General features: G+C 48.3%; 21 protein-coding genes across 25 annotated transcripts in view; 16 read left to right on the top strand and 5 right to left on the bottom strand.

Moving 5' to 3' along the window:
* LOC143826253 (uncharacterized) overlaps positions 1-820 on the bottom strand; it is a 2,185-nt gene extending 1,365 nt beyond the window's left edge. The window contains exon 1 of the mRNA XM_077314965.1: positions 653-820. The gene's annotated coding sequence lies outside the window, so the exon portion shown is untranslated. The remainder of the gene's footprint in view (positions 1-652) is intronic.
* Positions 821-1,375: 555 nt separating this feature from the next.
* On the bottom strand, positions 1,376-3,611 carry LOC143825956 (uncharacterized). Of its 2 annotated transcripts, none has more exons than XM_077314405.1 (2): positions 3,476-3,611; positions 1,376-2,492 (listed from the first exon to the last, which is right to left on the bottom strand). In XM_077314405.1, the coding sequence occupies exon 2, from the start codon at positions 2,476-2,478 to the stop codon at positions 1,603-1,605; it is 876 nt and encodes a 291-aa protein (XP_077170520.1). In that variant the 5' UTR covers positions 2,479-2,492; positions 3,476-3,611; the 3' UTR covers positions 1,376-1,602. The 2 variants fall into 2 exon arrangements, with proteins under 2 accessions (XP_077170520.1, XP_077170519.1); XM_077314404.1 differs by lacking the exon at positions 3,476-3,611 and adding an exon at positions 3,321-3,459.
* Positions 3,612-4,098: 487 nt separating this feature from the next.
* Positions 4,099-4,938, bottom strand: LOC143825957 (arylamine N-acetyltransferase 2-like). The gene has a single exon (XM_077314406.1). The coding sequence runs from the start codon at positions 4,909-4,911 to the stop codon at positions 4,099-4,101; it is 813 nt and encodes a 270-aa protein (XP_077170521.1). The 5' UTR covers positions 4,912-4,938.
* A 185-nt stretch (positions 4,939-5,123) lies between these two features.
* LOC143825955 (olfactory receptor 10C1-like) lies at positions 5,124-9,525 on the top strand. The gene is made up of 3 exons (XM_077314402.1): positions 5,124-5,238; positions 6,870-6,936; positions 8,120-9,525. The coding sequence occupies exon 3, from the start codon at positions 8,135-8,137 to the stop codon at positions 9,080-9,082; it is 948 nt and encodes a 315-aa protein (XP_077170517.1). The 5' UTR covers positions 5,124-5,238; positions 6,870-6,936; positions 8,120-8,134; the 3' UTR covers positions 9,083-9,525.
* Positions 9,526-11,473: 1,948 nt separating this feature from the next.
* Positions 11,474-15,562, top strand: LOC143825790 (olfactory receptor 10C1-like). Its single transcript, XM_077314109.1, has 2 exons — positions 11,474-12,274; positions 14,357-15,562. The coding sequence occupies exon 2, from the start codon at positions 14,372-14,374 to the stop codon at positions 15,317-15,319; it is 948 nt and encodes a 315-aa protein (XP_077170224.1). The 5' UTR covers positions 11,474-12,274; positions 14,357-14,371; the 3' UTR covers positions 15,320-15,562.
* Positions 15,563-18,267: 2,705 nt separating this feature from the next.
* Positions 18,268-22,465, top strand: LOC143825910 (olfactory receptor 10C1-like). Its single transcript, XM_077314325.1, has 2 exons — positions 18,268-18,500; positions 20,584-22,465. The coding sequence occupies exon 2, from the start codon at positions 20,599-20,601 to the stop codon at positions 21,544-21,546; it is 948 nt and encodes a 315-aa protein (XP_077170440.1). The 5' UTR covers positions 18,268-18,500; positions 20,584-20,598; the 3' UTR covers positions 21,547-22,465.
* Positions 22,466-26,751: 4,286 nt separating this feature from the next.
* On the top strand, positions 26,752-27,828 carry LOC143826431 (putative olfactory receptor 2W6). The gene has a single exon (XM_077315226.1). It carries the CDS (start codon positions 26,752-26,754, stop codon positions 27,682-27,684), a length of 933 nt encoding a protein of 310 aa, XP_077171341.1. The 3' UTR covers positions 27,685-27,828.
* A 3,652-nt stretch (positions 27,829-31,480) lies between these two features.
* On the top strand, positions 31,481-32,422 carry LOC143826605 (olfactory receptor 2G3-like). The gene has a single exon (XM_077315444.1). It carries the CDS (start codon positions 31,481-31,483, stop codon positions 32,420-32,422), a length of 942 nt encoding a protein of 313 aa, XP_077171559.1.
* Positions 32,423-34,783: 2,361 nt separating this feature from the next.
* Positions 34,784-35,762, top strand: LOC143826604 (olfactory receptor 2D2-like). Its single transcript, XM_077315443.1, has one exon. The coding sequence runs from the start codon at positions 34,784-34,786 to the stop codon at positions 35,720-35,722; it is 939 nt and encodes a 312-aa protein (XP_077171558.1). The 3' UTR covers positions 35,723-35,762.
* Positions 35,763-38,644: 2,882 nt separating this feature from the next.
* On the top strand, positions 38,645-42,557 carry LOC143826367 (olfactory receptor 2D2-like). The gene is made up of 3 exons (XM_077315145.1): positions 38,645-39,281; positions 40,520-40,654; positions 41,351-42,557. The coding sequence occupies exon 3, from the start codon at positions 41,360-41,362 to the stop codon at positions 42,302-42,304; it is 945 nt and encodes a 314-aa protein (XP_077171260.1). The 5' UTR covers positions 38,645-39,281; positions 40,520-40,654; positions 41,351-41,359; the 3' UTR covers positions 42,305-42,557.
* A 1,642-nt stretch (positions 42,558-44,199) lies between these two features.
* Positions 44,200-45,147, top strand: LOC143826603 (olfactory receptor 2D3-like). Its single transcript, XM_077315442.1, has one exon. The coding sequence runs from the start codon at positions 44,203-44,205 to the stop codon at positions 45,145-45,147; it is 945 nt and encodes a 314-aa protein (XP_077171557.1). The 5' UTR covers positions 44,200-44,202.
* A 1,994-nt stretch (positions 45,148-47,141) lies between these two features.
* LOC143826269 (olfactory receptor 2D2-like) lies at positions 47,142-51,200 on the top strand. The gene is made up of 2 exons (XM_077314982.1): positions 47,142-47,725; positions 49,860-51,200. Exon 2 carries the CDS (start codon positions 49,873-49,875, stop codon positions 50,815-50,817), a length of 945 nt encoding a protein of 314 aa, XP_077171097.1. The 5' UTR covers positions 47,142-47,725; positions 49,860-49,872; the 3' UTR covers positions 50,818-51,200.
* A 1,817-nt stretch (positions 51,201-53,017) lies between these two features.
* Positions 53,018-54,328, bottom strand: LOC143826468 (olfactory receptor 2D3-like). The gene has a single exon (XM_077315289.1). The coding sequence runs from the start codon at positions 54,326-54,328 to the stop codon at positions 53,381-53,383; it is 948 nt and encodes a 315-aa protein (XP_077171404.1). The 3' UTR covers positions 53,018-53,380.
* Positions 54,329-59,494: 5,166 nt separating this feature from the next.
* On the top strand, positions 59,495-60,439 carry LOC143826602 (olfactory receptor 10C1-like). Its single transcript, XM_077315440.1, has one exon. It carries the CDS (start codon positions 59,495-59,497, stop codon positions 60,437-60,439), a length of 945 nt encoding a protein of 314 aa, XP_077171555.1.
* A 4,513-nt stretch (positions 60,440-64,952) lies between these two features.
* On the top strand, positions 64,953-65,882 carry LOC143826601 (olfactory receptor 11L1-like). Its single transcript, XM_077315439.1, has one exon. The coding sequence runs from the start codon at positions 64,953-64,955 to the stop codon at positions 65,880-65,882; it is 930 nt and encodes a 309-aa protein (XP_077171554.1).
* Positions 65,883-69,313: 3,431 nt separating this feature from the next.
* Positions 69,314-70,264, top strand: LOC143826600 (olfactory receptor 2D3-like). Its single transcript, XM_077315438.1, has one exon. It carries the CDS (start codon positions 69,314-69,316, stop codon positions 70,262-70,264), a length of 951 nt encoding a protein of 316 aa, XP_077171553.1.
* A 3,104-nt stretch (positions 70,265-73,368) lies between these two features.
* Positions 73,369-74,316, top strand: LOC143826599 (olfactory receptor 2D3-like). Its single transcript, XM_077315437.1, has one exon. It carries the CDS (start codon positions 73,369-73,371, stop codon positions 74,314-74,316), a length of 948 nt encoding a protein of 315 aa, XP_077171552.1.
* A 6,023-nt stretch (positions 74,317-80,339) lies between these two features.
* Positions 80,340-81,285, top strand: LOC143826598 (olfactory receptor 2G3-like). The gene is given in 2 exon segments (XM_077315436.1): positions 80,340-80,671; positions 80,673-81,285. Coding segments are annotated over 2 exon segments (945 nt in total).
* Positions 81,286-81,527: 242 nt separating this feature from the next.
* Positions 81,528-92,505, bottom strand: LOC143825920 (ubiquitin carboxyl-terminal hydrolase CYLD-like). 2 transcript variants are annotated; one of them, XM_077314354.1, is made up of 15 exons: positions 92,412-92,505; positions 90,443-91,003; positions 89,752-90,081; positions 88,727-88,832; positions 88,191-88,546; positions 87,305-87,473; positions 86,683-86,827; positions 86,068-86,190; positions 85,415-85,506; positions 85,092-85,155; positions 84,461-84,593; positions 83,973-84,081; positions 83,581-83,699; positions 82,565-82,781; positions 81,528-82,317 (listed from the first exon to the last, which is right to left on the bottom strand). In XM_077314354.1, exons 2-15 carry the CDS (start codon positions 90,869-90,871, stop codon positions 82,133-82,135), a joined length of 2,577 nt encoding a protein of 858 aa, XP_077170469.1. In that variant the 5' UTR covers positions 90,872-91,003; positions 92,412-92,505; the 3' UTR covers positions 81,528-82,132. The 2 variants fall into 2 exon arrangements, with proteins under 2 accessions (XP_077170469.1, XP_077170470.1); XM_077314355.1 differs by lacking the exon at positions 81,528-82,317 and adding an exon at positions 82,324-82,475.
* A 5,296-nt stretch (positions 92,506-97,801) lies between these two features.
* On the top strand, positions 97,802-119,607 carry NFATC4 (nuclear factor of activated T cells 4). Of its 2 annotated transcripts, none has more exons than XM_077314076.1 (10): positions 97,802-98,151; positions 102,475-103,459; positions 106,809-106,971; positions 110,888-111,087; positions 111,819-111,991; positions 112,730-112,870; positions 113,538-113,593; positions 113,802-113,928; positions 114,345-114,866; positions 115,169-119,607. In XM_077314076.1, the coding sequence occupies exons 1-10, from the start codon at positions 98,055-98,057 to the stop codon at positions 115,234-115,236; spliced, it is 2,532 nt and encodes an 843-aa protein (XP_077170191.1). In that variant the 5' UTR covers positions 97,802-98,054; the 3' UTR covers positions 115,237-119,607. The 2 variants fall into 2 exon arrangements, with proteins under 2 accessions (XP_077170191.1, XP_077170192.1); XM_077314077.1 differs by lacking the exon at positions 97,802-98,151 and adding an exon at positions 98,459-99,382.
* A 975-nt stretch (positions 119,608-120,582) lies between these two features.
* On the top strand, positions 120,583-133,835 carry RIPK3 (receptor interacting serine/threonine kinase 3). Of its 2 annotated transcripts, XM_077314420.1 has the most exons (13): positions 120,583-120,750; positions 122,245-122,455; positions 123,388-123,742; positions 124,454-124,614; positions 125,327-125,376; positions 126,188-126,361; positions 126,806-126,888; positions 127,908-128,079; positions 128,843-128,934; positions 129,256-129,325; positions 129,744-129,826; positions 131,842-131,932; positions 132,819-133,835. In XM_077314420.1, the coding sequence occupies exons 2-13, from the start codon at positions 122,310-122,312 to the stop codon at positions 132,926-132,928; spliced, it is 1,587 nt and encodes a 528-aa protein (XP_077170535.1). In that variant the 5' UTR covers positions 120,583-120,750; positions 122,245-122,309; the 3' UTR covers positions 132,929-133,835. The 2 variants fall into 2 exon arrangements, with proteins under 2 accessions (XP_077170535.1, XP_077170536.1); XM_077314421.1 differs by lacking the exon at positions 120,583-120,750 and having other exon boundaries at positions 122,299-122,438.
* Positions 133,836-135,364: the final 1,529 nt, after the last annotated feature.

The raw sequence follows: 135,364 nt of genomic DNA, 5'->3' as shown, positions 1-135,364 counted from the left end.
TGAAAAGCAGGGTATAACGCCCAACTCTTCCTCCTTACAAACACCTCTTCCTTCCTCTCCCCGCAGCAGATACTCCGGAGTTGGGGAGTAAACAGGGAGGGGGAGAGGATTTAGGAAAGGTTGGATCTTAGGGCAGGAGGGAGATTTTTTTAGGTGGCCGCCCGCCCGCCTTCCCTCCCTCCCTCGCCCCCAAGGCTTGCTTCCGAGGTGGGTGCTCCTAATAAAAATAATGACGAATAATATTTATTTTATAACCCGCCCTTCCCGGTTGGCTCAGGGCGGGTCACCAAATATTAACACTTACAGATAATCATGCTATCATTCAATATCTAGAGCTAAAATTCTGCTAAAGGCCTTGGCGCTGGGTCAGGAGCCGCCCGCCCAGCGCCACGGGAACCGGCAGCGCCGAGAGCGCCTCTGAGCAGGGGCAGAGGGCCCTACCCCGTTAGCCCCCATTTACCCCACCCCACCCCATGCATCTAGGATCCGGGGGGGCGGCGGTTGCAGAAGGATTGCAGGCCCGCCTTGGCCCGAGCCCCGGAACCTCTCCAGGCCCGCGCGGCCCTCGTGTCTCCCAGCAGCCCACCTCCCCTCTCCCGCCCGTGGCATGGCATGCATTGCATGGCATGCATTGCATTGCATTGCAGCCCACCTCGCCGCGGCGCCCCTGGCCGGTTTTTGCAGGCTTTTGCAAGCTGCGTCAGTCTCGGCGCGGCGGCTTCCGGAGGGAGGCTCCGGGGCTGGGCTGGGCTGGGCTGACCCGCGCGGCTCCTCCTTCTCCCCCGGCGGAGGGTTGGTTGCCAACTGACCCGGGGGGGGGGCAGGAATGGAGCGCGGTTCCGATCCGCTTGCTTCCCGCGGAGTCTTTTAAGGCGGGGAGGGAAGCGGGGGCTTTGGAGCCGCTGTTCAAGGCGCAGGGGCTGGCCGAGAGAGTTGGCACCGGGGATCGGCGGGGCCTTTGGAACCCCCTCCCCCGGTTTTACAGCTGCTTTATGGAGCATTGTGCTCCCTTGAGGTCCCTACCCACTCCCAACTCCGCCCTCAAAATCTCCAGGCATTTCCCCAACTCAGAACTGGCCACCCTAGATGCCAGCCTCCAGGTGGGGCCTGGGGATCCCCTGGAATTAGAGCTCATCTCCAGACTCAAGAGATCAGTTCCCCTGGAGGAAAGGGTTGTTTTGGAGAGTGGGGCTCTGTAGCATTATACTCCGCTGAGGTCCCTTCCAGCCCCAAATCCCGCCCACTCCCAGCTCCCCCCGCCCCCAAAGACTCCGGACATTTCCCATCACAGAGTTATTAGAAAAGGAGACTGGAAATGAAGGACAGAGCCTGCCATCCTCAAACTCCCGCTCCCACCCCCTCTGGTACAAAAACGAATCCATTTCTGTTTCCAATCAAGCATTCAGGGGTTTTATTAAATTCTTCACATGGCCCCAAATACAGCTCCCCCAAGGCATCTTGTGGCGCTTATGTTGTACGGAGAAAAAAGTAGAGGAGCAAATGAGGGTTAAGCCGAAGGTGGCAGAGGGACCTCACAGGGCGGATCGGCGCTGTTGGTGACCTTAATTTCCCTGCAAAACAAGATGGCGTCTTCGCCAAGGCCTAGTTGGAACTGCCACACGTAGGCCACTTCATCGGGTTGTAAGGCCACTTCCAGGGTCTCCTCTTCCTCACGGGCCTCTGCCCATTCCTCTTGATCTGTGTTGAGGCCCATCCCTCCGTACTGGGACGGCAGGCCAAACTGGGCCTTGGCCAGTGCCACGGCGACCGAGCCAGGCTCGGGGATTCAGGCAGAGAGGCTGTCCAGCTGTCCACCACATCAGCCAGCCTCTCCTTCGCAAGGCCCACCTTCCGGAATAGTCGGTGTGACTTGGTGACGGGGAGGTCAGAGTAGTTGTGGACGGCCGTTAATAACTTCCAGGCCCCGAAGGCAGCCCCCTTGGCGAGGCCGAGACCCCCTGGCAGGAAGCTGAGCACGTTGGGGTGGAAAGTGAAGAAATTTCCACTGAAGTTGTCCCACAGGTGCCAGTAGAGATAGCTACGGATGCTCCCCACTTTCTCCTGGGACCACTGGTGTCCGGGAGACAGGCCTGGAACGGGTTCTCCTGTGGTCAAGTCCTTCACGGCCGTCCAAGAGCCCTGGCTCAGAATGACAACAAAGCCGCCGGTGACGGCGAAATAATGTCGTCCACCACAGCAACTTGGGTGGAGGTTGCGGGCCGGCTGGCTGGGCCCAGCGCTGAGATCTCGGGCCTCCGTGAACTGGTTGCCCGTGACGACGTAGACGGAGTCGTGCCAACGGGAGCTGAAGTAGTGTTTGCCACCACCCACGGAAGGGTGCAAGGGCCGTAACTCAGCACAGGGGGAGGTGGGCAGACTGGGCAGGAGGAGGTAGCAGTTCAGGTCAGGCCGAACGGCCACATCTCCGGCTCTGGTGCTGAAAATGTGGATGTCCGGGACTTTCTTGTTCAGAACCATCCCTGCCAAGGCCTCTGCGAGGAAAATGGGGGAAAGCAGACATGATGAATGAGAGGGAGCGATCTCGCTTTGCAAAAGCAACAATTCCATCCTTTCTTTTGTTTATTAAAATCACACACAAAGCGTAGGCCTACTTCTCCTGCTGCAGTGAGGAAAACCCAGTTTTAACACAGTTTCCGGCAATTCCAGGTTTCTCTGAGAATTGACATAGAGATACTGACAGCCTCAGGGGCTGTATCCTGACAGCTTTAACACACACAACTTTGTACCAAAATTACAATGGAATTTGTGAACCACGAATTCTTGCTGTAAACTGCCCTGAACTGCAAGGGAGGATGGTATAAATGTGTAAAATATATATATTTTTTGAGGTGCAGCGACCAGAACAGTACCTAATATTCCAAATAAGCCCACACCATAGATCTCTACTGGGGCATTATAATACTGGCTGGTTAGTTTTCTTTATCCTTCCTAATAATCCCAGCAGTAGCATTTTAAATTTTCATTGCAATCACACACCAGGACTCCTGATCAGTTACTGCTAGTTCAGACCTCATCAAGGTATATTTATACTGGGGGTTTTGGGCTCCCATGTGCATTATTTGGAATTTGCCCATTCCAGGCCTCATTTGCCATGCTGACATCCACTCGCCCATTCTCAACAGGTCCCTCTGGAGCGCCTCACAGTCCTGGCCAGTTCTCCCTGGAGCTCATGCACCTGGAAGAGCCATATGACAGGCCAAAGTACAGAAGTATAGTACAGAAGTCACACAGGCCTAGAAGAAAGAAAGGTAATTCCAGCTCCCCTCCCTCCTCCCGACCCCCCTTCTCACGGCTCTTACTCCTGGTCCTTGCACAGTATCCAAATTCCTGCTCAGCATGCAAGTCAAAACAGCTTGTTTACTCCCCACTGTCCTGGGCTTCTCCCATTTCGACTGGCCTCGCCTTTAGCTCCTCCCAACTCCTTAAAAGTCAGATATGAACACCCTTCACCTACAGCCAGCTTGGTAATGTCCGGAGGAAATTCTTACAGGGTGCCGGAGAGAGCTGTGCTCTTCTCTCTCTCTCTCTCTTCTCTGGAGAATCTTATCTGGTTTGTTCACATGGCAGATGGTGGCTATCGGTGCTCTTCATGCAGCTCATCTGTTACTCTTGAGAGATGCTTTCTGTGGACTTGGGCGTTCCGCAAACCTGCTGTTTCCCTAACATCTGGCAGCTGACACACACTTATTCGGAATTAAAATTGGATTCACGCTCCGTTTTTACCTTGTTATTAAGAATATAAGAGCCATCTACCCTTGGAGTCTACCCGGTGTATATCTGCATGTGTTCCTTGGAGCCTGCCTCCTTTCTGGACTGAGGAGGCTGTGGCTCTCGAGATGTCCATGGACTACAATTCCCATGAGCCCCTGCCAGCATCTGATTCTGCAGGCTTTTGTTTTCTATGTCTGGAGCAACAACATCGACTGCCCTTCCCCTTTCAGAAGTTAGAATGTTCAGGAACATCCCGTGACCGGGCATGAGTTCCGCCCAAGACGGAAACCTGTGTGCGGAAAGGTGACACATGATCCAGTTTCTAACCTGCTCTCAAAACAGGAGTGGCCTTTCCCTTCTACCGACTCATTCTCCTTCAGGAGGTGGTAAGATCTCTTCATCCTTCGGCTCGAAATCCCCCTCCAACTGAACCCCGAATTTCTCGCGCAGCACGGCTGGGATCTCAGGGCGTTGCAGCACGGTCTCCGTCCGCTTCTCCCCCACAGTGGAGATGAGACGCCACCCCATATAGGTCAGGCGTCCGCCACCTTCCTTCTGCAGCGAACAGAAGGATTTGCAGGCGAAGATGGAACTGGGCGAAGTCTGGTGATACAGGCACATGCCGGCAAAATCGTCCAGCTGCTTCTCCTCCAGGGTGAATTGATACAAAGGTCTCCCTTCCTTGCCAGGAACTTCCCGCCGCTCCAAGACCCAAATTCCCTCCTTGCAGCCCAGCCAGAATACGCCTCCTTCTTGAACGTTTTCGGTGTCTGGCTTCAGCTCCAGTGGCTCTAGAAAGCCTTCCCCAAAACCGACATCACAGAGGAACGGGCGTCCATCCAACTGGACCAAAATCACCATGTGGTCCAGGGGAGGTCCGTAGCGCCCCGTGAAGCGGTTCCGGACTCGGCCAGCGACTGCTTTGGCCTCAAACCCCAGCGTCTGCAGCAGCCACAAGAAAAGCCCGTTCAGCTCAAAACAGAAGCCGCCCCGGTGACGCCGGACGATCTTGTCATAGAGAAGGGGCAAGGCCAAGGTGATGGGCTCCCTGCAGTGGATGCTCAGGCTTTCAAAGGGCACGGAGAAAAGATGGCAGCGGTGGAGACGGAACAAGGTCTCCTGAGAAGGCTGGGCAGGACCCCGGTACCCGATCCGTAATAGATACTGGCTAACGTCCATGTTGCCCAGGCCTGGATGGTCGTGGCTAGCCTGCTCTTGTCAGCCCTGGACAATATATGGATGGGAGACCACCTGGGGCAGTCCAGGGCTGCTGGGCAGAGGCAGGCAACGGGAAACCACCTCTGAATATCTCTCCGTGGTTAATAGGGGTGGAATCTAATTGGGGAGCCGCTCCTCCACATGCAGCCAGCTGGGTGACCTTGGGCCAGTCACAGTTCTCTCCGAGCTCCCACAGCTCCCCAGACCTCACAGAGAGGCCATTGTGGGGAGAGGAAAGGAAAGCAGTCGTAAGCCGCTTTGGGACTCCTTTGAGTAATAAAAAGCCTGGTACGCAAAACCCAGCTCTCCTTTTGGGATTGAAATCCCTATGGGGTCACCTTAAAAAAAAAGGCAAAAAATAAGAATCCCCCCCAATCCATGCTGTGCTAGATGCAGAAGGAGATCAGAGTCAGGAATCCAGGTTACTCTCTTCCCAGCAACAGTTCATCAGACCTCATGGTTCGGGGATCTCTAATTCAATGAAAACTCAGCCCATGGTTTTTCAAGTCCAGAGCCCCCAAATCTTGCTCCCCACCCTGTCCTTCTTTGCTCGCTCAGCTCTTCCTCCCTCAGCTGGAATTTCTGGAGTTCTGCACCCCTGTTTGCCTTGGGTCACCTCCTCGGTCCCTTTCACTATGGAAAACGAAAGGGAGATCAAAAACAAGGAAATGAGGCAGGTCACATGACCCCTGGGCGCTGCACCCAACACCCAATCGCCTCGCCTCCAACTTTACGAAGGCCTCTTAACCCTTGGAAGTCTCCACCTGAGCAAACCGGAGAGGCTGTGGGGCGAATGGCAGGGGACAGTAATGAAATCTGAGGTTCTCTCGGCCAATGTGCTATTTTGAGTGTTCTATTAGTGTTGTTATTAGAACAGAGTTTGAGTGCGGGGGCACCTTTAAGACCAACAAAATTCTATTCAAGGCAGGAGCTTTCGTGCGCATGCACTCTTCCTCGGACAACGAAATAGAAATCATCATCTAAAAGGAGAGAGGAAATCAGCAGTCAGTAAACTGGCATCACGAAGGCATCCAACAGATATGCAGCAAAATGAAGATGTTTAGCACAATCAAGTGCCTTTCTAGAAGAACAAACTTATGAGGCTTTTGTCCGACTGGGATAAAGAAGAGAGGATTATTTGAAAGGGGGTGGCTTGGTTGTCTAACCTTATGCCCATTGAGTTCCCTCTTCTCCCCAAACCCCACTCCCCAGGATCTAACCCAGACCTCCAGGAATTTCCCAAGCTTAGTTGGCAACCTGATTTATGGGTTGCTAGATCATTTTATTTGTTGCAAAGTGTAAAGAACCATTCCCCCCTGTTCTATTGCATGGAGATGCCCCAGAAGAATTAGAGGCTGAGTCAACAAACCGCTAATGACCAAGAAGAAGATTCCAAAGGGACTGAAGCTGTTGTCATAGGGAAGGTCCACAGTCTTTAAAACCTTCCTGAAAGACAACAACACCACCCCCACCCCCCACCCCCACCCTGTTTCTTAATGCTGAGAAGACGCTGGACAAGCCACGATGGGTTGTTTGTGTTCTCAGAAGGCTTCGAGCATTGGCTGGAGGAGAACTTCCAGGAGCTTTGGAGCAGGGATTTAGGGCATACCTGTGAAGGATTGTCAGTATTTCCTTTTTCTGGAGAAAGGACAACCAACTTCACAGAAGGTATTCTGTGGCCGGTCAAGCCAGAGCACTGGGCTAGGTGAATCATTTGTCTGACAAGGTCAAGAAGCTAATCTTCTCGTGACAGAGGTCAGGGCCTCCTTAGGACAGTTGTCTGTCCTCTCTCTTATTGAAGCCTTTGATCTGCATGGGTAGCAGGTGACTCAGGGTGATTCCTACCAGCAGTGTGTCTATGATCCATGCATGGTTGGGTCCCCATGGAGCATCTTCAGATACTTCCTTCCCTTTTACAGCTGGAGAATTAGAATTGCTTTCTGCTCTCAGACCAGAGGAAGGAACCACGAGGAGTTAAGATACTGAGTAAGTTTGCCTGTCAGCACTATTCCTTTTTCTTATACTGAAGGACTCAGCATGGTGTAGTGGTTAAGAGTGTCAGGCTAAGATCTGGGCAACCCAAAAGGTTTGCTTGGTGACTTTAAGTCTCGCAACCTTCTTCTTCTTCTTCTTCTTCTTCTTCTTCTTCTTCTTCTTCTTCTTCTTCTTCTTCTTCTTCTTCTTCTTCTTCTTCTTCTTCTTAATTCACATTCCCTGTTTCTCTCCAATGGGGACTCAGAGTGGCTTTTGGCATTCCCCCCCTCTCCATCGGATCCCAAGCAACAACACCTGTGAGGTAGCACAACGAAATCAGAGTCCAGTAGCACCTTTAAGGCCAACAAAATTTATTTATTCAAGGCATAAGCTTTCGAGTGCAAGCACTCTTTGTCAGACTAATGAACTATTATTTCTTCTTTTCTGCTGGGTATTACTAGAATTAAAAGGGCTTCCAAATGATCAGGGTTTTTTTATAGGACAGTGTTTTTTTTCACATTTAGGAACCACCTATTGTGAGTAGATTTTTTAAGCTGTCCAATTATGCATTGAGTAATTTTCATCACCATTCTTATCACATACAATTTTCTTCTCTTTGAATGCCTGATGTGCTTCTGTGACTCTTTCTGAAGTTGTGCATCTAATTGTTCCAATTCTGTTTCCAGGGAATTGACTGCTGAAAGATTTGCACAAGGCAGATAGTTATGTGTCCAGGACCATCTTTAATTTATTGACAGATTGACTGGACGTTTCCATAATCAGTATAATCAATTCTTATGAGCATTTATTAGGAATAGAACGTTTCTTCTGAAATTCGATGTCATTCTGAAACAAAGTTGGCTTTCTGCTAATTTTCAGACCTCTTGGTATGCGTTTTATACAACAATATTCCAAAGAAAAGGCTTATGTATTTCATTTCTTATGATCCTTTCATGGACGTTTAGAAAATCTTCGCAGTCTACCGTGGAATGTGAATCGAGATCATGATGCTTAACACTTGAGGAACAAGACATTGCTTAGTTCAGGGTTGTCATATGCTTTAGGATGCTTTGGGCTGATCCTGCGTTAAGCAGGGGGTTGGACTAGATGGCCTGTATGGCCCCTTCCCACTCTATGATTCTGTGATTCTATGATTCTATATCCTTCAGTCTGCCAATATTTTCATGTTCCACAGGAAGAAGCAGGAAGCATGACTCCTCCTCACGTTTACAACACTAGTACCGAGTTCATCTTGTTGGGCCTCTCCAATGACCGCAAGACACAGATTCTTCTCTTTGTGGTCATTCTCCTCACTTATTTATCCACCCTTGTGCTGAATGCAGGGATCATCCTGCTGGTGCAGACCAACACCCACCTACAGACACCCATGTATTTCTTCCTCTCAAACCTCTCAACCATAGAGATCCTTTATGTCAGCACGACCATACCCCAGATGCTTGCTCACCTTCTAGAGGGCCATGCAGGACTGTCCTTAGTGCGCTGTGCATTGCAGATGTACACAGCTCTGGCCCTAGGTTCTGCCGAATCACTTCTACTGGGCGTCATGGCCTACGACCGCTACTTGGCCATCTGCCACCCCCTGACTTATGCCACCATCATGGGAAGACAGCTCCAGAGACAGCTTGCCTCTGCCTGCTGGGTGGTTGCTTTTATCATTGCTATAATATGTGTCAGCCTCACCTTCAGCCACCCCATCTGTGGCCCTTGCTGCGTCAAGCATTTCATCTGCGAGATTCCAGCGGTGCTGAAGCTGGCGTGCGACGACACAGCTCTCACAGAGACCATCGTATTTGTGTTGGCCGCCATGGTCCTCCTATGTCCTGTTTCTATCATCTTGTCATCCTACGGACTCATCCTGGTGTCTTTGTTCCAAATGCAATCGGTGACCGGGTTCCGTAAGGCCTTAGTGACATGTGGCTCGCATTTAGCGGTGGTGTTCATGTTTTATGGCTTTGCCAGTTTTATCTATGTCATACCACGGACAGGGGCATCTTCCGCCAACGACAAGCAGATCTCTGTGATTTACGTGGTGGTCACCCCGCTTTTGAACCCCATCATGTACACTCTGAGAAACAAGGATGTCCATGAAGGCATGGCAAAGTTGGTTCGGAAGTGGGGCCTAGAACAGAATGTTTGAGTGTTGACAGTCGAGCGAGGGTACAAAAGGGGCCAATGTGGATATCTTGAAGGAGGTGCTTCGGCACTGGACATTGAAAATAAAATTAATGCAATTGTCATTGTAGGTGTCGAAGCAGTGGGGTTGAGTGTGGCACTTCCCCTATGGGCCCCATGCACCTCAAGCCGCCGGTGATGAGGTCCCATTAATATGCATTCAACTCACATGTGAACTTTTGGATGGGGAGTGGGAAGTATGGGCCACATTGAGAGGCAATGAGCATGTGAATCCCAGCTCCAGGAAGTAACATCAGGGGAAGGCCACGACCTCCGTGCCCTGAATAACAGATTTATTAAAAAAGGATTTTAGAGTTATTAGAAAAGGAGACTGGAAATGAAGGACAGAGTCTGCCATCCTCAAACTCCCGCTCCCACCCCCTCTGGTACAAAAACGAATCCTTTCTGTTTCCATTCAAGGGTTTTATTAAATACTTCGCATGGCCCCAAATACAGCTCCCCCATGGCATCTTGTGGCGCTTATGTTGTACGGAGAAAAAAGTAGAGGAGCAAATGAGGGTTAAGCTGAAGGCGGCAGAGGAACCTCACAGGGTGGATCGGCGCTGTTGGTGACCTTAATTTCCCTGCAAAACAAGATGGCGTCTTCGCCAAGGCCTAGTTGGAACTGCCACACGTAGGCCACTTCATCGGGTGGTAAGGCCACTTCCAGGGTCTCCTCTTCCTCATGGGCCTCTTCCCATTCCTCTTGATCTGTGTTGAGGCCCATCCCTCCGTACTGGGACGGCAGGCCAAACTGGGCCTTGGCCAGTGCCACGGCGACCGAACCAGGCTCGGGGGATTCAGGCAGAGAGGCTGTCCAGCTGTCCACCACATCAGCCAGCTTCTCCTTCTCAAGGCCCACCTTCCGGAATAGTCGGTGTAATTTGGTGACGGGGAGGTCGGAGTAGTTGTGGACGGTCGTTAATAACTTCCAGGCCCCGAAGGCAGCCCCCTTGGCGAGGCCGAGACCCCCTGGCAGGAAGCTGAGCACGTTGGGGTGCAAAGTGAAGAAATTTCCACTGAAGTTGTCCCACAGGTGCCAGTAGAGATAGCTACGGATGCTCCCCACTTTCTCCTGGGACCACTGGTGTCCGGGAGACAGGCCTGGAACGGGTTCTCCTGTGGTCAAGTCCTTCACGGCCGTCCAAGTGCCCTGGCTCAGAATGACAACAAAGCCGCCGGTGACGGCGAAATAATGTCGTCCACCACAGCAACTTGGGTGGAGGTTGCGGGCCGGCCGGCTGGGCTCAGCGCTGAGATCTCGGGCCTCCGTGAACTGGTTGCCCGTGACGACGTAGACTGAGTCATGCCAACGGGAGCTGAGATAGTGTTTGCCACCACCCACGGAAGGGTGCAGGGGCCGTAACTCAGGGGGAGGTGGGCAGACTGGGCAGGAGGAGGTAACAGTTCAGGTCAGGGCGAACGGCCACATCTCCAGCTCTGGTGCTGAAAATGTGGATGTCCGGGACTTTCTTGTTCAGGACCATCCCTGCCAAGGCCTCTGCGAGGAAAATGGGGGAAAGCCGACATGATGAATGAGAGGGAGCGATCTCACTTTGCAAAAGCAACAATTCCATCCTTTCTTTTGTTTATTAAAATCACACACAAAGCGCAGGCCTACTTTTCCTGCTGAAGTGAGAAAAACCCAGTTTTACCACAGAGTTTCCGGAAATTCCTAGAGCGACCTTATTTCACTTCCAGGTTTCTCTGAGAATTGACATAGAGGCACTGCCAGCCTCACGGGCTGTATCCTGACAGTTTTAACACACACACAAAACTTTGTACCACAATTACAATGGAATTTGTGAACCACAAATTCATGCTGTAAACTGCCCTGAACTGCAAGGGAGGGTGTTATAAATATGTTTTAAAATTTTTTGGGGGGGGTTCAGCGACCAGAACAGTACCCAATATTCCAAATAAGTCCGCACCATAGATCTCTACTGGAGCATTGTAATACTGACTGGTTTGTTTTCTTTCTCCTTCCTAATAATCCCAGCAATAGGATTTTTAATTTTCATTGCAATCACACACCATGCCAACTATTATCTACCAGGACTCCTGCCAGTTCAGACCCCGTCAAGGTACATTTATACAGGGGTTTTTGGGCTCCCATGTGCATTATTTGGAATTTGCCCAAGGCCTGGATGGTCGTGGCTAGAGAGGAAATTAGCAGTCAGTAAACTGGCATCACGAAGGCATCCAACAGATATGCAGCAAAATGAAGATGTTTAGCACAATCAAGTGCCTTTGTAGAAGAACAAACTTATGAGGCTTTTGTCCGACTGGGATAAAGAAGAGAGGATTATTTGAAAGGGGGTGGCTTGGTTGTCTAACCTTATGCCCATTCAGCTCCCTCTTCTCCCCAAATCCCACTCCCCAGGATCTAACCCAGACCTCCAGGAATTTCCCAAGCTTAGTTGGCAACCTGATTTATGGGTTGCTAGATCATTTTATTTGTTGCAAAGTGTAAAGAACCATTCCCCCCTGTTCTATTGCATGGAGATGCCCCAGAAGAATTAGAGGCTGAGTCAACAAACCGCTAATGACCAAGAAGAAGATTCCAAAGGGACTGAAGCTGTTGTCATAGGGAAGGTCCACAGTCTTTAAAACCTTCCTGAAAGACAACAACACCACCCCCACCCCCCACCCCCACCCTGTTTCTTAATGCTGAGAAGACGCTGGACAAGCCACGATGGGTTGTTTGTGTTCTCAGAAGGCTTCGAGCATTGGCTGGAGGAGAACTTCCAGGAGCTTTGGAGCAGGGGTTTAGGGCATACCTGTGAAGGATTGTCAGTATTTCCTTTTTCTGGAGAAAGGACAACCAACTTCACAGAAGGGCTTCTGTGGCCGGTCAAGCCAGAGCACTGGGCTAGGTGAATCATTTGTCTGACAAGGTCAAGAAGCTAATCTTCTCGTGACAGAGGTCAGGGCCTCCTTAGGACAGTTGTCTGTCCTCTCTCTTATTGAAGCCTTTGATCTGCATGGGTAGCAGGTGACTCAGGGTGATTCCTACCAGCAGTGTGTCTATGATCCATGCATGGTTGGGTCCCCATGGAGCATCTTCAGATACTTCCTTCCCTTTTACAGCTGGAGAATTAGAATTGCTTTCTGCTCTCAGACCAGAGGAAGGAACCACGAGGAGTTAAGATACTGAGTAAGTTTGCCTGTCAGCACTATTCCTTTTTCTTATACTGAAGGACTCAGCATGGTGTAGTGGTTAAGAGTGTCAGGCTAAGATCTGGGCAACCCAAAAAGTTTGCTTGGTGACTTCAAGTCTCGCAACCTAAACTACCAGACAGGGTTGTTGTGAACATACAATGGAGGAGAAGATAATGAGGCAAGCCTCTTTGTGTCCCCATTGAGGGGAAAGGCAGTGTGCAAATGAAGTGACTAACAAAGTCAGTAAGAAAAGAGGTACTTGTACTTGAAGGTGGCTGACCAGTAAGATCCTTCATCTCTCCCCACCCCAGTTTTAAGTAACGAAATGCATCAATCCAGCTTTATATTTATTTCTTAGCTTGCTTTCTTCATTCACATTCCCTGTTTTTCTCCAATGGGGACTCAGAGTGGCATTCTCCCATTCTCCATCGGATCCCAAGCAACAACACCTGTGAGGTAGCACAACGAAATCAGAGTCTAGTACCACCTTTAAGGCCAACAATGATTTATTTATTCAAGGCATGAGCTTTCGAGTGCAGGCACTTTCCCTCAGACTAAAGAACTACTACCAGCCAGTTTGATGTAGTTTGGGGTAGTGGTTAGGAGTGAGGACTTTTAATCTGGCATGCCAGGTTCGATTCTGCGCTCCCCCACATGCAGCCAGCTGGGTGACCTTGGGCTCGCCACAGCACTGATAAAACTGTTCTGACCGAGCAGGAATATCAGGGCTCTCTCAGCCTCACCCACCTCACAGGGTGTCTGTTGTGGGGAGAGGAAAGGGAAGGCGAATGTAAGCCGCTTTGAGACTCCTTTGGGTAGGGAAAAGCAGCATATAAGGACCAACCTTCTTCTTTTCTGGACACAGTGGGTTTTTTTCACATTTAGGAGCATCATATAGTATATTCCAGTTCTTGTAAATACTGTTTAAAAACTGCTACACTTATTGAGTTGTAATTATCTCTGCTGTCCAGCCATTTATGAAAATAATATAATTGGCTTTGGGTTCTCTTCCCTAACATAAAGACATCATTAATTTTAAGGTGACCAGATTGTCCCACTTTTAGACGGACATCTGGGGGCATCTGGCAAATTGTACTGATGTTGAAATTAATATATATACATATATATTACAATACTATTTTTGTGTTTTATGCGTTCTGTGAACATTTTTGTTGCTCCATATAGACCAAATTTTAATCACTTCCACCACCCTGGTCAATGGTGTCCCACTTTACCAATGTTAAAATCTGGTGACCTTAAAATTTACCTCCACCAGTTTATGGTGTATTTCTGAAAAGAACTGTAGGTACAGATAAAATAATAGTTAGAACAGTTCCTCGGTGGAATAGGCTTCCTCGGGAGGTGGTGGGTTTGCTTTCTTTGGAAGCTTTTAAGGAGAGGCTGGAGAGCCACCTATTGTGAGTAGATTTTTTAAGCTGTCCAATTATACATTGAGTAATTTTCATCACCATTCTTATCACATACAATTTTCTTCTCTTTGAATGCCTGATGTGCTTCTGTGACTCTTTCTGAAGTTGTGTATCTAATTGTTCCAATTCTGTTTCCAGGGAATTGACTGCTGAAAGATTTGCACAAGGCAGATAGTTATGTGTCCAGGACCATCTTTAATTTATTGACAGATTGACTGGACGTTTCCATAATCAGTATACTCAATTCTAATGAGCATTTATTAGGAATAGAACGTTTCTTCTGAAATTCGTTGTCATTCTGAAACAAAGTTGGCTTTCTGCTAATTTTCAGACCTCTTGGTATGCGTTTTATACAACAATATTCCAAAGAATAGGCTTATGTATTTCATTTCTTATGATCCTTTCATGGACGTTTAGAAAATCTTCGCAGTCTACCGTGGAATGTGAATTGAGATCATGATGCTTAACACTTGAGGAACAAAACATTGCTTGGTTCAGGGTTGTCATATGCTTTAGGATGCTTTGGGCTGATCCTGCGTTGAGCAGGGGGTTGGACTAGATGGCCTGTATGGCCCCTTCCCACTCTATGATTCTGTGATTCTATGATTCTATATCCTTCAGTCTGCCAATATTTTCATGTTCCACAGGAAGAAGCAGGAAGCATGACTCCTCCTCACGCTTACAACACTAGTACCGAGTTCATCTTGTTGGGCCTCTCCAATGACCGCAAGACACAGATTCTTCTCTTTGTGGTCATTCTCCTCACTTATTTATCCACCCTTGTGCTGAATGCAGGGATCATCCTGCTGGTGCAGACCAACACCCACCTACAGACACCCATGTATTTCTTCCTCTCAAACCTTTCCACCATAGAGCTCCTTTATGTCAACACGACCATACCCCAGATGCTTGCTCACCTTCTAGAGGGCCATGCAGGACTGTCCTTAGTGCGTTGTGCATTGCAGATGTACACAGCTCTGGCCCTAGCTGCTGCCGAATCACTTCTACTGGGCGTCATGGCCTACGACCGCTACTTGGCCATCTGCCACCCCCTGACTTATGCCACCGTCATGGGAAGACAGCTCCAGAGACAGCTTGCCTCTGCCTGCTGGGTGGTTGCTTTTATCATTGCTATAATATGTGTCAGCCTCATCTTCAGCCACCCCTTCTGCGGCCCTTGCTGCGTCAAGCATTTCATCTGCGAGATTCCAGCGGTGCTGAAGCTGGCGTGCGACGACACAGCTCTCACAGAGACCATCTTATTTGTGTTGGCCGCCATGGTCCTCCTATGTCCTGTTTCTATCATCTTGTCATCCTACGGACTCATCCTGGTGTCTTTGTTCCAAATGCAATCGGTGACCGGGTTGCGTAAGGCCTTAGTGACATGCGGCTCGCATTTAGCGGTGGTTTTCATGTTTTATGGCTTTGCCAGTTTTATCTATGTCATACCACGGACAGGGGCATCTTCCGCCAACGACAAGCAGATAGCTGTGATTTACGTGGTGGTCACCCCGCTTTTGAACCCCATCATGTACACTCTGAGAAACAAGGATGTCCATGAAGGCATGGCAAAGTTGGTTCGGAAGTGGGGCCTAGAACAGAATGGATAAGTGTTGACAGTCGAGCGAGGGTACAAAAGGGGCCAATGTGGATATCTTGAAGGAGGTGCTTCGGCACTTGACATTGAAAATAAAATTAATGCAATTCTCATTGTAGGTGTCGAAGCAGTGGGGTTGAGTGTGGCACTTCCCCTATGGGCCCCATGCACCTCAAGCCGTCGGTGATGAGGTCCCATTAATATGCATTCAACTCACATGTGAACTTTTGGATGGGGAGTGGGAAGTATGGGCCACATTGAGAGGCAATGAGCATGTGAATCCCAGCTCCAGGAAGTAACATCAGGGGAAGGCCACGACCTCCGTGCCCTGAATAACAGATTTATTAGAAAAGGATTTTAGAGTTATTAGAAAAGGAGGCTGGAAATGAAGGACAGAGCCTGCCATCCTCAAACTCCCGCTCCCACCCCCTCTGGTACAAAAACGAATCCTTTCTGTTTCCATTCAAGCATTCAAGGGTTTTATTAAATTCTTCACATGGCCCCAAATACAGCTCCCCCAAGGCATCTTGTGGCGCTTATGTTGTACGGAGAAAAAAGTAGAGGAGCAAATGAGGGTTAAGCCGAAGGCGGCAGAGGGACCTCACAGGGCGGATCAGCGCTGTTGGTGACCTTAATTTCCCTGCAAAACAAGATGGCGGCTTCGCCAAGGCCTAGTTGGTACAGCCACATGTAGGCCACTTCATCGGGTGGTAAGGCCACTCCCAGGGTCTCCTCTTCCTCACGGGCCTCTTCCCATTCCTCTTGATCTGTGTTGAGGCCCATCCCTCCGTACTGGGACGGCAGCGCAAACTGGGCCTTGGCCTGTGCCATGGCGACCGAGCCAGGCTCGGGGGATTCAGGCAGAGAGGCTGTCCAGCTGTCCACCACATCAGCCAGCTTCTCCTTCGCAAGGCCCACCTTCCGGAATAGTTGGTGTAATTCGGTGATGGGGTGGTCGGAGTAGTTGTGGACGGCCGTTAATAACTTCCAGGCCCCGAAGGCAGCCCCCTTGGCGAGGCCGAGACCCCCTGGCAGGAATCTGAGCACGTTGGGGTGGAAAGTGAAGAAATTTCCACTGAAGTTGTCCCACAGGTGCCAGTAGAGATAGCTACGGATGCTTCCCACTTTCTCCTGGGACCACTGGTGTCTGGGAGACAGGCCTGGAACGGGTTCTCCTGTGGTCAAGTCCTTCACGGCCGTCCAAGTGCCCTGGCTCAGAATGACAACAAAGCCGCCGGTGACGGCGAAATAATGTCGTCCACCACAGCAACTTGGGTGGAGGTTGCGGGCCGGCCGGCTGGGCTCAGCGCTGAGATCTCGGGCCTCCGTGAACTGGTTGCCCGTGACGACGTAGACTGAGTCATGCCAACGGGAGCTGAAATAGTGTTTGCCACCGCCCACGGAAGGGTGCAGGGGCCGTAACTCAGCGCAGGGGGAGGTGGGCAGACTGGGCAGGAGGAGGTAACAGTTCAGGTCAGGGCGAACGGCCACATCTCCGGCTCTGGTGCTGAAAATGTGGATGTCCGGGACTTTCTTGTTCAGAACCATCCCCGCCAAGGCCTCTGCGAGGAAAATGAGGGAAAGCAGATATGTTGAATAAGAGGGAGCGTTCTTGCTTTGCAAAAGCAACAATCACACACACAGCGTAGGCCTACTACTCCTTCTGCAGTGAGGAAAACCCAGTTTTACCACAGTTTCCGGAAATTCCTAGAGCGACCTTATTTCACTTCCAGGTTTCTCTGAGAATTGACATAGAGGCACTGCCAGCCTCACGGGCTGTATCCTGACAGTTTTAACACACACACAAAACTTTGTACCACAATTACAATGGAATTTGTGAACCACAAATTCATGCTGTAAACTGCCCTGAACTGCAAGGGAAGGTGGTATAAATATGTTTTAAAATTTTTTTTTGGGGGGGGGGTTCAGCGACCAGAACAGTACCCAATATTCCAAATAAGCCCACACCATAGATCTCTACTGGAGCATTGTAATACGGGCTGGTTTGTTTTCTTTCTCCTTCCTAATAATCCCAGCAATAGCATTTTTAATTTTCATTGCAATCACACACCATGCCAACTATTATCTACCAGGACTCCGGCCAGTTCAGACCCCGTCAAGGTACATTTATACAGGGGTTTTTGGGCTCCCATGTGCATTATTTGGAATTTGCCCAAGGCCTGGATGGTCGTGGCTAGAGAGGAAATTAGCAGTCAGTAAACTGGCATCACGAAGGCATCCAACAGATATGCAGCAAAATGAAGATGTTTAGCACAATCAAGTGCCTTTGTAGAAGAACAAACTTATGAGGCTTTTGTCTGACTGGTATAAAGAAGAGAGGATTATTTGAAAGGGGGTGGCTTGGTTGTCTAACCTTATGCCCATTGAGCTCCCTCTTCTCCCCAAACCCCACTCCCCAGGATCTAACCCAGACCTCCAGGAATTTCCCAAGCTTAGTTGGCAACCTGATTTATGGGTTGCTAGATCATTTTATTTGTTGCAAAGTGTAAAGAACCATTCCCCCCTGTTCTATTGCATGGAGATGCCCCAGAAGAATTAGAGGCTGAGTCAACAAACCGCTAATGACCAAGAAGAAGATTCCAAAGGGACTGAAGCTGTTGTCATAGGGAAGGTCCACAGTCTTTAATACCTTCCTGAAAGACAACACCCCCACCCCCACCCCCCACCCCCACCCTGTTTCTTAATGCTGAGAAGACGCTGGACAAGCCACGATGGGTTGTTTGTGTTCTCAGAAGGCTTCGAGCATTGGCTGGAGGAGAACTTCCAGGAGCTTTGGAGCAGGGATTTAGGGCATACCTGTGAAGGATTGTCAGTGTTTCCTTTTTCTGGAGAAAGGACAACCAACTTCACAGAAGGTATTCTGTGGCCGGTCAAGCCAGAGCACTGGGCTAGGTGAATCATTTGTCTGACAAGGTCAAGAAGCTAATCATCTCGTGACAGAGGTCAGGGCCTCCTTAGGACAGTTGTCTGTCCTCTCTCTTATTGAAGCCTTTGATCTGCATGGGTAGCAGGTGACTCAGGGTGATTCCTACCAGCAGTGTGTCTATGATCCATGCATGGTTGGGTCCCCATGGAGCATCTTCAGATACTTCCTTCCCTTTTACAGCTGGAGAATTAGAATTGCTTTCTGCTCTCAGACCAGAGGAAGGAACCACGAGGAGTTAAGATACTGAGTAAGTTTGCCTGTCAGCACTATTCCTTTTTCTTATACTGAAGGACTCAGCATGGTGTAGTGGTTAAGAGTGTCAGGCTAAGATCTGGGCAACCCAAAAAGTTTGCTTGGTGACTTCAAGTCTCGCAACCTAAACTACCAGACAGGGTTGTTGTGAACATACAATGGAGGAGAAGATAATGAGGCAAGCCTCTTTGTGTCCCCATTGAGGGGAAAGGCAGTGTGCAAATGAAGTGACTAACAAAGTCAGTAAGAAAAGAGGTACTTGTACTTGAAGGTGGCTGACCAGTAAGATCCTTCATCTCTCCCCACCCCAGTTTTAAGTAACGAAATGCATCAATCCAGCTTTATATTTATTTCTTAGCTTGCTTTCTTCATTCACATTCCCTGTTTTTCTCCAATGGGGACTCAGAGTGGCATTCTCCCATTCTCCATCGGATCCCAAGCAACAACACCTGTGAGGTAGCACAACGAAATCAGAGTCTAGTACCACCTTTAAGGCCAACAATGATTTATTTATTCAAGGCATGAGCTTTCGAGTGCAGGCACTTTCCCTCAGACTAAAGAACTACTACCAGCCAGTTTGATGTAGTTTGGGGTAGTGGTTAGGAGTGAGGACTTTTAATCTGGCATGCCAGGTTCGATTCTGCGCTCCCCCACATGCAGCCAGCTGGGTGACCTTGGGCTCGCCACAGCACTGATAAAACTGTTCTGACCGAGCAGGAATATCAGGGCTCTCTCAGCCTCACCCACCTCACAGGGTGTCTGTTGTGGGGAGAGGAAAGGGAAGGCGAATGTAAGCCGCTTTGAGACTCCTTTGGGTAGGGAAAAGCAGCATATAAGGACCAACCTTCTTCTTTTCTGGACACAGTGGGTTTTTTTCACATTTAGGAGCATCATATAGTATATTCCAGTTCTTGTAAATACTGTTTAAAAACTGCTACACTTACTGAGTTGTAATTATCTCTGCTGTCCAGCCATTTATGAAAATAATATAATTGGCTTTGGGTTCTCTTCCCTAACATAAAGACATCATTAATTTTAAGGTGACCAGATTGTCCCACTTTTAGACGGACATCTGGGGGCATCTGGCAAATTGTACTGATGTTGAAATTAATATATATACATATATATTACAATACTATTTTTGTGTTTTATTGCGTTCTGTGAACATTTTTGTTGCTCCATATAGACCAAATTTTAATCACCTCCACCACCCTGGTCAATGGTGTCCCACTTTACCAATGTTAAAATCTGGTGACCTTAAAATTTACCTCCACCAGTTTATGGTGTATTTCTGAAAAGAACTGTAGGTACAGATAAAATAATAGTTAGAACAGTTCCTCGGTAGAATAGGCTTCCTCGGGAGGTGGTGGGTTTGCTTTCTTTGGAAGCTTTTAAGGAGAGGCTGGAGAGCCACCTATTGTGAGTAGATTTTTTAAGCTGTCCAATTATACATTGAGTAATTTTCATCACCATTCTTATCACATATAATTTTCTTCTCTTTGAATGCCTGATGTGCTTCTGTGACTCTTTCTGAAGTTGTGTATCTAATTGTTCCAATTCTGTTTCCAGGGAATTGACTGCTGAAAGATTTGCACAAGGCAGATAGTTATGTGTCCAGGACCATCTTTAATTTATTGACAGATTGACTGGACGTTTCCATAATCAGTATACTCAATTCTAATGAGCATTTATTAGGAATAGAACGTTTCTTCTGAAATTCGTTGTCATTCTGAAACAAAGTTGGCTTTCTGCTAATTTTCAGACCTCTTGGTATGCGTTTTATACAACAATATTCCAAAGAATAGGCTTATGTATTTCATTTCTTATGATCCTTTCATGGACGTTTAGAAAATCTTCGCAGTCTACCGTGGAATGTGAATCGAGATCATGATGCTTAACACTTGAGGAACAAAACATTGCTTGGTTCAGGGTTGTCATATGCTTTAGGATGCTTTGGGCTGATCCTGCGTTGAGCAGGGGGTTGGACTAGATGGCCTGTATGGCCCCTTCCCACTCTATGATTCTGTGATTCTATGATTCTATATCCTTCACTCTGCCAATATTTTCATGTTCCACAGGAAGAAGCAGGAAGCATGACTCCTCCTCACGCTTACAACACTAGTACCGAGTTCATCTTGTTGGGCCTCTCCAATGACCGCAAGACACAGATTCTTCTCTTTGTGGTCATTCTCCTCACTTATTTATCCACCCTTGTGCTGAATGCAGGGATCATCCTGCTGGTGCAGACCAACACCCACCTACAGACACCCATGTATTTCTTCCTCTCAAACCTTTCCACCATAGAGCTCCTTTATGTCAACACGACCATACCCCAGATGCTTGCTCACCTTCTAGAGGGCCATGCAGGACTGTCCTTAGTGCGTTGTGCATTGCAGATGTACACAGCTCTGGCCCTAGCTGCTGCCGAATCACTTCTACTGGGCGTCATGGCCTACGACCGCTACTTGGCCATCTGCCACCCCCTGACTTATGCCACCGTCATGGGAAGACAGCTCCAGAGACAGCTTGCCTCTGCCTGCTGGGTGGTTGCTTTTATCATTGCTATAATATGTGTCAGCCTCATCTTCAGCCACCCCTTCTGCGGCCCTTGCTGCGTCAAGCATTTCATCTGCGAGATTCCAGCGGTGCTGAAGTTGGCGTGCGACGACACAGCTCTCACAGAGACCATCTTATTTGTGTTGGCCGCCATGGTCCTCCTATGTCCTGTTTCTATCATCTTGTCATCCTACGGACTCATCCTGGTGTCTTTGTTCCAAATGCAATCGGTGACCGGGTTGCGTAAGGCTTTAGTGACATGTGGCTCGCATTTAGCGGTGGTTTTCATGTTTTATGGCTTTGCCAGTTTTATCTATGTCATACCACGGACAGGGGCATCTTCCGCCAACGACAAGCAGATCGCTGTGATTTACGTGGTGGTCACCCCGCTTTTGAACCCCATCATGTACACTCTGAGAAACAAGGATGTCCATGAAGGCATGGCAAAGTTGGTTCGGAAGTGGGGCCTAGAACAGAATGGATAAGTGTTGACAGTCGAGCGAGGGTACAAAAGGGGCCAATGTGGATATCTTGAAGGAGGTGCTTCGGCACTGGACATTGAAAATAAAATTAATGTAATTCTCATTGTAGGTGTCGAAGCAGTGGGGTTGAGTGTGCCACTTGGGGTGATGAGGTCCCATTAATATGCATCCAACTCACATGTGAACTTTTGGATGGGAAGTGGGAAGTATGGGCCACATTGAGAGGCAATGAGCATGTGAATCCCAGCTCCAGGAAGTAACATCAGGGGAAGGCCACGACCTCTGTTCCCTGTTGTTGGACCTCCAGAAGATCTGGTTGACCCCTGTGTGAGATAGGATCCTGGGCTACACGGATTACTGTTCTCTTCCAACAGGGATCATATTATGTTGCAATGAAGGCCTGGGCCACTGTGCCCTGTGGTTGGCCATCCCTGTCCTTCCCATGCACCATTTCCAACTCGCAGGAGGTCCCCTACCTTGATCTGGCAAATCTATACCTCCATTCCCCACCCCCAGGGGCCAGGAGGGTCTTGGCAGCTTTATGGGGGTCACAATGTCAGATGCAGGCTGGGAGACTCCTGATATCTGGGGATGGAGCCTGGGGATGACAAGGACCTCCGTGGGGCACAATGCCACATAATCCATCTTTCAAAAGCATCAACACGTCCACATATCCTTAAGCCCCAGAGCTGTCCAAGGGCCTATTCTGCCCTTATACTGCTGGCTGCTGCAGGGCTTGAACTCCTGAGCTCAGTGGCGGCTGAGAGCTACACTGGGGCTTCTGTCACCCCATTACCAAGCTGTACCCTGGTTTCAGATGCCGGGTTGCTGACAGATCTGGACCTGAAGGCCACAGTGGCCAGGAGCCTGAGGCCTGAATAGGCCCATCTCCTGAGTTAAAGCAAAACAAAAAAGACCATCCCCCACCAAGCCACCCCAAGGACTCACCGCGTTCCAATCCAGCCAGCAGGAGTGATCCAGGTTGACCAAGTGAGAGGAACCTCTGGTGGCAATGAGTTGGGTGGCTGGCTGGGTCCCTTCCCTCAATCCCATCATTGGTGACTTTGGGGGGTGGGGTTGAGTTGACCTGCCCCAATCAGGAACATACTTACCTTGCCTGGATTTAATTTTTTTTTAATTTTATTAATGTTTAATTAAATCTAATTAATTAAATTTCATTATTTTTTTTAAATTGAATCCTGCCCATTCCTGGTGTGCTCCTGTGGAACCCCATTCGCAAAACAGTGCTCTATTACCTCAGAAAAGTGACTTGGTTAAGATTACCGACTTCAAGGGTAAAGTCATGGAGTTCCAGATGATTTCCAGATGACAGAGATCAGTTCTCCTGGAGAAAATGGTTGCTTTGAAACATGTATGTGTGTCGGGGTGGGTGGGTGGCTGGGGAGGGGTCTCTTGAGCTCCCTCTTTGCCCCAATCTCCACTCCCCAGGCCCCAACCTAGAGGTGGCCACCTGATTCATGGGATGTTAAGTAAATTCTTTATTGAAAAGTTTAAAGATCGTTTCCCTGTTCGGTTGCATCAAAGGAGAGCCCAAATTCTATCTATTGCAGCCATTGCAGGATAGATCATGGTGGCCGATGTGTTGACATTACTAAAGCCAAACATTCATTAATCCCCTTTCCACTGTCAACTGGAACACACAGTCTGACAAGCAGCAGCCAAATAAACAAACAAAAAATAAATAAACAAAAGGTTATCTTTATATTGACACAGCTGCAGAATAATTGAGATGGTGCGCAAGTTAACCAGTCAATACACACCAAATCTGATAGCATGATCTAGTGCTTGGATCTCTCATAAGGACCACACTAATAACCCAGAAGTGTGTGTAGGTACTGCATATAGATTTTGGTAATGACGGATGAAAATTCCGCTGTCAAACCAAAATGACACTACTCAGTTGAACACCCTTGCTCTCCGTGAAGTCCTTGGAACAAACTTGGGCTGCATTTAGATACTCAAAAAAACTGATGTCTTTCTAGAAATGTCTTGTTTGAGGATTTAGAATTTTTTGTTACATGGAGTGTTTGATACCCAAGAGGCCGAGGTAACAAACAAACGATAATGATCCAGGAGAAAAGTGCCAAAGGGACCAAGCAGTCCTTGTAGAGAGAGTCTTAATTGTCTTCTGGAGAGCTCAAACCTTGGAGATGGTAGCAGAATCAGGCATGGCGCTGTCCATTTCCCAAGGCTGTGCATAATTGGGAAGTTGAAAGAGAGTGCAAAAGAACCCAGGCAAAGTTTTTTTTTGTTAAGTCCTGAAACTGACCAAACTCTTTTTGAAACCGTAACAAATGGGGAAGAGCTCCTATTGTTTGCCATCCTTCTCTTTCATTACCAGTCTTTCACTCCCTTCCTCCCTCTGCCTGCCTCCCCTCTTGTGAAGAGGCTTCTCAGAGAGCTACCAGAGAAACATATTTCCCCCTGTAACTTCCTCCCCAGCAAACTGAGTCTAGCGATAATCCTAAATCATTGATAGACCCAGACAGCATGTTTGTTTGTTTTTTTAAAGATAAAACAATGAGGGGAAAGATGACACCTTTTTGGCAAGGAAGGGGGTTGTTGGTGGAATTCACCTTAGAAATAAACCGAACGGTTTATTTCGCAACTGCTCTAGTCAGGCAATTCATTTCTGTCGTTTTCATGATTTTTAAAAAACATCTACTGGTGCGGCCCCTCAAACGGAAGTCTGTGGACGTGATGTCCAGAGTCCCACCCCCAGGGACTGCGCCAGTAGATGGAGAGTGGCAGCGGCAGCTGTAAAGCTCAGAACCAAGCCCTGTTCGCCACGCTGCTACCACCTGTCCTCCGAGGCTGCTTGCACCTCAGGAGAGTGCAGGTGGCCTCAGAGGATGAGCGGTAGCATCAGACAGGGCTTGGCTCCAGGCCTCACCACCCACCGCCACTGCTTGTCCTCTGAGGCCACCCCTGCCCTCAGGAGAGCATAGACAGGTGGAGGTGGCAGTGCAGTAGCCAGGGCCTGGCACCCGCACTCCCCAGCCACCACTCCAGCCATTGTGTGGAGTGTTTCCAAATAATGGGTGAGAATCTGATTGCTGGTATTCCCCCCCCCCCCCATCTTGACTGCATTTCTTGGTGTTCCCTTTCATGCAAGGGACTGAACGACAAGGATTTTAATGGAAGGAGCATGTTTGCTGCCTTGAGCTGCCATCATGGGTAATGGCTTTGTTCAATGCATCTTTAAAACCTTTTAACTGAACACACACACGAACACATGCCCCAGCTGTGGACTGGTGGCCGCCACACTTGTTGCAGTGCTTGACTGGTGGCACATGACTCAAGGCTAGTGCATGCGCGATAACACGATTGCATAGTAACATAATTCAAAATATATGATGGGGCGAGGGGGTCTGGTGGGAGGAGAGGCACCTGGCAGGTGGAGTGACCCCTATCAATAATACATATCACTGACTACACCACTGGAGGTCGAAGACAGACTTGCATCCCAAAGTACCTCATTAGATAGATGCAGTTTGCCTTCACGTATTTTTGAAGATTCACAAACTGCATGGCAAACAGGGACTGCATTTGGATCTACCCCGTAGGAGCCGGAATATCGCACAGGAATTTTGCTATTTCCCCACACTGCTGAAACGGGATTTTACTCGACTGAGGAAAAGGTCAGGTTGATGAAACAAACAACAGATTATTAACAACAGAAAGTGCCTAAGGGGGAACAGCAGTCCCTGTAGAGAAGATCCACAGTCTTTATCATCTTCCCGAATTTTCAGACCTTCGTGATATCTGATGCCAAGAACAGGTGAGCAGAACAGTTACCGAGGGTAGGTGAACGAAAACGTGTCCCCACCATCACCTTGGAGGTGGGCAGCTGGTGAGATTTGACAAGATCAGGCTGACCTGGGCACCTTCAACTTAGAAGACTTTAAATACTGGGGCGAGGAAGATGCTGTAGGAAGTGGAATTTAGAACACCTTCTCTGCCTGCATCGGAAATGTCTCTAGCGTTTCCAGGGTAAGGTAGGTCACCTGATGGATGGCTTAGGCATCTGATACTGGTCAAAGCAGAGTAAATTTTTCTGATTTAACATTAAATGTCTTTCTCCATGCCTCTGTAATTGGCCAGCGACCTCCGCAGTTCACCCTCTTGCCACGTTGAGGAATACGGTAGGACTTTAAGGGACTTTTTCCATTTGTGAGATTTAACATAAAGCAGCTTCTTTCTGCGTTATCATTCTGCGGAACCTTGACCCAAAAGGAGTCGCGGTATTGATATTCTGAATGAAGGATTCTTTCCCCCTGTCCCATTTTTATCTTTGCCTCCCCCCACCCCATTTTGGACTCTTTGCCTGGATACCTGGCATTTCATATGTTCCACATGGCATTGGCAGCCTTTGAGGGGGAGCACAGGTGTGAGAGGCATTCCCTCTGCATGTAGTCAGCCCAAGTGCCTGCGAAAAGGAAGCACCTCCCCTCCATAGCAGGGGAATTTATCGCCTCTGTTTTCCCACACATCAATGGCCAAAGAACCCTCTCCTGAAATCTGCCAAAAGATACCATCTAGCCCCTCACAACCCCCCAGTCTCTGTGTCCACTCTAGGTGCCTAAATCAGGTGTTAGTTGTCCCTTTCAAGTATTTAAAAGGGTGCCATATAGAGGATGGAGCATAGTTGTTCTCTCCTGCCCCAGAGGGACGGACCAGAACCAATGGGATGAAATTAATTCAAAAGAAATTCCATCTAAACATCCAGAAGAAGTTCCTGACAGAGCGGTTTCTCAGTGGAGGCTTCCTCGGGAGGTGGTGGGTTCTCCACTTTTGGAGATTTTTAAACAGAGGCTGGATGGCCATCTGACGGAGAGGCTGATTCTGTGAAGGCTCAAGAGGGTGGCAGGTTATAGTAGATGAGCGATAGGGTTGTGAGTGTCCTGCATAGTGCAGGGGGTTGGACTAGATGACCCAGGAGGTCCCAACTCTATTATTCTATGGTTCTATTATTCTTTCATTGTCTTCATTCAGGGTGGTCATGAGCATTTTCAGTCTTGAATGTCGGTGGGTGGGTGATGCTTAGAAGCTGGTTTTCTGCTGGAAGCAAGGAGAACCCTGTAAATGAAACGTGGGTCTTTGTCAACCCCATATCCTGAACTAAAAAGATATTTTCCCACAGTCTCAGTGCACAGGTTTCCCTTATGCTGCAGGAAGAAGCTTTGAATGGGGGCGAGAAACCTCACCTTGACCACAGAATTCATCTTGGTGGGCCTCTCCAGTGACCGCAACACGCAGATTCTCCTCTTTCTGATCATTCTCCTCATGTACATTTTCATCCTCGTTGGGAACCTAGGGGTCATAGTGCTGATCCAATTGGACTCTCGCCTCCACACGCCCATGTATCTTTTCCTCTCGCACCTTTCAGGGGTGGAGATCTCCTTTGTCACCACCAACGTTCCCCAGATGTTGACTCACCTCCTAATCGGTCGTGCGGAATTGTCCTTAATCCACTGTGCAATACAGATGTACATGTCTCTGTCCCTGGGTTCCGTTGAAGCGTTTCTGCTGGCCGTCATGGCTTACGATCGATACTTAGCCATCTGCCGCCCCTTAGTGTATGCCACAGCCATGGGGAAACGGCGCCAAGTCCAGCTTGCCTCTGCTTGCTGGCTAGCTGGCTTCATCATTGCCGCAATATGCGTGGGCATAACTTTCCAGCACTCCTTCTGTGACCCTTGCTGCGTCAACCACTTTGTCTGTGAGATACCGGCTGTTTTGAAGCTCGCGTGCGACGACACCCGCGTCACAGAATCTGTCATTGTTATGTTTGCCGCCGTTGTCATTTTGGGACCCTTTTCGGCCATCTTTACCTCCTATGGTCTCATTCTGTGTTCCGTGTTGAAGCTACGGTCCGCCACCGGGCTTCGCAAGGTCTTCTCCACATGTGGGTCCCATTTACTGGCCGTCGTTATGTTCTATGGCACCATCACCCTTAACTATATTATCCCCCATTCGTGGAGATCTGCAGATAATGACAAACAGATTGCGATGTTTTACCTCGTGGTCACCCCTCTCTTGAATCCTCTTATCTACACTCTGCGGAATAAGGATGTCCATGAGGCGATGGCCAAGGTGCTACGAAGACAGGGCTTGTGAAGATCAGGTGATGGTTGACATTAGTCACCACTTGCCAGTGCAAATAAGGTTCTTGAAAGTTTGTTTATGATGCTGACTCTTAAATTTCGGGTCACCTTAGATGTTGACAAGGGCTCCCTCCAACAGCTTAAACAACATCATGGTCCATTTCAATATTACGTTTTTGGGGGTCATATCTTAGATTTGAGGAAATGAGAGGGGTGTGAATACAACAGCAACAAGTTTATTGTATAGCCATAGGCCATTACGAAGTGCAAAAGACAACCATAAGCAATAAAAGCAATATAATCACACAAACACTGGCCTAATACAAAGGAATATCACAGATAACCAGAAACAGCCATTGCCCCTCACCTTAGACCATATCTGTCTGGCAGCCAGAGCAAACAATGCAACCCTATTAGAAATGTATGGATTTTTATCAAACAGAAGAATTTATCAAACAGAAGAATAAGGTGGTGCATCTTGTAAGATAATAGGCTTTAAGAGCAAATGCCACAGTTCTGGCTCTATATCTGTTCCAAACTTTTGTATGTCTTTAGTTTTCACAACAAAGCATCCTACGTTTGTAGTCCCCTCAATAAACTACTGAGTTTCTAACCAAGAGTCTGAGTTTGCCTTGTTGGGAGGGTTTCCACAGAACATGACATCAATGGGATAAAGTTATGACATGAGAGAAAGTTAACATTTTCCTGGATTGTCACACATGATTTGGAGTCAATAGACAAATATGAGTTAGGGATCCAGATCCTCCTGCAGGCTTCATATTAGCTCGGCGATTTTGAACAAGTCACCATTTCTCAACTTAGCCTTCCCTTCCAGCTTTGCCACAATGCCAAAGGAAATCCAAAGTGCCCTCCTAAGCAAAGTTAGGCCCTTCAAAGGCCATTGTAGCCAGATGGAGTTGTAAATGCAAAAGCATAAGGCTTTTTACTTGTACGGACTATGGGAGAGGAGACATAAATGTAGGAATAAAATTCTTCAAATTAGTTCTCTTCTTGTCTGTATGGAAGCAGAATTGGAATTTATCACTCCAGTAATAGGGAAAGTGTTGTTTCTGTAGGTGAGTGAAACTTGAGACCATCCACAGATAAAATGGAGAAATCAGAAGAGCCATTTGGCTACACCATCTCTTGGTCACTCCGCCTTTGGTCCAATCCTCTGCGTATTGTGGAAGAACAATGTCCAACTCTTCCCTGCTGAACAATAAAATCAGAGTCCAAGGGAACCTTTAGAACCAACAAAGATTTATTTAAGGTGTGAGCTTTCGAGTGCAAGCACTCTTCCTCAGACTATGAACTCCCTTCATGACAGTGGGAATATATAGCAAAAATTAATTGTGCTAAATTAGTAAACTATGTCACACATCCAAATACAGCCAACTATGTCACACATCCAAATACAAATAGGATAATTCTTTGCTAAAACAGCCAATCAGTTTTGGCAAAGAATTATCCTATGGCTGTATTTGGATGTGTGACACAGTTTACTAATTTAGCACAATTAATTTTTGTTATATATTCTCACTGTCATGATGGAAGTTCATAGTCTGAGGAAGAGGGCTTGCACTCGAAAGCTCATGCCTTAAATAAATCTTTAAGCGATAGGGTTTTGAGTGTCCTGCATAGTGCAGGGGGTTGGACTAGATGGCCCATGAGGTCCCTTCCAACTCTATTATTCTATGATTCTATGATTCTTTGTTGGTCTTAAAGATTCTACTGGACTCTGATTTTATTGTGCTACTTCAGACCAACACTCACACCTAACACTGTATCAAATAAACTGAAATGAAATTTAAAAGCAAAATGGTCCCAGAGGACCAGGATATTATTGACTAGTATTTATACCCTTCCCAGCATTTGAATCTGCAAAATACTGTTTTTCCCCCAGCTGCACAGCTGGATTAGGGATCTGATTCCCATTGCTGGGTATTTCAGAGCCAAGAAACCCATGCCCCAGAGCGAGCCCGTCGAAAGAAATGGCTTTTGATTGCTGTAACCTTGCCTTGTCCTTCCTTTCTTGTTTTTCTTCCATTAAGTGCTTCAGATGCAAAAAATAACCCACTGAGGAAACAATGATCCGAGTATTCGTCATAAACCCCCCCAGGGATCAGGACAGTCCTCTCAGAAGGGAGCTGCAGCATTTATTGCCTTCCTCAATCTCCACACCTTTGCAATCAGAGGACGAGCAAGCCCCAACCATGCTGTCCATTTTCTTAGCCTGGGAGTCCTTAGCAAGCAGGATCAGCCGGGGTGCGTTGACCCTCCTCTGAGAAGGATTTCAGCATTTCTTGCAGAAACATCTACCAAAGTAGCATACAAACTAGAATTCCAGATACGTACTTTACATGCACCTCAAGGGTCCCTGAGAATTTTTTGAACTGGGAAAGGGATTTGCGTGCAGATACCGGGAAGCCACTGCCAGCTGAACTGGAAAGTTCTTGCCGGGCTCAGCCTCAATCAGCTTCTTGCTCAACCAACATTTCCGAGGGTGGCCATATTAGCCGGTAGTAGGGTTAGGCTTTGGTCCCTAGCTTTCTCAATCCTAGCCACCAGGGTCTCCCAAGCAAATTATGGTCTCTATGATTTTTGTCCTTCTGTCCTGAGACTCTGATCTCCAGCAGCGATAAATGAAACGGCATTCTGTGGAATCCTTGAGACATACACTTTCTACCTATCTGGGGGTGTTTGTATGCAGAAGTTATCCAGGTTATTAAAACCTGCTAACAAGATCCCTTATTCAGTCTACAGCACTGCTAGTTGAGGGATCTCAAGAAGTAGGCAGTGGAAGAGACCTCTAGTTCAAGTTCACAAAATGCGGAAAAATGAGACAAATCTGATTCAGAACAGAGCGAATTCTTATGTTTACTCCCCTGTGTCCAGAAGTCACTGAGATCTAGTGAGTTTCCTCAGAACCTTTAAACACCTTGCTTCAAGAAACATTCTTAACCCCATCTGGCTGCTGTAGTATATTACTCAAAATCTCAGTAATGGATACCAAGGGACAGCTGGGGAAAGCACAAAGGTAAGATTATGCTCAGTAGATGGGGACGTGATTCCTGTGGAATGCTGGGATAACTCACACCCTGATATCAGTGTGAATGCTTGATTTGATGAGCTGTTTGAAGCAAACGGATTGTGTGAATCTGATGACACCGTTACAGGTGAAGTAAATAAATGTTGGTTAAGGCAGTTTTTTTTTAGCCTGCAGTAGTAGAAGAACAACAGTTGGGCTTTATACCCTGCTTTTCCCTGCCCAAACGAGTCTCAAAGCGGCTTACATTCACCTTCCCTTCCTCTCCCCACAATAGACACCCTGCGAGGGAGGTGGGGATGCGAGACCTCTGAGAGAACTACTATGGGAGAACAGCTCTGAGTCAACTATGCCTGGCCCAAGGTCACCCAGATGGTTGCATGTGGAAGGGTCGGGAATCAAACCCAAAGGGGAACTTCATTCTGCTCCTCTCCTCCATTTAAGGTAACTTAGGCTGAGTGGATGTGACTAAAACAAATTCACCCAGCAATTTTCCATAGCAGAGTGAAGTCTTGAACTTGGGTCTCAAAGGTCTCAGCCCAACAGTCAAACTACTACACCACACTGCCTGTCTGTACCGTGAAGAGTATACCTACTTTGGGGACTGATATTACATTCGGAATCTGTTGAGCTTCATTGGTGCTTCCTTGAATTTGGCAGGGACAAAACTATGTCTTTTTCTATATTAAAAAGTATTGACCTAATCGCAAGAAATGCCAGTCCCTCTCTCTGTTGCCCTTATCTCCACAGGCAGGAGGCCACGATGGAGGGTGAGAACCTCACCTCAATCACTGAATTCATCTTGGTGGGACTCTCTGCTCAACGAAGGACTCAGCTCCTCCTCTTTGTCACGATCCTTCTAACCTACTCCTTTACAGTTATGGGGAACCTGGTGGTCATTCTACTGGCATGGTTCGACTCCCACCTCCAAACGCCCATGTACTTCTTCCTGATGCATCTCTCCTGCATAGAGATCTGCTATGTCACCAGCACGGAGCCACAGATGCTGGCTCACCTCCTGGCCGGGAACGGAGTCATCTCCTACTCACGTTGCGTGGGCCAAATATTTGTTGCCTTGTCTTTGGGTGCTGCTGAATGCTTTCTGTTGGGGGTCATGGCCTATGACCGCTACCTGGCCATTTGCCAGCCTCTGCAGTACCCTGTTGCTATGGACAAGTGGCGCCAGATGCAACTTGCATCCGGTTGCTGGGCAACGGGCTTCCTTTTCGGTGCCATATATGTGGGATGCACCTTTCGCCACTCCTATTGTGGTCCCAACCGCATCAACCACTTCATGTGCGAGCTGCCGGTAGTGCTACAACTTGCCTGTGACGACACCCACATCACTCAGGCTGTTGTTTTTGTAATGGCAGGGCTGGTCCTCCTGATTCCCATTTCTGTCGTTCTGACCTCCTATGTAGTTATTCTGTTCTCCGTAATTCAAATCCAGTCAGCAAGTGGGTGGCGGAAAGCCCTGTCCACCTGCAGTGCCCACCTCACGGTCGTGACCGTCTTCTATGGAACTGTCATTTCGATGTACCTGATTCCCCGATCAATGACTTTCTCAGACCGGGACAAAATGGTTGCCTTGTTTTACGTGGTGGTCACCCCTTTCCTCAACCCTATCATTTACACCCTGAGAAACAAGGACGTTCATGAGGCAGTGGCCAGAGTGCTTCGAAGAGGTGGGCTTGAACCGAAATGAGTATTAGGCATCTGAAGAGGTACAGTTTGGACACCCCCTACACAGATGAATTCCCATGGAGAAAGTGGAAGCTTTGGATGAGATGGCCATTCTTATTGACCATGGTTTCCTTTATATAGAGTTTGTTTCTTTCACTTTTTTGTTTCTTCTGCTGGTCTAAGACCATAACAGATAAACTGAAATTGTATTGAAACTTGAAATGGTCCCAGAAGACCAGGAAATCATTGACTAGTGTGTATGCCCATCCCAGAAACTGAACCTGAAGAATACCAAAGCTTTTCTCCTCCAGTTGCACATCTGAATTGGGGATCTGATTCCCATACGATCCCTCCTCACAAATACAATCGTACTAAGTGATTCCTCAGTAGCATTTAACTTGCCATGAGCAAGCACATCTCAAACCCATAGCTGGGGTATTTCAGGAGCCAATGGCCCAGGTAACTTGGCTCGTTATACAGTCAGATTATCATACACAGTGTCACAGCAATAAACTCATTCACAGATAGCAATCCCAGTGATCAGAGATTCTAAATTACCACCTGGGATATCATACACTGCCAGGAGGGCTTGAAGGTGTTTTGACCTGTTATTTCTGATGATGCTCAGAGCTCAGCTCCCTCCTCATCAAGAAAATCATGCAATGGGATTTCTCCATGGTAGTGTCTCGTTCCATGACCATTGGATCAAAAATTCATTCCTATGCATTTCATGGCCCAAGAAGAAGCAAGTCGTTATGTAACCTGAAAGGCCATATCATGCAATTTTCATCACAATCCCATGCAGAGCCCACCCTCTCCCCCCAGACTAACCCTATAGGAATAACTGGGTTTAGGCTGCTGTTAAATTGGTTGGACGTTAACAGCGTCCACCCTTTCTTGTTTTTATTCCATTAAGTGCTTCAGATGCAAAGAAATGGTGGAAATAAACAACACAATATTAACAGGCCCTAAGAGAACACCGCAGTCCCTGTGGGATACAGCTGAAGCCTTTATTATCTTTCTGAATCTTCAGACTTGTGTGTTCCGGTGGTGAGAGAAAGGCTCACTATGCTGTCAGTCTTCTAATCCTGAGAGGATTTAGCAAGTAGGTGAGCTATGTTTGTCCTCACCCCAGAATGCTTTAAATATCCCTAGCAGATACGGGCAACAAAGTTGTGTATAAATTAGACTTCCCTGACAATGTGGTGGATGTATCTCAAAAAGGCCACAGGGCATGTGTGGCAGCAGAAAGGTCATTCATTTAGATTACAAGGAAGTTGCTGTCAATCAAAGTTTCAAGCAAGAAGACACTGCTAGAGAGGTAGTTATTAGCTTTGCTTTAAGAAGATCCCACATTCGGTCTGTGGCATCTCCAAGAAGTAGGAAGTGAGGAAGACATCTAGTTTGTATTCTGCTCTCATTCAAAACTGAGGAATCTGACCTGGAATTTGGCTAACACTTAGGTTTGTGCCTCATGAGTTTGCAAGTCATTGACAGTCAAGTGAGTTTCCTCCTGAACTTTACCACAAAAAGCTCTCTTAATCTCAACCATCATCTGTAGCATATTCCTTAAACTATTGATAAGAAAATCTTTGTCGGCTATCAAGGATCACCTGGGAAGAACACATTGGTAAGATTATATCGATCGGTGGGCAACTGGTTGGTAAGGGATGGGGGGGGGAGGGGACAAGGCAGCCACCCTCCAAGTATTGGTGTGAAAATATATGAATGCTTGACTTGGAGTGGTTTTCAAAGTGGTTTATGGTTATGCAATGATCGTGTTTGATGTGGATAACGTAAACATCAGTTAAAACAGTTTCAGAAAGCAGCTGTGTTGGCTGGCCATAGGACATCTAGACCTGGGTCCGTTAGCACCAATTCATGAGGAGATGCCTTCAAGTCACAGCTGTCTTGTGGTGACCCTGTAGGGTTTTCAAGCCAAGAGATGCTTCTGCGTAGCATCCGTAAGCTTTCTTTGTGGTTGCCCACCAATGTACTAACCACAGCTGACCCAGTTTAGATTCTCAGATCTGATGAGGTGGAGCCAAATAGGTCCATCCATGTCAGACCACTAGCATAAAACGGACCAAAAATATTTAGGGGTAACAGTTAAGACCATTTCTCTGTCTTTCCCATCTTTGGTTTCTAATATTGCCATGCGTGCCCAAAGATAGCCATTTGGTTTAGCAAGGATTGGGTACTCTGGGAGCAACAGGGCTGACGGAAACCATGGATAATAGTTGAGCTTCATTTCTGTGTAGTTGAGTGTGGCAGGGACAAAACTATTTGGGTTTGTTTTTTTGGGGGGGACAGAATCGAACTAATCTCAAGAAATGGGATTTCCTCTCTCTGCTGTCCTTATTTCCGCAGACAGGAGGCCACGATGGATGTGAACCTCACCTCAATCACCGAATTCATCTTGGTGGGACTCTCTGGTCAACGAAGGACTCAGCTCCTCCTCTTTGTAGTGATCCTTGTAACCTACTGCCTGACCATCATGGGGAACCTGGTGGTCATCCTGCTGATACAGTTCAACTCTCGCCTCCAAACGCCCATGTACTTCTTCCTCATGAACCTGTCCAGCCTAGAGATTTGCTACGTCACCAGCACAGAGCCCCAGATGCTGGCTCACCTTCTGGCTGGGAGCGGAGTCATCTCCTACATCCACTGTGGTGTCCAGATGTTTGGTTACTTGTCTTTTGGTGTGGCTGAAACCCTTCTGCTGGCTGTCATGGCCTATGACCGTTACCTGGCCATCTGCCAACCTCTGCTGTATCCCGTTGCCATGGACAAGTGGCATCAAATGCACCTTGCATCATGTTGCTGGGCATTAGGCTTCCTTTACGGTGCCATATATGTGGGATGCACCTTTCGCCACTCTTACTGCAGTGCAAACCACATCAACCACTTCATCTGTGAGATGCCAGCAGTCTTGAAACTTGCCTGTGATGATACCCACATCACTCAGAGCGTATTTTTGGTAATCGCAGGGGTAGGCATCTTGATTTCTATCACGATTGTTCTGACCTCCTACGGGGTCATTCTGTTCTCTGTGTTACAAATGCAGTCCTCCACCGGCTTGCGGAAAGCCTTCTCCACATGTGCCTCCCACCTCATAGTAGTTCTTTTATTCTACGGGAGTGTCATTTTTACGTACGTGATTCCCCGGTCAGTGACTTTCTCAGACTGGGACAAGAGTATTGCCTTGTTTTATGTGGTGGTCACTCCTTTCCTCAACCCTATAATTTACACCCTGAGGAACAAGGACATTCATGAGGCGGTGGGCAGAACTCTGCATAGATGTGGGTTTGAACCCAAATGAATGGTTCTACCTTTAAAACAACTGAAATGTTATAGGATAGCTGTGGATTACATGTGATAGTGGGTGATTTAGTTGGATTCAGAGATCGAATATGGAAATGACCATGGTCTCCTTATTATATCGTTCACATATGTTGTCCAGACCCTGGACAAGTGGCGTCAGATGCAACTCACATCCAGCTGCTGAGCAACGGACTTCCTTTTTGGTGCCATATAGGTGGGATGTATCTTTCACCACTCCTATTGTGGTCCCAACCACATCAACCACTTCATGTGCGAGCCGCAAGTAGTGCTGAGACTTGACTGTGACGACACCCACATCATTCCGTCTGTTGTTCTTGTAATGGCAAGGCTGGTCCTCCTGATTCCCATTTCTGTAGTTCGGACCTCCTGTGTGCTTATTCTGTTCTCCGTGCCACAAATACGGTCAGCAAGTGGATGAAGGAAAGTCCTCTTCTCCTGTAGTGCCCACCTCATAGTTGTGACCGTGTTCTACGGAACTGTAATTTCCATATACCTGATCCCTTGATCACTGACTTTCTCAAAATGCGTGTCAGATTGGGACAAAATGGCTTCCTTGTTTTATGTGCTGGTCATCCCTTTCCTCATCCCTATCATTTATACCCTGAGGAACAGAGACGATCATGATGCAGTGGCCAGAGTGCTGTGAAGAGGTGGGCTTGAATCAAAATGTGTGTTAGACATCTGAAGAGCCACAGTTTGGACACCCCCTACATAGATCAATTCCCATGGAGAAAGTGGATGCTTTGGAATGTAAACTCCGGCATCACACTCCTACTTATCCCTCCCCTCCCCTCCCCAGTCTCCAGCCCCACATCTCCAGGAATAGCAACCAGGATGGTCCAACATGAAATGAAAATGAAGGGGTCATTCGAAGACAGAGGTCCTATGCCTGGGGAGAAGAGGGCTGGACCAGGAAGGGCGTCTCCCATGGCAATAAAAATTATCCAAATTGGACTTATATAGAGTTGTCTCTCTTCAGTTTCAGTAATCCTTTTATTCTTATTTCACACAAGTCCCGACGCGTTTCGCCTACAGCTTTTTCAAGGGACGGTTTTTATACTTAAGGACCAACTTCAACTTATTAAGAAATCTCTTGTCAGAGTATAAGGTCATGCAATAGCTAAACTTAGCTTGTAGCATTTAAAAGCTGGATACACACTTTTCCTGGATGCTTTAGGATGCTTTGGGCTGATCCTGCGTTGAGCAGGGGGTTGGACTAGATGGCCTGTGTGGCCCCTTCCAACTCTATGATTCTATGATTCTAACGGTCACAGGGGCAGGAGCACGGGGAGGGGACAGAGAGAGGAGGCACATGATATGGGTACGGCAGGGAGGCCCATAGTCGTAGCTCAGCTCTCCTTGCCGCAACTGTAGGCCTGGCAGAAGAGGGCTGTTTTGGAAGCCCTGTGGAATGTTTGCACTCTCAGGGCCTGAATCTGTACTGGCAAGGCAGGAAACACCCTGACTCTGGTGGAAACCAGGTGCACTTCCCTGAGGCAAAGTGCTTTGGGGGACATATTCTTCATTTTCAAGGCAATTCTGTGCTCCCTTCAAAGAGCCCTCTTAACATTCAATCTTCAAACCATATGGCTGCATGGTCTTTTTGAAACCAGTGTATCAATGCGGTATTATGAGGAATTTCTTGCATCCTAAGATAATTGCTCAACATTTTTTGAATTGGTCACCCCAACGACGGGCTGTACCTAATAAATAAGTGAGACAGCAACACAGGATCATTTTCCCTCAATGACAGGGCAACACGTGTAGCTGGGAGCATGGGTGAGGAAGCCCTGGCAGGTGGGATTGGGGTTCCAGCAGCTGTGCCAAGGGTTGGAAGGATCATGGACTGGAAAGTTGAGACACAGGTTCATAAGTTTTGTCCACTGGGATGTCAGCTTCCATAAGGTTGGGGAGTTCTTGGGTTTAGCAGGAGCGTTAGGCCAAGGGAAGAGTTTGTGTCATGCTGAGGACAGCCCAATGGACATTATTGGACATGTAGAAAAATAGGGATTTGTATGAGGGTAAATTCTCATGTTAGGGTTAGCTTAAGTTTGGTTCAGGGTGGGTACGTTTTAGGTTTAGCAGATGCGTTAGGTGAAGGGAAGAGTTTGTGTCATGGTTAGGAAAGCCAATTGGATGTAAAAAAAATAGGGATAAATTTTCAAGTTAGGGTTAGTTTGTGTCATGCTTAGGAAAGCCTATTGGATGTATACATATTTTTAGACAGTATTCGACCTGTAAAAAAATAGTGATTTGTAGCCCAATGTTGTTAGATCTTTGAAGGTAAGCATGGACAGTCCTGGTTGGGAGTGGGATCAGAGATCAGCGAGGAATGGCAGGATTACCACCTAATGGGCTCACCACAATTCACTGGGTTTTAGAATCGGAGTTGGAAGGGACCTCCAGGGTAATCTAGGCCAACTCCCTTCAGAGTGCAGGAAATTCACAACTAAGTTGCATTAGAATAAACCTGCATTTGAATAAACATGCAAAGCACTGGAACTGCATAGCAGCTGCTCGAAGGAAAGAGCAGAGATAAACAAAATATGTATCTTATAAGCATTAAAGATGAACTTCCTCTCTTCTTCTAATTTTCGAAACAGAATGCAGAAAAAAGAAAAGGGAGGGGGGACTTCAATCATCAGACACAAGAGTTTGGGCAGCTGACCCTACAGGGCTTTCTTCTTGTTTATCGAAAAGTAGGGATATATTTTCCACGTAATCCAGGGTTCGATGCTGCAGGCCCGAGAGGCTGATAGAAAAGTTAACAAACATTAATGATCCACGTGAAAACCACCACGGGATCAGAGAAATCCTTCAGGAGCAGAGCCACAGTCTTTATTACATGACTGTATCTTCCAGTCTTCCCCACTTAAGGAGAAGCAATTCAACATACTTTCACACCTTTTAAGAATGAGAATGGTCCAACAGGGGCACAGGTTGTATGGGTCATTGGCAGTCTTTGGCTGGAGGATCACCTTTTCTGGGAGTTTGGGGGCCATCTTTTAGTGCAAGGAAAGGTTTTTAGGCAAGAGGGCATGGGAGGACATCTAATCGGGGGCTTCACTGGGCTGCTGTCTGAGCAAAGCAATTTCACACCCAGGTGGAAATGAGCTCTTTGAGAACTTCGGGCATCACGATTTTCTTCAAAACTCCAAGTGGAATAGAGAAAAGCCATCATTCTTGGGTGTACGAGTCTGTCCAAAGATGTAATTATCTGCAGAGGATGCTGTTTTGTAGCTAGGGAATCCTGGATTTTTTTCTCTGTTTCTATTGGGGAAACTAGCCAATAAGCCTTAGGCAACCAAGATCTTGAAGCATTCTCTAAACAGGATGGAGAAACTTTCCTTCTATAGTCCCCACATGCGAAGGATATAGATTTTAGTCAGCGTCGCATACTCCTTGAAGGAGTGCTTCATGACTGTTCAGCCTCTTGCTTGTTAACACACATCTAGCCTTTGTATACCCTGAGAAAAGCTGCTGGCCGTGAAAGATTCTTACTTCTTTTTTGAGGTACACCTGGGATAAGCATGAAGGTAAGGTACTCTGCAGTTCAGAATCTAGATCATTTGCAATGGAGGAAGATTTTATAATCATTTTGGATGATGCTTTTGACTGGTGACAATCTCTTTCCCCTTGTTCCTCACCCCAATGGCTAACATTATAGGAATTTCCTGTCTTGAAATTTCACCGGTTTCAATGATGCTTAAGCATATTTTTTAATAGAATCCTAGAATCCTAGAGTGGGAAGGGGCCAATGCAGGCCATCTAGTCCAGCCCTCATCAATGCAGGATCAGCCTGCCACTTTCCAATGAAAGCACATCCCTTTGTGTGACTTTTGCCATCCTGATATCTCTCCGTGCTGACAAGCCCCCATCAAATGTAGTCTTCTTTGCTCTCCCTCCCCAGTCTCTGTGTTGTACCCCATAAGTAGTTTTGGTGTCCTTTCTGCATGTTTAGTCCCTTCATATTTGCCTTTTGTCTTGGAGCATCTACATGAACTGGCTGTGACATGATGGCATTTTGTACCACCATCCCCCTTCCTTGGGCTTTCTTCTTAGGTATTTCTCTAGTAGTGAATGCAGCCTGTGACATATCTGGTTTCCAGTTCCAAACTACAATCACAAATGTCTTAGGTGCTCTTGATGTGGCTTTCCCCAGTCTTTTTGCCTGTGGGATGTACTATTGGGGAAATACTGTTTATGCTATATTATGTCATGCCTGCCAAATGCTATGTATCCCTGTGCCAAGATCTGTAGTGCTGGTGCCAAATTTTGGATGGATCCTTGTGGGGGCCACCTTCACTTATGGATCCTTGTGGGGGCCACCTTCACTTATGCTGTGCAGCTTACTTTTTAAATCATTTTTTTAAATGATGGCAGATGATCCATGACATTAACCTTTATGGGTGGGATCCAGCCATTATTTCACAGAATCTCACCTAATCCTGATCCTTTTTAATGCTCCCATTCTACAGCCTTATGATCATTTGAGTGTCTTGAACCAAGCATAGCCCTTTTGGTGGTTGAAGGGGAACCCTCCTCCCTTTTGCACCAGGGTGAAAGCTGGTTGGATCCAACCCTATTTCAAAAAGTATAATCTGTTTTCAGTTCATCCCCCTGACCACTTCATCACTGTATTCTTGCTCTGTCTGCATTCCCGGCAGATTGTTCACTGTATTCCTTAAAAACGTTCATAAACATGTTCTATCAGTACTCCAGATCTATCTCCAAATGTTGTATTTATCACCATACCTTTTCCAATTGCTCCAAGAATGTTGCTGTCTCAGGGACTGGAAATGGATGACTGGACAATACCCATCCTATCAACTACTTCAGGACAGCAGCTTAGCTTTGCATTTGAACTCCCTTCCTCTCCAATGCATGAGAAGACTTCCCTTGACTTCAGGTGTGTTGGACTCTTCATTGAAAAGACAGCTCAATTGAGCCAAATTACATTTATCGGTGATTTAGTAGAGCTATTTGATCTGTTCCCATGTACTGTCATTTCTTTTGGGAAAATAGCCGCAATAGAGATAAAGCACTATGTGAAGTGTCCATTCACTAGGCCAGTGTAGAAAGTACCCATTTACTCACTGAGGATTATAATTTTGTTCCCTATCTCTGAATAGGACATTCCTTAGTTTTGTTTCACCATCCTGCAAAGTTATTGACATTGTTAAGAATTGTCCTGTAATACTTAGATGAATTCCTCTCTCTATGTTACAAGCAAAAGGAATGTTTTCATTCTGTCATCATGATTTGTGTCCACATTTTAGAAAAAGCAAGGATCTGACATAACTATCCCTTTGTGTCCCCAGTATCTACTGCATTGGCTAATAACGGTCTCTGATAGGTGTGCTGCACCTGGTGGCTATTAATTTGTTGTTGCTTTTACCACTTCAATAGACCAAGCCATTTCTTGTGTTTTAAACTGTCAAACTGATCACAAAGTTGAGCCAAAATGAAAACTAGGATATAAATATTTTAATAAACTTGCTCACTGGAGTGCTAGGATGAAGGGCGAAAAGTCATCCCATTGCTTTGTGTAGGGCTTTTTCTATATGAAGAGAATGTCTCATTGTTTTCCTTCCTTTGCAATTAGGAGAACAGGATGGGCACTTGGAACTTCACCTCTGTCACAGAATTCATCTTGGATGGCCTCTCCAACCATCGCAATACCCAGATTCTACTCTTTATAACAATTCTCATAGTCTATGTCCTTACTCTTATGGGAAACCTGATCATCATTCTGTTAGTGCAGGCTGATTCCAGCCTCCAGACACCTATGTACTTCTTCCTTACCAATCTCTCCACACTTGAAATCTGCTATGTTGCCATCATGCAACCCCAGATATTAGCTCACCTCCTATCTGGGAATGGAATAATCTCCTACACCCGCTGTGTGGTCCAGATATTTGTTGTATTGACTTTGGGTACAGTGGAATGCTTTCTGTTAGGCATCATGGCCTATGACCGGTACTTGGCCATCTTCCATCCCCTGACATATGGAGTCGTCATGAGTAAGTTACGTCAACTGCACCTTGCCTCTACTTGCTGGACCATAGGTCTCCTCTTTGGCGTGATATATGTGTGCTGCACCTTTCGTCACTCCTACTGCGGTCCCAACCACATCAATCATTTCATGTGTGAGATGCCAGTGGTGTTAAAGCTGGCATGCGATGACACTCACATCACGGAGGCCATTGTTTTTGTAATGGCAGCCATGGTCCTTGTGGTTCCTGTTATTGTCATTCTGACATCTTATGGGCTCATACTGTACTCTGTGTTGCAAATGAAGTCTGCTGCTGGACGGCGTAAGGCCTTCTCTACATGTGCCTCCCACCTCGTGGTGGTTACTGTATTCTATGGAACTGTCATTTCTATGTACATGATTCCTCGGTCGAGCGCATCTCCCAATCGTGACAAGCAAATTGCTGTTTTTTACGTCGTGGTAGCCCCTTTGCTCAACCCAATCATTTACACCCTGCGGAACAAGGATGTCCATAAGGCAGTGGGCAAAGTGTTGCGACGACGAGGCGTTAAGCAGAAAAGTTGAGTCTGGACACTTTCCTAAAATGGTTCTGTCCAAAGGTCTGCCAGATATGAAGTGTGACATGGTTTGGGTATTGGGTTTGGACCTGAAAGGTCGTGGTTTGGCTAAGCTTAGATGTTCATCCAGAAGTTTTCAGGGATGGAATTCTCTCTCACAGTGATCTATTCATTGGCTATTACTGGGATTCAATTAATTGAAATTATAAGAATTACACTGACACATGGGAGAATGACAAATAACAAGAAATAAGGACAGAACTGGGAAAAAGTGATGACTAGGAATGTGTGATTCCATTACAGTCAACTGAAAAATATTTGAATCAGCCTTGATTCAGGCAGAAATCAGCCAAACCCTTTCTGAATCGCCATTTCCCAATAAGTTTAAACCTTGTTCAAATTGGCCACTGTGTGAGAAAGGATGATGTACTAGATAGACCACTGGTCTGATCCAGCAGGGGTCTTCTTATGCTTTATTGAAGGCTTCAGCCTCTCTGCCCTGTTGTTGGCCCTCTAGAGGAACTGGTTGGCCACTGTGTGAGAAAGGATGCTGGACTAGATGGACCACAGGTCTGATTCAGCAGAGCTCTTCTTATGTTCTGTTTCCCACCCAATGCATATTTTGTTGAGTTATGGAACTCTGATGGAGCTGTTTCGGATTATGGTTGCAATGTTGCCCATTTCCATGCAAGTAAGCACCATCAAACTCAGTGGCATTTTCTTCTGAATAAAACAAACACAGAATGTGGTGGTCCATCACTTCTTCTGGGATGCAGGATGAGATGGATGTTCAATAAAAATATTTAAGATATTCTTCCTCTGTTCTTCTACCTTGCCAAAAAAAAAGTGTTTGGCAAGCTACATTGTATGGTTTTCTTCCTTTCAAGAGTTGTGGAGGTTGAAATGTATTTTCTGTATTGTGAGACGAAATACCTGAGACTCAAGAGAATCAACAACAACCATCAATTAATAATGCTCCAGGAGGAAACTCCCAAAGGGACAGAGTAGTCTTCATGGAGTCTATCCCTAGTCTTTATTAGCTTGCCCAAATATTAAATCTTTCGCACTTGAAGCAGAAAGAAGTCAGCAAGTGGTCACCACGTCTAGCTACTGTGAATCTCAGGTAAGAGGGCATAGGAGCATATTTGGAGATAGTTCTGGGCTGCACTGAGCATTGCTTTGACTTGGTATAAAGAAGCTCCTGTCCCTTTAAAAAGTGTTCTTAGAAGCAATGGGTATCATGAATTTTTACGTCCAAATGGCGATGCCAATCCCCAGCAATATTAAACTAGCAGCAAGTAACATATATGGTCCATATATTTATTTGGGGATGTGCATCCAAAGCTATAATAATCTTTTGAGCCTGTTGTTTTATGGCTGGTAAATCTGAGATACATTTGGATACTGAAGGAACTCACCACAAAGAATTAGGCAATTAGCCACCATATAAGAGATGACGTCCAGTGAAATTCTTTAATATTTTCAAGCCTTGTCCATTGGAAAGGTGATTGACGGTCATCTGGCTGTACTCATGGTATGAAAAGCAATATCTTTCTTTTTCGAGAGCTCCTCATTATTTCAGCTCAGCCTTTTCAAAGCTCCATTGAGCAAGTCTTCTCAGACATTTAGCAAGTATATTCAGAAGGATATTGAGCATTCTGTGCAAGCTAGATACAGCATGTAGAGGAGCATCCTAGAAACATCTCAAGTGAGTTTGATATCTCCAATTTTCACAAGAGCTGTCCTACACACTCCTGAACTTGCACCTGTTAAAATGACCAAATGTCGAGGTGCGTAGAACAGATCTTCCTGGTAGCAAACCTTAGCTAGTTTTAGAAATGCTCTATGCCCAGGGAACATCATCCTTTCTTATAATTTCATTTTCTCTGCAGACAGGATGAGAAGATGGGGGCCGAGAATTTCACTTTTGTCACGCAGTTCACCTTGGAAGGACTGTCCAAACACCGCAAGACACAAACGCTCCTCTTCATGGCCATTCTTCTGATCTACTCCTTGACCATCGTGGGGAATCTAGTGGTCATCCTGCTGGTACAGTCTGACTCCCGCCTCCATACTCCCATGTACTTCTTCCTCACACACCTCTCCAGTGCTGAGATCTGCTACGCCACCAGCACAGAGCCGCAGATGCTGGCCCACCTCTTGGATGGAAAAGGAATCCTGCCCTTCAGCAGCTGTGTGGCCCAGATATTTGTGGTACTGTTTATGGGCACAGCTGAAAACTTCCTCCTGGGCATCATGGCCTATGACCGCTATCTGGCCATTTTCCACCCTCTGCTGTACGCCATCATCATGAGCAAAGGCCGCCAATGGCGGCTTGTTTGCTCATGCTGGGCGGCAGCTTTTCTTTTCAGTCTGACGTATGTGTGCTGCACCTTTAGCCACTCATACTGTGGTCCCAGCCACGTTGACCACTTTATCTGCGACATGCCCTTGGTGTTGAAATTGGCATGCGATGACACCCGTGTCACTCAGGCTATCATATCGGTGATGGCAGGACTGGGTCTTATGATTCCCATTGCTCTCATAATGACCTCCTACGGACTCATACTGTTTTCTGTGTTAAAAATGCGCTCAACTTCCGGGCAGCGCAAAGCCTTCTCCACGTGTGCTTCCCATCTCGTGGTGGTTACTGTGTTCTATGGCACCGTCATTTCAATGTACATGGTTCCTCGGTCGAGCACCACTTCCAGTCGCGACAAACAGATTGCTGTGTTTTACGTTGTGGTTACTCCTCTGCTCAACCCCATCATTTACACCCTGCGGAACAAGGATGTCCACGGAGCAGTGAGCAAAGTGCTGTGGAGACGAAACCTTGGACAAGAGAGTTGAGTGCATACAGCTACCTGGAAGAAGAAGAAGAAAAAGAAAAAGAGGAGTTGGTTTTCACTACCCTAAGGCATCTCAAAGCGGCTTCCAATTACTAGTTACCTGGAACAATTTGAAAGTTGGATTTGGAAATGACTGGGGAAGTTTTAGTACAAATAAACAAATGAGAACTTCAGATGTGGGTGTGGAGAATCTTATTATTGAAAGGTTACTGGGTGGAGGATTTAAGTGGGAAAGAATTGTTTTATTATTAGATCTTTAATTATGAGACTTCAGTTAAGCAAGAAATCATTATCTTATAACCATTAATGTCTAGATTAATGTACATAAGTACATCTCAGCAGCTTAGCAACTGTATAAGAACCAAGATTGACTCTACCAAATTACTTGCTGGTTGCAATTTCAACAGCACCATAGGAGAGAGCTGTCTGAAGAACATAGCTAGTGCAGACAAGTAGATCAGGAGATGCATTTGATTGATTAGCATGAGGGCCCTGTCCAGAAACATATATTGGGCCCAGAAGCAAGTAGGTAACAAGAGCAATTGACAGAGTTATATACCTGATAAATGTGTCAGGCAGCTGACCCCGGACAGGAATCTCACTGCCACATATTGTACTAACTGAAGCTTCTGAGATGCCTTCAAAGGCAGCCCTGTGGAGTCTACAGTAGTCCATTCTGGTACTTATGGGAGTGTAGATCAGCATGGCTAGGCTGATAAATTCTAAATAAGGGGCCAGCCTTACATGTAATCATAAGAAGGCAATCCAAGCATCAGCACCAGCATGTTTATCCATCCAGGCCAGGTCCAAGAGCACTCTCACATTCTCTACTTGACCTACAAAAAACAGCAAAACATCCCAGGAGTTAGTGGAGATGCCATCTAATGGATTTTTAGAATAGGAGCGAAGCTCTCCTGGGGGGGGGGGGTTCAGTGGAACTTGAATTTGGTGAGACTGTTGCTCCTCGGCCTCAAGAACCCATACCTCCAAGGAAGTAACATGGAAGTTTGAGGCAGGGAACAAGGAAATGGTGTTTGGTACAAGGCTCATATTGTACCATGGATGAGGGTACCCTCATGAGTCATAACTCAGGGTCATAACAGGCTACCTATAAAGTCTATCTTCTACCCACTGGTCTCTTCATGACTGTTTTATAGGGATCTGGGGATCCCCTGGTTTTATGGCCCCTCTCCAAGAACCAGAGATCAGTTCCTCTCGAGAAAATGGCTACTTTGGGGGATGGACTCCGTAGTACTATACTCCATTGAGGTTCTTCCGGTATAACGTCAATTTAATCAAGGTGTAGGTTTCTCGAACTCTATTGCCCCAAGAATTCAAATTGGGTGGTTTCTTATTCTTCCCAACATGGGCAAAATTCACCCTTGCTGCTGTTCGGAGGACCACAGATAACCTTTTCCTTTCAGTTCAGGAATAACGCTTTTCCTGGTTTCATATGCATCTCACTTCCTAAACTTATTGAAATTATTTTGGCCACTTTCTCCCGCCACATATGTCAAAAATCTGCCTTTTCTTCTCTGCTCAGCATATTCTGGGTCTAGGATCTATGTATTTGCAGCTTGCTCTATGGGCTCCCCTTCCTTTTCTTTGGGACAGCTGAGATATGTTTTCCCCTTATAGTGCTGGTCCCCTTCCTTCTCTTTTTGGGAAAGCTGAGATTCGTTTTCCCCTCATCGTGCTAGATTAAATGCTTAAGACCCAAGAGGCCGAAATAACCAACAACAGGCATTAATGATTCATAGGAAAGCAGCAAGGGGACCGGAGCAATCCGTACGGAGTACAATCGTCCTCTTTATTACCTGACCCAAACTGTCAATCTCTCACACTTCAAAGAGAAAGTGGTTCCAGCAGATTGTCATGGATCCTTACCCTGAGAACAGGCAAGGAAGTGCAGAAGCCAGGTTAGGTGGTTTGTCATGCTCTTTACAAATCGGTCAGAGGAGCACCCGTTAAATGGGTATGGAATTATATATCAGCACTAGGATGAGTTCTCAAGTATTCCCACTGAAAATATCTCAGATATTTCAGATGACAATGACATTCGGCCTTAGTGAAGTGTTGCTAGTCAAAAGGCAGGATAGTGGAAAAATAAACCATTCATCTGACAGAATATAAAAGCAGTCCAAGAAGAGTTAGAAATCCTTAGAAATCGTTCATCCCTCCCTCCCTCCTCTCTTCTAATTGCCCACCACAGCAAACTTACAAAGATATACTTTCAATATTTTTCTTTTGAGGTGTGTATGTGTAGATCCAAAGATGTAGCTGTCTTTGGGGGCCTGATACTTTCCGTCACAGAAACCCTAGATGTTTCTCTACCCTCCTACTGGAACCAAAAGGTATGAGGATACCCGTATCTTGCTTTAGGTCTCTTTTTGCAAACAGGTCAGGAGAGTTTGCTAACTTTGGCCTGCACACGGGAGGCATACCTTTTTTTGCTGAATTTGTGCGGGGTCCAAAAAACAATCACCGGATTTTTACTGACATTCACCAAAGCTTCTGTACGGAAACCAGTCGTGAGCAAAAATCTTATTCTTTGAAGATTATCAGGGAGAAGAATGAAGGTAAGATTGCGTTTGTCAATATGGAATTCAGACAGTGTCTGTGTATATCGAGAACACAGAGACATACTATGCTTGCTGGGTTGCATCATACTGTTCAGCCTTTCAAATTGTATTCTCTCTCTCTCTCTCTCTCTCTTACTTGAGTTTCTAATGTGGTGAGCATTCCCAACACTGCTGATCACTCTCTCTTTTCTGCCTTAAAAGTTTACCCCTTTCTGTCGATCCTGAACTCACAAGGGAAGGGCGGTTTGCTCATTTCTGCCTTCAGAGGGGCCCTGAGAACATGTCCCTTTGCATTACTTTTAGCCTTCTTCACACCTCCCCATGCAGACAAGGGGTCTCTGTAATCACTGTCTCTTCTGAAACGGTCTAATCCCGACTTCCTGCCCCTCCTCCTCGGTGTGCGGCCTGATCAAAGCAGAGACTTGTGTAATCGCCTTCTTTATGCCCAAATGCTTAATATCCGTTGCATTTTCATCCCGCCCTCTCAGAACGGAGCTCAGGGCTACCTGGATGGTTTTTACTGCCTCCCTGGAACCATTTCAGCAAGGCCTGTGAGCTAAGACAGGCTGAGAGAAGTGAGCACACTAAAGCCAAGCAAGGAGCTTCATGACCATGAGCATGGCCTTCCTCCGGTTTTAACCACTGCCTGCTAAGTAATTTCCTCCCAGCTTTATACTTGTAACTCTGGGTCTGCGTTTGTTTACTAACTGGCTAAATGGAAAGATATTTTTGAATATATGTGGACTTCAGCCTGCATAACTAAGGGCACAAATATAGCCCAAATACAGTCTAACGCAATGTAATCAAATTGATTATTATGGGTCTGATTCCATACGCATTGGATCATGCACTTTCAGTGTGCTTTTGTAGCTGGATTCTCCAGTGCGGAACAGGAAAATCTACTTCTAAACTGCATTGAAAGTGTATTAATTATTGTCTGTGGGTGTGGATTTTTTTTCACTCAATGAAAATGCATGCATTCCATGCCTTCCCAAAATAATGACATACTTTTAAAAATACAGTTTGTGATTCATTTTTTTGCATTTCCACTGATTTTACACACATCGTCCAGAACATTAGCAAGGGAGGGCAGGATTCTTACCAAGCAAGTGAAAAGAGGACCACTTGCAATGTTTACATTTCTGTTAGATAAGGGACTAGATGCTTTTTTGGATGGGGTGTGTGTGGAGGGGCCATGGCTCAATAACAGAGCATCTATTCAGCATACAAAGGGTCCCAGATTCCATCCCCAGCATCTCCACTAAAAGGCCATGCAGTAAGCCAGCGGTAGTCAACCTGTGGTCCTCCAGATGTCCATGGACTACAATTCCCATGAGCCCCTGCCAGCGCTTGCTGTGGAGATCTAAGTAGGCAGCACAGAATTTAAAAAATGAAAAAAACCTGCAAATATAGTATAGGTGTGGAGAAAATGTATGTGGAAAGATTGCCAGTAATCTTGAGGGGAAAATGCCTTAACATAGGCTTAATGGGTGGAAATGAAACATAGGAACTTTTCATGCCAGGGAGGTAAATAACATCGACTGGTAAAACACACCTCATTTAGCCTCTAACACAGGGGTGGGCAACCTGTGGCTCTCCAGATGTCCATGGACTACAATTACCATGAGCCCCTGCCAGCATGCAGCAGGGTGTCTACTGTGGGGAGAGGGAGGGAAGACAATTGTAATCTGCTTTGAGTGTAAGAGTGAGGTAAAAAATCCAGCCCAACCCAGCCCAACCCAACCCAACCCAACCCAACCCATTCTTCTTCTTCTCCTTCTTCTCCTTCTTCTTCTTCTTCCTCTTCTTCTTCCTCTTCTTTCTTCTTCTTCTTCTTCTTCTTCTTCTTCTTCTTCTTCTTCTTCTATATAACTTAACTTAAAAGCATGATGATAAGTACAACTTAAAGTGGATAGCCTTAAGTAGACTATTCAGGCAAATGAACACTGAAGGCTGAAGCAAAACATCTTGTGTCTCCTTCCATGAAGCACTTTAAGTTGACTGGACTTGATGCCTTGACTTGCCCTTGGTGCCCCATCCTTTCCCAGAGAAAAGTACCATTCGTTTTAGGATTGTCCTGTGCAAAAGAAAAGCATTACAGCCCTGCATTACAGCTGCCCTTTCTTTGCAGACAGGATAACACAATGAGGACGGAGAACTTCACCTCCGCCACTGAGTTCGTCTTGGAGGGATTGTCCAACCACCGCAAGACACAGTTTATACTCTTCGGGATCATCCTTCTCACCTACTTGCTTACTGTCGTGGGGAACGCAATGGTCATCACACTGGTTCTGTCCGACCCTCGCCTCCACACCCCCATGTACTTCTTCCTCATGAACCTCTCAACCATAGAGATCTGCTACGCCACCAGCACGGAGCCACAGATGATGGCGCACCTCCTGGCAGGCAACGGAATCATATCCTTCACCGGCTGCGCCCTCCAGGTGTTTGTCGTCCTGATTATGGGCACTGCGGAATGCTTTCTGCTGGGTGTCATGGCCTACGACCGGTATTTGGCCATTTTCCGTCCCCTGACGTACGCCGTCGCCATGACCAAGGATCGCCAGTGGCAGCTCGCCTGTGCTTGCTGGACGGCGGGTGTCCTTTTTAGCATCATCTACGTATACGTCACCTTTCGCCACTCCTACTGTGGCTCTAACCACATCAACCACTTCATCTGTGAGATGCCGGTGGTGTTGAAGCTTGCCTGCGATGACACCCGTGCCTCACAGGCCATTGTGTTTGTGATGGCGGCCATTGTCCTTGTGATTCCTGTTTTTGTCATCCTGACTTCCTACGGGCTCATACTCTTCTCCGTGTTAAAAATGCGATCGGCGGCCAGTCAGCGCAAAGCATTCTCCACCTGCGCCTCTCACCTTGTCGTGGTCACTGTGTTCTACGGCACGATCATTTCCATGTACTTAATTCCCCGGTCCAACCCGCCTTCCGATCACGACAAACGCATTGCTGTATTTTATACTGTGGTCACCCCTCTGCTCAACCCCGTCATTTACACCCTGCGGAACAAGGACGTCCACGGGGCAGCAGCCAGAGTGCTGCGGAGGCATCACTTAGAGCCCAGAATCTGAGGATTGGCTTCGAGGACCCTGAAAGGGTTCGACCCTAAAAGGGTTCTTTCTACCCATGGTGCACGACAGTTGCCAGTGGCCAACTATGGTTGCTTTGCTTGGGTGATCTTCCTGTTGAGTTTGGGTACAGGAGACAAGGCCTGAATGCCAGAATGGCATGTTGTGGAAAAAGGTGGAAGGATGATTTAGGAAGTGAAGAGGTTTTATGTGTGTCAGGACTTTAGCTGTGGTACCTCCCTTCCTACTGAGCAGAGACGTATTGTTTTGCAACCACCAAGGCACAGCTAAAGGCAGGAATTCCTACCCGGGAGTCCACAGGAGCACCAGAAGGGGCCTGCAGCCTTTCCTCTCCTGCCTTAATGGACTTGGCCACCAGTTTTTGACCTGGCCACTTTTGGGTTTGAGATGGTTTCCCCTCTTTTGTTGTTGGCACTGATTTCGGAGTGACTGGACTCTGTTGCATTGCTCTCAACCCTTGGGAGGTGAGATTAAATAAATGACTTTTTTTTTGGTAAGAATGTTAGATGCTCTTCCATCGTTTTCATTTGTCAATAAACTGCAAAGGTAATGAACCTGTGCTATGGAAACCTCATCAAGTGCTGGGCAATCTATATAATATGAATTCCTCCGACCCCCAGGTTCAGATACATTTCCTTCACATCGCTATGCTCAATGTCAGACCCAAGAGGCTGAAATAACAAACAATGGATATTAATGATCCAGTTAAAACCACTCCAGGGATTAGAACAATCTTTGAGGAGCAGAGGCACTTTATAAAAATTATCTTCCTGAAATCATCAGCCTTTAATACCTCAAATGGAGGGGGGGGGGAATAAATACACTGTCCAGTCTGCTAACATTGAGAATAGTCTGGCAGGTGCACAAGCCAAGTTGTGTTGGCCATCACTGTAGATGCCTTTGCAAATTGGTTGGAGGGGCACCTCTTAAAGTGGCTGTGGAATTGTATCGCAGTGATAGTAACCGTGAATGCATGTAGCTGGATTGTACTGAATCTGAATCTTGGTCTCTTGAGGTCAGTATTGCTTGCTCACACTGGCAGCAGCTCTTCAAGGTCTCAGGTAGAAGTCTTCACATCACCTGGACATTTTAACGGAAGAAGCTGGGGATTGCCAATCAGATGCTCTACCACTGAGCCTCTCCACCCCCCCCCCCCGCTTTTCATGTATGAGGTACATAACGTGTCCACTTGAAGTATCTTAGATTGGAGGGAATGAGACATCCTGTCCCACTGACATTCTAATTCAGAACTATGGGTGAAATAGAACTCAGTGGGGCACAGTAAAAATAAATTTCTTGTCTCCAAGGGCACCAGACCGATTACCTCTGTTCAGCTCCAACTTGGGATGGCTTTGGGTCAATTTGAGGATGACAACACTAAGACATAGGCAGGAAAACCACCATCCTATAGCCCAAAGTTGCTGTCTGTTGGTAGGTTTGCCAGCTGCCAGATGGGCCCTGGTGATCTTTTGGAATCACAACTGATTTACAGACAACAGGGGACTTTCATTCCCTGCCCTTCATATACCCAAATCTCCAGGAAGTTCCAAATCCAGGCTTGAAACCCCACCATTTGAAGAGAAGCTGTCAGACGGAAGCAGAGTGGAACAAAGCAGATGGGTTAAATGGCTCGCAGTAATTTAAACCTGACAGCTAGACCTTGTTAAGCTTAAATGGCTTGACATCTTAACCCCCAAATGGAAATAAGAACCAGAATGAAATCCAAGTTTAAAGGCCCAATAATGCTGTATCTCAACATATATAATAAATAAGATAGCAAATGTAGGAAAATACATGTATTTATTACAAATAAATTAAAAACATTTTTAGGCCCAAATAACAGCCTCCGATTAGAATAAAATTCCACAATCATATCAAATATGGACTCAGTGCTACCCATACCATGCACATTTCGGCCAAAAAGCCTTCTTCGGTGGTCAAGCACAGTAATTACACCATGGCTACAGACATTGCAGTATTGATAGAATAGTTCCTAAAAATTGCACCAAGCTGAAATGGTGATCATCAAAATCTGTGACACAAAGCAGAGAAATAATTTCAGAGACCTCATAGAGATGAAGCTTCTTCCTCTGCTAAGTATATGTAGCTATACTTGCCAGTTGCAACCCCACCAGATTCTGAGGAAGGAGGAGTGTGGAAAGTTCTGCCAAGATTGTATGTAAACTGCCCTGAGCCATATGGAAGGGCAGTATAGAAATCAAACAAACAAACAAACAAATAAAATCAATGCCAGAACTACAGGAACCACCAGCAGACTCAGAACTGGCCACATAGCCCAGCTCAGAACCTGAACCAGGTATAAGCACTCAGTCTCTGGACAACTGGCTGGAGACAGAAGCAGCAGATTATTCTCCATCCTTGTAACAAATTTGAGAAAGACTGCTCTAACCATTATACCACAACAAACCCTTCTAACAGTGATGCTACTATGTCAAGGAGATTGCTAGTACATCTAACCAAAACACTTTAGCTATTCTATCTGTTACGGGGTATTAGTTATTGAGCGACAATCCTGCCACTTGCATTATATCTTCTGGTGTTCAACCCCCCATTTTTGCAACATCTTGGCCACTGCCAGATGAATGTCCTTGTTGCGAAGGGTATAAATGATAGGATTGAGCATTGGGCTGATCACCACGTAAAAGACAGCAACTTGTTTGTCCCTGTCAGGAGCTGACCTTGACCGGGGTCTCAGATACATGGCAATAACCGTACTGTAGTACAAAGACACCACCGCCAAGTGGGACCCGCAGGTGGAGAAGGCCTTCCGCCTTCCAGCCGCGGACTGTATTCGTAACACAGTAGAAAGTATGAGCAGATAGGAGGCCACGATGGCAGCGAGAGGACCTGCAAGGACCACTCCTGCCACCACAAAGGCAATGACTTCTGTGGTGTGGGTATCTCCGCAGGCTAGCTTCATCACGAGAGGTAGCTCACAGTAGAAGTGGTTGATGCGGTTGGGGCCACAGTACGGGTGGCGAAGGAAGCAGCTCAAACTCACAAGACCTGTAATGGAACCAGCTGTCCAGATGGCGAAAGCCAGCTTTACTTGCTGACTCCTGCCCATGATGGTGACATAAATAAGGGGGCAGCAGATGGCCAAGTAGCGGTCGTAGGCCATGACACCTAGCAGAATAAATTCGACGGCAGCCAGGCACGTGCTGACGTAGACCTGGACCGCACAACGGCCAAAAGAAATGATTCCATTTCCCGCCTGGAGGTGAGCCAGCATCTGAGGCATGCTGGTGGTGACGTAGCAGATTTCCAGTCCCGCAAAGTGCTTCAAGAAGAAGTACATGGGCGTGTGGAGATGAGGGTCGCTTCGGATGACCACGATGATCCCCAGGTTGCCCATGACTGTAAGCACGTAGATGAGAAGGATTATGACAAAAAGCAGGATCTGGGACCTTCGGTGGCTAGTGAGTCCCATCAGGATGAACTCGGTGACGGAGGTGAGGTTCTCGGGCCTCATCCCAGCCTCCTGCGTGTAAAGAAAGAGCAGCCGTGAGAGAAAACAACATTGACTGAGAACAGAATAGACTGCTTAACAGGCTTATAGTGCTGCAATATATGTACCTGTGGGCTGTCAAGTGGCAACTCATTCATGACCACCTCCTCAAGGCAAGTGGGAAGCGTGAGAATGCTCAGTTTCACACACAACTATTGGAGTAGAGTTTATGCCCTTCTAATGCTGATCGAATTGAGATGGTCTTACACCTGTCTTATACAGTCCATTTCATAGTCGTATTAGGAATACCTTAATTCTTCCGTTGCTGTCACGTTACATCAGATATGCATCTTTATCCTCTTATAATAAGGGCATCTAAAATTTCTGTTAAGGGAGAAAGCCCCAATTATCTTTCTTATCTAGCTAGATTTCTCGATAGGTCTACCAAAATAAGACCAACAAGAATGACTGAATGATGGCAAAGTATAGGCAATTATCGTCCCCCTGTGAGGGAGGGGAGGCTGCGAGAGCCCTGATACTACTGAAGAAGAAGAGTTGGTTCTTATATGCCGCTTTTCTCTACCCGAAGGAATCTCAAAGCTGCTTCCAATCGCCCTCCCTTTCCTCTCCCCACAACGGACACCCTGTGAGGTGGGTGAGGCTGAGAGAGCCCTGATATTACTGAAGAAGAAGAAGAGTTGGTTCTTATTTGCTGCTTTTCTCTACCAGAGGAGTCTCAAAGCGGCTTACAGTCGCCTTCCCTTTCCTCTCCCCACAACAGGCAACCTGTGAGGTGGGTGAGGCTGAGAGAGCCCTGATACTACTGAAGAAGAGTTGGTTCTTATATGCTGCTTTTCTCTACCTGAAGGAGGCTCAAAGCGGCTGACAATTGCCTGCTCCTAAGCATGCGGGGAATGACAGAGAATGGTTGAAGAGGAGGATGTACTCATGCTGTCCTTTGGAGGCTATAGCCATCCATTCCTCCCCTACACTGATGGCTGCCCCTTTCCAAGCCCAAGAAACTTGGTCCTGACAGCATTTGCTCAGCAGAGCAGGCTACACTTGGAAAGGGCCACAGCCCAGGGACGCTTTGCGTTCTTGACAGCCCCAGTTGTAACTTCAGATGTGCACATTGACAGGCAAGTCACCGAGGTGAAAAATGCCGTTTGCAGAGGCTGGCCTCAACATTTGTTTTCCACCAGTTACAAAACAGTTTTAAAAAACAGAGAGGGACAGCTCTTGCAAATACAGGACAGGAATGGGATATCCGACACACTTCATGGGATGAAACAAGCCGTTCAAGATGTTAAAGGCCCCACATCATTACAGATTCAAACAAGAAGTGGGGGTGATGGAAACTCAAACCACCTCCCCACCGCCTCACAAAATTGCTTATCCAAACTGCAACTTTACAACTGTTGTGCACCTAAACAGATGTGGCCTCAACAATCAAGGTGTTTTTTTTTATTATTCCACTCACCTCATTATAAACAGTTGAGTAAGTGCTGGTCAACTTGCTGGTCAACTTTCTATGGGTGGATGTTGGAGCATCATGGGGGGAGACTGTGCTGTCTTTTGTCTAAAGCTGCTGAAGGCAGATCCCCCCCTGTGCTGTTTTTAAAAGCAAGTTGGCTTGAGGCAGCACCCGAAAACCTGACAGCTTATTCCTTCCGTTTTGAAAATGGCCATTCTGTGTGTGGAAGTCCTCTGGAATTAATCGTACGCATCCAGAAGATGCATGGGGTTGAATTTACATTGTTGGCAGCTTGTTACAAATGGCTACCCCGACCTCCATTAAAGAAGGAGCAGGAAGAACGAAAGACAATCTCTGTGTTGCTAATGGAGAAAGAAACTTTATGACTTCAGCCACAAATAGTCCACCTAGCTCAGTGTATTCCAGGGCTGCAGTTCTCCATTGTTTTTGGTGGTGTCCCTTGAATCCTGAGATCCTTCACCTGCTGGTCATTCCAGGCATGGCCTCTGCCATTAAACTCTGGTTCTTAAATGACCTTAAGTCAAGTGTCAAAACTTTCTCGGTTCATAGTCTGTGTTAAAAGGCTAATTGTATGTTGACTCTGCCCAGTCTCCATGACTTCTTCCAACACAATATTGTATTTGGTAAGCTTAAAAGGACTGTGCTCTACTCCACAGAGGCTTGTACAATGTCATGGGAGCCCCCCTTGCTTCATTAATAGTCTGCTTATTAATTTCATCTGGCACGGGCCAGAATTTGTGTAGCAATATGGCAACTATTTGAAATGTTTCTAGACAGAAATAAAGAAAGCTTAAGTATTCCCAATCTGCCTTTTTCACAATCAGGGTTATTTTATATAGTTAGACGATTTACTGTTATTAAAAGTATTTTTAAGACAAAGGTAAAATGTAACAAAAATTAACACACGCATGTTGCTGGCAGGGGCTCATGGGAATTGTAGTCCATGGACCTCTGGAGAGACACAGTTTGGCCACCCCTGTCTTACGGGCTCATTCTCTCTTCTGTGGTGAATATGCGGTCAACCCACTGGAAAGCACAAAATGTCTTCTCTATGTACAGCCCATCTTTTACCTACAGGAATGTTTCTTCGGCTATACCCCCTGAAGATCACGGAGTTCCAGTGACCAACAATTGCTCAGGATCCCTGACTCCAAAGAGATAAGATTGGCTTCAACCAGAGCCAGGGCTTTTCCAGCCCTGGCCTGAACCTGGTAGAACACTTTCCCTGTTGAGATCAGGGCCTTTTAGGACCTTCAACAGTTCTGGAAGGCCTACAAGACAGAGCTGTTCCTCCATGTCTATGGTTGAGGCCAGGAAATTCACACCAAGACAACACTGGTTTCCTCCCACCATCAAGAGATTCCCAGCAGAAAGAAAACCAAGGCAGGGGGGAAAAATCGGGGCCCAGGGGCACCTTTAAGACCAACAAAGTTTTATTCATGGTATAAGCTTTCGTATGCAGGCACACTTCTTCAGAAAGCTAAGGCAGTGAGACAGAAGAAATGTCTGAATGAAAAATTTGGGCCACACGAAGAGTTGGAAAGAGTTCTGTGAGACACACCTTAGCATTTCCTTCATTGCTTCCTTTGGACAAGTCATAGATTCAGAAGTGGTTTAATAATTTGCAGGGCCTAGCACCAGGGTCAATTTTAAGGATTCACAGGGCCCTAGCAGAGTACAATGTAGGCTGATCCTGCATTGAGCAGGGGGTTGGACTAGATGGCCTGCATGGCCTCTTCCCACTCTGGGATTCTATGACTTTATGAATTGTGGTAAAAGCAGCCAGACTGGGGGCAGAGGCATCCCCCACAGTGGAAAGATGTGTCCTTAAAGAGGGGAAAGGGGGGGGGGGAGGAGAGAGATTATTGCCCTGATCTATAAGGGTGAGGCATTGTGGGGTACCTCTAGAAATGGGGCACACCACATGTGCTACGTGTGCTAAATGGATAAACCGGCTTTGCATAGAGTCTGTCACACACAGGCCTCTATTGCATAAATCATTAACCTCTGGAGACCCAACAAGATGCTGAAGTCGTAAAACAAGAAAAGTTTAATAATGCAGTGAAAATACCACTGGGATCAAAGCAGTCCCCGTGAAGGAGTTCCTGAGCTTTCATTCCCTCCCCAAACCCTCAAGCCTTTGATATCATCGGGAGGAAAAGTCACCTCTCCGTCATCTAACACCGAAAAGGGATGATATTGACCATCGCTCTGTCCTGGCTGGTTTTTAAAGTGGTTGGAGAGACCTCTGCCGAGGAGCGGGAGAACATGGGCTTAGTGAGCCGTGGTAGCTTCGGTGGAAGAATCTCAGCTAAAAGGGCACGGAGTGACATACGCCTCACTTCCCAGAGAACCTCGGCCAGCCGAGGGCTAGACTGCTAGCAAAGATGGATCATCTGCCGCATAATGCCACCCCTTATTATTACACCATGCAACTCTTGGCATGGTCTTAGAGGCACTCAGACAAAATCAGGCATCATGGCTTCCTTCCAATTCCCTTCTAATGGAGAACCCAACAGCAGTTCCAGCATGTTAAGGTACTGCTATGCTGCACTTCTGTGTGTCCATATGAATTTACGATGCTTCTTGCAGTGGTAAGCTAGAAAATGCTAGAGGTTTTCTGCTTGTACGTTGAACTTCTGCGTCTTCGGCTCCAAGATCCTTCCAGAGGCACTATTGCACCACAGAATGGCGATCCATCGCTGTGGGAGATGGTGCGCATCTCCTCGATAAAGTTGGGGATGGTCCAGTGAACATCAAAATACTCTTGCGTAAGAAAGCTGACAGAGACTTATCCAACCGATAAAGCGGATTCCGATCGCCTTCCCTTCGTCTCCCTACAACAGACAGCCTGTGAGGTAGGTGAGGCTGAGAGAGCTCTGAGACAGACTGCCCTGGGAGAACAGCTTCTACCAGGCTGTGAGTAGCCCAAGGTCACCCAGCTGGCTGCAGGTGGAGGAGCAGGGAATCAAACCCAGCTCACCAGTTTAGAAGCTGCCTCTTTTAACCACTACACCAAGCCGGCACTAAGGTTTCCTGAAGAGGCCCCAGACTGCAGTTGGTAATCTCTGGCACATAAATACTGATGCTAGGATGGGAAAAAAAGTTTAAATTTCCTTAAAATTCTCTCAAGGTAAGATTAAATTCAGAACTTCCTTAAGCGGGCAGTTTGCCCCATGTTGAAGCTGTCTTTGATCTTGGGAGGGGGAGGGAGCTTTTTTGCTATTTTTCCTCTCCATTGAAAACCATGGAGGATGGGGGTTCCTTCTTTTGGGGATCCATAAAATTGCATCCCCCGATCTTTGTGAAACTTGAGGAATTTTTTGGAGAAGCACCATCAGCTACGCTGCAAGTTTGGTGCCTCTATTTAAAAAAGCAAAAACAGACCCTCCGCACTAGATAGATTCCCCATTGACTGTTATGGCCCTCCTAGAGTATAACGGAGTTGATAAAATTTAGGATTCCATGAAAAGTCATGAATCTAAAGACCATGCCAGTAGTGGAATTTGGAAATATTGGGAATACTGATATTTTTCAGGTCCATGATACCCAAATCTGTTTTTTTGTGTGTGCGTGTGTGCGAACTCTTTATTGTATTGAATTTGATAGGTTGATTTGGGGTTTACCTTAGTGTGTTTTAAGGTTGCAGCAGATAATCTAACAGTTGTCTTTTTTTCTGCAGCCTGGAGGCCAGGATGAGGGATGAGAATATCACCTTGGTCACAGAGTTCATCTTGGAGGGCCTCTCCAACCATCGTAAGACTCAGATCCTGCTCTTTGCGGTCTTCCTTCTTGTGTACTTGGCTACCATTACGGGGAACCTGCTGATCATAATACTTGTGTGGGCTGACCCATGCCTCCACACACCCATGTACTTCTTCCTCACGCACCTTTCCGGACTAGAGATCTGTTTTGTCACTACGACCATCCCTCAGATGCTGGTTCACCTGATAACTGGAAATGGGGCTATCTCAATGACCCGTTGTGCAGCCCAGATGTATGCTACTACATGCCTGGGATGCACTGAATGCCTTCTTCTAGGTGCCATGGCCTATGACCGCTGCTTGGCCATCTGCAGCCCCTTGGTATATGCTGCCGTCATGAGCCGGAAACGCCAATGGCAGCTCATCTCAACTTCCTGGGCAGCTGGGTTTCTCCTTGCTTCGGTCAACGTGGTCTGCACGATTTCCGTCCCCTTTTGCGGGAACAACCGCATCAACCACTTCTTTTGCGAGCAGCCGGTTGTATTCCAATATACCTGTAAAGAAACCCGCTACACAGAGCCCATTATTTTAATTGTGTCTGCACTGATCCTCGTGGGCCCCTTTTCTGTTATCCTGACCTCCTACGGACTCATCCTTCACTCTGTGTTTCAAATGCCTTCAAGAGTTGGACGGCGAAAAGCACTTTCCACTTGTACCTCCCATCTGGTGGTGGTCACCCTGTTCTACAGTACCCTCATCTTCATGTACATGAGACCTGGTGTGTATCCAGTTATTGATCGTGACAAGCAAACAGCTGTCCTTTACATCGTGGTCACACCCATCCTCAACCCCATTATTTATGTCTTGCGGAATAAAGAGATCCACAGGGCAGTGGTCAAGGTATTGAGAAGACCGGGTTTTGAGCAAACAAACTGAGCACTCAGGCCTTGCTTAACACCAATGTCCCATCTATATCTCTTTTTTTAATATAATATTTTTGTCATTTTCAAAATAGTCATACATGTTTGCAGTTTCCACTTATATTGCATTAAATGAAATTAATCCCTTGCAATCATTATTTCAGACCGACGTTGTTCGCATACTCCCTCCATTAAATTATTTGTATCCAGCTAGGTTCATGTCTAGTTAAGATTGCCCAAATCTGTTCCTTTCTAGGTATGTTTGTCTGGGTTTCCTCCTTCTTCTTTTCTCCTTGTTTCTTTAGAGAAAGTTGACCCATCTAGATCTTAAAGCCAACAGGCTGTTCAACCAGGAAAAGACAACAAGATAACAGAAAGTTGTTGTTATTGTTGTTCATTAATGAATGAATTTGAGGGTCTCCCCATTAGATTATAGATATGGGATGCAGAGACCCTAATGATGGCAAGAAAGACAGCAAAGGAATGAAAAAGAAGTAGAGCAAAAAAAGAAGGGGGGAAATACAAATGGGAAAGGATGATGATAGGAATATAGGGCCTAGTCTGCACACAGTAGATAATGCACATTCAATGTGCTTTGGCAGCCGGATTTTCCTGTGCAGATCAGGAAAATCTACTTCTAAAATGCATTGAAAGTGCATTATCTATTGTATGCAGATTAGGCCTAGTAGACTAGTGATCCCGGGCAGAGCACCCTCTGTTTTGCTCTCACCTGGATAGCCCAGACAAGCCTGAACCTGTCAGAACTTGAAAGCTAAGTAGGGCCAACAGTAGCTAGTATTTGGATGGGAAATCTCCAAGGACTTAGGTGGTAGTTCCTCCAAGGAACACGAGGGGTCATGACCTGGATACTGGACAACTCTTTCTCAAACTTCCAAGGGCGCCCATGGGCATAACATGGTTGAGGATCAGTCCACTTGATAAAATCAAATAAAGTGCAAGTACTTTTTGAAAACTGGCCATCTGGCAAGTTGTGTTGAACCATCTCTGTATTGTGATAGAAGACCAATGGAAACGTAATGGTTGGAGTCAGACCAACGAATGTTAGAATGCCTTCTGCATCTTGAAAGACTAGAAAGACGTGATTATGGACCTAACAATTTCAAAGTTTATTTAACATCTACCCACCCTACCTCCTCAGTTGACTCTCTTTCCTTACAGCCGGCTTTCTCAACCAGGGTTTCGTGAAACCCTGGAATTTCTTGATGGAATGGATTAATTTTTAAAATATATTTTAATTTGTTAAACATTCATCAGGTGCTATGACCATATATGTTCATGTTGACCTGCCCCCCACCCCACCCATGACCAACATTGGTCTTGGAGGGGTCCAGGGTGAGTGTGTCCACAGCTCTGCTCCCAAACCATATTCTGCACAATCACACCACTTCTGGGGTTTCTCAAAGCTTGAGGAATGTTCCAGGGGTTCCCAACAGTAAAAAAGTTGAGAAAGGCTGGCTTCCATAGTAATGGGGTTAGAACATTCAGATATTCACTTCTGTGGGCTGGGGGGAGTTTTTCCGTCTCAGCGGAGTCTATCTCACAAAGGTTATCCTGAGGCAAAAGCTCTGTTCGCTGTTCCTTAGGGCCATGAGGAAATACAAACAAATGAATAGAAGGATCCAAAGAGCCCTTTATTCCCTTGGGCAGGCATTACAAAGCATTTTCAGACTTGCATTGTAGCGGTGGCATGCATAATGCCGAATTAAGAAATGTTTCCATTTTGTTACGTTATGCCCTGGGGCAAGTCAAGCAGACAACAGTTAATGATCCAGCAGAGAACACCAAAGGGAATGGGCCTGTCCCAATGGGGGACATCCACAGCCCTCGAACTTGCCGAATTCTCAAGTGTTCGATGATCACGGAGGGCAAAAAGAAGAGATGTTTTCACCCTTGTACCAGTCAGAATAGCTGGGGATGTCAACAAACTGGGCAGATTACATTGACCGGCATCTCCAAGATTTTATAAATTGCTCGGAGCAGCGTGTTAGGCCAGCTTCGGGGCCGTAACGTAGGGGTAGGGGACATGCTTTGCACATATAAACTCCCAGAACCTCCGTTTAGAAGGACCAAAGTAGCCAGCCATCGACAGACTCTAGGATAGACCTCAGAGAGGAGCCACCAGCCAGCCAAGTGGCACAGCGCCATGCTAGAAGGGCCATTGGGTTGACAGAATAAGCTATGGTAGCCCTTAAGATGGACAGCCTGGAAAAGTGGTGTGTGTAGGCTTCCTTCTACCTTGGAAGGAAGATTCTGCACATGTACAATCAGTATCATCATCATCATCAATAATAATAATAATAATAATTCAGTTTCTATACTACCCTTCTGGTTATTGGCTCAGGGCGGTGTACATCATCCAATTAATGACAAAAAGATTAAAACAACAATGGCATAATACTAACAGTACCTATAGCCAATAGCAACACTGATTATTCTCATGCTTTCCGGAATTGGACACTATTGATAGATCTTTTCCAGACTAGGATTTATCTGTGGGGCCGTTTTGTCAGGGGGCTGCTGTTAGATGTTATGAGGTCACTGGCCCCAAACGAAGTAGAACGATCTCCCCTTTGAGGGATCTGTGAGTAGGTTCTTCAGCCTCCAGTCCCTTCCCCATTTTGCAGCCATGCAATTTGATATTATTCGGCTTTCTAAGAACCACAGGAAAGCACAGAGAGAGCCTCTCTGGCAGTAATTTCTTTGCCCCAGAAATGGAGCCAGCTTGGTACAGTGGTTAAGAGTAGTGTAGTGTTTAAGAGCAGCACCACTGATGGAGAGAGCCGGGTTTGATTCCCTGCTCTTCCACATGCAGCCTTCTGGGTGACCTTGAGCTAGTCACAGTCCTGTTCTCACACAACAGTTCTGTCAAAGCTTTCTCAGTCCCACCTATCTCACAGGGAGTCTGTTGCGGGGAGAGGAAGGGAAGGTGATTGTAAGCTGCTTGGAGACTCCTTCGGGCAGGAGAATGCGGGCTATAAAAACCAACTCTTCTTCTTCTTCTACCCTGGTCACAGACAGACCAGTGACCAGCCTTTCAGTTTCTCAGCATCTTGCCTGTGAAAATGGATTGAAACTCACTCCACTGCCAACATCTTAACAGGTACCTGTGAGAGGAGAAACTCTTTCTTGGTTTCCCAGGAAAATGCCTGAAGGTAAGCTTATGTTCTACGGTTCAGAATTTATGCTGCTGGCGATACTTTTGTTTTCTTAACTTCTGTTATATCTCTTGGGGTATGCATTACAAAAATCTTCTTTCCATAGTCTGATCCAGATATAATAATTATGGTCCAGAACTGAGGTCAGGAAACAATGGGTTAGATCTGATCAGATTTATTTATTTTCCTGCCGAAGAAAGAGAAAAGGAGGTTCCCCTCTGCCTACCTAAAAAGGCCAAAGCCGGGGACTATGGGACTTCTTAGTGTAAAATTAAGCAGGATGAGTCTGCAGTGGGCAGGAGGGTTGGACAAGACTGAGCAGAAGATCTAGTAGGATCCAACCCAGATTTTGTTTTCCTGGTTAGCAGCAGAAGTTGGTTGTGCCCAGTGTTGATTGGGGAGGAACTGTAGCTCAGTGGCAGAGCATCTGCCTGGCATGTACATCTCCCACATGCCAGTATCCCAAAATGCAAGGGCTCCCTGGTGCCTTGGGGGGCTAAGTCCTTAACTTGCCCTTAAACAGGACATCTCTCCTCACTTGAACAGGACCCAGCAGGACAAATTCTTTCAGTGTTTTGCATTATTTCACTGAAGCAGATGGTGAAGTATTGCTTGTATGAAAGACCAATGGAAAAGAGCAAAATGTATACACTGTGGACTGTCTTCTATGAAGTCAACCACTTGGACCAAAAAGTATCTCTGCTTAGCTGGTCCCTATTTTCTCCCCATCCCCATGACAAACAACTATCTTGTACATTCTCTGAGATGCATTACATGTAAAGATTTGCAAAACTGAATGTGGGGATCCTATGGGAAGCTCTAGAAAGATGATGTTGAACTATAGCAGTTTATTGAAACCATGTTTAATCCATCTTAAAGCAACATGCTTTTTTTCTTCCTCTTCCTCTTCTTCTGAAAATGAAAAACATCTTGTGAATGAACATTCTTCTTCTTCTTCTCCTCCTCCTCCTCCTCCTCCTAATCCTCCTCCTCCTCCTCCTTCTCCTTCTCCTTCTTTTTCTTCTTCTTCTTCTTCTTTCCAGAAGGTTTTCATCTGAATTAGAATCCCATTTGGCCATGCTGGAAAAGAGAAGGTTTCCAGAGACGACGAAGACTGTTTTAAAACAGGAGGGTTAAATAGAGGAACCCCTCCAAATTCAGGTCTTCTAAGAGAGAGTGAATCAGGTAAGGTAGTTTTTAAGAAACAACCAAAGGGTTCTGCTCATGATGGTGAGAGGGTTTCTTTTAAAGTCCCTATAGCGAGTAGAACACAGCTTGCTTTAAAGACCTCTCATTTCCAAAGAGAGTCACGTCCTCCTCCATTTGCCGTTTCAATGTAGGTGGAAAGCCAGAATGGGAATGGAGAACCTCACCTCTGTGACGGAGTTCATCTTGTTGGGACTCACCAGCCACCGTAGGACACAACTGCTTCTCTTTTCCTTATTCCTTCTTGTATACCTGCTCACTCTTGTGGGGAACCTGCTAATCATCATCCTGGTGCGAACCAACTCCCACCTCCACACCCCCATGTACTTCTTCTTGACCCACCTCTCGGTCCTGGAGGTCTGCTACGTCACCAGCACCATGCCCCAGATGCTGGCTCACCTTCTGTCCGGAAACGGAACCATCTCCTTCACCCGCTGCATGCTCCAGATGTACATCTCCTTCTTCCTGGGGGGTGCGGAATGCTTCCTGCTAGGTGTCATGGCCTACGACCGCTACATGGCCATCTGCCATCCCTTGACCTATGTCATTATCATGGGCAGGTGGCGCCTCCTGCAGCTCGCTTTGGTCTCCTGGGGGGTCCCTGTCCTCCTCGCTATCCTCAACGTCCTTTGCACACCGCACTTCTCCTTCTGCGGCCCCAACCAGGTCAACCACTTCTTCTGTGAACTTCCAGTGGTGATGAAACTCGCTTGTGGGGACACGCGCGTTGCAGAAGCCGTCCTTTTCGGGGCAGCCGTGCTGGCCCTCCTGGGACCCCTGTCGATTATCCTGGTTTCTTACGGGCTCATCCTGTCCTCGGTGTTACGAATGCAGTCGACTTCAGGGCGACGCAAGGCCTTCTCCACCTGCGCCTCCCATTTGGCCGTCGTTACCATGTTCTATGGCACCGTCATCTCCATGTACATGAGACCCCAATCCGCCTCAGCCCCTGATCAGGATAAGAAAACAGCCGTCTTTTACATTGTGATCACCCCTCTCCTGAATCCTGTCATTTACACTTTGAGGAACAGGGACATTCACAAGGCGGTGAAGAAGATCCTGCAAAGGACAGACTGATGGGAGGCTTGATGGGCCAGATGTTGATGAGGGGGTCGTTACAAAGACCTCAAATTTTAACCCAGAATGGCTTCCATGTTGGATTGGGATATAAGAGATCTTGTCCAGTCACTGGCCTTTGAGGTGGTGCTGTCTTCAGAAATGCACTTGGCTTAGAATCTTTCAGTGGGCACCTCCCATGATGTCACTTCCCATGAAAACAAGAAGTCCCATCACGGGCCCTTCTAAATAATAGAGAAACTGTTATTACAAAGCCTAGGGCATCCCATGACATCACTTCCGCTTTTTCACAGGAACTGACATTGTGCCAGCAGAGATGTTTCTGTTTCTCATTGATCTGTTTCTCAAATACATTGTTACAATTGTTTATTTATTTATTTACTTACTTATTTATATTTTTACTTATATAACGCCGCTCTCAAGGACTCTTGGCAGTTTACAATAAAAGAATAAAACAGCCCAACCCATAAAACCCCCAATACATTAAAAGATGGCTATTTGTTGGAGTTCACTCCCCATCTCCCCTCCACCATCCAGCTGCAGTCAAGAGCTCTTTCGTTAGGAGCAAGGGCCCGCAGGTCACGAAAGTAGCACGGCTGGTGTTTTTCCATCTTCGCCAAGCGATACTTGGCCCCAGAACACCTAACCGCAGTGATCCATGTGACAGTCACCTCTAGATTGGACTTCTGTAACTCACTCTACATGGGCTTGCCCTTATCCTTGACCTGGAAATTACAACTAGGCAGAATGCAGCTACTCAGGACCTCACAGGGACAGCCTGGAGGACCCATATTCAACCCCTCATTCAGCAGCTGCACTGGCTTCTGGTTGAAGTCCAGAACAAGTTTAAGGTATTGGTTTTTTTCCTTTAAGGCCATTCATGGTCTGAACCCAGCATACCTAAGGGACCTCCTTTCTGCCTTTGTTCCCTGCTTGGCGAATATCAACAGACTGGTAGTCCTTGGCCCCAAGGAAGGATGTCTGGCCTCAACCAGCAACAGCATCTTTGTAAATGCTTTTATATCTATTACATACAGGTTTTTATTGTTGTTAGCTGCCCCGAGTTGGCCAATAAATCCAAAAATTAAATAAATAAATAAACAAACAAACAAACAGCCTACATGGGTTTTTTTCCTGTGATACTGTAATTACCGTGTCTCCCATTTGTGTCTATTTAATTGATAAAACTTGCCTGGGGGCACTGGGAACATAGAAGATAGGACCTGAAGCTCTTTAGAGCTTCAAGGAAGAGCAAGAGAGAGCAGGCTATTAATAATCCAGAACGAAATGCCAAGGGATCGGAGCCCTCCCCGCAGAATAGATCTGCAGTCTTCATTACCTTCCTGGATTGCTAGACCTGCCAAGTCATAGAGAAGAGGGGAAAGCCAGCCTGCCTGCTGTGATTCGACACTGGGAATGGTTCCATTGGAATGGAGTACTGTGTGCAGTTCTGGAGGCCTCACTTCAAGAAGGACGTAGATAAAATTGAAAGGGTACAGAGGAGAGCGACGAGGGTGACCTGGGGCCAAGGGACCAAGCCCTGTGAAGATAGGTTGAGGGACTTGGGAATGTTCAGCCTGGAGAAAAGGAGGTTGAGAGGGGATATGATAGCCCTCTTTAAGTATTTGAAAGGTTGTCGCTTGGAGGAGGGCAGGATGCTGTTTCCGTTGGCTGCAGAGGAGAGGACACGCAGTAATGGGTTTAAACTACAAGTACAATGATATAGGCTAGATATCAGGAAAAAAAATTTCACAGTCAGAGTAGTTCAGCAATGGAATAGGCTGCCTAAGAAGGTGGTGAGCTCCCCCTCACTGGCAGTCTTAAAGCAAAGGTTGGATACACACTTTTCTTGGATGCTTAGGGCTGATCCTGCATTGAACAGGGGGTTGGACTAGATGGCCTGTATGGCCTCTTCCAACTCTATGATTCTATGACCCTTACTTTAGTGCTGGACAGTGTCGTCAATGCACAGGTAACTTATGGCACTCTGTATGGTTTTCAAGGCAAGAGACTTAGGGGGTTTATCATTGCCTGACCCTGGACTTCCTTGGTGGGTTCTCATCGAAGTGCTACTAACCAGAGCCAAGATCCAATGAGATTGGCCATCTCGGGCAGGGTCAATCATCATGTTTTAGGGTTTTTAATCTAGTCACCAGAGCATCAGGTGGTATAGTAGCCTGAGGGTCATTCCCAAGGATGTTTTTTTTGCTTGTAAAGAATCTTTGCCATCTACCACTAAAGCATCTCCGCTAGTATGACATGGAGTAGACTAGTAGACTAGTAGACACAAGACGAATAAATCCTGCAGTCACTCAGTGACCAACTGAGACACAAGCCACTGTGAGCTGGGTTCCACTGAGAGCTTATGTCTGGACATACGCTAATGCTGCTGAAGAAAGCTATGAAACAGGCTTTGTTTACACTGAAATCCTGTTCAGTGGGCATCATTGAGAGTTTTTCCTCTGGCTTGCCAAGGATTTGGATATTAAACAGGACTAATAATTTGGTGATGAAGAAGAGTTGGTTTTTATACCCCGCTTTTCTCTACCCAAAGGAGTCTCAAAGTGGCTTACAAGCGCCTTCCCTTTCCTCTCCCCACAACAGACACCCTGTGAGGGAGGTGAGGCTGAGGGAGGCCTGATGTTATTGAAGAGGAAGAAGAGTTGGTTCTTATCTGCTGCTTTTCTCTACCCGAAGGAGTCTCAAAGCGGCTTACAATTGCCTTTCTCTCCCCACAACAGACATCTTTGGAGGTAGGTGGGACTGAGGGAGCCCTGATGTTACTGTTCTCTGAGAGCAGCACTATCAGGGCTGTGACGAGCCCAAGGTCACCCAGCTGGCTGCATATGGAGGAGTCTGATTAATCCATTGGTCGTCAAGATCAGTATTGTCTGCTCAGGCAGGCAGAGGTTCTCCAAGGATCTTGGTAGAGGTCTTTCCCATCACTCATTTCCTAATCCTCTTACTTGGAAATGGCAAGCATTGAACCGGGGACCTTCTGCATGCCAAGCAGATACTCTACCAATGAGCCTTGCCTTAAATTTTGGAAGTGGAGATACTTTAGTCTGATCCTGTATTGAGCTGGAGGTTGGACTGGATGGCCAATATGTCTCAACTCTATGATTCTATGCTTCTAGAAGGCAGTTCTGCTTTAATGTAGTGTTTCAAAGAACAGAGCATTGCTTCTTTCTAGGGTGACTTTGGGCTTGTCGCAGCCCTGATATTGCTGTTCTGACTAAACAGTCCTGTTGGAAGCTCTTTCAACCTCACCATCACAGGGTGTCTGCTGTGGGGACAAGAAAGAGTTGTAAGCCACTTTGAGACTCCTTCGAGCAGTGAAAAGCAGGGTATAAAAACTGACTCTTCTTCTTCTTCTGTCCCCTTTCTGAGAAAATGTTCCTCTCTCCATTCTCTGCAGACCGGAGCCCAGGATGAGGGCTGAGAACCTCACTTCCGTCACAGAATTCATCTTGGTGGGACTCTCCAACCACCGGAAGACTCAAATTCTGCTCTTCATGGTCATTCTCCTCATCTACTTGCTTACTGTCATGGGGAACCTTGCGGTGATCGTGCTGATCCAGGTGGACTCCCGCCTCCGCACTCCAATGTACTACTTCTTAACACATCTGTCCGGCCTGGAAATTTGCTATGTTACCAGTACAGTGCCTCAAATGCTGGCTCACCTCCTGTCGGGCAATGGAGCCATCCCCTTCGCCTGTTGTGCTGCACAAATGTACATTGCTTTATCCCTCGGTAGCACTGAGGGTCTTCTGCTGGGTGTCATGGCCTACGATCGCTACGTGGCTATCTGCCATCCCTTGCTGTACGTCATTGCCATGGGCAGGGGGTGCCAGTTGCAGCTGGCTTTAGCCGCTTGGGCAGGGGGCTTCCTCCTCTCCGTAGTAAACGTGGGCTGTGCCCTCCGCCTCCCTTTCTGCGGCCCCAACCACATCAACCACTTCTTCTGCGAGCTGCCTGTTGTCCTGAAACTCGCGTGTGCCGACACACAGGTCACGGAGGCCGTCATCTTTGGGGCAGCCGTGCTGATCCTCCTGGTCCCCCTTTCGGTCATCCTGACCTCGTACGGTCTCATTCTGTCCTCGGTTTTGCAAATGCGGTCGGCTTCCGGGCGGCGGAAGACCTTTTCCACTTGCGCCTCTCACTTGGCGGTGGTCGCCTTATTCTACGGCACCGTCATCTCGATGTACATGAGGCCTCGGTCCGGGACGGCTACCGACCTCGACAAGAGAATCGCCGTCTTTTATATCGTGGTCACCCCTTTGCTCAACCCCATCATTTACACCCTGCGGAACAAGGAGGTCCATGGGGCAGTGGCCAAAGTGGTCCAAAGATGGGGACTTGGACCTGAGTTAAAACATTAAAATCTGGCTTAACGGGTTGCCGTGCTCTCATGGATTATTCTCCCAAGGATTCTCCCAAGGATTGTTCTCATATAGCCTTTTGTAAATACTTTCGTGCTGAAGCAACATAATTCAGCCAAAACATCTAATGGGTACAAAAGAAACATCAGTTCCTGATTACTTATTACTGCTGCAGCCAACAGAGCAATCCAAGGTGATTGGATGCTGAGTGATATTATTGTTCCAGGCATTAGTAATTGCCCTGTCAGGTTTCCTTTATACCCACAAGTTTACGTCCAATGGTATTTTAGCAAGTGGTTTGGGTACCTCCCCAAAACCTTAGCTCTAGAACTCTGCAGCAATTCAACATTTTAAACCATAAAACAATCAAAGCATAATTAAAATTACTGTAAAACATTTTATAATTCATGGGTAGTATTTGGCCTCTAAATAAAAATACAGTTAATGACATTAAACTACTCATTCTGAAAATTATCTACCCTCATTTAAATTTAACTAATATTATAAAACATTTTATAAGGTTTTATTGTATTCATGGATATTAGTTCAATTTACATTCATTGATAGTAGTTACATTTAAATTTCATGTTTTATTATATTTGTTGATGTTAGTTGAATTTGTATTGGTTGATATTAGTTTAATGAAAAATTTTATAATGTTTTAATGTATTCGCTTATATTAGTTAAATCACCCTGGGGAATAAAGAGTTGACACAGAGGTGAGATCGGCTTTGGAACAAGTAGCTTCATGTATTCATAAGATTGGGTGTAATAGAGTTATAGACAACAACTGGGAAAAAGTATGCACAGACTTTTGACTAAAAAAAAGAAAGAAAGTTAGGAAAGATTATGTGAATTCTGAATTTAATCCTAAAAGACCCTAAACGGACAGACTCGTTTATCTCAAGTCCTTGATGGCCAGGTGGGGTATAAATGGAAGAAAAATACATTTCTGCTCTTCTTTGACAACAACTTACAAAGTATTTGAAAACCTGCAAAGTAAAAAAGAAAAGAAAAGAAAACAAACCCCTAATTATGTAACTTTTCCATCTTGCTCTAAGTGCTTGTGAGGCTGAAAGAGATTGAAAGAATAAACAGACTGCTAATGAACCAGAGGAAATATACCACAGGGATCAGAGTAGTAACCATGGAGTAGATCCACAGTTGTTATTACATTACTGAATCTTTAAATCTTGGGAGGGTCACAGGGAAAAACGCCACGATGCCGTCAGTCTCCTTATGCTGAGAGTAGTTGAACAGTTCAAGGAAAGAAGTTGGGTGGACTCTTATCTAAGAAGTCTTCACAAAGCAGTTGTATAAGCCCTTCTCAATGGAGTTTAGTAACCTGTGCTTGGTACTAAAGGACATTCTTGGAATGGATGACATCTCTGGCTTGTTTACTTAAAGAGCTCAGGTTTTAAATTATGGAAGTCTATCTATCAGAGACCCGAAGGTAGTGACAATCTAGATATAGAAGAAGCAGAAGCCGAAGAAGAAGCCGAAGAAGAAGCAGAAGAAGTTGGTTCTTATATGCCGCTTTTCTCTACCTGAAGGAGTCTCAAAGTGGCTTCTATTCACCTTCACTTACCTTTTCCCACAACAGACACCTTGTGAGGTAGGTGAGGCTGAGAGAGCCCTGATATTCCTGCTCAGTCAGAACAGCTTTATCAGTGCTGTGGTGAGCCCAGGGTCACCTGCTCGCCAGATTAGAAGTCCACACTCCTAACTATTACACCAAGCTGGCTCTTTGATGGACCTTTGATGGATCTTAAAGCCTTGAAGGATCTCCTTGTAAATCATGGATTTCATTATTTTCTTCCATCCTTTTTGGGATGGAGGTTCTGAGACTCAATCAACCACACTATGTATTATATGACAGATAACTCATTCCGGAAGATCTTGTCATTTTCCACCTTGAGGTTTTCATAGTGTAAAACCAAAATGATAGTCAACAGCTCTTTCAAAGCCGCGCAGAAAAGCCTCCATCATTGGGTGAGGGAAAAATGCCTCCTGTAACCAGTGACCATCCGATTGCCTTTCACTTGGTATTTCAACACCTGGCACCAGAGGACAGACTAAATATAAACCCCTGGCATGAAAAATATATTGTTGTTTGTCGAATCCTTGGCCGGAAAACTGAGGTAAGCTTCCATGAGGCAGTATACAACAGTGTGATGTGGAGATCATTATGGTTATTGATACTTCTATGGATGGGCCTGTTAGAACCATCTGCTGTAGATGTGATTGGGCAATGCTAGGCAACATTAAGACCATCTGTTAATTATGGACCCCTCTTCCCACTCCCCTTATTAGACGTTTTATTGGGGGGATGGGAGATTCAAGACTACCGTCATGTTCTTGGGTTTGTTGCATGTTTTTGTGTCCTTGGATTGTCTTAATGGGATTTTATTGGGGTTTTTAGTATGGACAATTGTAACCCACCACGAGCCGGTCTTGAGACTGGCAGGTATTATATTTAAATAATAATTAATCTAAGTCATGTGTCTGACTGTGGGTGTTCTCCATCCTGACAAGTGATTGACTTAAGGTCAACTATCCTTAAAATCTTTTGTTGGTTGGTTGATAACAGAAGTCGCAGTGTCATCCTGGAAAGGGTTTTAAGGAAAAAGAGCTCTTATACTTTCTCCAAAAGTTCCAGGGATGAATTAAAACTAAAAGATCTATCAGTGACAAGAGGGGCAGGTCAGTTTTATTTTATAATAAAGAAACCAGACTACAAGGGCAGCTCAGTCTGTGAGGGAATTTTATTTTCTGAGGGAAAATTTACCTCAGAGAGCAGAAGTATGCAAGTGTCATTTGGAGTGACCCAAAAGCCCTCCTTCTCCCTTGTTTGGAAGGGGAAAATCTTGTTGGATCCAACTTATCATGACTGAAGATTGGGAACATTTTTAATATAGTGGGACACCCGTATTATGTTTCTGGAATCAATGCCCTCATATTATGGCACACATTCTATAAGAGAACCCTGAAGACTCGACTCTTCATGATGTTCTGATGGACTATTTGTGTTTACTTCCATGGAACAGGGAGTTATACATAATTACATCACTGATTCTTTACCCTTCCTCTGCAGACAGGAGCCCATGATGGGTGCTAAGAACTTCTCTTCCGTCACAGAATTCATTCTGGTAGGACTCACCAACCACCGCAAGACGCAAATTCTTCTCTTCTTGGTCATCCTCCTCATCTATGCCCTCACTGTCATAGGGAACTTCGTGATCATCACGTTGGTCCGAGGGGACTCCTCCCTCCACACCCCCATGTACTTCTTCCTCTCAAATCTTTCAGTCCTGGAGATCCTATATGTTACCTCCAGCACACCCCAGATGCTGGTTCATCTCTTCACTGGAAACGGAGCCATCTCCTTCACCCGGTGTGCCTTTCAAATGTACATGGTCATATGCCTGGGTAGTGTAGAGTGTTTTCTGTTAGGGGCCATGGCTTATGACCGCTACTTGGCCATCTGCCACCCTTTGCTATATGTCATCGTTATGGGTAGAAGGCGTCAAGTTAAGCTTGCCTCAGGATCTTGGGCCAGTGGCTTCCTTCTTGCCTCAATCAATGTAGGCATTACCCTTCACCTCCCCTACTGTGGCCCCAACCGCATTAACCATTTTTTCTGCGACATGCCCATTGTGCTGAAACTCGCATGCACTGACATACATGTGACAGAGCGCATCATAATTATATTGGCTTCATTGATCATTGTCATTCCCTTTTTTGTTATCCTCGCATCTTACCTGCTCATACTGTCTACCGTGGTACGGATGCGGTCCTCCACCGGACGGCACAAGGCCTTCTCTACTTGTGCCTCCCACTTGGTCGTGGTCATCTTGTTCTATGGCATCTTAATCTTTGTGTACCTGACCCCCGGGTCAGACACAGCTCCTGATCGTGACAAAGAACTGGCGGTCCTATATATTGTGATCACCCCGTTGCTCAATCCCATTATCTATACATTACGCAACAAGGACATTCATGGGGCTGTGTCCAGAATGCTGGGGAGAAGGTGCTCTACCCAGAAAAGATGAATTGCACCCCATTCTGTCCAGTCACTACCAGTTGTCCTGCATAGTACTGGGGGTTGGACTAGACGACCCATTAAACTACTCATTCTGAGAATTATCTACCCTCATTTAAATTTAATATTATAAAACATTTTATAAGGTTTTATTGTATTCATTGATATTAGTTAAATTTACATTCATTGATAGTTACATTAAAATTTCGTGTTTTATTATATTTGTTGATATTAGTTAAATTTGTATTCATTGATATTAGTTTAATTTAAATTTTATAATGTTTTAATGTATTAATTTATATGAGTTAAATCACCCTGGGGAATAAAGATGTCCACGGGGCTGTTTTCAGGGTGCTCCGAAGATATGGCTTTGAACAGAAAGGGTGACCATTGGCATCTTCGTTGGGTTTTGCAGCTCCCATCCCTTCATATCAGGTTTAGCATAGAACCAACTAAGTGATTTTATTCTTAATGACTATTGGCTATGCAATATATTGAAGAGAGTTGATGCTTTTCTACATGTATACCAGGAGTGGAGCATAGGGGGTGGGGGGTCTTCCATTCCATCCTTTTTTGGGGTCAGAGGGAATAAAGAAAGGAGACAGAGTAGTTTGGTGTGGTGGTTAAGAGCTGTTGCTTTGAATCTGGAGAGCTGTGTTTCATGTCCCACTCCTCCACATGCAGTCAGCTGGGTAATCTGGAGTCAGTCATAGGGGCCATGGCTACTTGGCCATCTGCCATTCCTTGGTATATGTCATCATTATGGGTAGAAGGCATCAGGTTCAGCTTAGCTCAGTGTCTTGGGCAACTGGCTTCCTTCTTGCTTCAATCAAGCTTCACCTCCCCTTCTGTGGCACCAACTGCATCAACCATTTTTTCTGCGACATGCCCATTGCGTTGAAACTTGCATACGCTGAGAAACATGTGAAAGAGCGCATCATTAGATTGACTTCACTGATCATTGTCATTCCCCTTTTTGTTATCCTCGCATCTTACCTGCTCAAATTGGAATAGGGCCAATCAGGATGCAGCCAGCTTTGTCCTGATTGGCCCTGTCCTGCAGCTCCCACCCTCCATCCCTGGACTCTAGCTTCTTTGCTCTCAGAAACCTCAGTGCCTGGAGCCAGCAGCAGGTAAGGGGAGAGGCCTGGACAAAGGATCATGATGGAGGACCTCCTAACAAGGAACAGCTAGGCCAGGGCCTGCTGACAAGCTAAGGAGGGCCTCCTGGCCTGCTGGGCTGGGCCTGCTGACGAGCTAAGGAGGGCCTCCTGGCCTGCTGGGCTGGGCCTGCTGATGAACTAACGAGGGCCTCCTGGCCTGCTGAGCTGGGCCTGCTGACGAGCTAACGAGGGCCACCTGGCCTGCTGGGCTGGGCCTGCTGACGAGGTAACGAGGGCCATCTGGCCTGCTGGGCTGGGCATGCTGACGAGCTAACGAGGTCCACCTGGCTTGCTGATGAGTTAACGAGGGCCACCTGGCCTGCTGGGCTGGGCCTGCTAACGAGCTAACGAGGGCCTCCTGGTCTGCTGGGTTGGGCCTGCTAACGAGCTAACAAGGGCCACCTGGCCTGCTGGGCTGGGCCTGCTAACGAGCTAACGAGGGCCTCCTGGCCTGCTGGGCTGGGCCTGCTAACGAGCTAACGAGGGCCTCCTGGGCTGGGCCTGCTAACGAGCTAACGAGGGCCTCCTGGCCTGCTGGGCTGGGCCTGCTAACGAGCTAACGAGGGCCTCCTGGGCTGGGCCTGCTAACGAGCTAACGAGGGCCACCTGGCCTGCTGGGCTGGGCCTGCTAACGAGGGCCACCTGGCCTGCTGGGCTGGGCCTGCTGATGAGCTAACGAGGGCCTCCTGGGCTGGGCCTGCTAACGAGCTAACGAGGGCCACCTGGCCTGCTGGGCTGGGCCTGCTAACGAGCTAACGAGGGCCTCCTGGCCTGCTGGGTTGGGCCTGCTAACGAGCTAACGAGGGCCTCCTGGCCTGCTGGGCTGGGCCTGCTAACGAGGGCCTGCTGGGCTGGGCCTGCTATCGAGCTAACGAGGGCCACCTGGCCTGCTGGGCTGGGCCTGCTAACGAGATAACGAGGGCCTACTGGCCTGCTGGGCTGGGCCTGCTAACGAGCTAACGAGGGCCTCCTGGCCTGCTGGGCTGGGCCTGCTAACGAGCTAACGAGGGCCTCCTGGCCTGCTGGGCTGGGCCTGCTAACGAGCTAACGAGGGCCACCTGGCCTGCTGTGCTGGGCCTGCTAACGAGCTAACGAGGGCCTCCTGGGCTGGGCCTGCTAACGAGCTAACGAGGGCCACCTGGCCTGCTGGGCTGGGCCTGCTAACGAGCTAACGAGGGCCTCCTGGGCTGGGCCTGCTAACGAGCTAACGAGGGCCACCTGGCCTGCTGGGCTGGGCCTGCTAACGAGCTAACGAGGGCCTCCTGGCCTGCTGGGCTGGGCCTGCTAACGAGGGCCTCCTGGCCTGCTGGGCTGGGCCTGCTGATGAGCTAACGAGGGCCTCTTGGGCTGAGCCTGCTAACGAGGGCCACCTGGCCTGCTGGGCTGGGCCTGCTAACGAGCTAACGAGGGCCACCTGGCCTGCTGTGCTGGGCCTGCTAACGAGCTAACGAGGGCCTCCTGGGCTGGGCCTGCTAACGAGCTAACGAGGGCCACCTGGCCTGCTGGGCTGGGCCTGCTAACGAGCTAACGAGGGCCTCCTGGGCTGGGCCTGCTAACGAGCTAACGAGGGCCTCCTGGCCTGCTGGGCTGGGCCTGCTAACGAGCTAACGAGGGCCTCCTGGCCTGCTGGGCTGGGCCTGCTAACGAGGGCCTCCTGGCCTGCTGGGCTGGGCCTGCTGATGAGCTAACGAGGGCCTCTTGGGCTGAGCCTGCTAACGAGGGCCACCTGGCCTGCTGGGCTGGGCCTGCTACCGAGCTAACGAGGGCCTCCTGGCCTGCTGGGTTGGGCCTGCTAACGAGCTAACGAGGGCCTCCTGGCCTGCTGGGTTGGGCCTGCTAACGAGCTAACGAGGGCCTCCTGGCTTGCTGGGCTGGGGCTGCTGGCGAGCTAACGAGGGCCTCCTGGGCCTAATCTTTGTGTACCTGACACCCGGGTCTGATGCAGCTCCTGACCGAGGGAAAGAACTGGTGGTCCTATGTATAGTGGTTATCCTGTTGCTCAGTCCTATCATTTATACCTTACGGAACAAGGACATTCATGCGGCTGGGTCCAGAATACTCCAAAGACGGGGCTTGACCCAGAAAAGATGAGTGGGGATGTCTTCGTGAATCGCTAACAATTTTGTCCAATCACTGCCAGTTCCTTGCCATCAATAATCCGCCTGTAGGGATTTAGAATATATTTGGGCATGGGAAATCTAATTGCTGCTTAGCCTGGAAGTTCATCATGCTGGCTTGCAGATCTCCATTCACAGCATGTTTATTATTATTATTATTATTAGATTTATAGCCCGCCACTCCCTTGCGGCTCGTGGCGGGTAACAATATCGCAAATCCCCATTAAAACCCCATAAAACAATAATAACATTGCCAATATTGCCGGCATGGCAAGAATGGCAGCTCAACTCCCCCCCACTCTCCGCCATGGACTGAAGGGGGCGCGTCCGCATGTAGTCAAGAAGAAGAAGAGAAGAAGAGTTGGTTCTTATATGCCGCTTTTCCCTACCCGAAGGAGGCTCAAAGCGGCTTACAGTCGCCTTCCCTTTCCTCTCCCCACAACAGACACCCTGTGGGGTGGGTGAGGCTGAGAGAGCACTGATATCACTGCCCGGTCAGAACAGTTTTATCAGTGCCGTGGCGAGCCCAAGGTCACCCAGCTGGTTGCATGTGGGGGAGCGCAGAATCGAACCTGGCATGCCAGATTACAAGTCCGCACTCCTAACCACTACACCAAACTGGCTCTCAAGATGGCAACGGTGATTATATTTATATATATTTACTTGGTCCATTTCTCTGCTAGTGGTATAGTGAGGAAGTCAGGACCCTGGCCCAAGGAATCATAGGTGACCCCCACCAGGTGGCTGGCTATTGTGCTTCCCCCCATCTTTTTGCAATCCATAATGTTGTCAAGTTAAGAAACAAACAGAGTTGGTTCCCCTTTGCCTGTCTCTGTTCCTTTAAGCACACTTCCTCCTTGCTTGCTTCCAGAACAGACAGAAGGAATGCAGAAACAAGGCTCTCTCTTCTCTCTTCTCCTCTCAAAATGTGTCTTCTTAATGAAACTATTTTATTTCTCTCCTTCCCACCTGCTCCAGGCACATCATTTGGGGGGGGGGGGCGGCTACATAACCATATATGGTCATATCACATGATAAATGTTTAACACATTTAAAAAATATATAAGCTATCCCAGAGTTTCACAACTGCCAAGAAATCCCAGAGTTTTACAAAATGTTTAGGACCTCAAAATCTGATTAGCTTTGGGGACAGTATCTAGGCTGGTGGGGCAGGAGAGGAATTGGGCTTATCTATATTACTTTTAATTGTAAACCACCCCAGGCCCTCTTATGGGGAGAAACGGTATATAAATCAAATCAATAACAACAACTCTAAAAGATTCATCCTATTTTCTCCATCCCTGGTATATTGTTGGGATATAAATGAAAGAAATAATAAAATCCCTTTTTTACTCTGCCTTCAGTATCAAGAACCTGCAAACCGGCATTGTATAACATTTTTTTTAGGTTCAAAATTAAGGCACTTTTCCCCCTGGGGGTATAAGCTACCCAGGAGGTTGAATTAACAAACAACAATCTAATGAGCCTGGAGTGAATTCCCAATACGGTCTTCGTTACCTGACTGAATCTTCAAATCAAGAGAAGCATATAGGGAGAAGCAATAATCACATGCTCAGCTGCTTGGTCTTTTAGCAAAGCAAGTTAGGTGGACTCTTGTCTTTGAAGACTGGGCTGGAGAACAAAGGCAGCAGAGATGAAGGCATTTGGCCACCTCTCATAATAAAGCTGCTAGTCTTGAAGGACCATGTTTTTGAAAGCAGCTTCGATCCTTTTCTCACATGTGAATCTCTTTCTAAGAGAAATGCCACTAGCTAAGAAGTTGAACAGAATGTTCTCAACCAATGGGAGGAGCCTATTCACAACCAGTATGACGACCCCTAATTTTCTTCCTGGTTGGGTGTCCAAAATCCAGAAGATCTTGCCATTGGTCAAATAGATGGGCAGCAGCCTTTCTGGAACAACATGGAGAAGCTCCCGGTCAGTGGATGAGAGATGACCATGACCTGTTCTGAAACCTATGACATCTAGAAATCCAGAATCTCCCAAATGGTTGCATCAGAAAGTTGCCTGAAAGCCAACCTGCTATTGTATACCTTCATTCAAGCTGTTGACATGAAAAACACTCTAGACTTTGAGGAATCTCTGAGCGAGCCAAGGTAGGATTGCACCTTGCCAAATCAACCCTGACCATCAATGGGGTGACCTAGTACTGGTGGGATTAGTAGAATCATCTCCCCTGGATCTTACCCTCAGATTCATTGAGGAGTTATTACATGGTAAAAGGGGTTTTGACTTCTGGATTTGGGCTGAGTTTGTTCATTTTTTGTTTGTTCGCTGTCAAATCGCATGGAGTTTCCCAAGCAAGAGCTGCAATACAGAAGAAAATGTGCATATTTCAAAAGGATAAGAGGAATATCCTGCAGGGGGTGTCGGATGAGATGTGGATTCAGCATAGTGAGATTAGGAACTTCCTGATAGTTTTCAAGCAGTCTCCTCCTATGTCCTGATTGGCTTGTTTAGAGACTCCCTGCTCCTTTGAAAACACTTTCTTCCAGAACCAAAAGATGGAATAGACAGTTAAACTAAGTCAGGACTCTGTCTCTCCTCTTTCTTTACCAGATAGTTTCTCTTCTAGAAGAAACTACTCTTTTTAGCAGCCTGGTGCGTCACCCTTCTCTGACGTATCTAAACTCAGTTCCAGGGCTGGACCAAAATATGGTCAACAAAACACAGTTGTTCCATTCCCAGATAACATCAACAACTTGCATTTTCTACGCAGGCAGGAGCTCAGGATGGACTCCGAGAACCTCTCTTCCATCACGGAATTCGTCCTAGTGGGACTCACCAACTGCCGAAAGACACAGTTTCTGCTCTTTGGGGTCATCCTCCTCTATCTCCTCACCCTTATATGGAACCTGGTGATCATCGTCCTGGTGTGCACAGATTCTTCCCTCCACACCCCCATGTACTTCTTCCTCTCAAATCTTTCCATCCTGGAGATGTGTTTCGTCACTTCCAGCATGCCCCAAATGCTGGCTCACCTCCGGTCCGGAAACGGAGCCATCTCCTTCAAGCGTTGCATGTTCCAGATGTACATTACTGTCTGCCTGGGTAGCGTAGTGTTTTCTGTTGGGGGCCATGGCTTACGACCGCTACTTGGCCATCTGCCACCCTCTGCTATACGTCATTGCGATGGGTAGGGGGCGCAAGGTGCAGCTTGCCTCGGACTCCTGGGCCAGTGGCTTCCTTCTGACGTCCATAAACGTGAGTTTCATCTTTCGCCTCCCCTACTGTGGTCCCAACCGTATCAACCACTTCTTCTGCGACATGCCCATTGTGTTGAAACTCGCGTGCGCGGACATACGCGTGACAGAGCGCCACGTTATTATATTGGCCGCCTTGATTGTGGTCTTTCCCTTTTTTATCATCCTGATCTCCTACGTCCTCATACTGTCTTCGGTGATACGAATGCGGTCAGCTGCTGGGCGGCGCAAGGCCTTCTCCACGTGCGCCTCCCACTTGACAGTGGTCATTTTATTCTACGGCGTCCTTATTGCAGTGTATCTGACCCCAGGGTCAGACAGGGCTCCTGGTCATGACAAAGAACTAGCCATCTTTTACATGGTGGTCACCCCATTCCTCAATCCTATAATTTATACTCTACGCAACAAGGACATCCACAGGGCAATGTTCAGAATGCTGCAAAGATGGGGATTGAACAGAAGCAATCCACACTGATGTCATGATGACCTCATTTGTAGGAAATGGCAGCTTTGGAGGGAGGAATCTAGGGCACCCCAGACCTGCGAGCTCTCTCCCCCCTTCCCCAGAATCTGCCCCCCCCCAGCTTCCCCCCATCCCCCCAATTTTTTTCCCCAGGGATTTCTTCAACTACTGAAAACGAAAAGGGAAGGGAAAAGAAACAAAGTCAACCTGCAAAACAAGCTAGGAACTGAAGAAGCTGAGAAGTGCAAAAAGGATCACAAAAATTAAATACACATTTTATTGCACAGTGCAAAAAGTCGATTCAAAACAACGCATTAAAATCTCAGTAGAAAAATATACTACATGACACAAAATAAGCCCCTGTGCTGAAATGGGCTATAACAAAACAGCCTGACACAGCAGCATGATCCAACCCAAAATGGAACTTTTTGCAGAAGTCAATTACAGATCCACATTTATCTAAGTGTGGATCAGTAATTGACCTCTGAAGAAGATCTATTTTGGATCGAAACTGACAGGTTGTTTTGTTATAGGCCCTTTTGCCATCTGGGCAAATTTTGTGTCACTCAAATACACCTGGCAACCCAAATCCTCAGTAACACAACTGTAGGTCAGCCGATTAGGTCAATCAATTCATTGTCGAGAACACCCTGCTTCTACCACAGGTAGAAAAAGGTTCTGTCTGGGGCTGTCACCAGCATCTCCAGCTTCTCAGGGGTTCAGGTCTGTCCTACTTATCCCAGCTGCTCTGGTGGAAGACCTACATCGTGCTACACGCTGACAGCAAGGTTCGTTCGAGGCCTCCAGACTCATGGCTTGATTGCTTGGCTAAAATCCATGTGCTCTTCAGCAAGGGGGCTTATTTGTACAGGCTGAGGGAAGGGCTGTGGTAGAAGCACATGTAGGCATCGCAGAGCAGACGGCGTGCGCAGGGAGGCAAGGATTTGGGGTCCAGGCTCCGCAGCTCCTCGGGGGGCATTTCCAAGTAGTCCGCCACCTCCAAACAGGGTGTTACGCGAGGGATGTTAAAGCCGTTGAGGCCGCCTGGAACACAGAGGCGTGATGGGGAGAAGGTTAGGGGAAACAGGAAAGAGGGGAATGAAACTTAAAAGAATCTGACATGGCAAAGTGAAGAGAAAAAGGAATGGATGAGATAAGCAAAATATAGAAAAGGTGAGGAGGCAACAGGGAGAAACGGAGGACTGGAAGAAGACAAAAGATGGGAACACAGTTAAGTTCAGCAGCCCCTCAAGAATTCCCCCCCCCCGAGGTTGTAATTCCTGTTCCTTACCCTCCCGATCAGCCATGCTGTCAAAGAAGAGCCATTGATGGATACCAGCGCCATAGCGGGTAAAGGCTACGTAGTGGCTGGTCTCGATGCAGAGGACGGCAAAGAGTTGCATGGTCTGGCGCGGGATGGCATCAGGCAGATGGTCCAAGCGGGACAGCTCTTCGGGCAGATGCAGTGGCCGGGGCTGGTGGCAGCGCCGATTGCTGTGTTTGTGAACCTGCAAAGGCAAGCCAAGTGGCGCAGCAATAAAACAGGGGAGGAAAAAGAAGAGGAGGAATCAATGCTCAGGAGTAGAGTGTCAGCTTTGTAGGAAGAAGAGATGGTTTTTAAGGCCCTGCTTTTCACTATCCTAAGGAGTCCCAAACCAGCTTACAATCACCAAACCCTTTCTCTCCGCACAGCAGGCACCCTGTGAGGTGGGGGAGGGGTTGAGAGAGCTCTAAGAGAATTGCTCTGCTCTCTCTCAGCCCCACTTCCCTCACAGGGTGACTGTTGCGGGGAGAGGAAGGGAAAGCGATTGTAAGTCGCTTTGAGACTCCTTTGGGGAGTGAAAAGTGGGGTATGAAAGCCAACTTCCCCTAGAAAAACTTCTCCATTCCTTGCAGGAAAACACCGCAAGTTGGCCTAGGAAGCCTTACTCCTTTCTCAGTTCCAGGGGTGGATTCAAGGTCAATTCAATGTGGTCCCAAGTCAACTAGTTATTATCAACTTGCAGGCTCGTTTTAACCTTTTGTGTTGGCGATCAGAAAACTTACGTATGTGGACGATTGCATTTCAGGGTTTTAAAACTATATTTAAAAATAATTAAAAGTTTTATTTTAGAAATCAAACATTCTCATTTAGTGCCTATTGCAGATACTAGCCTGGTCATTTTGACTCTATGGTTGACTAATAGCAGGGCCTTCATCTGTGTGTGTGAGTGGGGGGGGGGGGGCGGGAGGGTTCCTACCTTTTTATACATAATCACATTGACTAAGGTCCTTCCTTGATGTAGGAGGCTGAAGCCCCCAACCTACCTGCTGGCTGCACATCCTGCAGAACTGTTTGATGTGTCCAAAGCTAAAGCTGTGATCCCCGTAGCAATCCAGACACTCCATCACGGCAAGCCCTTGACAGATACAGCACTCCCGAGGGGCTGCAAATGGATCAGCAGAACACATTCTGGTCAGTCAAAGAAACAGAAGTCTTGGCAACCCAAGACATCTGTTTTTAGAGCAGTGAGGCTAACATGGATGCACTCTAATTCCGCTCCGTCCAAAGGCACCATTCTGCAAAACCAAACTGCTTGGAAAAGCTGGCTGTGCACAGGACTGATTGGCCAGTGCCCAGTCCCTCGCCAAGAAACCTGTTCTCTTTCCCCCACAAATTCCCGGGCGACTTCTGTACCACCTTCAGTCTCTTTCCTTACTGTCTTCCAGAAGGTCAGTGAGGTCAAGTTCCAGGCTGGGCTGGATGGTACGGAAGGCCTTGAAGTTTTTTCCATTCCGGGGCATCTGCAGGATAAGACAGGATGGGGCCTGGGAGGGAGAGAGGGAAGGGAGAAAGGACAGGTGACCATTGATGGACAATCTCGTGACATTCATTTACTGCTCCAGTGAATTATCACAAAAAAACATGGCATCAGATCTTGCAGATCCACTCCATGAACAGCGGACCTTCCATGGTTGTAAGCGGCCTGCTGATCCCTTGGCATTGGGTACTATTCGGAAACATTCTGGTTTGCCAAACATTCTGGCCCATGGCTGTCTGGTATAGAGGCCAAGAAAGAGGGAGAGGGAGACTTGGTAGAAGTGTAATCAATAGGGGCCTCCCTCCCTCCCTAATGGACCGTGGCAATTAGGATTGCAGAAACTGTAGGCAAAATGATGGTCCTATCATCATCCTTCTGGATCTCACCTCTGTGAACTTCAGGTCTGCAGTGGCGAGTGACCCTTCCAGCAGCTGCTGAACGGTAGGCACTGCCTGGGCCAGGTGGCCCTCGGTGAAAATCTGGTAGAAAATGCAGCCGTGGGGATCCTTACCAGCCGAACTTGGTGGGAAGGGAGAGAGAACAGGATGAGAAGGGGAGATCCATACCCATGAAAGGGAAGGAGAAGCCAACAAGGAAATTATAGCCAATGGGAGCCATAATTCCTCCCAAATGGTCAGTTTCTCTGGTACTTCGCTGTCTGGCTTAGCGTTCAAGGAAGAAGAAGAGGGAGGTAGGAGAAAGTTGCTTGGCAAATAAGTAACTGATGTGGCTGTTTTCTGCTCAGTGATGGGTGTATCACAGTTTGGGAAGAAGCCGGTCATGGGAGGGAGCAGAAGGGCTTCAATCTGATTCTAGAAAAGCTCAGTGGCTCCCACTTCCTGGCTGTTCTCCTTTGGAGAACATTAACGTCCAGTCCCTGGTGCTTCTGAAAGCACCTTACCAGCAAGGTGTCCTAGAAGTGATTTTCATTTTAGGAAAATGGGGCAGAAGCAGGTGGGTGCAGCAGAGACGAGAACCAGCCCCTTTTTCTTCCCTTGCAGTTTGAAGTTCACTCACCGAATCTGGAAGAGTGGATCCATTTTCAGGACTCGGAACAACAGGGTGAGAAATTCTTCTGGGTCTGCGGGAAGAGAGAAACAAGGACCAGGCACTAGAGGACGGCCTCCCCGGAATTGTGATGTGGGGGCAGGCATAAGCAGTTGGGATTTGATTGTTATTTTGAGTGCTGAATTTCAGAAATAGACTTGAATCCCTTGGCTGGAGAAGGGCACATCAACGAATTAACAAATTTAACTCCCCCTTCCTCTTATTTCTTCTCCCCTTCCACAACTGCACAAACTGGAGTCTCTCGCACACTTTCACGTACACTTTTCACCAACCTTTCTCTTCGCTCGTGAAGCCTGAAGAATGCCCGGCTGTTTCCAGAACTTTCCGCAGAGCCATGACTTTGGTAGCGCAGACATAGCCGTTCCTACGCAGAAAGGAGGGGGGGGGGGAAACAACAACAGCTGCACCAATTCCAGATTTACCTCTGAAACATTTTGGCGGGAAAGTGTTCCAGGGTGCTTCCACACCCACACACTTAATAATGCAGCTTCAATCCGGTTTCAATGCACTTTGCGACTGGATTTTACTGTGTGAACCGGCTAGATCCACTGTGTTGAAACGACATTATGTGAGAGCACCATGTGAAAGCACCTCGGTGGTCTCAGAAGGGAAGTCACCATTGTCAACCACTCATAGTTTAGCATATAATTCATAGAACAAGTTAGTACATGTGAATTGGCTCATTTCACACCCACCCACTATTCTTGAAGCGAAAATTCAGGAGTGATTCTGCAGAAATATGACATCCCCACAGGTTACCGTTTATCATTTGGGATCCTACATTTGAACCGGTTCCTGTCCTCCCCTGACAAATGACAGTGCCTTGCTTTTAACACAACGGTTCAGCACACATCCAAGTCCCTGAGCTTTATTTTGCTCCGCGGGGGAAACAATGGCGCAGGATGTGAAAATTCAACAAACTCACTGGCGCAAAGGGTTGACGATCTCTGTCCTCAGCAGGTCCCGTGTCTCGGTATAAGATTCTCCATCGTTCTTGTCTGCTGGACGGAGCAGCATCAAATCCAGTACCGAGGAGAAAGTGAACATGCTAGCAGCAAGAGAGGGGGACGAATATTTGCATCGGTGTCCAGTTATGAACGGAAAACGGCATTAGGGGAACTCAAAGAAGACTGAGCACATTTTTCTGTGGCCATAGCTGTGGGTACCTATGGGATATCGCCCAAGGCAAGGTTAAAGAAAAGCTGTTCCCATCTTCCAGTCGGTACACATTTTATCGATATTAAGACCGATGTCTGGTATATGGGGAGCGATTTTTAAAGTTAATTAGTATGCCGCCATTTTGTACTTGTATTTATACTTGTTTTATTGGGGGTACTTTTAACTGATATGGCTTTTTCTGTTTTTGTGAACTGCCACGAACCAGTTTCTGGGAGCGGCGGTATAGAAGTACAATGATAAATAAATAAAATAAATTAAAAAACGAAAGACTAATATAGGGTTTGGCATTTGCTTGTGGCCAAGCAAGTTGCTTAGCTCAGCTGTTCCGGTGGTTTCCCATTTTGGCACACTTTGCACCCACCAGAAAAGTGTGGCATCCAGGTAACAGGAATTGCAGTGTCCCTGAATGCCTTTCTTCCACCCCAAGAGATGCTCTATGCCACGATCCCCCAGGGGAGGCGGTGGAGTGTCCTCTTCCACTTTTGCACTGGCGTATCCGTGGAAATCTGGCGAGAGAAGAGTGGGAGCATATTCAGTCAAAGGGTTTGAGCTCCCCTGGGTCCAAACCCAGGGGAAACCGATCCTATCTGCCCAGTCATTGGGGAATACAGACACCAGATCTAGTCCCCGCCCACCTGTCCTATCACCATGATTAATGGCTTCTATGTTTATGATACTGCTGAAAACAAGCAGATGAAAGTCCTAGTTTAGTAACCTTGTAGGCAAGCAGACAAATAAATTGTAGAGAAATCCACAACTGAAGACAAACAGATGACGAGAATCTAATCAGGGGGGGTCAAACTGTGGCTCTCATGGACTACAATTCCCATGAGCCCCTGCTGGATATGGCTCTAGGACAAATTCTGCTTTTTGGATAACAACGATGCTTCTGGAAGTCCTCCACCGCACTGCTTGAGAATCACTGACTAAACAAACCAAATACATTTACGAGTTCTTGTTGCCCTCCTAAGTTTGCGCCATACTCAGGGAATTGCACCGCAGAACGGGGTTTTCCAGGTTCTGCTCCATGCCGAAACGGGAGTCGGGCCGACAGTTACGTAACTTGACGAAGAGAGCCTTGTTGGGTGGGCAACGGAAGTACCGGATCCCTTTGTACTGTCCATCTGTGCAGCTCAAAGATAGGGGCTCCTCCTAAGAAGCATACAATGCAGACACAAGAACATAAGAAGAGTCCTGATGGATCAGACCAAGGGTCCATCAAGTCCGGCTTCCTGTCTCACCCAGTGGCCAACCAGTTCCTCTGGAGGCCCAATAACAGGCCATAGAAGCCGAGGCCTTTAGAAGAACATCAGAAGAACCTTTGTGGTTCAGAGTAGTCGTCTATCTAGTCCAGCTTCCTGTCTCACCCAGTGGCCAACCAGTTCCTCTGGAGGTCCATCAACAGGGCACAGCGGTTGAGGCCTTCCCCTGATGTTGCTTTGGGATCCAGAGGGTTAGTGCCTCTGAACATGGAGGTTCCCCTCAATCACCATGGAAGAAGCCACTAGAAGCCACTGGCGGACTTTTCCTCCATCAATCTATCCAGTCCCCCTTTAAAGTGATCTATTCCTGTGGTCATGACTTCATCCACTAGCAGCAAATTCCACATTTTAATCCCTTTTTGTGTAAAGTACTATTTCCCTTGGACTGCCCTGAACCCACTGTCCATCAGATACCCTAAAATTCTAGTATTTTGATACGGGAAAAAGTTCTCCTTGCCAGCTCTCTCCACACCACGAATCGATTTTTGAGCCTCGTCCCATTTCCCCCTCTTGGTTGCCTCTTTTCTAACTGGATAAGTCCCAGCTGCTTCAACCTCTCCTCATGGGGGAAAGTCTCTTTTGAGCCCTGCCATCTCTGGGTCCTTACCAGCTCCAGGCCAGCAATCTTTTCATCCATGTCGGGTAGATCTCCAATCCAGCGGATCACCCCATAGATCGGTGGGTCATTCACTTCCACCATGGAGTTGATCTCCAGGAGAAAGGGAGCATAGTGTCCCTCCTCTTCTTCTTCCCCTGCCTCCTGGTCCTCCTTGGTTCCCTCATCGCTCCTGCCTCTTGGCTTCTCCGAGCCCAGGGAAGGGAAGAGGGACAGGGAGTCCTTGGGGGAACACCCCTCCATCCTTGGCGGATACCGGATGGATGAGGGGGAGGGGCAATCGAAAAAGGTCGACGTGGTTGGGGAGGAATTACAGTCCAAAGCCTCGGAGCTTCTGTCAAGCTGTTCTGGAAGGAGAAGAATTGGGTGTTTATACCCCGGAGGAGCCCCAGAGCATCTTACAAACACCTTTCCCTTCCTCTCCCCACAGCAGAGAGATCCCTAGGAGAACTGCTCTGCGAGAGCAGCTCTAAGAGAACTATGTCTGGCCCATGGTCCTCCAGTTCTCCTTAGCCCGTCAGATTTACCTTTTTGTACTTTAGAAATCGGTAAGAGGATCCCATACTCCGGCGCCGGGATACGGCAGAGCTTGTGTTCTTTGAAATAACCATCCCAGGAGCCGACCGGCTTGTCCTAGGGGAAGTTTTAAACATGGCAATGGTTGTTTCTGGGGAAGGAGGTGAGCAAAACAACTTTGTATTCAGACAACAAGGGATGCAGTGGTCCAGTTAAGCCGCTGAGGCCGTAGACCAGCATCGAGAGAGCCCATTCCATGTCACTACCTGCTACAGAATTCCCACCACCAACCTCCCTCAGTCACTAATTCTTCCATGGATGGAGGCACCCCCAAAGCGTTCCTCTGCCCATGTGCAGATTTCCTCTATCCTCATTGCTAGCGTCTGACACAGAACCAGCTGTAGATCACGGCGTTTAGCAGAAAGAAACAAGTTATTTCAGCTTTTTAAAAGAACAAAGAAAAAGCAAACCAAAAATACGTTCCTAGCGCTAATTTTTGGACAGTCTCGCCCTCTTAAGGACATTTCTTCAGAGACTGTCTTGGTGGGTTAGTGTGTGTGTGGGGGGAATGTCTTGTCTTTGGGTTCGAGTGGTACATTTTGTAGCCCCCAGACTCCCAAATGTAAGTGAATAAGGCACTTTGTGCGTTTTCAGAACTACCAGAAAAGAAACAAGGCCCAAGCTGATGGTGCAAAACCAGATAAACGTATTTGATTACTCAATTAAATTCCGTCTTTCAGTAGTTCTTAAAAAAAAAAAAGAGTAAAGGGATCGCTTTGTCTCTTTCTGAGGAACCACTGAGAGATGAACAGATTTCCCTGGTGAAACGTGTAGGTAGTTTTTTGAAATTTGTCTTGCCCTTTTTTCTTTTTCTCTCCTGTGACTGGTGTGGGTCTTTGTTTTCATGCACTTTCAGATCTTATTATTATATATATTAGATTTTTAGATCGACCTTTTGAGACCGGTTCGGGGTGGTGTACATACACAATTTGTAAATACGAGCATGGGACAAGGGAGGAAATCAGACGCCTCTTACCAGGTGTATCCCCACAAACACCCCAGCCGCCATTTTCCTGGGCAGGTAGTCGCAGAACCCCACGGTACCCGTCGGGGTGTTGTCCTCCATCTTGAAGAAAACACGGTCCCCAACTTCCAGCCCGGGAGATGACAAGGGATCCCCAGAGGTCAGCTGGATCCTCGTGCAATCTCTGCCGGGGCCTCTTGGTGGCGCTGGTGGGCTTCCCGTTGCCGAGTCATCCGGCTCAATACGGTTGACAGGCACGAAGACCCCACAGTTCTCCCGGCAAGAGAAGAACTTCTGCCCTTTGAAGGAGCCATCGGTGAAACCTTTCCCGGCAGCAGAACCCTGAGGGGTGAGGAGAGGCCAAATAAAGGGGTGTGAAGGTCAAGGGCAGTGTCCAGTTTGCAAAAATTCCATGGCAGGGGAAATCGGGGTATAAAAACTCAGCTCTTCTGTACCTCGTACTTTGCTGATAAATATTACCCCACTGTCACGCTAACTGACCATCAAACCCCCGTGAAACCCAATGACATCAAGAGGATGGGCATCACACTTTTGCAAACCAAGGACTAGAAACTTGAGCTTTTTTTAAGACAATTTAAGACTTCCTATTGAAGCTTAGAAACTTTTTTTCTTGCTAACAAACAAACAAACCGTTGCCAGACTGGAGAGCCACGCCACCTCTCTGTTTGCGGCGTCAACTTACCACCAGCTCTATCCCAAAGACGACGCTTGTGTCCCGTTTCTTCTTCTCGGTGGGCCCCCGGTATCGGACAATGCCTGGGACTTTTTGCCCGGAGGCAGACATGATCTGGACCCGGACAGGGTCTCCTTTCTGGAGGGCGCTCAGCCTCCGCATCAGCCGTTCCTGGTTGAGAAGACCCAGGCGCTCCTCTCCGTCGGTCACGGCCTCCAAGAGCCCGGCATGGGTGCCGCTCAGTTCCTGGACAGCTGCAGACGGGACTCGGACCACTTTTTCGGTGTCCAAAACCTTGGCCCAGAATCGGCCCTCCGAGGAGGCCCTGTAGGAATCTTCTTGACGCAGGAGGCTGCCTTTGGAGACCTTCACCTCCCCACCCGATTTGGCTTCTCCCGAAAAGCTTTTCACCGCTATGAGGAGGCGACGGGGCTTCATCGCCGCTGGAGGAAGGAGGTGGAGGCAGAGGGGACAACACGCAGGGAGTAGGAGGGAGAAAGACACCGTGGGCCTCCCGAGGAGGAAGGAACCCGCTCACCAGCAAACTGGCCAAAGGAGAAAAGAGGCAGACTGTGGAGGTAAAAAGAAATGTCATTGTAGGTTTCTCTTCTCCCAGCCTTGGAGTCGAGCGGTTGATTGGGGCAGAGGGATCCAAGTTCAAATCTTCGGTTGGTCACTAAGAAGAGCTGTTTTTTTTGAACCGTGATATTTCCTACCTGAAGGAGTCTCAAAGGGGCCTTCCTTTCCTCTCCCCACAACAGGCACCCTGTGAGGCAGGTGAGGCTGAGAGAGCACTGAGAGAACTGGGACTGGCCCAAGGTCCCCCAGCAGGCCTCACGTGTCCCAAATTGGCTGACAATCACCTTCCCTACCTCTCCCCACCACAGACACCCTGTGAGGTGGGTGAGGCTGAGAGAGCCCTGATATCACTGCTCAGTCAGAACAGCTTTATCAGCACTGTGACTAGCCCAAGGTCACCGAGCTGGCTGCATGTGAGGGAGTGTAGAATTGAACCCAGCTTGCCAGATTAGGAGTCCGCACTCCAAACGGGTTCTTTTGGGACCTCATCACTTTCCTGTCCTTCTGCTTGTGACTGTGATCTGTGCTGTATTATTAACATATTTGCAAAGACCAGGCTATTTTTAGTTTGGGTTTTACGGTTTCCTTCTCACTCTGCCGTTTAAAACTGATTCAACATTTGCTTGATGAGCCACTTTCCGGCCAGGTTTCAGCTTTTCATTCGAAAACATGGGCTAGAAATCCCCTAAAGAAAGTTCAAACACAAGGTAGAGAGGAGGGGTAGTGTCGAAGGCCAGTAAAAGCTTGTTGTGTTTCTAAGCAAAGTTAAGTATTTTTACTTGTATTTAGACAGAAATGTTCACCCTGATGGCGATCTGATTTTCCTCTCCCCTCTCACCCGCAATATGTCTACTCTGAGACAGCGTGACTGGCCAGTTCTTGAGACATTATTTCCCCCCCCCCCCCAATTTTGGGTTCTTTTAAACGCAAAGGCAATGGATTTTTCCTACATGTATATGATGGCCTGGGGGGGGGGCAAACTTTGACTCTTCAATGTTGACGGACTACAATGACCATGAGCCACTGTCAACATTTGCCTTATCTGATGTTCTAGATTAGACTGGAAGATTATACACACACAAGCCCCGTCCAATCCATCCCCCAAGTCTCCAGGTATCCCCCAACCCAGAGTTGGCAACCCTGAGCGCCAATGACTCCCAGCACTTGGATACAAAAATATAACAGAGGGACCCCTGGACTTATTAATGAGCCCTCGGGCTAGACCCTGATTCAAATCATGCGCACCCTTCTCCACCCTGCATCTGGATCGGCCAGGATAGAGAGGAACGGGGGAGGGCAATCCCCCCCCCCTTGGAGGAAGAAGACGGCCGCCCCTTGCAAAAAAAAATCCCACCCCTCCCGGAGCATGCATGCACGCACCCCTTTCCACCCGCCTTACCTGGCGGCCCGGGCTGCTCCCGACCACCTGAAGGAGCTCACTTGAAACAGTTTGAGGAAGTCTCCGTCGGTTCAAAGGCGAGGCGAGCCAGCCAATCGGGAGCCACCTGGGGAGGCGAGGGAGCCAATCAGAACGGAGGGGCGGTCGGGGGGAGAAACAGCTGGGAAAGAGGAAAAGAAGCTGCGCTGGGGAGATTCCTCGCTTGGAGTTTCCCCAGCCGCCTTCAGCCTCGGATAGGACGCCCGTGGGGTGGGAGGGAGTGGGTGTGCGCTAAGACTGCTAGGTCCCAAGTAAGCAAGTGAGGGTAGGGTTGCCAGCTCCCGCTCGGGAAATTCCGGAAGATTGGGGGTGGGATTTTGGGAGATTTCAGGGAATCTCAGTGGGGTGCAGTGCACCTTCTAAAGCAGTCACTTTCTCCAGGGGAACTGATCGCTGCAGTCTGGAGAGGAGCTGTGATTCCAGGGGATTCCCTGAGTCCCACCTGGAGGATGGCATCCCTAGATGAGCCCCAGGACGTCCCCCCCCCTTTCCCAGTGCCTACAGATTTTCGGCCAATAAGAGGCAGCGCTGCCCTTGAGGAGCGTTTCTCATGAATGAGTGGGTGTCAGAGGTCAAGTGCAGTTTAGAAGAAGAGTTGGGTTTTATACCTCGCTTTTCACTTCCCAAAGGAGTCCCGAGGCGGCTCACAAACACCTTTCCCTTCCTCTAAAAGAACTGCTCCGAGAAGGACAGCTCTGAGGGAACTGTGACTGACTCAAGGTCATGCAGCTCGCTGCAGGTGGAGGTGGAGTTTGGAATCAAACCTGGCTCTCCAGATTGGAGCTTGCCACTCTTAACCACCTGCAAGATGCTCAGATGCCTTTCCAAAAGTACTCAAAAGTCTCTCCTGCAAAAAGCCTCTTTCTATTCTGGTGGGTCGCTGTGTCAGTCTGAAACAGCAGAACAAAATTTGAGCACCTTTTAAGACCAGCAAGGCTTTATCCAACGTGTAAGCTTTCGTGTGCCTTGCCTTCATAATGCTCACTGAATACCCGTCCTCTAAATGGTTAAACCTTGCCGAGTAAACAATTCTGAATCTCGCCAGGTTCACTGGCCTTGGTGTCTGCAGTATCAGCCCATAAAATGATAAAATACAGAATTCTAGATATTGAACTCCAAGTGCTTAATGGAGCAGCCGGGGGGGGGGGACCGCCTGCTTTCCACTCTTGGGGGGAATTTCACCAGCTTCTGATAACTGAACTTTTTATTTTTATGTCTGCTCAACCTGCAGCAATGCTAGGCCTTTAGGTTTACTATCCTACCATCACTTGGGTTGGCTGGGAGCTTCCAGGAAATCCGGTACTCGCTATCCATGCAGACAAGGCTGTATAGAGCCTATACAAGAAGTTTTCCTATACTGCCCTATATGTGAGGCTATCCATGCCCAGTCCTCAATGCACTCGCAATGAAATGGGAGGGTTACTCCGATAACCGTAAGATACCACTTTTCCTTTCCAATCATAATCCTGATATAACTGAGAGGGTGGTGAATTTTTTGCAATTAGCTCCTAGGCTCCCGGAACTGAAAAATCTGACTGATTCCATCTTGATTGGCCTTATTGCATATTTTTTAAATATTTGAAATGCCAATACAGGCGTTTTGCATGTGTGACCCACCCTAAAAAGCAGAGCTCATTCCCTCCACCAGGAGGCAGCAAGCACTTGTCTGAATAAGCTAAGGAAAACCTGATATTCACTTTCTCTGTTCCTCCCCCTGCATACCATCAGTTTATTATTATTATATACTTTTCTTCTTCTCAAAGGAAAAATCCCAGGAGTTTTATGATGCCAGAATCCTATCAGCTTCTGACTTCAAAACCCTGTCTTCATCAGGTGAGTGATATAAATCTAGATGGTCTGAAGCAACAGGTCTACACTTTTGTTGGCATGCCCAATTCATCAGACACCACCAGAGCAGAAGCTTATACCCAGAATTAAACTTGGCTGGTCTTCATGGTGCCACGAGACCATAAATGTGCAGAGAGGGTGGAGCACCTGACACCTTAAGGAACAAAATAGCTTTTATTCAGTAGAAAAACAACTAAGTCTAGAAAGAAAGAGAAGAGACCTAACTGTCTAGCCAACTGTTGTCTGCAGTCGTTCTTCTGTTCAACTCCTGTTCTGGAGGCAAGCAGGGAGGAAGTGCGCTTAAAATGCAGGACTTTCCCCGCTGAGCCTCTTGGGGAGCTGCAGCCCATCCCAGGAAACAAAATCGACCTTGATGGACCAGAAATCCGATTCACTTTAGGGACCTTTGGGGCATTTAAATGCAGCCATATCTGCCTTCCCATTCTGTTCAGAGGCATGCAGTGGAAGCCGGTCGATTGAACCGGGCTTGGATCAAAAGCCAAGGCCAAGGGAAGGGGAGAGGTTGGATTGAATCTGACAAGCAGTTTCCATGTCTGGTTGCTGAGAACTTTGGCTCTTACAGGGAAACCAGACCGAAGTTGGCTTCCAGAACAGACGCTGAAAATTTGGGGAGGGCCGGTGGGTTGGCTGGGCTGGGAGAAAGGAGGGAGGGTTGACCCTCGGAGGGAACTGTCTAGGGCAACTCGAAGACAACCCCCCTCCCTCTTGAGTCCAGCTTAGATCAGCCTCTGGGGAAAGCTTTAGAAATGAGCCTGGCATTTGGTCTCCGTAACTCCGCCTGCAGAAAGACGGATGGTTTTGATTAAAGTTAAGGAAAGAGGGACGGAGGGAAGGCAGAGCGTGCTCAGACCCAGGCAGCTTCTCTGTTTTGCAAAACTCCACATGCGTCAGACTCCCTTGCGGCTTGTGGAAATGGGGGGGGGGGGGGACGGAGGTGTGTTAACCCTTTGGAGGTTGGGCTGAATGGAATTCCTCACTGGAATTCCTCACTGGAAACCCAGTGGCTGGAGGCTTGGCTGTGGGGTTTAGGGGAGGGCTGGCACCTTGGCAGAATATCATGCCATAGAACCGACACCCCCCCCCCCCCCAAGCAGCCATTTCCTGCAGGGGAATGGATTCCTGTAGCTTGGAGATCAGGGATAACGCTGGGAGATTTCCAGGCCCCACCTGGAGGTTGACATGCTGAATAGGGTGGTAAACTCTGGCTTGGGAATTTTGTAGAACATTTGAGGGCAAAGCCGGGGGAGGTGGGGGGAGGAGATGACATTTTCAGTAGTTGCAAATTAGATACCAGCATCATGAAAATATCCAAAAAAATATGCAGTACAATGAAGATGTTGGACAGATTCCTGGACATTGCTAGATGAACAAACCGCTTTTAGAAGGAGATCAGTCCTTTGGGTTCAACTCCAGTTCAAAAAACATAGTAAAGGGAATAAAAATGTCCAGATTAGAGATTAATGACAGATGCATTCCCAGTTTTGGGACGGTGTAATGAAAAGAGGCCTTTTACCAGCCACATTCATCTCCGCCCAAGCATAGGATTCCCACAAGTGACAGGCTGTGCTGAATTACGTCTCCTTTGCTAAGATGAGAGACAGCCCTAGGGCCTCTTACCCTCTCAGGACAAAATCAGAGTCCAGTGGCACCTTGAAGACCAACTGAGTTGAATCCTGGGTATAGCTTCTGCAGACATCCACACTTCTTCAGACGTACACAAAAGCGTATACCCAGAATCCAACTCGATTGCAAGGTGCCACTGGACTCCGGTTCTGTTCTGCTGTTTAAGACCAACAGGGCGACCCACTTTAATTTACTCTCACAGGGCTGGTGGGGATTAAGTAGAAGAGGGGAGGGGGAGATGTGAAAAGCCACTTGGAGTCCAGGGCTAAAGAGAAAAGCAGGGTTTTTTGTTTAAAGGCATAACAAAATAAACGCGTGTAAGCTCCCCAAACAGTTTGCTGGGCAATTGGCACAAAACAAAAATAATAGTAACTGACAAACTTCAACCTCCAGGCACTTAAAAAAGTTATTTTAGAGAGTGTAAACTTTTTAAAAAGTACACAAGGTGGCAGAGAACAAAAATAGATAAATAAATAAATACAAAAGGCTGGTCCAAGAAACAAGAAAACTAATTGATACATCCTGCCTGGTTGGCTGCCCTGGTGAGAGTTAAGGCTGACCTCTCTGCCTGAGAAAGAGCATCCTTACAAGCTCTGACTAACCCCTCCGTAAGGGTCAAAAATGTAAGAGGAGGCGTTTATAATGGTTTAAGAGGTCTTAAAAGAGGTCTTTTACAGCTTGTTGTTACCTGCCCTGAGCCTACTGGGCAGGGCGGGAGACAAAAATAAAGTTATTACTATTATTCCAGACAGCTTCAACGCACACCTCTCTTCCCGGCACATTTTCATTCTGTACACATCGGCTCAGCTGCTTTCAACATGCTTTTTTGCAGCTGGATTTTCCGGTTCTCGTGCAGCAAGAGAATCCACCTGCAAAAGCACGTTGATTGTCCTTGACCCAGAGTGTGCAGAATGGCAGGCGAGGATGCACAATCCCTCATGGATCCACACACATTAGATAATGTGCTTCAGAAGCGGATTTTCCCATTCCACAACAGCGCATGATCCAGCATGTGTGGAAAGATGCTGCACTTCGAAGGCGCAGTGAAAGTGCACGTTCCAGCGTGGTCTCCACACACACATGATCATTCATTTCCAATGCACTTAGGAAGCTCATTGCAAGCACACGATCCAACATGGGAGGAATGGCAGGTGAGCATCCCTTTCGAAAGCGCACTGACAGATCCAGGGCTCTGCACACCTTGGATAACGCACTTCAGAAGCAGATTTTCCTGTTCCACAAAATCACATTTAAACTGTGCGTCGACCCACATTTACGGAACGGCAGGCGACGCTCTCCCTTGAAGGCGCATTGAAAGCGCACAACCTGGTGCGCACACAGTCCACTAGCTCCAAGGACATGTGGCAGAGCTTCTCCTCTGCTAGCCCCCCTGAGATCTGCCGCCTAGGGGATGCCAGGATTGCACCACCTTCCTTTATGGCCTGTGCATCTGGCTGCACCACTCCCCCTTGCCTTAAATGGGACAGGGTGCGTGATGCATTGCATTGCATTGCCGTTCCCGGGACGCACGAGAGTCGAGTTCGCCCCAGCCACTGCGTGAAGCAAATTTGCTCCCTGCGCCTTTAAGAGCTCGCCTGGGCGGGGCCAGCCCTCCATCCCGGGCCACGAGCGGGGGCGGGGCTCCTTCGGCCGGCTTCCAATAGGCTTCGGGCGGAATGTTCTATCGGGTGAGAAGCGGGGGGGAGGAGGGGAGGGAAGGAATAGACCCGTCCAGGTGCCCCTCCTTCCCCGGTGGGTGTGTCTTCGTGTGACATGGGGGCGTGGCGTGGCTTTTCCCAGCAGCCAATCAGCAGGGAGAGGGGGGACGGGGAGGGGGGCGCTTGGAGGAGAGGGAAAAGTTTGTTTGGGAAAGTTTTGTTTTTTTTCCCTACTCTCTTTTTTTTTAAAGCAAAAAATATTAAAGCGAGGAGGGGGGAAAGTGGAAGGCAGAAAGCGGCATCGCGTTTTCCGGGGGGGAAACCAGGGTAGAGTCTCCCCCCGTCTTGCTTTTCAGCCTGGAATAAAGATTTATTTTTAAATAATTCTTTTTTTGGGGGAAGGAGATTTGCCCCCCACACTAGGGTGCATCCATCCCCACCCCCCACCCCCAAAATGGGGGCTTCAAACTGTGAAGACGAAGATTTGGAATTTAAGCTCATTTTTGGAGAAGAGGAGAAGGAATCCCCCAGCATGGGGGTCCCCTTGGAAGGTGAGGAGCTTTGTTTGGGAGAGGGTGGGGCGTTTTTTGGCTGGGAGGGGGACCCCCAAGGAGAGAATGGAGAATGGCTTTTGAAAGAGAAAGCATGAGATAACCCCCCTCCCTTTTTTTTTTTTTTAGGATCATGGGGAGGGGAGATGAAAGAATCTCCCCTTCTTCCAGCACATGGGAGGTGGTGGTGGTGGAAGAGAGGTTTGTCTGAGAGTAAGGATTGCAAAACGGATTGTAAAACCAGCAAGAAGAGCTAATCAGAATTATCTGCAAACATTTTTGGTTTCTTCTCCCGGTGCCTTTAGCAACGTATGGGGGAAAGACACCCTGTTTTTAGAGGACTTGTCCTCTATTTTTTTGGGGGGGTGTGTGTTTGTCCTCTTTTTAAAAACCTGATGAAGATGTCTTCTTTGGGGGTTGGAAAGTCAAGAATATTCTTAGTTGATAGCAATGATCTCTGCTTAAATAGCAGGGGTGTTTAAAATGAGGTTTGTCACAGCCATCGCTTGGTGGAAATAATCCGTCGGAAAATGCATCTCTCTTCTTTGCTCTTTGAAATCCGGCCGGTTGATGCAGTTTGCACGCCCTTGGCGTGTTTGTGAGTTTACGGGGCACGGGGCACTCCGGGCAGGAGGTATATTGTAGCTCTGGCTTCGCCCGGATTGACAGCTGGCTATCTTTAGGTTGTATATGAATCATATATTTTTTTAAAATAAGCAGAAATTAGAAGTGGACAAGGATCCAGAAAATCCCAGGCATTGAACTTGCCTGAGGTCTGCCATCACCTCATAGCCCCAGCCTTGTCTGGCTGTTGTGAAGCTGAGGTGCAAAGAGGAACCATGTCTTCCCCCAGCTAATAAGGTCTTTCCCCGCCCTGCTAATTTGGGTCACCTAGAAAACACAGATGGGCGGCAGTAAAGGCAACTGGAGAACCAGTTATGAACTTTGGGTAAAGGTAAAGGTATCCCCTGTGCAAGTATCAGGTTATGTCTGGCCCTTGGGGTGACGCCCTCTAGCGTTTTCATGGCAGACTCAATACGGGGTGGTTTGCCAGTGCCTTCCCCAGTCATTACCGTTTACCCCCCAGCAAGATGAGTACTCATTTTACCGACCTCGGAAGGATGGAAGGCTGAGTCAACCGTGATTGAACTCCCAGCCTCGTGGACAGAGCTTTCAGACTGCATGTCTGCTTCCTTACCACTCTGCGCCACAAGAAGCTCTTGAACTTTGGGTACAGTATGTTTTTTTTTAAAAACCTCACCGTGCACCTGGAGATTGTAACTTGCAAAGAGGGTTCTAGTCTGTGAAATTTGAGGCTGGAACTGAAAACTTAGAATCATAGAAACCTAGAGTTGGAAGGTACCTCCTGGGTCATCTAGTCCAACCCCCTGCACTGTGCAGGATACTCACAACCCTATCGCTCTTCCACTGTAACTTGCCACCCCCTTGAACCTTCACAGGATCAGCCTCTCTGTCAGATGGCTCTCTAGCCTCTGTTTAAAATTTCCAAAGAGTGAGAACCCACCACCTCCCTTGTTCGTCTTTAAGATGCTACAAGCTTCTAGTTCAGTTTTAAACACCAATTCCTGGACAGTCAAAACTGGGTTGGAGGCCTTCATTAATATGCAACAGGAGCGTGAACCAGACTAGGGGGTACGCTTTATTATGGCTGGCCAAAAGCTGCTGTATCTGAACACTTAGGTGGTAGGGTAACTTCTCTTGACAACTATGTTTCCAGTGACAGATAGCATGTTCTTAAGGACTAGCACCCAAGTCATAATTTGGTTCCTCCCTCCCCCCTTCTCATCCATTCTGACTATCCAAAATACATCTCCTTTCTTGCATTTCTTTCAGGCAGTTGTTCTCATTATGATTTTTTTTCCTTTCCCAAAAGCTGCACTCTCCCTCCTGAAAGTTAAATATGTTAATTTCGAAAGATTTCCAGAAGGACAAGCGGCAGGAGCAAAAGTAACCTTTAAAAAACAGCGTTTATGGGGACGCAAGCTTCCATGTGCCGAGGCCTGCTTTCTCAGAAGTGGTCCCCTCGGAAGAGCTTAAAACACAAAAGGTCGCATCTGGTCTTCAAAGCCCGGCTTTCCAAAATAGAAAACTGTGGTTTGCGTGACACACACATTTAAAAGGAGACAACCGGGGTGGGTGGTAGGGGGTGGGTTTGCTTTTCCGTAATCTGGCTTACGACTCCAGCCCCATCTCGGGACCCGCCATGGCCCGTTGCTTGGGGAGGAGGTGACGTGCTTCCAAACACAGACGTATGGCCCCGAAGAAATCCAAATTTCTGGCCGAGGCCGATTCGGGGAGGGAACTGGCGGTCCCGGAGAGGAAGGTAGGAAACTGGATCCTTTTCCAGAGAGAAAGGTCAAACCGTCTCTGGGCAAGGCGGTGTCTGGTTCAAATGAAATCCAGATGGGAGCCGAGAAGGCCTCAGGATCCCGCTGAATCCAGCCCATCCAGACTGGCCTCGGTCCAAACCCTTGCATCCTTGGGGGAGGGGGCGGGGAGGGGGGCGGCCCACGTCTCTGGCCTGCTGCTCACATACGGTTTCAACTATCTCCCTTGCAACTGTGCCATTTTCCCTTTCGTCCTTGGCCCAGGCCCTGTTTCCTTGGCGACGGGGGTCCCTGCCAGTGGAGCCTGGGGCTTTGGGAAATGGCCCTTTCATTGAGTTCAGATGGCGGCCCCTCCCAGTCCCCGGCTTCTCTCTGGCCCGCAGAACAGGGCGGAGGCCCACAGAGGGTTTGGCCAAGGGCGGAGGAGGCTCTCCGAGGCCTCTTTTGCGGGCCAGCAAACCTTCCCGGACCCTTCAGGTAGAAGGGAAGGCTTGGGATAATTGGTCCCAGACTCGGCCGTGAATGGCACTGCAAAGTGGGGCGCTACAGGGTGACCCCCTTCCTCCTTACTGTATGGGACTGCAGGCCCAATGTCCTAATCCCGACAGAGCCTGTGCTGATTTCCTTTGACTCCTTCGTTGTGTTTTTAGCTTGCCTTTCCATTGAGCCATGGTGCTCAATGTTTGTTTATACCCTGCCTTTCGTTTATACCCTGCCTTTCGTCCTAACGGGATCCAAAAGCATTTATCCTCATAATAACCCTGTGAGGTTGACGGGGTGAGGGCAAGTGTGTGCCACTGTCTCAAAGCTTCCAGGGCAGAAGGAGGATTCGAACCTGGATCTCCCAGATCAGGGGCGGCCAAACTGTGGCTCTCCCAATGTCCATTGGGATTGTAGGCCATGAACACTGTGACTTGACAGGCCACCCCAGCATCCTGCGCAAGGGAGGAATTGTGAACTATAGTACTCTGCTTCAGACTTTGCAGTGCAGGGTGAATAATTGCGGGCCCACCTCTCAAGGTCGTTGTGCAGATAACTGAGCATTTGCGGACTTCATCCTCTTCCTCCATCCTACCCACTAGGGCTACTAGTTTCAGATGGAGTTTCCTGCCCAGACCGCGAGGCAGATTGTGGCTGCTTCTACACGCTGGATGGTGGTTTTGGAAAAGGGTAGAGTTGCAGGAGCATCGGTCCGCCACTAGGGGAGTAGTGAATTGAGGGGCCAAGCCACGGTAGGACCGAGTGGGCACCATTTGGGCGCCGGGCGACCACCCCCTGCTGAGAGAGCAGATGGCGAAAATGGGGTAGGCAAACACGACTTTAAATTAGAACCAGACTTTGGGATGGCGGCTGGTAGAGAGGGCGGAAGAAAGCAAGAGCAAGGGACATTATGGAACAAATTGGCTTTCATCCTCTCTCTCTCTCTCTTTCTGTTTGTTTGTTTAAATATGTTGGTCCAAATATTTGTGTGTGTGTGTGTGTTCCCCCCTCAAAGAAAGAGTCGTTTTATTTAATTTTCATCTTGCTGCTCGTGGCTTTTCGAACCCAACGATTTAAATCTGTCCAATGAGGATGGAATGCTCCTATTTGCCTCTTTGGAGAGACGGGGCTGTCACAGGTGGGAGAAAGGGACAAAGCTGGATCTTTCCGGGATCCCTTAATGTTGGGGAGGACGGATACAGGAGGAGGCCTGTTACTCATCCCTTGCTCGAACGCCTCTGGCAAGCATTCCCCAACGTGGTTACCTCTCTTTCCTGTTTCTTTCCGCATGCCATTAATTCCTAGCATAGAGAGTCAGGAGCAGGAGAGCTGCCAGGCCTTTTTGTGGACTAGTCACTTGGTATATTTTTTAGAGAAGAGAAGAAGGGCTGGGCTTTTTTTGTACCCTGCTTTTTAATACCCAAAGTTTGGGGCTCATGGTTCGTAAACGTTTGCCACGAATCATCAACAAAAACAAAACGGTCTCTTTTTACAGATCTGGATTCAGACAACCTCCCGGTCTATTGCTCGCTGACATTGGGGGACCCACCTCCCTACGCGTCTCCTCTGGGCATCCCTTGCCCGCTGCACCTGAGCGGGAGCCGAGCTGGCATGCACTCCCCTCCTCCCCGTCCGGCCGACTTGGATGGAGACACTTTTGAGAGCCAGCCGGCACGGCAGGTGCGCCTCGGAGGTTCTCGGGTTTTCGAGTGCCCGAGCATACAGATCACGACCATTTCCCCAGGCCGACGGACCGAGGATGACGACTGGGACTCTTCTCCGCGTGACTATCTCCTCCTGGAGGCCTTCGGAGGATACCGCGAGGCTCCGCCAGCGTCCGGGTTCTTCACCCCTAGCCCTGCCAGCAGCGGCAGTGCCTCCCCGTGGAGCTTTTTTTCAGACGACGAGGCACCTGCCGGGGACGACGTGGAACACGAACTGAATGAGGCGGCCGCGCGGTTTGCCCTCACGTCTCCCTTGGGCTCCCCACGGGGTTCCCCCAAACCCTGGTCATCCGCCGATGAGTCATGGCCAATCTACGGCTCCAGTTATTCTCCGAGCCGGGGGACGGAGGACGGATGGATGCTGCTGGGCCCGCGGCCGGCTTCTCCCTGCGGCAAGCGGCGCTACTCCAGCTCTGAGACGCACTCCTCCGCCTCCCCTTGTCTGTCTCGGCGAGGCAGCCTCGGCGAGGAAGCCCCAGGGGAATCCGTGGAGGCAGGGGGTGACACGGCCCCTTTTAACTGTGCCGGCACCCGGCCCGTGGAGAGCATTCCCCAAAAAGCCCGGAAGACCTCAACAGAGCAGACCGTGGCTCTGACCCGGAAAGAGGAAGGGAGCTACAATGGAGAGGACGGGGGAGGTACCCCTGGGGGCTTTGGACTCAGCGTGGCACGAAAAGAAGGGATGGATTACCTGGCTGTACCGTCTCCGTTAGCCTGGTCTAAGGCCCGTATTGGAGGCCACAGTCCTGTGTTCAGGTAAATGAAAACTGAGGCCCTTCCAGTAGAGAAGAGCACTGTTGGCTTCTAGTTTCCTCCAAGGAAAATCAGCCATCATGACTCAGACCAGCAGCCAGTTTTAGCTCAGTTTTCTTAGGCTGAGTTCACACATGCTTGAGAACGAGGGGGTAGAAGGCTGGAGCTCTGAATTACTCCTGCTTTTATCGTTCTGTTGCAGGGGTCTCCACCACTTTCGCTGGTGTCTGCTAAGTTTTTTAGAAAGTGGGTGGGGACAAGTGTTAGTTTTGCCCAGCAGAGTTTCTGATTGGCTGTTGGATATTCGATTGGCAGCTCACATTTTTAATATTGTTGCTTTAGCAATGGACTAAGCTTCTTCCTGCTTTCTGAAACCTTCACAGTGGAGAAGAACCCTCCAAACAGCTGCTTTCACAGTGATCCAGGTCCTTCCCCCCCCCCAGACCTCCCCGCCATACTCCCCCCAAGTACCAACCAGGAAGACGCTCCTGACATGCTGACCACCTGGAAGTGACTCTATGGTTTGAGGCTGGTTTTTTTACCATAGAGTTTTGCTAAAATCCAGAGCATGGCCCCTCTGATTGCTCCAGTTTATCTTCAGCCAGACAGCAAAAATCCTTGTCCTACAGGACTAAGGGGGCCAGGAGAATGTCATCACTGCAGTCCCCCCAGCATCCCTCTCGTCTGGAAGTGGGAGATGGCCATCATCGATCCCATAACTCTCCCTGCCTCCTCCTATCACCCTTCCCATCAGGAAAAGAGAGGCCATCCCAGAGACCCCCCCCCCCCCCCGAGACGTCACCAATTTCCTGGCAGGAACGTTGCCTGGAGAGAGAGAGGCTGCCTCCCATGCAAATCCCTTTTCCCCTCAGGAAGTGGGAGTCCTCTTTGACGTTGCTGGAGCTTCTGTGGCTCTCTCCCATTCCCTAGTGGGAGTGGACGGGTCAAGGCCCAGTTCCTTGGCATCTGGCCTGCACTTATGACCCCTGGCATTGGCCTTATTGCTTGGTTTGCCTTGGCTCCCCTTGAGATTCTTCCTGTCCCTTTGGAGAGCTTGGAACAAGAGTGGCAGAGGAGTTGAAGGAGGAGTTCTACGACTAATATTGTTACTGTCTATTGTACCCGGAATGGTGGCCATTGTGGCAATGGGTGTTTGCCCTTGTATTCTGTTTTAGTAACTGGTTCTTGCTGGATTTCCCCCTGTCATTTAAGACAGACCCGTTTTAGTAACTGGCTGCTAGCAGAATTTATTTTCCAGTTCATACAAATCTATTTGTTTTGGGTAAACAAAACATGGTTGGGCCGCTTTTGAGGGAAACGACTTCTGTTTTCTACCTCTTGGTTGCACTTCTGAATCGCTGTGGTGTGCCGCTTAAAATGTCCATATTGCTTCCTACAATGCCGTTTCCCCTGTCCCCAAACTTTGTTGCCCCGTGATCTTCCTTGGAGATTTGTTTTTAAAGTTGTAAGTTGAGTGCTATAGCGATAGACGAATATAGCACTTCAGAGCTATAGCAGCACCATTGAGATGCCTGGATTCCATTGGTGCCGCTATAGCGCTAATGTGCTATATTGTTCTAGCGCTACAGCACTCAACTTGCAACAGTAATAAGTCTGAGGAGGATCATGCTGCAAAAAAGGGGGAGGGGAAATGACCACAGTGCTTCAGAGAAGGTTCGTGAATGGATGGAAATTTGCTGTAGCAAACCCACATACTCGAAACTGGGCCAACAACGAATAACATCCAATTTAAACTGGTAATGTGAAAATTTTCAGTATGTTTTGGTATTAAGTCACGTTCTAAGTGGCCATTTTCTCTGGTGGAACTGATCTCTGTTGCCTAGAGATTAGCCGTAATTTCAGGGGATCCCCAGGTCACACCAAGAGGCTGGCATCCCAATTTGTCAACTTTCAGGTGGGACGTGGAAATCTCCAGAGTTTGGATGGGTCTTCTGACCACAATCCCTCTGGAGAAAGTGGCTGCTTTGGAGGGTGGGAATGGCACTGTACCCTGCTGAAGTCCCTTGCCAAATTCTTACATTGTTAGGCTATAGCCCCAAATCTCCATGAATTTCCCACACCGTAGTTGGGAACTCTACATAGTAGGCAGGAAGAACATGGTCCAAGCACCTATGGCAGAGGTGGCCAAACTATCGCAGGGGTGGCCAAACATGCTAGCAGGGGCTCATGGGAATTGTAGTCCATGGGGCATCCAGAGAGCCACAGTCTGGCCACCCCTGGCCCATGGGAACAGCAGGACGTTCAGTCGCTTCCTACCCTTCTTGACCCTTCAGTTATTAGAGAGATACGAATTGGCCGCAAATGCATCTGTCGCCCGCATGGTCTCATTTTTGCGGCAGCAACATGAGCTAAAGTGTTGTCATGTTGCAGCCAACATATGTTGACTCCAGGGGGCTTCCAAGGCAAGAGATGTTCAGAGGTGCTTTGTCACTGCCGGTGCTCCGCAGACTTCCTCGTAGGCCTCCCATCCAATTACCAACCAGGGCAGATCCAAGGCTAACAAGACCAGGCTAGTCAGGGCCGAATGTTCTTCGCCATTGGCTATCCTTTCTCCTAGCTGCCCGTTTTGCAGCCCTGGCACAGATGCCTGCTGCCCCCCTGCCCCTGCAGCTGAATTCCTGTATCCGAATGTGCCAACCTCATCCAGAGTCACTGCCTATCAGAGGCAGGGTGGGGGCAGCCCTGTGTATCGTCCTCCCGATCCTCAGCCGGCCAGGCGAAATTCGCCAGCCTTGCTGGGAGCTCTTTGGTCTAGTTGCCAGAGGTTCTGCTTGTATAAAAACAAGTTGTCAAGCCAGCCCAAGCTGAAGGGCTGGTGTCTCCAGTTACAGATCCCAGACCCCGGCTCTGCCAGCCCGCATGCGGTGACGGCGGGGTGGTGGTGGAGGGGGGAGGGCGGGAATAAACATCCCAGGGCTCCTTCCCTGTTAAGGCAAGCGGTTGATCCCGGAGGGTTTCTCTTGCTGTGGGGGCCAGCCGGTCCGTTTGCGCACACAATTCATAATTCCAGGATCCACCGTTTGCACGGGCCCGGCAACCTTGAGCCCGGCTTGTTTGCGTAATGAATTAGGTTGTATAAGTTGCTTCATCGGCCCTCGAAGCAAAGTGTCTTTTTTTTGTTATATTCTTGGAGATCTCCAAAGGGGAGGGGGCTTGGAGGGAGTGAAGATTGGCCGTAGGAGAGCTGAGCTCACAAACTGTGTAACGGTTAAAGGGTTATGACCTGCCTTGGTCAGTGCAGGAGGGGGTGTGGGTGGGCGACTGACGAGTATTATTATTATTTTTTAATAATAAAAAAGGAAATTAAATATCCTTCTCTGCCCCTTCCTAGGTCTTCTGCCCTTCCACCGCTGGACTGGCCTCTCCCCAGTCAATACGAGCAGTATGAGCTGAAGATCGAAGTTCAGCCTCGGACACACCACCGTGCCCATTACGAGACCGAGGGCAGCAGGGGTGCGGTGAAGGCCGCTCCGGGAGGGCATCCCGTGGTGAAGGTGTTGTATCCATTGAACTTCGGGCTGGGTTCGTGATTGAAACCATATATCCTTGCTGGATATGAGAACAAATCCGTGCGATGGCCTTTTGACCAGGGGTAGTCAACCTGTGGTCCTCCAGATGTCCATGGACTACAATTCCCATGAGCCCTTGCCAGCCTTTGCTAGCAGGGGCTCATGGGAATTGTAATCCATGGACATCTGGAGGACCACAGGTTGACTACCCCTGCTTTAGACTTTGCCGAATCCCAGGCAGAGGAAGCAGAGAAGTTTTGCTTTGAGACGGTGTTACCGTAGCGGTGACAATCCGGTTGTTTTTCACTCGGGGAGTTATTCTTTCTCTTGAAATAGTCATGCTGTTTCCTTCTAGTCACCGCCAAACACGTTTACTTGTATTCACAGTTAACAAACACAAAGAATGCTCCTTGTACAGCTGACCGGCTGTTCTGTTTTCTTCTCAGTCGGTTAAATGGTAATCACAGACATAGATTCAATCTCATGTGTGCCGTCGGAGGTAAACTTTGTTCGTAACACACTTCTTTTTGTCACAATATATTATTGAGGCAGTCTGCCCCAGACTCACGAGCACAGAGAATTAGAGGGCCTGACTGACTGACTGAAAGAGATTCGGTTAACGGGCACTAACTGACGCCAACTGACAAAACGTAGCTGTTAGAATTCTCCCAGCATGCACTGCTTCTCTCGCCAATATGTTGTCAAACTCAGTTGCAGTTCCACCCTACCTGTAGGCTAGGGTGACCATCTCCAGGTTGGGAAATACCTGGAGGTTTTGAGAGAAGGGCAAGGTTTGGGGAGGGGAGGGACTATGGGGCATAATGCTGTAGGGTCCGCCTTCCAAATCGGCCATTTTCTCCAGGCGAACTGATCTCTGTCGTGGGGAGATGAGTTCTGGTTCCAGCTACCGATCACCTGCAGTTTGGTATCCCGACTCTAAGCCCCACCTGGAAGTCAGCCACCCTAGTTGGGTGGAGTAGAAATTCTTTCCCCGCCACGCCATTCATAATAGCTTAACTGTGGCGAATGCGCCAGGAAAACTTCTGAGCACGTGTGGAGTGCCTTTCTACGGACCTGGGATAAATCACGGCCTCAAAGCTGGCCGAGCTCTCGGCATGTGTATTTTTAAGTGTAATCTTGTGCCCATCTTCTTTAGATTTTCGCTAGCACCAAACTCAGTTGCCTCTCAACGTGGTTTATTGACTTCCTGGATATTCTTATTTCCACCTATTTTCTCCCTCCCCTTTCCCCAAGCTCTATTCCAAATCTATTTTTATTTGGCATTTCCAGCCAGACCCATCCAGGCCAGGAAGTTTTTCGGGGGAAGGGTGGCTTTCAAGCTTCTCTCCAAAAAATTTGAAAGATGAAAATTATTCCCACTTCAAAGGCTTGCATTACTCTGTGTGTGTGTGTGTGTGCGTGTGTGTGTGTAAACCCAAAACTCCAAATGTCATGGGCTCCCTCCCCCCACCCCCGCAAAAATGAAATAGTTGCTTACCAAAATTAGATTTCTGCATTTAATAAGGAGTGGGGAGTTTTCAATTTTGAGATGTGAATGTGTGGGTGATGTTTGGCCGGATTGCCTGTCAATGGATGGAGCAGCGTGAGTCTTTTAGGAGAGATGGAATTGGGGGAAATCCTGGAGGTGTAGCCTGGGGAGGACATGGGCATTAGTGGGGTACAATGTCGTAGACGCCACCCTCTAAAGCAGCCCTTTTCTCCAGGGGAACTGATCTCCGAACTCTGGAGATGAGCTGGAATTCCTGGGGATCCCCAGGCCCCACCTGGAGGCTGGCATCCTTAGTTCCCCCTCCAAGGCAGACATCTTCTCCAGGGGAACAGATCTCTGTTGTCTGGAGATAAGTTGTAATTCTGGGAGGTTCCAGGCCCCACGTGGAGGGTTGGGGGTTGATGTTTGGCCGACCCCTACTGAAAGTTGCCCCTGATCTGCACGTGGCTGCAGTGGACCCCTTAAGTGGATCCCTTGCAACCGCTCGAGGGGCACTTGGATCGATTGCAGCAGGGGCTTTTGCAGAAATCCTTGCTTCCTCAGCTGCCCATGGGGGTCTATGCCACGAGAAATCCGAGGGCGTTTTAAAAGCCTGCGACCCATCTTCATAGTCCCTGCGTGTCTCTTGGTTCAAGGCGATTGCGATGGTGTGGTTTCTTGACTCCGCTCTGGCCATTGCACATCAGACTAGATGTCTTCCTCTCCCACTAGAAAAGGCAAAGGGGGGGGGGGGTTGTGTGTGTGTGTGTGTGTATATATGTGTGTGTGTGTTTGTGTGTGTGTGCTCCATCCCCTTTCCCTACCGCATTCCCCTGCCACTAAGATTCTGGGCCTGCTCTTTCTCACGCTCTCTTCCTTAGCACCGTGAGGCTGCTTTCCTTCTGCATCCATCCCTCTGCGTCACTCATTGTGAACGGTAAAGGAGGGGGCCGAGCAAGGGAAATTCCACCCCAAACGCTGTCTGGCAAATTCCCTTTTTTCTTCTCGAAGGAAAAGTCCTTCTCGTGCCTTTGAGCTCCGTCCCCACCTTTCTCTTTCCCCGTTTCCCCCTCCTCCCTGAAACCTGGCAGATCTGCACGGGCCTAAAGGCTGTTTCTCTTTACTGCTGTGGCCCTTTTCTGGAACGTTCCGTCTTCCAGGACGTGAGAAGGAGGGGAGTGAAAAAAGAGGGTGCGTGTTTCCCTTTAAGAGTCAAATTGACACCAGCTGGCAGTCTCAGCCCTTGATGGGAAACATCTGGGCAGCCTCGAGGCGAGACCACCGAATGGTTGACGTCTCCAGCTGCAGAGGCCGGTGCCAGAGAGGGTTCCGGATAAGAAGCGGCAGGGGCAGTAGGGGGAAGGACCGCCATGCAGGAAGCGCTGCGATGACATCATTATTTCGGGGAACGGAGACCCAATCCGGAGGTCCGCCACTGCAGGGCTGAATCTTACCTCCCAAAATCGATTTCGGAGCCTGGCCCCGTGAACTCACTCAATGTGCACGTTTCCCTGACGTTCCAAAGTTCCACAGCTGGATCTTTTCCCTCAGCCACTTAATACTGTTTGTGAACGTTCCGTGGCGTCATACCCAGGTGCTTCATAGCCCTGCTGGCTACACTCAGCTCTGTGACTTCTGACCTGCCTGCTTGTGGTGAAATGGGAAATGCTTTCCCACCCTCCTTTCCCTCCACCACAGTAAGTTCCTTGAGACAATAAAATCAGAGTCCAGTGGCACCTTTAAGACCAACAAAGATTTATTCAAGGCGTGAGCTTTCGAGTGCAAGCACTCTTCCTCAGACTATGAGTACCTATGTCAGCTGTTTTGCCTGTCACATTGTACCTGATGGAGCATAAGCAATGAATAAAAAACAGGGTTTTTTTTTCCTTTTAAACCACAACAACCATGCACTGTTCAGTTCTTATCAGGGCCAGCCATTCTTACGAAATGTTTGTTATGGAAAATACAACAGATTTTTTTGCAGGGGAAGGGCATCCCTGTTTCTCATGTCCAGGGATGAATCTGAGAAACCGTTCTGTAGTTAAACCCTTGAAAAGATTAAGGACTAGACCATCGGTTCTCAACCAGGGCTTCGTGAAACCCTGGGGTTTCTTGACGGCCCTGGAAGGGTTTCCCAAATGGGTCGGAATTAAGGAATTTTAATATATTTTTTACATTTGTTAAACATTTACCCGCCCCCTCCCTAAATGGCCAATGATGGGCCTGGAGGGGGTTGGAAGGGGAGGGGGCCCATGTGCACATGTACACTGCTATGCTTCCCATCCATATTCTGCATGATGGCGCCGCTTCTCGAAGCTTTAAGGATGTTCCGGATTTTCTCAATGGTAAAGAAAAAGTTGAGAAAGGCCAGACTAGGATCTCATTCCTGCCCTTCCTTCTCTCCTGCACAAGCTCTCGGGCTACGACGAGAAGCCTCTGACCTTGCAAATGTTCATTGGGACGGCCGATGAACGGAATTTGCGGCCCCACGCCTTCTACCAGGTGCACCGCATCACGGGCAAGATGGTCGCCACGACCAGCTACGAGTCCATCATCAACGGCACCAAAGTCCTGGAGATGTCCCTGCTGCCGGAGAACAACATGGCCGCCAAGTAAGCTGACCCAGCGTTAGGTGTGCCCTTTTCTGTTCTATCCTCACAACAACCCTGTATGGTAGGTTAGGCTGGGTGACAGATATCGATTACTCCACGACCTTTGGGACCGAGTGGGGCAGGGGTAGTCAAACTGCGGCTCTCCAGACGTCCATGGACTACAATTCCCAGGAGCCCCTGCCAGCAAATGCTGGCAGGGGCTCCTGGGAATTGTAGTTCATGGACATCTGGAGGGCCGCAGTTTGACTACCCCTGGAGTGGGGTAACCCAGTAACCACTGCACCTCAATGTCTTTTGCAACACAACTGTTCCTTTCCCGAAGTTTCGTTCCAGGCCATGCCGAATTCGGTGGTTTCAAATCATTCCCAATTTAAATGCTTTGAAGTTTAGGGTTTGGTTTGGTGTTTTTTTTTTTTAAGTAAGTGGCAAGCAAAGCCAAACCAAAACAAAACAAAAAAATCACTAATATTTTCAGAGCTGTCCAAGTCAGTTTCCAAACTTGACCTGGGGGAGATAATGAATTCTGAAGCATGTTCTACTTTCATATTTGGGCCTAATTGTGTTTCCTCTCGGAGCTGGGTTCCTGATTGGCCAGGAGGTCTGGGTTACTGTCGGATGGGTTTGATCCACCTCTAGGGATTCTTCATGTCCCGTCCCCCCCACCATGTCTTTGTGTGTCCCTCTCCCCACCCAGCCTTGTGTAATTTCAGCCTTCTCCATGTCCCCCCCAGCATCGACTGTGCAGGGATTCTGAAGCTACGGAATTCAGACATCGAGCTCCGCAAGGGAGAGACCGACATCGGGCGCAAGAATACGCGGGTTCGCCTGGTCTTCCGGGTCCACGTGCCCCAGGGCAACGGCAAGGTGGTCTCCATCCAGACGGCCTCCGTTCCTATCGAGTGCTGTGAGTTGGGGCCAGGAGGGGAAGAGAGGAGGTGGTTCTGTCAGGGTTAGCGCATTCACAGAGGTCCAAAGATGGTTGATGTGGTGACACCCCACACAAAGTTAACCAAAATAGTTGAGGAGCACACGCTACCCTATACAGAAACACACACAATCCTAATAGAGCAACTGTCCTTTAATAAATGCCCATAAGACATTCCGAAAGAATAAGGACTTCCAGGGGGCACCTCACTTTCCTTCGGATCCCCCTCCCTACCTTCTTCCTTCTTCCGGACAACTCCTGGTTCCTCTCCCTTCCCACCTTTCTCCTCTCCTTCCCACATACCAACTAACCTGCCTTTTGTCGCCTCCTACTGGCTATATTTATTATTGATTTCCTTACTTTCTATTCTGTCTATCTCCACGTTGTGTCCTTATCCACTCCTTTTTTAGCCACACAACAGCGCTCTGTAGAAGTATAGTGTGAGGATTGGTAGCCATTCTCCGGAGACTTGACCAGGGAAATATGCAGACTCACAGAATCATAGAGTTGGAAGGGGCCACACAGGCCATCTAGTCCAACCTCCTGCTCAACGCAGCCCTAAGCTTCCTAAAGCATCCAAGAAAAGTGTGTATCCAACCTTTGCTTGAAGACTGCCAGTGAGGGGGAGCTGTTGGTGGGGTTGAAAACTGCTCTATGCCCCACACCATGTCTTCTCTCTAACCTGGTAGCCTGTCCCTGCACCTTCTTTGCTTGCAGCCCAGCGGTCTGCTCAAGAGCTCCCCCAGGTGGAAAGCTACACCCTCAGTGCATGCTCCATACACGGCGGGGAGGAGATGACGATCACCGGGGCCAACTTCCTGCCCGAGTCCAAGGTTGTCTTCATTGAACGAGGCCCTGGTAAGCGAACCAGTGTTAATCTCTGGCCACAGTCACCACTTTGGCCTTAAATGCTTTGAAAAGAGTTAGACAACTCAGTTTTACCTGTCAATAGCTATGATGTCTAAGAAAGGAGCCTCCATGTGCAGTGGCACTATATCACTCATTACTGGTTATCAGGGACAGAGAACAGGAGCCTGCTGTTTCCAGCATGACTTTCCTGTAAGCTTCTAAGAGCCGTCTGGGAGACTAGTCTTGATGGGGTTTTATTCATTCGTAAAGTTTCCAATTTGGCTGGTTACTGGGGTGGGAAGAGGCCCTCCCACAACACAGCGCTGTCACCAGTGATGCACTGACATCACTTCCGGTGCAACAGGAAATGACCTCACAAAACTATTATTGAACAGACTGACATCACTTCCAGTCAGGAAGTGACATCGTGTGCATTGAACTCTGGCCATTGCTTCTCCATTTCCCCCCTCTTGATGTGGGAAGGGTCTTCTGGAGGAGGGGTATCCCTTGCCTTCAGTGACACAGGATAGTTCAAATATTTGACAAAAACTCTATGGTAAATCTAAAGCTTCCAGTGATTCCTAGAGTTACTAGGAAGATTCCTAGAGCTACTCACTCACCGTGTTGCCTCCGCCCCCCTCCTGTCCATGGCCTCTTAATCCCTTTTTGATTTCAGATGGGAAGCTCCAATGGGAAGAGGAAGCCAGCATTAACCGGTTGAAAAGCACGGAGGTGAGGATCCCAGATGGGGATTATATTTACTCTTCCCATGGAAACGGGCACATCACACTCCTTTGCCTGGTGTAGCGGTTAAGAGCAGAGAATTCTAATTTGAAGAATTGGGTTTGATCCCCTACTCTTCCACGTGCAGCCCGCTGGGTGACCTCGGGCCAGTCCCAGTCACACTTTGAAGAGTGGGATGTATCGTTCTCTTCTGCAGACCTCGTTGACCCTCACAGTCCCCGAATACAACAACAAGCGGGTGTCACGGCCAGTTCAGACATACTTCTACGTTTCCAATGGACGCCGGAAAAGGAGTCCTGCTCAAGCTTTCAAATACTTACCTGGTGTGTAAGCGCACAAACCAAGGGTAGGGAAGAAACTGGAGCAGGGGCGGGTGGGGGGAGAGCTGTGTGGGGGGTTGGCATAACTTCAGTTGTAGTGCCAATTGATTTCCAAAAGAAAAATGGAAGTGACATAGGATATATATCATAGGATATATCAATGTGATTCCTAGGCTGGCTCTACAAGGAAAATCCCTAGAGATACTGGAAAAATCTATGGTTTTACCATAGAGTTTCTAGTGACTCCTAGAGCTACTCTGTGTCATTTGCATTGTTATTATTATTGTTATTTTTTACAGGAAGTGATAGTATGGATTCCTTTTAATTCTTTTTCTTTTAATTTTTCTCCCACTGTCACCCTGGGGCCCCTAAATTAATCTAACATTGCTTATCCTGTGTACTTCTCTGTTTTTCTATAGTGATCTTCAAGGAAGAACCCATTCCGGATTCACCGCTCCGTAGCTTCCCACCCGCCTCTCAAAGCGCCCCGTTCCCTTCACAGTCCCTCCAGAGCTCCATGGATTTCTCTCCTTCTAGACCCCCCTTTCCTTATGTCCCGGAGCGCTCCCCGCCCTGCTCCCCCTACAGTCCGGATTGGGGCCCTTGTTCATTTCCTACCCCTCCCCGTTACTCCGCTTCCTTCCGTTTCCCGTCCAGCGAGGCCTATCGAGGCAGTCACCTCGCTGTGCCCCTCCTTTCTCCGGGAGACCTGCCCCACTTCCCTCCCTTGGATTGCCACCCTCCTCCTTTCCAGTCCCCTGGCCCTCAACTTGGTCCTCAGCCAGCGGGGCAGAGAGAAAGCCACGGGGAGGACGGGACTCCCGAGTGGACAGATCTGGAGCTGGGATCCGGGGAGCTGAACACCAAAGAGCTGGAGAAATCAGGGTTCAGCGGTGGCTTCCGGGCTAACCTGCCTGTCCATGGGATCACGCTGGAGGAAGGTAAACTGAGAGACGAGTGTTTTTCTTCTGAGTAAATATTCATTTCAGGGGGTGTCAAGAATCAGATATTAAGAACTGAAATCTTTTTGAGGGGAGGAGAGAGAATCAGAGATACCAGATATTCCCGGCCTACAGCCAGATGTGCCCAAATGAACTGCAGGAAGTGAGGGGATGGCCAGCCATTCTTCTCTGCTTGTGTAGGGGCTAGGGTAGACCCGTGGCCATTTCCCTCCAACAGTTGCAAAGAGACCAGGATGTTTTGCCGTCTTTGGTTCCCTCTCACCACGGTTCCCTCCCCTCAGTGACCGAGATCATCGGCAGGGACCTGAGCGACTTCCCCGAGCCGTCCCGCGAAGGAGGGCACAGCTGAGAAACGGCCCGATCCCACAGCGTCCAGGCTCCCCCCCAGACAACTGGAGGCTCGGCTCCGGCAGGCCGCCGGGAGAAAGTCGTCGATAGCGAGAACCACTTGGAACAACGTTTCCTCAGACCGGAGGGAATCTCCTGTCAACGTGTCCGATCTTCCCACCTATCCTTTTCCCCCTGAATTCTTGTCCTTGCTTCCTTTCATCCCCTCCATGTTTCCGTAAGGGCGTGACACAGACGTGCCCCGCTGGAGCCAAGCAACGGTGCTCCCTGCAGTTTTTCATAACCTCCGGGGACTCCCTGGTCTTTTGTAGGCTCTCAAGACCAGCATGCGAGGGATTGCCGCTGCAGGAGGCAAACGGAAATGTGATTGAAGACGGTCCCTGGCTGCTGGCCTCCTGCAAGGCGGACTCTTCCCCTCTGTTCCTCAGATCTCTTTGTGATGCTGGTCCCTGTCACAGGATCCCACTGCAATGAGTTCCATGAAAACACCTGGTCAACAGTGAACGATCTCCGTCTGAGCCAGGAGTCCCCACTGCTTATACCTGCCAAGTGTTTACAGTGGGGGTGGCCAAAACTGTGGCTTTCCAGATTCCATGGACTACAATTCCCATGAGCCCCTGGCAGGTGTCCATGGACATCTGGAGAGGCACAGTTTGGCCACACCTGTTTTGTAGAAAGTGGGCGAGGCCTTTGTTCAGCAAGGCTCCTGAGCGGCTGCTGACGATTTGACTGGCTGTGCGCTCTTTACTGTGCGACTGAGGGGAAGCGGTGGCGGCCATTTTGTGGCTGGCTCTGCTTCCTGCGGCAGCCATTTTGGGCCTGCACCGACCAAGCTGTGTCAGGCTTCCAAAAGGCTCAAAGAGGTCGGAGACCCCTGATCTAATCTCTCCCTTCCATTCCAGCCAGACTTCCTACCTCCCCTCTGCCTCTCTCTCTCTCTCTCTCTCTCTCTCTCTCTCTCTCTCTCACACACACACACACACACACACACACACACAATCAGTGTGCTGTCCCATTGGTTCCCACCCAGACCCAGTTTCCATGTTCTTCTGTTCTGTGCCAAAGGAGGTTTCCTGGTCCTTCTCACCTCTGTATCCCAGACTGTCGGTTCCTAATGGTAGTACAAGAGAAGCACGAGAAAGGAGATTTGTGCATCCTCCATGAGAAGATCAGTAACCACAGAAATGCAGCTGAGCGACACTTAACCGCAGTGATCCATTCCATCCCTCGGAGCTTTAAAGGACAACGGTGTGTGTTCCAGAGCTGCCCTCTTCAGCCTTGGCAAACCCCCGACTCACCTGTTGAACCTTCCGGGAGCAGCATGGGACCTGCTGGGCGGCAAGCTTACCTTGAGAAGTCATGGACATTCTGCAACCGATGCTCTGTCTTCTCCAGGACACCAGTTCTGAGTGGAGAAGGCAGAAAGCCCAGCACTGAGGGATCCTGTTCAATTTTGCATCTATTTGTGTCTTCCTGTCCTTCATCTCTGCCCTGTTCTGTGGAGAGAACATCCTTGTGAGGAGTGAATCCCATTTTCTCCTATAGAAGAAGAGTTGGTTCTTATATGCCGCTTTTCTCTATCAGGAATCTCAAAGTGGCTTACAATCGCCTTCCCTTTCCTCTCCCCACAACAGACACTCTCAGAAGGAGGGGAGGCCGAGAGAGCCCTGATATTACTGAAGAAGAAGAAGAGTTGGTTCTTATAGGCCACTTTTCTCTACCCAAAGGAGTCTCAAAGTGGCTTACAATCCCCTTTCCTCTCCCCACAACAGACACCCTGTGGGAGCCCTGATATTCTTGCTCGGTCAGAACAGCTTTATCAGTGCTGTGACGAGCCCAAGATCACCCCGCTGGTTGCAGGTGGAGGAACGGGGAATCAAACCTGGCTCGCCAGATTAGAAGTCCGTGCTCCTAACCACTACACGAAGCTGGCTGGAAATGGTTTGGAATTGGGTCCCTGCTGAAGAAAGTGCCCCTGAGTTTGCAGGAGCTGTTTGTACCAGAGGTAGAAGGATGATACAGGATGATATATTTTACATTATTGATTGTAATTGCAGTTCTAAAAAACGAGGGGAGGGTGGAATGTCTCTAGAAGACGCAATGTTGCGTTACTATTTCTGGAGCTAATTGGAGGTGCTAGTCCTCATGGACACTTATTTTTATTAGAGTCAGTACAAGAGGTAGGTTTCACCAGGCCTGTATATACACACACACACACACACTACAGGAGCATCCAGGTGAAAAGACAGCTAACCTTTTTAAACAAGCAGCAGAGCTGCTTTGAAAACATGGTGCCAAACCCACGTGGACTTTCCCCTCCCCAGGGCTGAGCTCTGGGGAAACAAGTTCTGCAGACATAACAGCAGAAGCTGAAATTGAGCAGCACTGATGGGCCAATACCTGTGACGTCACCAACAGACCACCTTCCCTCAAGCAGTTTTGCACTTTTAAGGGTTCCTTTTTCTTTAAAAAAAAAAAAAGTCCTAAGGTGATGAATGAACAGGTAAAGGTACACGCGACGCTGAATTGTCGAAGGCTTTCATGACCAGAGTCAATTAGCTGTTTTGGGTTTTCTGGCCTGTGGGGTTGTGGCCTGGCAGTTTTTGTGGCTGGCCCCTTCAGAGAGGTTTGCACGCTCCACATTTTTGGCAAGGAGAGATTCCCCTCTTACCGTTGGCCACACATCCTCGAAAGCCCATGACAGCCAGTCCACGTGACACCTTTGTGCGAATGTCAGAGGTGAGCAGCCCTCCTGAGGCGTGGAGGGAAGATGAGAGAAGGCCTGGATGACCCTCGTCGTGCTAGTTTTGAATTTGGCGTGGATCTGCCCTTGGTGCTGCAGCGGAAGATTCTGCCCTTTTTAATCTCTCCCTCTGGCTTTTCTCAGTTTTTACATATGTATATTTTTAAATAATCAGTTTTCTAGTCCTTAAGCCTGAGGAAATAAGCTTGAAAACACGGCTGATGAAAGCCCAGAAGCCATAGCTGGTCTGAACAGGAATTCTGGTGATCAGAGGTTGTTCCCTTGAGTCCACTGTCAAAGGCCCGATGGCAGTAGAAATGACCACATGTCAAGAAGAAGAGCTGGTTTCTTGTACCCTGCTTTTTTACTAGCCGAAGGAGTCCCAAAGTGGCTTACAAACACCTTTCCCTTCCTCTCCCCACAACAGACACCCTGTGAGGGAGGTGGGGCTGAGAGAGCTCTGAGAGAACTGCAACTGGCCCAAGCTCACCCAGCAAGCCTTATGTGTCTCCAAGCAGATTACAATCCTCTACCCTTCTTCTCACCACAACAGACACCCTGTGGGTTATATGGGGTTGAGAGAGCTCTGAGAGAACTGTAACTGGCCCAAGCTCACCCTGCTGGCTGCCGGTGAAGGAGGAATAGGAACTCAAACCTGGATCTCCAGATTAGATTAAACCGCCACATCACGCTGGCTCCAGATTGGCCTTGTGCATCCGGCACGCGGGTTACCAAATTTCAACTTTCCTGGGTTTACCCGATAAGGAACATTTGATTAACCCGAGTATACTAGGCTTCCCAAATCCAGGTGGAGGCAAGAGTTGTTCTGAAAATGACACATGTGATCTCCAGGCTACAGAGGTCAGCTCCCCGAGATAAAATGCCAGCTTCTGGAGGGAGGTATATGGAATTGCATCCCTGCTCAACTTCCTCCCCTCCCTGAAAGTTACTCTCCCTAGCCTCTCCCCCCACCCCCAATCTGCAGGTATTTCCCACGCCAAAATTGGCAACCCTAGAATGAGCATCTTGCTAACTGCCTCTGCTCACTAACCGTGTCTTCTTAAACTCCCAACTGGGCCTTGACCACAGGTGAGACACCAGCAATGTGTTAGACCTCCCTTCCGCTGCATTCTTCCTTGAGAGGAGGAAATGAAATGTGTCCAAATGGCAGAGTTTGCTTTTTGGGTGTGGGGGTTGTATCACAGACACTTGAATCCCTCCCTCCCTCCCTGCAATTTGGTCCTTGGTGGTGGTGGGGCCAGGGGAAGGAATTTGTGGGTCAGGAATGAAAACCATGTGCGAGGGGCGCAAACAGCCCTCAAATCGGGATGGGAGGAGGAGAGGGGCTTTATAAATTTTTCTGTCAAGCCTATGTATGTTGGGGAGGGGAAACGTTCTTTTTTTTTTGTAATTAATTCATAAAAACGTAAAGGAAATAACACTTCTTGCGCAACAGTGTGTGGCTTTTTGTTCGCCCGGCTCAGAGCCGCCTCAGAAAGGGAAGTGCCTGCGGAGCAGAAAAGGACTGGGAGAAATGTGGAAGTAATCTTTCGCTTGTGCGCGTGTGTTTTTAGCTGTCAGAGGGGGAGAGTTAAAAGTTCTTCCAGCCCTGCTACTCATCACCATCACTGCAGAACAAACCCCCGTTTTTTTTCCTCTTTCCTGACTGTTGCTGTGACTTGAGAATGCTTCTAAACCAGGGGTAGTCAAACTGCGGCGCTCCAGATGTCCGTGGACTACAATTCCCATGAGCATTCACTGGCAGGGGCTCATGGGAATTGTAGTCCATGGACATCTGGAGGGCTGCAGTTTGACCACCCCTGTTCTAAACATTCCAACTTCTACAGGCGAAGAACGAGGGTGAATTGTGTATAATGAGATTTAAAAGCCACATAAATCATTTTGCTGTTGTGAAACTGTCCAGTTCCTCCTTCAAGGAGTGCAGGGCTTTATGCAGAGCCCCCCCCCGAGGGGGGGCTCCGTTTTATCATCCCACCATCGCTTGTGAGATGACGTGGTGTGAGCAAGTCCCTTGCCTAAGATCCCACCTGGAGCCTGGGATTCCTAAATTAGCCATCCCCCCCCCCCTCCGTCTGGAGCTGAGCTGCAATTCCAGGGGATCCTTGGGTCCCACTTGGAGGTTGGCATCCCCTAAAACAGCTATTTTCTCTCCAGGGGAACTGATCTTTATAGTCTAGAGATGAGCTGTGTGTGTGTCCAGGTCCCACCTGGAGGCTGGCATCCATACTCTTGGGGAGTTATTAAGGATTGATTGATCAGAGCAAAGCTCATATCTAACCCGACCTGATGTGCTTTGCATTGCGCAATAGACGGATGGATGGACGGAGGTAGGTAGGTAAGTACGCACATATACCTGCCATGAATAATCCCTTCTACCCTATGGGACTTTTCCAACAGAGCTTTGGTGCCTTTGAAAGCCCGTGCGAAAGGCAGATATTTGGCTGCCGAAGTTTCTCCCGCCTTGCCGGGAGAATTGGCTGGTGGCGTTTCCCGCTGCACTGCCCCTGACCCTGGGGGTTCCACCCCCGGCACCGCGTCGCCTCGGGTCGGGCTTTCTTTTCCCGTGCTCTCGCCGCGACGTGCAGGATCCTCCCAGAGAGGCGGAGAAAGGGGAGAGGAAACCGAGAAAAAAAGATTGTGAAAGAGAAAGCTAACGCTGGGGCAGGAAAGGAACCGGAGTGAAAACCCACGGGCGTCTACACGGGCCCGGAGTCCGCTCTGTGCTGCAAAGGAGCCGGCCAGAAGGCACAGGTACGGAGGGGAGGGGGGGAAATGCCTGGATAGGCACCCCAGGGTGGCTGCGGGTCCTGATCTGAGCCCCCAGAACAAGGTCCAAACTGGAAGAAGCCAAAGAGATCACTTTTCAAGCCTTTCCTACAGCTGTTTCACTTAGGGGTGCCAGCCTCCAGGGGGGACCTGGGGATCCCCCGGAATTAGAACTCAGCTCCAGATTAAAAAGACCAGTTCCCCTTGGAGAAAATGGCTGCTTTGGAGGGTGGGCTCCATAGCCTCCACTGAAGCCCCTCCCCACCCCAAATCCTGCTCAGTCCTGGATCCATCCCCAAAACCTCCAGGGAGTTCCCGAGGCCCCTTGACCGGAAGACTGTCCCTTGACCGGAAGACTTCCCCACTGTTTTGAAAGGAGAGGAGAATCCATGTCCCATCTAGGTCTTAAAGCCAACAGGCTATTCAAACAGAAAAAAGACTGTATAATAAAGTTACTGCTGTTTACTATTCATTTTTTAAAAAGAAATACAAGCTGCCTTTAAATAGCGGCAGTTATATATTTGCACATGACTAACCTCAGGTGAAAATCCAGACCTGCTAGGAGAGTAGCTAGGAGAGCGAGCCAACTTCTTATGCAGATGAGGATCCAGGGATTTTCTTCTCAGATACGAAGAAATCAACGCAGATGCAAACTCTAGATCCCTTTTCTTGGAAACGAGAAGAGAACGCTGAAGATTAAAACAAAAGAACAACAATATTTAAGGAAAGACGCGGGAGTCATTCCTGGACGGTATCAGGGATTACATCTCTCCATTCTGTTAACCGGTTCGCTTTTTCCAAACCTTTAAGCAGGGCTGCGTGACTGTTATGGTTATACTGGTCAAAATGCTGCCCCAAAATGGCCCTGGCTACAGGTCTTTGAGTATTTTAGAACTTCCTTTTTTAAAAAAGATCAAGTTTCTAGTCCTTGTGTTTCGTCATTGTGGGGTCAGTATCTGCCGAAATCCCTGAAGGGTGACCTGACAGAGGTTTACAAAAGTATGTGTGGGGTAGAGAAGGCAAAGAAAAAAAATACCCCCCCCCCTTTCTTACAAAAGAAGAGCTTGTGGGCACTTAAGGGAACTCTTGAGCATAGGCTTAGAATGGATCCAAGGCAGTGATTCTTCACCCAATGAGGAATTAGCGCCTGGAATTCACTGCCCCAGGAAATGCTACCGCCTACAAGCACAGCCTCTTGTGGCGCAGAGTGGTAAGGCAGGAGACATGCTGTCTGAAGCTCTTGACCATGAGGTTGGGAGTTTGATCCCAGCAGCCGGCTCAGGGTTGACTCAGCCTTCCATCCTTCCGAGGTCGGTAAAATGAGTACCCAGCTTGCTGGGGGGTAAACGGTAATGACTGGGGAAGGCACTGGCAAACCACCCCGTATTGAGTCGGCAATCTGACCACCACATCCCAGGGGCTCCACAGGTTTCTTCTCGGAGGTAAGCCGCCCGTTTTTCTTTCCCCTCCTCCTCTAAGATTCGTCCTGAGCATGCGGCGGAACTGAGGACGCTTCCACCGTGGCGGAAGACCCTCCGGACAGGATGTCGAATCCCGCCAAGTTCTACGAGAGGATCACCTGCGACTCCATGAAGGACTTGTGCCACATCGGCAGAGGGGCTTTCGGGGACATTTACCGGGCGCGGCACCAAGACTGGGGAATCGATGTTGCGGTGAAGATACTCAGCCGGTAGTGGTGATGGCGGAAGGCCATGCGGAGGAAGGAGGGAAGCGGTGTTGGGGCAGGCTGGCTCTCTAGTGGGCGTGATTCAGAAATATCAGAAGAATACCCCGCAGGGGGCGTGGGCGGAGAGGTGTAGATAGCCTGGTTTGTTCAGGAACGTCCTGATTTTTTTTTCAAGTAGTCATAGAATCCTACAGTGGGAGGGGGCCACACAGGCCATCTAGTCCCACCCCCTGCCCAATGCAGGGTCAGCCTCAAGCATCCAGGAGAAGGAGCTGTCCAGCCGCTGCTTGAAGACCGCCAGTGCGGGGGAGCTCCCCACCTTCTGAGACAGCCCATTCCTCTTGCGTCCTAGTTGGCTCCTGATAACGGGAGGTCATGAGATTGAACCCAGGACCTTCTGCATAGCAAACAGTTGTTCTATCCCTAAGCCAGGGATTTCCAACCAGGGCCCACAGGAGCTCCAGGAGAGGCCTTACTCCCTCCTGCCTTAATGGAGGACTCAGCCTCCGGCTAGGGAACTGGATCCTTCCATAACTCCCCTCCTCCCTCTGAGCATGAGTTCTCTTGTGGGTTCTGTGCCTGGGAGAGGGTGCAGCCCGCATGTCTACTCCTGCCTTCAACCACCTCCTGGTTCCGCCTCCTAGTCCTCCCCTAGCCTGCCTATTAACATAAGTGGTGATGTCACTTCCTGTGGCAGGTCACTTCTACGGGGCGTGACATCACTTCCGGGGGTCCTCGGAACCTGGAAAATTATTTCAGGGGCTCCTGTAGGGTCAAAAGGTTGAAAAAGGCTGCCCTAAGTTATGGCGCAGGAAGAGGGGCTATGGAATTTGCCGGGAGGGCATTCTCCGTTTGGGGTCCTGCTAAGCAGTCTGGGTCTCCAGAGTTCCTTTCCTCCCGCCACTCACATCTTTCTCCCCTTCAACGTTCTGCAGCGATGCTTCTTGCACCCGGGAGGAGCTCCTGAACGAGGCCCGGGCGATGGACGAGGCCCGTTTCCTCTACGTCCTCCGCCTCTTTGGCCTCTTTGTGGACGAAGCGGAGACGGACGGGAAGGGGGCAGGCTTGGGAGTCGTCGCGCCCAGGCTGGGCCTCGTGATGGAGTTCATGGAGAATGGCAGCTTGTCCACCCTGCGGGACCGGGTACCGTGTATGCCGTGGGCCCTGCGGCTCCGCATCCTCCACCAGGTGGCCCTGGGGATGAATTTCCTGCACAACCTCAGCCCTCCGCTGTTGCACCTGGACCTCAAGCCAAGTAACGTCCTGCTGGACGGGGAGCTGCATGTCAGGGTGAGCCGCCGGGTCCCTTTTCCTTAAAGGGAGCCAGTTTTTTTTTTTTTTTTAGGGGGGGGGATTTCTCAAAGACGGGCCAGTTATCCCTGAGCAGCTGACTTCCCAAATGCTTTTTGATGTTGGGCAGCATTCAAACAGGCTTGCCTTTTGTGTTTATATCAATATTTATATCTGGCCTTTCTCCATTATCAAACCATGCAGTGGCCACTGGGACATTTTAACCACTTGGAGAACATGGTTTAAATGTCATCCTCCAGAAATATTTCAAAGCTTTTTTTTAAAGGCCTTTGCATTTCAAAAGTCAAAGCTGACCCTATTCTCAGGGCCGGTTTATCCATGTGGCACATGCTATGGGCCCCCTCCTTCCAGGGCAATGTCTTTACCCCCCATGGATCAGGGCCATAGCCTCCCCCCATCCCCTTTCCACCACTTGGAGTGGCGTCCCTTTCCACCGTGGGGGACCCCTCTGCTCCCAGATTGTCTGCTCCCGCTGCAATTGTACTCTGCTAGGACCCTCCTCCCCTCGAATCCTTAAACCGCTCCTCCATGTTCCAAGTTTTAAAAGTCAGAGGCTGAATTTCTTTCTGGGAAAGTTGATTCCCCCCCAACACTAGCTCTGTTCTCCACACCATCCTCCAGATAGCTGCAAGTGCTCCTTTCAGCTCCTCAGAGAATCCTGTGTCATTTTTTAATCTCCTTCCCTTTCAGGTAGCGGATTTTGGGCTGTCCAAATTCAAACGTGGGACCACCCAACGTACCAGCGGCAGCTGCAAGGAAGAAGATGGGTATGGCGGGACGCTGGAGTACTTGCCTCCAGAAGCCTTCGCGGATCTGAATTACAAGCCAACCCCGGGGACAGATATTTACAGGTGAATATCGGCTGTGTTACTTCAGTCACTGGACAGAGGGCGCTGTGGTTCAGTGAGTACCATAGAGCCTAAGGTGCTAGAAAAACCACTCTTGAGGAGTTAGGATCACATTGTAGGTCAAATGGCGGTGGGGGAGAAGGGAGACACTCTATCCTAGCCTTGCTCAGTGCTCTGACTTCTATGCCTTTTATTGGTTGCTTGTGCATAGCAGCGCTTCCTCAGTTCCCCCCGATAGAAGACAGCTAATAGAACACGGATGGACTTGGGCAGTTGTTGCAGACCTGTTGTTGAGACGTGGCAAGTGTGGGTCCTGAGTGCGATTGTGGTGCAGCCTGCCAAACTTATTTTCCATTTGTCACAGGAATATGTGAGCGTCGTGCTTTCCAGGGAGATGTGATGGAGCTCTCTGCGCTCCTCTCAGCTGGATTGAAAACTTAAATATTAGCCTTTAAGAGGATCACCCAAACTATCGACAGAATCACTGCACCTCCTTGGCTACATATTTTAGATTATTATATGGCCAAACAGTTTCCCACCTGTCGCAGGAATACGTGAGCGTCCTGCTTTCCAGGGAGATGTGACGGAGCTCTTTGTACCCTCCCCAGCTGTGAAGTTGCTTAACCTCTTTTTTGAGCACTGCAGGAAGAGGGGACATTCCTGTGGCCCTCCCGTGTTTCCTGTGCCTCTCATTGACTCTCTTCTCTATCTTCAGTTATGCAATCCTCATGTGGTCACTGTTGACTGGGGAAGAGCCTTATCCAAGTAAGTTCTGCTCCTTTGAGCTTTTCGTTCCTCGACAAGACTTTATCTTTACGGAGGAAGGGCGCGGGAGGTGCCTGGCAGGGGCTCATGGGTATTGTAGTCCGTGGACGTCTGGAGGGCCACTGTTAGACCATCGCTGTTTTAGATCATCTTCATAGCAGATTAACTGTGATGGTTCCAACCCCTTCCCCCTCTGAATCCGGGTATTGTATTTTGCTCTGAGTGTTGGGCATTTTGTTTGAGAACCTGAACTCTCTTTCCAAAGGGCTTAAGCACGTATGGAAGGCACCTGTGTATCCACAGGCCTCTATAATGACCTACTTAATATAGAACTGTCAGTCCTCAGGGTGGGTGGGATCTCCCATCCCTTGCTGCCAATCAGCTGGCTAGCAGGAGGACTTGGAAGAAGAAGAGCTTGGTTCTTTGGTACCCTGCTTTTGACTACCTGAAAGAGTCTCAAAGTGGCTCACAATCACCCACACTTCCTCTCTCCGCAAAAAAGACAACCCATGAGGTAGGTGGGGGCTGAGAGAGCTCTGAGAGAACTGTGACAAGGTCACCCGGCTGGCTGCAGGTGGAGGAGTGGGAAATCACTCTGTTCTCTGGATTAGAGGCTTCTCCTCTTAGCCATGAAGCCAAATTGGCTGTCAATCTTACCAGCTGGCAGGGGGATACCTAGGAAGGAGAGGTGGAAACACATTACTGGTTTGGTAGCAGCATCATTTCCGCTGCATACCAGAAGGGACATAGCCTCAGCCTTCGCCTCCCCTGGTAACCCTACTTTAACAGCACCGTCTCCGTCCCCGCTTAGACATCCACCCTTCCTATCTGAGCTCCTTGATCAGAAGGCTCATCCCCCAAGGCGATAGGCCCAGTACTAAGGAGCTGGAGGAGAAGATCCACGAAGTGGAGAAACTGGGAGACTTGATCAAACTCATGAAATGGTGCTGGGATAACGACAGGATGCAGAGGCCATCTTTCCGAGGTAAACTACCTGAAGGAGACCCAAAGGGGCTCCCAAACACCTTTCCCTTCCTTTCTCACTAACAGACACCCTATTAGGTGGAGCTGAGAAAACTCTGGCAGAACTGCTCTGTAGAGAACAGCTCCGAGAGAACTGGGACTGGCCCAAGGTCACCCAACTGGTTCCATGTGGAGAAGGGGAATTGAACCCAGTTCTCCGGATTAGAGGCTGCAAGCTGACTCTCCAAGCACTGGTGCACCCCCTGCCTTCAAAGCCTCTTTCTGGGGTTGCCAAATCTGATGAACGTGTACACAATGCAAATTTAAATGTAGAGGAAAGAAAAGGAACGGGGAATATTTGTTCCTCCTAGTCCGAAACACCCCTTTGTTGAAAGTTTGAGGGCTGTGCAGGGAAACAGATGCATGCTTGCCTAATGTTTATTTCCCATTTCCCCCTTCCCTTCAGACTGCAGCCGTAAGACAGAAGAAATCTACCGTTGTTACAAGCTGCAGATTGTGGCGGCTGTGCGCGAGGTCCAGGATATTTTGGTAAGGGGAAGGAAGTGCGCTGTTTTTCAGTGGTGATTCTGCAGGCCGCCACCAGGTGGCAGAAACGCTCTAGGGGCGCTGGGCGTAGAAATCCGAAGACGGTGTCGTCTTTAACCCTTCGAACTCTCACATCACTGAGATATGCAACCATTTTGCGATGAATTTTGCCACGCATCTGTGCTGGGCTGAGCCCCTATAAGTGACCGAACTCCCCCAGAATGAATTTTCTTGACTGTCATTCAACAGAGTGGCAAGGTACGATTTGTCATACATCTGTGCCCAGAGAAATGAGTGATGGAGTGGATATTTGTATGGGATTGCTGTAGGGGTTTGAAAGGAGGACAAAATTCCATGGATCGCAGTCATCCTGGGTGAGACACCACAGTGGTGCAGTGATAAATTCAGCATCTTGTTTATTGAGACCTTGAATTAGGTGGGCTCAGTCAAACCATGTTGTGGGTTTTCTAGGCTGTTTGGCTGCAGCCTGGTAGATTTAGTCCTTGATGTTTTGCCAGGAACTACGGCTGATGTCTTCAGAGGTAGGACATGGCAAGATGGGAATCTCTCCACGCACCAGTGTTGAGCGTGTGAATAGTTGCTGGGCATTTTATTTACTTCGCTGGGGGTGATGAACATAGCATATTCTTGTCTTATCTGAGAACCTCCCAGGGAAGCTCCCTCCTGTATCTAGGCGGAGTTCATTAGAAAGTCCATTAGTCCAGGTCTCATTTGCGAGGTGTTCTTAATGCCCCGTGGATCAATATTCTGCTGATCTTTAGGGCTGGCGGCCAGGTTTTATGGATTTTCAGACTCTCTCTTGAAACTGTATCAGTGTTTGTGACTGACCCAAGTTCACTCGATGGCCTTCGTGGCTGAACGGGTGGGGCATTTGAACCCAGGTCTCTTCCCTTCTTTGTCCAGCCCTGTTCCTCCTATACACCACTGTCCTTCCGTGGAAATAGCCTCCTTTCTACTTCAGTATTTATACCGATTTCTCATTTTCTTCCCCAAATATGCAGATGGGCCGTTGTTTAGCAAGGATAACTAGCACGGATTCCAGTGCAGCGTATGAGGAAAGCCCTCCTGCCAGTCAAAGATGGAAAAGTGGGCAGTGCCAGACACCACAATCCCTTGGAATAGAGGACCAGCTTGAGACTCTGCGAGTGCAAGAACCCCCATCTGTACAAAACAGTGAGTTGAATTTAGAAAGGGGTGTTTTGGGGGTGGGATTCCCCCACACACTTCTGTGTGCATAACTTCTTCACAAATCAGCATGCTTCCCATGCAGCCAGCTGGGCAACCTTGGGCTTGTCACAGACCTGTTAGAGCTGTTCTCCCAGAGCAGTTTCCCTCAGAGCTCTCTCAACCTCACCGACCTCACAGCTCTTGCAGGACTGCGACTAGGCCAGGGTCACCCCCCTGACTGCATGGAGAGGAGGGGGGAATCAAACCGGGCTCTCCTGATTAGGAGCCGTGACTCTTGGCCATTACACCAAGCAGACTTTGCCCTTGTTTTTAAATGCTGATTATCTATCTATCCATCTATCCATCTATCCATCCATCCATCTATCCATCTATCCATCCATCCATCCATCCAAAATTATTCTGCTTTTGATCAGTGTTTGGGAGGTTTCCTGAATGCTTTAAATCAGGGGTAGTCAAACTGCGGCCCTCCAGATGTCCATGGACTACAATTCCCAGGAGCCCCTGCCAGCATTCGCTGGCAGGGGCTTCTGGGAATTGTAGTCCATGGACATCTGGAGGGCCGGTTTGACTACCCCTGCTTTAAACCGTACGATCGTGGCACTAAATGAATAAACAGACAGGCAAATTAAGTGAATAAACATGGCAGGAGGGAGGGAGAAGGAAGAAGCCAACGGAGGGGTCATCTCGCCACCGGTTGACCCTCCTTCTGCCCGAGTGACCGGATGCCCTCCCTTTGACTGTTCTTCAGCGGCTTCACCTACGGGAATTGGTCTGAAGAGGAACCAAGAGTGCAAACCTTCCCCGCTCTACCATCGCAGTTCCAGTATGGTTCATATGAGGGTAAGGAAATAATTGTCAAATTTGTGCAGACGTGGGAAGAGGGCTGGTTTTAAGAGCTCCAAGAGAGGCACACGGGAGACGGAAGGCGAGCTAAGGACCCCTTGAAAACACGGAACGTTAAAGGGGCTGCAGTTAGAAAACGATGGGTAGAAAGGGCCACCAAAACGCACCCCGTGCCCAGAGATGGTTTGCCGTTGGCTGCCTCTACGGAGCATCCCTGAAATTCCTTAGTAGGGATCCAGTGGTCACCGGTCCAAGCGCTATTTAGGAGTACTTGAGCGTTGGCCGATCTCCTCTCCCGTTCTCGATTTCCTCTTCAAGGGCGAAGAAGGGCCAGGCAACGGGACCCCCGGTTCGCGGGTGAACATGCGATCTCAGCACAGAGACTCAGGTATTCTTCCCCCCTCCCCTCTAAGGGTGGGCTTGTTCCGAATGCCTCCAGCTTGGGGAATCAAACCCGTCTCTGCAGATGGCAGGCTGCCTCTCTTTAACCACCGCACCAAACTGGAGACACCTTTGTCGTGCCAAATACAGATTTCGGGGGTGCTCATTCATAGAATCATAGAATTGGAAGAGAGTTCGCGGGTTTTGTGAACGAATACGCACTCTTTCACACTCCTTGAAATAGGCATGTCTTTCCAACCCTGCAGGGCTGGAGCTCATGACATGCTGACTGGGCAAACAGCTGGCACAGAAAGGGAAAGTTGGTCCAAGAACTGGAGACGGAGGGGCCCCTCTAAGGAACTTCACTCTTCAAGGCAAAGCAGTTCATTCGCTCTCTCTCCTCTCCTTCTTTTTGTTCCTTGCAGAAGGCAAGCCACGCCCCCTGTCCGACGTGTATCCGTCCAGCACGTTCCCACAGTCCCACCCTGGGATGTTACCTTTTCAACAGGTAAGAGGATCGGGGCGCATCGGATGAGGTTGGGAAGCGATCGGGGGAGGCAACTGGAAGGGACTGGAAAAGAGCAGAGGGCAGCTTTCCATGAATTCTATTAATTACTGTTCATGGGGATTTTAAATTGTATGGATTTTGCTATTTGTTAACTACCGCGAGCCAGTTAACGGGAGCGGCGATATAAAGAGCAAATTAATAGTAATAGGAATAGGAATAGGAATAGGAATAGGAATAGGAATAGGAATAGGAATAGGAATAGTAATAGTAATACGCTTTCCCGACAACCCAGACAAAAGTAGCACCTCTGCCAGGTGCTTAAAACTACAGACGTGTTTTCCTTAGCAGTTGGAAAAATCAGCCGTTCCAATTCCTGAATTACGCTTTGCGGTTGTGCGATGTTTTTGAATATTCCATATGCTTTTTTTGCAACATTTTACATCCACACTGGAAGAGAAACCGTTATTATGGCTCTTGGTCTTAAGATAAGAGTGCGCAGCTTGCTTAAAACCACCTAGTGGCTGCGTGGAAGAGAGGAGATTTGCGCTGATTCAAGACCCCATTTATAATACATGCATTTATCTGGCTCCTGTCTAGCCAGTGGTGGTTATTGTAGGCTGAGGTTGACTCGCTTCTGTATTCTCGGAGGCTGCGTTGTTCTTCAGAATCTCTTTGAGAGTCCAGAACGGTCTGACTATCTCTCGCTTTTGCATGAAGGGCCTCGTGGATACAGGTCAGATCTGCTTGGACAATCTGTAGATCTAATTCTCAATCTGCCCTGGTGTGCGGATTAAAAAATCTGCACAATACGGCCAAGGACAGATGCAAGAACCCTTTAGGCTTGTATAAAGCTCTCCAATGCATACACACAGAGAGAAGCTATGCGTGCACCTCCACCCGCATAGCAATTTGCAAAAGAAGAGTGGTGATCAAAATCTGGAGAGATCGCAGTTGGTTTTATGGGGTTGCCTAGCAACCCCTAATAAATCGGCACCTCAGGATAAAAGTTATGGAGCAGGTGAAGGAAGGGGGAGAATAAGGAGGCAGGAGACTTGCGGGGAGGGAGGGAGGTGATAACCAGGGAAGATCGAGGAGGGAGCAAGCTATAGGACAACAAGGAAGTTGGCGATGGAGGAGAGGGGCAGGGGAGAAGGAATAAGGAGGCACCAGTGGGAAGGAAGGAGGAGGACGTGGTGGCAGAGAGAATTAATTGAGAAAAAATGGGTTGGATACAATTGCATACCCCCCCAAAATGTGGCAGAGTTCTCTCCTTACTGATATGGTTCTCTTGACCCATGCACACTGTCAAGAGCAAATATCTGTGGCAGAGGTGTATTTAATGCAAGCACAAGGACTGGCCATATTAGAAGAAGAAGAGTTGGTTCTTATATGCTGCTTTTCTCTACCCAAAGGAGTCTCAAAGCGGCTTACAGTCACCTTCCCTTTCCTCTCCCCACAACAGACACCCTGTGAGGGAGGTGAGGCTGAGAGAGCCCTGATATTCCTGCTCAGTCAGAACAGGTCACCCAGCTGGCTGCATGTGGGGGAGGAGCGGGGAATCAAATTCAGCTCGCCAGATTAGAACTCTGCACTCCTAACCGCGACACCAAGCTGGCTCTCGGTTACAAATCAGTTTACTTGAACCCATCCAGGCCCTCAAGAAACATGAAGGTTTTCACAAATCCCTGGTTGAGAAAGGCTCTCTTAGGCTGACGCTCTCATTGTTCCTTTATGGTGGTTCCATTTGTCTGTAATTTAATTTATGTTCTGCCCAGCCCGGCGGAGCAGGCTCCAGGCATTTACAACTGCTGTTAAAACTTGGCATCGTATTAAAGCAGTGAATCGCGGTAGAAACACAACGAGACACAATAAAATTCCAGAAGTGCTCCACCTCCCGACAAACCTCTGTCTCTAGATAGCCAGTTTGGCCATTGCAGTAGGTATGTCCCATGAGTGGGGAGGAAGCTTGTTTCCCATACTTATCCCCTGTTTTTCTGTCTCCCTCCCTATTTCAGTCTTCCCACGGTCAGCACACTAAAGAAGCCGGGGTTTTGCCCAGGGATCAGCCCTCCCAGCCCTTCGTCGACGAAACCTATCCGCATGGAAGTGAGTAGTACCTGGTGGTGGGAAACGATCTCCAACCTTTGCTGACTTACACTGACCCCGGAAGGTTTTCAAGGCAAGCGATGGTCAGAGGTAGCTTGCCGTCACTTGCCTTCACATAGGTGTTTTTGATCTGGGTAGTAACTACAGCTGATCCTGCTAAGCGTCTGAGATTTGAGGCGGTCTGGCTACCCTGGGGCATCCGGGTCAGGGTGTTGAGGACCGAGTACACTCAAAATGAAACTGCCCGACCGGCTGTGATCCAGATCAAGATGATGTGATACCCAAGCGCAACCTGCTCCATGCACGCGTACACGCTGCATCAAGCACCAAAAGTCTGGGCACTGAACTGCGGAGGAATGTAGGGTCCTTGATAGCCACCGAAGCATGCAATAGAGGGCAGTATAGATCAGGGCACTGGTAAATTGGGAGTCAGCTGTTGGGTTGCATCCTATTTTCCTGATCCAAAACAACATCTCTTTGCTTTAAGCCCCAGGAGTCAAATAAATAAATCAACTTGACATAGTATGGGTACTTCCACACACGTTGGATAATGCACTTTCAATGTGCCTTCTCAGCTGGATTATCCTGTGCAGAACAGGAAAACCGACTTCTAAAGTGTGTTGAAAGTGCATTATCCAACCTGTATGGAAGTATAAGTAAGGCTTATTAATTAGTCTCCTGGGGCTTACAGCAGGCAGAGAGGGAGGCATTGAAAGTACATTCTCTACTGCGAACTGTTGGCTTACTAGCCCAAGGTCCTCCAGCTAGCTGCATGTGGAGAAGTGGGGAAATCAAACCCAGTTCTCTAGATTAGAGGCCTTGAACTATGAAACCACATTGACTGATCTGGATTTCTTCTTTTCTCGTCTCTCTGTCGTTTCCCCAGGTGGTAGGATCCATATCTCCAACAGTAACATTTCAGGGACCCAGATTGGATCTCATAATTCGATGGTCATCAAAGTGGATCCTGGAAATGGCCACTGGAAGAAAGAATAATCCTTGTTCCATTCCCTCCACCCCCAGCTCTGGATGATTTTTTTAAAAAATGAACATTCTTCGGCCGAGAAGCATCCACCCCTGTTATACCTCCACACAGGGGCTGTTTGTCATCAGCACATTACACTGCAGCGGTTTTACGAGATCCAACCTGGGTTTTTTTGTCATCGTAGCTCACACCTGAATTTGGCTTATCCTGAATGAGAACCTTGGCCCATTGAGGTCGTTATCTGGTCCAACTGGGTTGTGAAGCCATGCTGGATCAGACCAGTGACCCATTCAGCCCAGCACTACCCAACCCAAGGTGTCATCAGGAGGTCCACCAATGAGGCCAGAAATCCAGAGAGTCTCCCACCGTGCCCTCCCTCCCTCAAGCACCAAGAATATAGACCATCACTGCCCTAGTCATAAGAACATAAGAGAAGCCATATTGGATCAGGCCAATGGCCCATCCAACCCAGCACTCTGGTGCCACACAGTGGTGGAAATGAGAACTGCATCTCACGGCTTAACATGGCGGTGGATTTTCAGGGATTCTTTTGTGGGAATTGACAGGCGCCTCTGCTCTTTGAATGCCTAGGAGACGGCTTCCGCACTGCAGTGCTGTGAAGGTCCCTCAATAGGACCACAGTGTGGGGGGGTTTCAAAATGGCAGCTGGGGTGAGCCCTCCCACCCTGTGCCTGTCATTTCCAGCTCCAAGCAAAGAGGAAATAAAAAGATTTTTTTTTCTAATTTTAACTTTATTTAGGCAGGTTGTGATGGAGTAATGGATCCCCAAGTGGCCAATGATGGGTCTGGAGGGGACAGGAAGGGGAGGGGCTCCGGTGATTTTGCCGCCCAAGGCTCCTCTCACTTCCATGGGCGTGGCAGCTGACGTCATTTCCTGGTACTCTGAGGGCTGAAAAAGTTGAGAGGTACCTCCATGGTCAACAGGTTGAAAAAATGTGGTCCTTTGAGTGAAATTGCCCAAAGAACGTGTCACCAAGCAGTAAAACATACCAAAAATAGATAAATTAATAAAACTTTTTAAAAATTGGCTATCTGAAATGTGCATATATACCTTTTAAAAAATAGCCTTTTTAAAAGATACGCTCAAAAGTCCTGTGTCAGGATTGGCGAGAACCTAATATCAACTTGGCACACTGTGTGTGTGTGTGTTTTAACGTGTGGGAACATTCCAAAAGTTTGTGCGTCTGAGCCAAGTTGTATAGAAAAGTGTGCAGGAATCTAAGGATTGTTTATTTTTTACACAATGATTCCGGGATAATTGGAGGGAAACGGATTCTGCCTGACGGATCGGTCCCTGGATGAACCGGGACGTCTGAAACACCCTGAGTGTCTTCCTGTCACCCTCCCAAGCCCGCCTGTGTGGCCTCCCTCCGGCTGCTTCTGACAGGAAAGGGCTCATTGTCTTGCTCCTTCGGCCTGAGGCCTGGGTCAGCCTGCAGCTTGTGCGGCTGGGCTGGGCCGCAGGAAGGAACCGTGGAGTCTTCTGTCTGGGGTGTCCCGTCCGCACGCCCCTTGCCGGGCAAAAGGGAGAGCTCTAATCGACCGGCTGGGCTTTTCCTGTAAGGTGGAGGGTGTGTGCGCCTGGGAGTGTCTCACGCTCAGTGTGGCTGCAAATCTTGGCTCTCCCACTCTCACGTGAACCATTTCGGTGGCCGTTTTGAAACGGCCCAAAATATAAAGATGCTGTGGAAAGTCTCGTAAAAGAAGGCGCAGAGCTTGCTTCAAATAGCATCTGAGTTTAGAAGGCATGGACGATTTTGTGTCACTGCACGTTGATTTTCAAAGAGCTCCTTCACATTCAGCTAGCTGGGTTGACCTTGGGCCAGTCACAGTTCCCAGTTCTCACAGCAGTTCCCCATAGAGCTCTCTCAGTCCCGCTTGCCTCACAGGTCCAGTTTAGCAGGGTGGTTAAGAATGTTCTGGAGAGCTGGGTTTGATTCCTCCACGTGCAGCCAACTCGGTGACCTTGGGTCATGGCCCTGTGAGAACTGTTCTCACAGGAGTTCCGTCCAAGGTCTCTCAGCCTCGCCAACCTCACAGGATGCCTGGAGTGGGGAGAGGAAGGGAAGGTGATTGTAAGTTGCTTGGAGACTCCATTGGGTAGTGAGAAGTGGGATTTAAAAACCAACTCTTCTTACCTTCTGGATATTGGAATGAGCAACCTCTTCTTCGCCTTCTTCTGAAAAGCAGAATGGGTGTACTTTCCCCCTCCTCCTCTTTACGTTCTTCTTCCTCCCTTCTGGAAAGTAGAATGAGCGTGCTCTTCTTCTTCCTCCCCCCCCCCCACATATGCCTTGCCTCAGACCCAATCAACCACCTGGCCAAGGGTCTGCTGGCACCTCTCCCCCTTCCCTGGTGGTTGGTGAGGGATGCCAGCCACTGACGGGGGTTTTGTTAACGAAGCTTATTAGCCCGGGGAAGGCCAG

This window comes from Paroedura picta, chromosome 16 (genome assembly GCF_049243985.1).
Source record: "Paroedura picta isolate Pp20150507F chromosome 16, Ppicta_v3.0, whole genome shotgun sequence".
Taxonomy (NCBI): domain Eukaryota; kingdom Metazoa; phylum Chordata; class Lepidosauria; order Squamata; family Gekkonidae; genus Paroedura; species Paroedura picta.
This window is presented reverse-complemented; position numbering and strand designations above follow the sequence as displayed.

What these genes read in the sequence shown, in the direction of transcription:
- LOC143825956 (XM_077314405.1), bottom strand. Translation starts at nt 2,478, where the DNA reads ATGGTTCTGAACAAGAAAGTCCCGGACATCCACATTTTCAGCACCAGA.
- LOC143825957 (XM_077314406.1), bottom strand. Translation starts at nt 4,911, where the DNA reads ATGGACGTTAGCCAGTATCTATTACGGATCGGGTACCGGGGTCCTGCC.
- LOC143825955 (XM_077314402.1), top strand. Translation starts at nt 8,135, where the DNA reads ATGACTCCTCCTCACGTTTACAACACTAGTACCGAGTTCATCTTGTTG.
- LOC143825790 (XM_077314109.1), top strand. Translation starts at nt 14,372, where the DNA reads ATGACTCCTCCTCACGCTTACAACACTAGTACCGAGTTCATCTTGTTG.
- LOC143825910 (XM_077314325.1), top strand. Translation starts at nt 20,599, where the DNA reads ATGACTCCTCCTCACGCTTACAACACTAGTACCGAGTTCATCTTGTTG.
- LOC143826431 (XM_077315226.1), top strand. Translation starts at nt 26,752, where the DNA reads ATGGGGGCGAGAAACCTCACCTTGACCACAGAATTCATCTTGGTGGGC.
- LOC143826605 (XM_077315444.1), top strand. Translation starts at nt 31,481, where the DNA reads ATGGAGGGTGAGAACCTCACCTCAATCACTGAATTCATCTTGGTGGGA.
- LOC143826604 (XM_077315443.1), top strand. Translation starts at nt 34,784, where the DNA reads ATGGATGTGAACCTCACCTCAATCACCGAATTCATCTTGGTGGGACTC.
- LOC143826367 (XM_077315145.1), top strand. Translation starts at nt 41,360, where the DNA reads ATGGGCACTTGGAACTTCACCTCTGTCACAGAATTCATCTTGGATGGC.
- LOC143826603 (XM_077315442.1), top strand. Translation starts at nt 44,203, where the DNA reads ATGGGGGCCGAGAATTTCACTTTTGTCACGCAGTTCACCTTGGAAGGA.
- LOC143826269 (XM_077314982.1), top strand. Translation starts at nt 49,873, where the DNA reads ATGAGGACGGAGAACTTCACCTCCGCCACTGAGTTCGTCTTGGAGGGA.
- LOC143826468 (XM_077315289.1), bottom strand. Translation starts at nt 54,328, where the DNA reads ATGAGGCCCGAGAACCTCACCTCCGTCACCGAGTTCATCCTGATGGGA.
- LOC143826602 (XM_077315440.1), top strand. Translation starts at nt 59,495, where the DNA reads ATGAGGGATGAGAATATCACCTTGGTCACAGAGTTCATCTTGGAGGGC.
- LOC143826601 (XM_077315439.1), top strand. Translation starts at nt 64,953, where the DNA reads ATGGGAATGGAGAACCTCACCTCTGTGACGGAGTTCATCTTGTTGGGA.
- LOC143826600 (XM_077315438.1), top strand. Translation starts at nt 69,314, where the DNA reads ATGAGGGCTGAGAACCTCACTTCCGTCACAGAATTCATCTTGGTGGGA.
- LOC143826599 (XM_077315437.1), top strand. Translation starts at nt 73,369, where the DNA reads ATGATGGGTGCTAAGAACTTCTCTTCCGTCACAGAATTCATTCTGGTA.
- LOC143825920 (XM_077314354.1), bottom strand. Translation starts at nt 90,871, where the DNA reads ATGAAGCCCCGTCGCCTCCTCATAGCGGTGAAAAGCTTTTCGGGAGAA. An exon ending in GATCCACTCTTCCAGATTCG is followed by an intron (nt 84,594 to 85,091) that starts GTGAGTGAACTT and finishes CTTCCCACCAAG; the next exon opens with TTCGGCTGGTAAGGATCCCC. An exon ending in CACTGACCTTCTGGAAGACA is followed by an intron (nt 83,700 to 83,972) that starts GTAAGGAAAGAG and finishes ATCCATTTGCAG; the next exon opens with CCCCTCGGGAGTGCTGTATC.
- NFATC4 (XM_077314076.1), top strand. Translation starts at nt 98,055, where the DNA reads ATGGGGGCTTCAAACTGTGAAGACGAAGATTTGGAATTTAAGCTCATT. An exon ending in CTCCGTTCCTATCGAGTGCT is followed by an intron (nt 111,992 to 112,729) that starts GTGAGTTGGGGC and finishes CTTTGCTTGCAG; the next exon opens with CCCAGCGGTCTGCTCAAGAG. An exon ending in ACCGGTTGAAAAGCACGGAG is followed by an intron (nt 113,594 to 113,801) that starts GTGAGGATCCCA and finishes TCTCTTCTGCAG; the next exon opens with ACCTCGTTGACCCTCACAGT.
- RIPK3 (XM_077314420.1), top strand. Translation starts at nt 122,310, where the DNA reads ATGTCGAATCCCGCCAAGTTCTACGAGAGGATCACCTGCGACTCCATG. An exon ending in CCGGGGACAGATATTTACAG is followed by an intron (nt 124,615 to 125,326) that starts GTGAATATCGGC and finishes CTCTATCTTCAG; the next exon opens with TTATGCAATCCTCATGTGGT. An exon ending in GCAGAGGCCATCTTTCCGAG is followed by an intron (nt 126,362 to 126,805) that starts GTAAACTACCTG and finishes CCTTCCCTTCAG; the next exon opens with ACTGCAGCCGTAAGACAGAA.